Here is a 144179-nt window from a genome sequence, read left to right as displayed (position 1 = left end):
CCAAGCCAATCCATTGCTTGATACATAAAGGTCCATTCCACACAATCAAAGGCCTTCTCTGCATCCAAGGATACAGACAAAGCCGGATCTTTCAAGGCTTTTGTTAGGTTTAACATATGAAAAGCTATCCTGGTGTTATTTGAGGAATGTCTCTGAGCAATGAACCCCGTGTGGTGCATACCAATGATATAAGGGAGAGCCTTAGCCAAGCGAAAAGCCAATATCTTAGCTAAAAGTTTACCATCTACATTGATTAAAGAAATATGTCTGTAATTTGAAACCAACATAGGGTCTTTATTTGGCTTTGGCAAAACTATAGTTAAAGATTCTGCCATAGTACCTGTAATGCAACCATTAGTTAGTTGAACCTGATATAAATTCAATAAATGTGGTAAAAGGGTATTTTGAAATGATTTATAAAACTCTACCGTAAACCTATCACCACCTGGCACGGATCCAACTCTAAGGGACTTCAACGCTGTTTGTAATTCTTATAGCAATATAGGCTCTTCTAAACTTCTTTTTATATGTTCAGGAATTTTTGGTCCCTCAATTAATTTTAAAAATTCTAAACCATCTTTCTCCTCAGAAGAATATAAAGCTTTATAAAAATTAAGGAATTGTTTTATTATAAGTGCAATTTGAGAATGAACATCACCTTTCTCATCTTTAATTCCAATAATTTTTGTCTTTTTATTTCACTTTAAGATGCTGTCGAGGGTTCGGGGTGTTGCCGGGCAGGAGGGCTTCGGCCCCCCTCCTGCCTGATCGTAATAGCCGGGGGATGGCTGATCGCTGCAGGAGAGATGGCTCATCTCTCCAGCCGGCATTGGTGATCGCCTACCCCCCTCCGAACCACGGCACTTCGGGGTGAGGATCGCCGGCAGGGAGATGCCTGCCGCAATGCTCACCCCGAAGTGCCGCAGTTCGGATGGGGGTGGGTGATCACCATCGCGGCAAGAGAGATGAGCCATTTCTCCTGCAGCGAACATTGCAATATGGGGTAGGCAGGTTGCTGGGGCCCCTGAGCTGCAGCGATCAGCTCAGCGGCCCCTTTTCGGCACTTATACCTGTTTTGACTTGGTCTAAGTCAAAACGTATAAGTGCCGACTAGGCAACCTGCCTAAAGTTTTGGTTATACCTGCTGTACGCCTAGGTGTAGGTCGGCCCACCTCCCACCCTCCGCCTGCCCTTTCCCCTCCTCCTAAAATGCCTCTTTTTGCTCTATGCGTTTAGAGGCAGGGGAATGGCCTAAGCTGGTTTTAGATACATCTAAAACCAGCTTTGATTATGGGTACTTGGACGATCAGGCTTTTTGATCGTCCAAGTACCCATTTAGTCCACTTTTTAGACTTTTTTTTATTATGAGCCCCTTAGCTTTTAAAAGTGCCTGTAAAGTAATTTGTTCCCATTTTTCAATCAATTTTGATTCCAAGACCTTAGGGGTCCTTTTACAAAGGCGCGGTAGCAGTTTAATGCATGGAATACCGGGCATTAAACCACCTGCTGCGCTAGTACCTAACGCCTCCATTGACGAGGTGTTAGGATTTTAGGCTGACGCAGGGGTTAGAGTGTGATGAAATGTCCGACGCGCTAACCCCCATAGCACGCCTTGATAAAAGGAGCCCTTAATCTCCTGTTCCAAATTAGAAAATTTTCTTTTCAGCTGTTTCCTAATATATGCTGAATATGAAATAGTTTGTCCTCTCATGGTTGCCTTAAAAGCATCCCATAAGGTGTCCATAGAGACTTCCTCTGAGGTATTAATTTGAAAATAATCATTCATTTTTAACTGAACTACTTCAAGAAAGTAATGTATTATCGAATCTCCATACAGGTCTACTACTATCCTGTTCATCAATTTTTAATTCAATCCACACATCCCGATGATCAGACAAAATGATTGGATCTATGGAGGCTTGTGTAACCTGCTGAACTAATTGATCCGAAACGAAAATATAATATATTCTTGAAAATGATTTGTGAACATGGGAGCAAAAAGAAAATTCCCGCTCATTGAAATGAAGTATCCGCCATATATCTTTCAAATCACAAGACTGTGCGAAATTATCTAATCCTAAATTTTATAATTTTACTAGGTTTTTTATCCATCAATGGATCCATAACAGCATTAAAATCCCCAGCCACTGCTAAATTAGAAGCAGCCATTGGTAGTACCAACTTTTGCAGAGCTTTGAAAATTTCAATTTGATTCGAATTAGGGGCATATACATTAAAAAGTGCCAGCATATTATTTCCCATGCTCATCTCCACATGCAACCATCTGCCTAAGGGATCTGCAGCAATCATTTTAAACATAGCTGTACATTTCTTATTCAATAAAATAGCTACCCCAGCCTTCTTTCCCACAGCAGGGGCAAAAAACAATGCTTCACCCAACCCCCTTCTAATTTCATTGACTCTATGGCTCATAGATGTGTCTCTTGGATATAGCATATATCTACATTCTGTTGTTTCAGATAAGAAAGCGTTTCCTTTCTTCTAATTGGGTGATTAAGGCCATTAACATTTAATGAATATATTTTAACCTCCATTTCCATAGCACATGACCCACAACAACTATCACAAATTAATCTGATTTTTCAAAAAATACTCCTTTTTCCCAATTTTAAAACCTGGAACATAGAATCTAACCCCCCATATCATCCCCTCCCTAAACCCCCCCATACCCCTCCCTCCATCCTCCCCATAAAATTATTGTACTGCTTGAAAGCTCCCATATAGACAACCGTTGACACCCTCACCCAGGTATCTTTATTCCATACATCACATCAAACATACAATTATCATATAATCATCCAAGATAAAAGATTTAAAAAACATAATAAAAATAATCATACCCCATTACCTAACCAGTAATTCCCATTAATAAAATATATCCTTAATAGATAGATAACATGTAATATTTTACCATTTTATATCCTCATTCTATTCAAATACATTAAATTCATATATTACTCCCACCTATCTAACAGAACCTTTATCCTAAATCCCTCCCAAAATTTTACAATAAAATAAATAAAATTCATCATAATAAATTTCATCTAATATAAAATAAGCCTTAGACTCTATCAATATGCTTTCAACAATACTGTTAGAACTAACTTACTTCCATTTTTTTCCTTTAAAACCATACTCATTAATTAATAAATAACATGACTTCATATATAATAATCCTATATCATTTCAACATTAACTCATCACACCCATGTTTTATCAATACTTCATATACTTGAAATCCATTAAATAATATGATACTATAATGCCAGCTTATGTTTAACTAATCACTATCTGTAACCCATCTCAAAAAAAAATTATTTCTATTTACTTAAAATAATCCCTATATCAAATTCCTGTAATAATAAAATGATACACAGACTCAAATCAATATATTCCAATCAATAGTATTCAAAAGCATCTTGAAATAAAAATGTTTTTAACTTGATTTTAAAGTGGAGGAGGGATACTTCTAGCCGAAGATGGTTAGGGTTGAAGTTCCAAAGAGAAGGGGCAGTTACAGCACAATTGTTAGATCTAATAGTATTGATGTGCTTTAGAGAGGGAATTGTTAGGAGACTTTGAGATGTTGAACGAAGGACAGTAAGGTATGATTGTTAATGAATTCAGGTTGGTTGCTTGATGAGTTTTAAAATGTCAACAGAAGGATTTTGTAGTTTATTCTATGTTCAATGGGAAGCAAATGGGCTTTGTGTAGAAGAGGTGAGACATGATCGTATTTTTTGCGTTGAATATGATTTTTACCACAGTGTTCTGTACAATTTGTAGATGCCAGATTTCATTTTACTTGAAAAGGGCATTACAATAATCTATACAGGAGATTACTAGGGAGTGAATTAGGATATTTAAGGATGCAGGTTCTAGGAGTTTAGCTAGTGATCTGATCATTCTTAAGCGATGGAAACAACGTTGAACTACTGTGCTGATGTGAAGGTGATATGTAAATTTGATGTTGAAGGTGACCCCTAACAATTTTAAAGAATTGATAATTTTAATCGGCAGAGAATTGAGTTTCAATGGTGCCTGTATAATTAAAAAATGACAAGCTACAAAAATATGGGGTAAAATTGTTGATATTCAAAAATCACAACCTATTGTTAGTCAATACAAAAGAAGGTGGTAAAACTGAACCTTTCTAACATTGCTCAATGTATATTCTTCAGTTTAACAATGGTGAGACCTCAGAAACTCATGACCCAACTCATTATAGAGCAGCCAAAGCTGGTCCACTTGGTGGGGGTTTTTTTTTTTTAAAATCACTATTCAATCACCACCTCCAACCTGATGTAAACCTTTTATCATGTTAAAACAATAAATACCATAAATATGCTATAAACATTGTAAATGTAAACTTAGCTTCAAATAACAGAAAGACTTCAGCTCAATCACGATCCCAACAGGGCCCGTTTCACCCTTGGCTTCATCAGGAGATCATGAAACAGTTGTATGTAAACATGTTCCAACCACATTTAATATCAGCAGGACGCTCTGTTCCGCCCATATTATTATATTGCTCTACAACATCACACTTAAAACAGAAAACCTATCCATTGCCCTCATAAATGCAAGATCAGTAAACAACCAAGATATCATACTATATGACGTTCTCACAGAAAAAAGCTGGGACATTTTCCTGATCACTGAGACCTGGCTGAAAGATAATGATGGAGTTACACTAGGCATGATATGCCCTCCAGGCTATCAAGTCTTAACATGCTCTTATACAAATAAAAAAGGAAGAGTAGCAGCCATTATAAAATCTAACATCTTGGGAGGGTCACGTGATGTCGAGCTGCTGAGCAGACGTCGGTGGGGTAAGCTCCCGATCCCGTTCCCACCTTCAGCGTGCTTTGGACCCCGGGAGCCGCGATTTTGCCTCTGCGGTTTGGCGCTCGGATTGCTGTTGCCCTCCGCCCGTGCTCTTTAGCGAATTGGGGCTTTATGACCAGCAGATTGCCCCGTCGGGAGAGGGATCGCGGCCGTGCGGGTGACTCCAAGATGGCCGACCGCGAATCCCCCCCGCCGCCCCCAGCGCCGACCGCGTGGGTATCCGAGATCGTAGCAGAGGTGAAGCTTCTCCTAGAGGGCTCTCTAACTTCGAAATTGCAGCCAATTGTGGACAAACTGGACTCGGTGGATACTCGCTTGGAAACACTGCAGGGCGATTTTTCCTCCTACCAACAACGTCTCACTGTCTTGGAGGATCGAGTGCAGCAACGTGAGGGGGACCATCAGCAACTACGGGCTCAGCTTGTCACCATGGAAGTTAAGCTTGAGGACCTTGAGAACAGGTCCCGCCGGGGGAACCTGCGACTGGTTGGCTTGCCTGAATCAGTGAAGGATGGTGAGCTCCATTCCTTTTTAGAATCTTGGCTGCAGCGCACTCTAAACCTAACAACAGCGCATGGTCCCCTGAGAATTGAACGGGCCCATCGTTTGGGCCCGCTGGGTGAGCCTGGCTCGAGAGCTCGCACCGTCATACTTAAGTTGTTGAACTCAGCCCATAAACAGGAGATTTTGCGAGCTATTCGTACTTCGGGCCCCCTGATGTATGACAACTCCAGGGTGCTGTGTTTCCAAGATTATTCTCCAGCTTTGCAAGCCAAAAGGAAGGAATTCACCCCCATCTGTTCCCAGCTGTTTCGGATGAAAGTTCCTTTTGCTCTGCTGTATCCTGCCCGCTTGCGGATCAGACATGCTTGTCAGACCCGATTCTTTACTGTGGCGGCTGAAGCTCTTCGATTCCTACATTCCATGCAGGCACCAGACCCGGCTCCTTGACTGCTCTGGATTTAGTTATTCTGTTTTAGATTGAAGTTGTTTGGAGCACAGAACCTTATGTACTGCCTCAGCTTGATGTCTCCTGGGGGCCTTCGCGCCTGGCGGCCCGCTCACGCGGGGGCCTGATCGTTGCAGTGCTTTCATTTTGCTGGCTTGAGGGCCTTGCTATGAAGCCTGGGGTGATGGATTGCTCTGGACTTATTTGGGACATACTCCTTTCCTTCTTTCCTGGAATGTGTGGATGGCTGGGGGGGAGTGCCTGTTTGTGTTGGGGGGGATGCTATGCTCTTTATTGGAGGGGGGGTACTCCCTTCTTGAAGTTGTTGACCGGTTGAGGGAGTGGTGTGCGTGAGTCGGATAAGGGTGGGAGTGTTTGAATGTTGGGTGGGTGGTTTTGGTGGTACATATGGAGGCTCTTTTGAGCCATTATGTAGTGGTTTCTAGTGCATTACATTGTTATGACTTGTGGTTGTCCATTTTTGCTGCCCAACCTGTTATTGGACATCTTACGTGCTGTTGGACTTGTTTATGTATTGGTTGGGTGGGGTTCAAGGGTGCTTTCATTTTGGTGTGTTTATAGGTGGGATTGATCTGAGTGGCTGGGGGTGGTTTCTTGTCGGTAGAGTTTGCTGGGAGGGGGAGTTGAGAGCTGATCCACAGGACCCTTAGACCACTTGTGGGTCGCATGAGGGATGGGGAAGGGGTGGTGGGGGGGAGGTGTGGGGGGTGGGTGGATATGCTGGGGTTTTCTTTTGTTCTTTCTCTTTCCTCTTCTCTTTCTCTTTCTTCTTCTTTCCTACTTCTCTTTCCGTATTCCTGGTGCCCTGTATTTGGCCTTTTATCCTTTGGTGGATGCTCGGGTCTAGATTGAGGTTTTGGGAGCTGGTCGCTGGCTGGGACGGCCTTGCTCTCGGTTCTCTTTTTGGATTTTTGCTTGATCTTTGTCTATATCCCTTTTCTCATGAAGCCTCTTAGATGTATTTCCTGGAATATAAATGGTGTCACTTCACCTATTAAACGACATAAGATTTTGAGAGCCTTGAACCGTCAGAGAGCTGATTTGGTTTTCTTGCAGGAGACGCATCTGTCAGTGGTGGAGCATGCTAAACTTCAGACCTGGTGGGTTGGCCATCATTTGGGGGCACCTGCGAACAATCGTAAGGCGGGGGTTTTGATTTTGATTCGGAAGGGGTTACCCTTTGTTATTCAACAGCAGTGGACGGATCCTGGAGGTAGGTATATCATCGCCAAGGTGCTATTTAATCGTCAGCCCCTGATTCTTTGTAATGTTTATGCTCCTAACAACTATGACTCTCGATTTTTCTCCTCACTTATTCGCCTTCTTGGTCAACACTCGGATGTGCCTTTGCTTGTGGGGGGGGATTTCAATTGTGTTCATGACCCCTTGTTGGATAAATCAATTCCTGCTCCCCAGGATCGGATGCAACCTACTAAGGGTATTTCTTTACTTTGCTCATCCTTGGACGTTATTGATGTTTGGCGGACGCTTCACCCAGGGGAGTGTGATTATACTCACATATCTAGAGCTCATGCTTCCTTATCCAGGATTGATTATTGGCTGACCTCTAGCACTTTGTTTTCTCAGATTGAATCGGCCACGATTGGTTCCTTTGACGTTTCTGATCATGCCATGCTTTTGTTAGTCTTGCATTTGGATGTCTCTCCACCAGGTTCCTTCCGTTGGCGATTTCCGCTCCGTTTGTATCAGGACCCGAAATTTCAGGAATTCCTGCTTCAAAAATGGTCTGACTATCAACTCCATAATATTGAACATCGGGCTGATTCTACGCTTTTCTGGGAGGCTGCAAAAGCGGTACTCCGTGGTGAGATCATGGCTTATTCCAGTCATCAACGTCATGCTCGGGATAGGGAGCTTTTACAGTTGGAACGTAGGATTGGTAACCTCCGTCGGCTTTATAGTCAGTCTCACGCTTCCTCTTTGCGCTCTCAGCTCTTAGCCTCCCAGTGTAAGCTTCAAGAATTGTTGCACGCTAGAACAGTCAAGTCGCTCGCTTATTATAGATATCAATTTTTTCGCCATGGAAATCAACGTGGGGCGCTTTTGGCAAAGGTGGTCCGTCGATCGGCGGGACGTACTCATATCCTGCAACTTCGATCGGCAGGGGGGGATATGGTCAGGACGGATGCCGAGATTAATGCTGTGTTTTTTGACTATTATAGGAAGCTTTATTCACAACAATCTGATTTAATGGAAGGCACCGCATATTTGGATGGTCTTTCCCTTCCGTGCTTGTCTGATAGGGCGGTGGCTAAACTTAATGCCCCTATAACGGCTGAGGAGGTAGCAGGAGTCATACAGAAGGGGTCCTTGTTAAAGGCCCCCGGACCGGATGGTTTCCGGATGGAATTCTATAAACTTCTACTTCCTACATTAGCTCCAGTCTTAGCTAATACCTTCACAGCAGCCATTCAGCAGGGTGGCCTTCCGGACTCTCTCACTTCTGCTCAAATAGTTGTACTATTGAAGCCCCATAAGGATGCAGCCCTCTCTTCTTCTTACCGCCCCATTTCGCTGCTGAATGTGGAGGCCAAACTGTTCGCCAAGGTTTTGGCTAATCGATTGGCTTGTGTTCTTCCTGATTTGATTGCTTCCCCTCAGGTGGGATTTGTGCAGGGGCGTACTAGTGTGAAAAACATTAGATCCATATTGGCGTCTTTGGAATTCGTGGAGAGAACCCAACTATCTTCTCTATTGGTCAGCTTTGATGCTGAAAAGGCCTTTGATCGGGTCTCTTGGAATTTTTTATTTGAGGTTTTAACTCGGTAGGGTGTAACGGGTTTTTTTCAGGATGCGGTTCGGGTGCTTTATCATTCTCCTACAGCTTTTGTCTGGGCCAATGGACTTTGTTCTCCTTCATTCCCCATATGTCGTGGCACGCGTCAGGGCTGCCCCCTTTCCCCATTGCTCTTTGCTCTGTCGTTGGATCCCTTGATCCGTGATATTCAGCTTAATGGAGCTATTTCGGGTATTCGAATTGGTTCTTCCGAATTTAAAATCTCGGCTTTTGCGGACGATCTCCTGGTCCATATCTCGGACCCGCAGTCTCTCTTTCCAATCTGATGGCCACTTTTCAAGAATATGGAGACTATTCTGGTTTTAAGCTTAACCTTGATAAATCTCTGGCGTTGGCCACATCCTCGGTTTTGCGGGACTCTTGGCCTGGACCCTTTCCTCTTCAATGGGCTTCTTCCTCGTTTCGTTATTTAGGGATTTTGTTGACGCCTCGTACCTCCGCGTTATATCGAGTTAACATTGATTCTTTGTTCTGTTCTTCGGCTGAGTGTTTTGCTCGTTGGTCTCCTCTTCCTCTGTCCTTGTCGGGCAGGATCCATTTGTTTAATATGGTCCTTTTTCCAAAATGGCTTTATACTTTGCAGTTGCTCCCTTTATGGCTCTTGAAACGGGATATTACTAAATTACATTCTATGCTTTCTCGATTTTGTTGGGGGGGACGGCGACCATGGGTGGCGTTGCGTTATCTGTTCGGTGGGTGGGGAGGAGGGGGACTGGGGTTACCACATTTTCGGTTATACAATGCTGCCTGTTTGATGCGTTTTCTGGGGGAGTGGCTTTCGGATCGGCAGGATTTTACTCCAAAATTCTATGAGAAGGAATTTTTTGCACCTTGGCATATTCTGTCCTTGGTGCACACGCCCCGGTCCGCCTTGCCGGCGCCTCTCCGGGGGAGTTTGTTGTTGCACTCGCTACGCGTTATTTGGTCTTATGTGTTGGAATCCTGGAATGGTACTCCCTCGATTACTAGATACTTACCTATTCAGGGGAATCTACAATTCAGCCCCGGCATGGAGACTGCTAGTTTTCGTAAATTGGCATCCCGGGATTTCACGTTGCTTACCCATGTTCTCCAGGCTGATGGCTCTTTACTGTCCTGGGATGCTTTGGTCCGGTCGGGTGTTTTTTCTGTGGGTGACTTTCTTGCATTTCGGCAACTTCATCATTATGTTCGATCCCTCCCCCGAACCGCTTTGGCTTTTCCTATTGAGGACAGATTTGCGGCACTGCTGGATCCCTATTTGGAAGATGGGTTTACAGTTTCTGGTCTTTATAAGGACTTCCATCGATTATTGGGTCCGACTGACCGTGCTGTCCTACACGCCCGTTGGTGTCAGGATCTGGGGATAGCACGGGACGCTTTAGATCTCCCTTCATTAATTGCAAGAATCCCGGGAGTCTCTGTTAATGCAGATCTACGGGAGTGTCAGTTTAGGGTACTTCATCGGGGCTATTTTACGAAAAGTCAGTTATATTATTCGGGTTACACGGATTCTCCTTTATGCCCTAAGTGTCTCCAGCAACCCCATTCGTTTATCCATGCCTTTTGGTCCTGTGTGAAAATCAAACATTTTTGGCGGCAGGTTTTATCTTATGTGGAGCGCGTTTTAGGCAATACATTACCTTTCTCTGCAGCTGTTCTCTTGCTGGATAAGTATGAGGCCTTCCATTTATCTGATTCGGGTCAGCAGCAGTTTATGAGACGGGTGGGTGTCTTGGGGAAGAAGGTAATTCTATCTGTTTGGATTGGAGAAACTTTACCATCCTTTTGGGACTGGAGGAATCGTTTGCATGCTCTGCTGCTGCTGGAGCGTAAAGATGCGTCTTATAGCTTACAACGAAAGCGACTCTTTCTTCGGATCTGGGATTCTTACCTTTTTTCATTATCACTACGGGCTAGAAGTGACATTCTAAATTCCTTGTGATTTTTTCTGAGACCCGAGCTTGTTTTCCATCTTTGAGGGGCGCCAGGTATACTTCTCTTTCTCTTTCTTTCTTTTCCTTCTTTTTTTTTTTTTTCTCTTCCTTCTTTCTTTCCGTGTTGGAGTCAATTATTATCTTTGGCAGTTGGCTATCTGAGTCCAAGCCTACTGCACTACAATTATTCCTGCTTCAGATTAGGGGGTTTGGGGAGGGGGGGGTGGTCTGGGTGGGATTGTTGGATCTACTATTTTGTTTCTGATTGTTTTCTTCTGTTGATGTGGTTTTTGCATATTGGTTTGTCCTTTGTTATTTGATAATAAAAATTGATTCAACATAAAAAATCTAACATCTTCCCCAAACTGATAGACACTGTCACACTAAATGGCATTGGATTCCTCATCTTCTCCACTGGGCATACCAGAAGCCATACATTCTACAGAGCCACAAGCTCCCCCTAGATGCGCTAGATGACCTCACAAAAGTCATCAGCAACCTAGTTATCTCCCACCAACAAATCACCATCCTTGGTGACTTCAACTTCACAAACTACCCCAACATAACTGGGGCACCAGCTAACTTTATAACAACAATATCGGACCCAGGCTTCCACCAGATAATCAGCTCAACAACCCTTACTGCAGGCCATACTTTTGGCCTAGCACCCACTGACCATCACATCCAACACTATGACTCCGAGCCAGTACTCTGGTCCAACCACTACCTTATCAGAGAAGAGCGACAAGAATGATAAAAGGTATGGAAAACCTTTCATACGCAGACAGGCTAGAAAGGAGACTCAGAGGAGACATGATAGAGACTTACAAGATCATGAAGGGCATAGAGAAGGTGGAAAAGGATAGATTCTTCAGCCTATTGGGAACTACAAGAACAAGGGGGCACTCACAGAAATTGAAAGGGGACCAGTTTAGAACCAATGCTAGGAAATTTTTCTTCACTCAGAGGATGGTGGACACCTGGAATGCGCTTCTGGAGGATTTGATAGGACAGAGTACATTAAGGGGATTCAAAGAGGGATTGGACAAATTCCTGAAGGATACGGGGATTGAGGGATATAGATAGAGGTAGAGATAGGATTATGAAAGGGTATACATAGAAGAATAATGGGGATTGAAAGGTTTTAGACAAAGGATCACTTAAAGGTCATGGACCTGATGGGCTGCCACGGGAGCAGACTGCTGGGCGCGATGGACCCCTGGTATGACCCAGCGGAGGCAACTTCTTATGTTCTTATTCCATATCACAAACTCAGCTGCAGAACCCCCAACTAAGATCATCACCCCACTCAAGAAGATACTCAGTCAACCTAGAAAAGCTATCATCTGGCAGCCACGTCAAACTGGCACATACAAATTAAGACCCTGTATGAAGTCCCAGCAAAAACCAAAAAATTAAAACCTAATGTTCACAACTTCTCCTCCCCCTGGTTTACAAACGATCTCAGGAAAAAGAAGAGAGAACCAAAAAAAGCTGAATGAAAGTGGTGCAAATCCAAAGATAAAAAGGACAAAACCCATTGGAAAGAACTACTACAGGAGTACAAACTAGAGAATGACACGGTGACGGTTTACCCGCGGCCACCGCATTTAAGCCGCGGGTCACCGCCGAAAACGGGGAAGAAAACTAGCAGTCGCTGCGGTGACGGGGACAAGGCCATTCACCGACCGCGGAAACGGTGAACAGGTTTGTCCCCGCGGGCCAATGTACCCCCTTCTAGGAACCGCTATTTACCACCCGACGCCCGATTCACCCCCCCAGCAGGACCGCTCGCACCCCCACCCCGAACGACCGCTCGCACGCGCTCCCACCCGCACCCGCGATCGGAGCAAGAGGGAGCCCAAGCCCTCTTGCCCGGCCGACTCCCCGACGTCCGATACATCCCCCCCCCGGCAGGACCACTCGCACCCCCAACCCGAAGGACCGCCGACTTCCCGACAATATCGGGCCAGAAGGGAGCCCAAACCCTCCTGGCCACGGCGATCCCCTAACCCCACCCCGCACTACATTACGGGCAGGAGGGATCCCAGGCCCTCCTGCCCTCGACGCAAACCCCCCTTCCCCCCCCAACGACCGCCCCCCCCAAGAACCTCCGACCGCCCCCCCAGCCGACCCGCGACCACCCTGGCGACCCCCCCACACCCCCCTTCCCCGTACCTTTGGTAGTTGGCCGGACAGACGGGAGCCAAACCCGCCTGTCCGGCAGGCAGCCAACGAAGGAATGAGGCCGGATTGGCCCATCCATCCTAAAGCTCCGCCTACTGGTGGGGCCTAAGGCGCGTGGGCCAATCAGAATAGGCCCTGGAGCCTTAGGTCCCACCTGGGGGCGCGGCCTGAGGCACATGGGCCCAACCCGACCATGTGCCTCAGGCCGCGCCCCCAGGTGGGACCTAAGGCTCCAGGGCCTATTCTGATTGGCCCACGCGCCTTAGGCCCCACCAGTAGGCGGAGCTTTAGGATGGATGGGCCAATCCGGCCTCATTCCTTCGTTGGCTGCCTGCCGGACAGGCGGTTTTGGCTCCCGTCTGTCCGGCCAACTACCAAAGGTACGGGGAAGGGGGGTGGGGGGGGTCGTGGGGGTCGCCAGGGGGGTCGCGGGTCGGCTGGGGGGGGCGGTCGTTGGGGGGGGGGGGGTTTGCGTCGAGGGCAGGAGGGCTGCAGTGCAAACATAAGCCTTTCATTAAGACAATCCTGGTTCGCTTTTCCAAGTTAAAACAATTAGAAAAATATTTCTGGAGTGCTGTAATAAATTAAAATTAATAGTGCTCAGAACCCCCAAGGTAACTTCAGGCATCATTTTGAAGCTGGGGGGGGCGGTCGTTGGGGGGAGGGGGGTTTGCGTCGAGGGCAGGAGGGCCTGGGATCCCTCCTGCCCGTAATGTAGTGCGGGGTGGGGTTAGGGGGTCGCCGTGGCCAGGAGGATTTGGGCTCCCTCCTGACCCGATATTGTTGGGGAGTCGGCGGTCCTTCGGGGGGAGGGATGTATCGGACGTCGGGGGGGGGGCATCAGGCTTTCAGGATGGGGACAGACCTTCAAGGGGGGACAGTGCAGGGAAGTCAGGGAATTTATATTAATTAATTTTTTCTCTGCGTGTTTTGTTTTTGTATAGTTATTAACTAATATTTAACTAAGTTTTAAAGTTTTAAAGAATGTTTCCTTTATACGTAAATAAAGAAAAGTGAATGGGATTGCAGTGGCGGTGACGGGGCGGTGAATGGGGTGGCAGTGGCGGTGACGGGGCGGTGAAGAGGATGGTGAGACGGGGACGGGGCGGTGACGGGGATGGTGAGACGGGGACGGGGCGGTGACGGGGATGGTGAGACGGGGACGGGGCGGTGACGGGGACCAATTTTTTCACCGTGTCATTCTCTAGTACAAACTATCAATTCATGATGCAAAAGAACCCTACTACCCTACAGAATGCTCTAAACAGGTCAAAGAATCTCTTCACACTGAAAAAAACTTGCTCATGGCCTCACAAGGAAATTTTAAAAAAACCCTTCAAACTAACCTGGATAGTAAAATCCTCTCCATCTACTTCCAAGAAAAAATCAATCATACGCACAAATCTTGATTTGATGCCCTATATCCCAGCAAATGCCAAGAATGATACACACCCTCACCACAACCACTATGAAAGAGTATGGAACAGAAATCCTCAATTGTCTTGCACTGGCATCTCATGAAGATCTAACAATAATGATCACTGCCCTATGACCTCTGGTTCTATCCTCGATCCGTGCCCACCGAACCTCCTGATGACATCAAAATATATCTTCATCTAATTAATCTTACCACTAATTAATTCTTCCCTGCAATTGGGAACAGTACCACAAAGCTGGAAATCAGCAATCCTCAGACCAATTTAAAAAAAATCAACACTGGATCCAAACCCAGCAACTACAGACTGGTCTCCCACCTCCCCTTCATCTTCAAGATCCTTGAAAAGACTTTACTATCACAACTCCTAGCCTTTGTTGTCAAGCAAAATGCCCTCTTCCATTACCAATCAGGATTTAGAAAATTCCATAGCACGGAAACAGTCTTAGTGGACATTATTGATGACTGCTGGAACATAGTAGACAGAGGGTGTGATGGGCTACTGATCCTTCTTGACTTCAGTGTTGCCTTTGATACAGTTGACCACCACTGCCTCCTTGCCAGACTCTCAACCATTGAAATAAAGGACCAAGCGCTCTAATGGTCCTCATTGCTCCTGAGCCCTAGGACCCAAAGCATCCTATTAAAATCTACTCTATCACGACCAAACCAATAAAATATGCTTTTCAATCTCTGTATCAGACCAGTGATAGACATTGCGTTAAAATACCAAATAAAGATCCATACTTTCGCTGATGACCTACAACTATACCTACTGCTAGGTTTGAACTGAGATGCTCAAACCTCAAAACTACATGACTGCCTTTCAGAAATAAAAGCTGAATGCCCCATAACAAGCTACAACGAAACACTGTAAAAACAGAACTCCTATGGATAAGAAGAGATGACCCCCAACCTCACATGCCCACTGGTCTCCTGAGAATTCACCACCCTGCAGCCTTGGAGTGATCCTTGACAGTGGCCTTTCGCTCTCTCATCATATATCTCAAGTAGTATCTACCTCATTCTACTACCTTCGGCAGCTATGGAAAATCAGACAATACTTCTCGGAGCCAGACTTTGCTCAACTGCTATCTGCTTTGTTCCTCTCCAGTATTAACTACTACAACATGCACCTAAATGGGCTTACTACAAAAAACACCCATCGACTACAATGAATACAAAATGCCGCCATCCGACTATTGAAGAACCATCACATACGAGACCCGAACTCTCCAAGGCTGCGTGTGACAAACAATGTATATTCAAGGCCTAGTAATGGCCTACAAACTCTTCCATAACATGGTACTGGCCTATATGGGTACCAAACTACTACCCTTCACCCCAAGTCAACCACTTCGCTCGCAAGAAGAAAAATGATTATTCACGCCCTTGGGATGCACCCTCCCCTTGAGACCACACAAAATATATTGTACTTACCTCGCCTCTAGAACAAACTAACTACCCACATAAAATCATTAGAAGAGCTACTGAACTTCAGGAAGGCAATAAAAACCCACCTCTTCACTTGACCCTCTGAGAGTACACCTTCCCAAATCCCAAACCTAACAAAGAAGAGCACCAGCCCTCTGCTGTCACAAATCTGCTGTCTGATATGCTTTGCCCACCGTATCAGGAACTGTTGCACTTTATATTGCCCATCATATAATGCTCTACCCCAGTGTTCTTCAACCACCAGTCCGTGGACTGGTGCCGGTCTGCAGAAATTTGCTGCCGGTCCACATGGCCGGCACGTGCATCTGCTTTCTGTATTTTGCATTGTTCAGGAAGATGCATTTGTTTCTTTTTCTCTGGGGTTGTACTGCAAGCAAAGTCTTGCATCTTAGGGTATATATTACTACTTTTATTTTTTGCTCCGTATTTGCAAAGAGATTATCTGTTTTCTGGTAGGAATGAATGTTGAGAAGCATACAGTGTGATTTGTGTAGTTTATGATCATACAATTTTTTTATTCATGCAAAAAACAAATATAATCACCAATGGCAAATTTAGGAATATAGCTTTGTGTAGTTTAATTTTGTGGTTAACCATTATGTGTTAATAAGATTATATTGTGTGTGTATATATGAAAAATAATGGAAAAAATTGTGTTATAATTAGTATTATTTGGGGGCAGGGTCTGGGGCGGAGATGGGCGGGGTCTGGCCCATGACTTGGCCCGGTGTTATTCTACCGCCGGTCCGCAGACTGGTGCCAGTCCACAAAATAATTATTTTATTTCCACCGGTCCATAGGTGTAAAAAGATTGAAGAACACTGCTCTACTCTACAAAGTCATCATGTCTTTCTCATACAATGCTTTGCCACATTTTGTCATGCTATCAGCTTTTTCTCCCACTCTACTATACATTGTACCTTTCCTACTGTACAGTATATGCTACACCATGTCTACCATGCTACAAATTCACATACTGTATCCACTACACAATATTTGCTATCCCATGTCCATGGTTCTACCATGTTAAGAGCCATACTGTCATGTAATACTAGGTTAGCCACACTTTGTATACTGTTTTGCCACACTATGTATAACACGCTATATTTGTATATATAATACAATGTTTACCATGCTCTCTCTCTCTGTATATACCAGTGGTAGGCAAACTCATTAGTCAAAAGAGCCAAAGATCAGCAGTACAACGATTAAGATTTCTTTTGAGAGCCAAATTTCTTTTCAAGAACCATGTTTTTAGGAGTTAGCTACTAACATTAAATAAAACCAGATATCATAATAATAATAATCTTATTTATTGACAAAAAAATATTTTTCTACCTTTTGTCATTTCTGCTTTAATCATCTTGTCTTCACTTACTTCTTTCTAGCCAGCATTTGTCCTCTCTCTGTCTTCCATGCAGCATCAACCCCTTCCATATTGTCACAACCCTAGCCGGGAAGCTAGGTTGTTTCCTGATAGGGCCCCTCCTAACCCTAGCCTTACCTTGAATAGAGCGAATCAATGTGACAGATTTGACACAAACAGAAAGAAAGGTTCTGAATTCCAATTCAAACCCCATGTTACAGAGCCCTGGGGAGGAGAGAACAGCCTGGAGCAGAGGGAGGTGCCTTGTGCAAAGGAACAGCCTAAGAACCAAATCACAAGCACAGGTAGTTCACAGCTGCTGGGTCTGATTAAAGCTCAGAAGAAAACCCAGCAAAAGCTACAGGCTGCCCTTCCCCCTTACAGAACAGGGCGTGGTTGCCTCAGTGCTTTAGAGGCAGCACTGAGGAGGAACCAGTCAGTTTACCCTGGGTCAGCCCAGGAAGGTGGTGCTCAGGACCAGTCTCCTGAACCTCACAGGAACCAGGACATTGAGATGATAGATGCAGCCCCTGTTCCTGAAGCTTGCCAGCCTGGAGCCCATGGAGTTTTTGGACGCTTCCATGGAACCAGATGCCACAACAATGGATATAAGTTAAGGGCAGTAACTTTATCTTTTTGGCTGTGCTTAGCTGAATGAACTTTGTTACTGGTTTTGTGTTATTTTGAAACCTGTATGCACCTGTTGGAAGCCTGATGAGCAGTGCTAGGCTCAAGGCTATAAAGGTGCCAGAATCTGGTAACATTAAACCCAGGTTCAGTTTGTTTCTAACATTTTTTCCTTTTTTGCGGCTTATTGTGGGACTATGTTATGAACTGTGTGAAGGGATAGTAGTTGGGGAGAATCCACACAAGATCCTTGGGTGGGATTGTGGGGCCATTTGTGGCAAGCTGTTTAAAAGCAGATTTGAAGTGGATTCGGCTACTCCCCTCCCCCACCAACTGCTTATTGAGTTGGCTGGGACAGGCCTGTTGCAAGCCAGGCCTAATTGGACACTTGCATACAACTTGGAAGTATAATAGTCTTATTCCTGCCCTACTTGGGACTGCAGGACTATTGGAACTGGACTATCAGAGACTGTTGCAGTGCTTTTCTGTTGATACCTGCAAGGAAGGTGAGGGCTTTACAGCCCGGATATTTTTGTTTTTCCATGTCTTGTTTTATTCATGAAGTCAATGATTTAAACCCCAGACTTAGGGGACAAGGCACTCAATAAATTGAGACTTATTGCTATAAGAACTTTATTATTCCTGACTTGTTGTTTTCTATTGATTAAAAAACCCAGCAGGACCTCCAGCGTCTTCTGGAGGCACGTGGAGCGCAGGCTATTCTGGGCACTGACCGGGGCCATCGTTTAAGCCGGCACCGGCGGTGCCACAGTATCTGCCCTCTCTCTCTGCCCCTGCCAACCACTGTCCACCCTCTCCCCGTTCCATATGGCATCTTCCTTCTTTATATGCTCCTTCCATAAACTGTCTATCTTGTGCCCCGTCTCTCCTTTGTACATGATTCATTTCAGCTCTACCACCTCTCCATTTTTCTCTATCACCACCCCCTCCCCTATGCTCTGGCATCTCTCTCCTTTCCTTTCATCTCTCCTTCCCCAACCATGCTCTGACATCATCTCCTTCCTTTTTCCTTGGTCTGGAATACCTTCTTCATTCCCTCCATGGTCTGGCATCTCGGTAGCCAGAATGTTCCATTTCAGAGGGGCCCCAACACGGCAGCTGTTCTCACAAGCTGTCAGCGGCTGCCCCAAAGTTTTTCCTCTGCCACAACTTCCCATTTCCGACAGGGCAGATCGGTGCAGAGGGAAAGCTTCAGGTCAGCCACTGGCAGTTTGTGAGAATGGCTGCCATGTTGGGGCCCCTCTGAAAAGGAAATTTTAGGTGTTTAATAAAGAATTTGGATCGGAAGGCTTTCGGGCCCTGGGCACGTGCAGAGCCTCACTCAAGTGGCTAAAGAGCTGCATGCGGCTAGCGAGCCATGGTATACCACTGGTATATACAGTATATTGTAGGACAGGATCCCGCTTAGGCCTAGCTGCCAACGTGAATCCCTGTCCTGGTAAAGGTTGTGGAGCACAGCCCTCAGTGCCTCCCCAACAGCACACTGAGATTTCTTCAGTTTAAACCCAAAACACTTTATTGGTGAACATAATCTATTGGTCAGACTGGCACAAGGTAGCTCAAGCAATAAAGTTACTTGGCACAGAACAGTTACTTCTTATTGCAAGTCTCAAACACTGGGTTCTGAGTGTCAATTCCACCCTCATCTCCAGGTACATGTCCTTAGGGTTCTACATTCTGCTCATAGTTCTTTAGCACAAGAAAAAAAATCCAGAATTCCAATAAAGCTCTTAAACATCTTTGGGCTCCAAACGTTTCTACAGGGTACAAACAGTCTGTCCCAAACAAGTTTCAAAACCAAAAATAAAGCTTTTCTTCTGGCACCGGTCAACTTGCCAAACATGTACAGTCTGTCCATAAGTTTTTAAACCTCACAAAAAAAATACCTTTTTTCCTTTCCTTATCTTAACCTTTGTAGCACAGTCACTGGATTTTGCTGGTACACTGGTCTAAACAGGATTACAGCAGCAGAACAAAAATGCTGTTTCTTTATACACTTCAATTGGTGGCTTGCCACACCCCCACTAAAGCTGCCTATACAAAGTGGTTAAAAAAACTTAAGGCAAAAATAAACTGCACGACTATGTAGCCCTATTTACATATCATGTGCTCCTCAGTAAAGTCAGGCAGTTCAAATTCCTGTACACAGTCCATGGGACAATATTCCCCCAACTCCTCTGCAGCTGGGCTAGCTTCAGAATCAGCTAATTCTTCCATATTCCAATCCAATGGCTCTATAGGGGAACTGCTCCTATCTGCACAATACTGTGCTGGAAGGACAGGCTTCCTTCCCAGCTTCGGTCCTGCTTCCTGTTCCAGCTGTGCCTTAAGAACATAAAAACATAAGAATAGCGTGGAAGGCTCAAGAAAAGGCATATAGCCCCGCCTACTCCTAGCAGGGATAAAGTAATTATATATACTATAGTGACATGGATATACAATATCATGTTCTCCATGCATAATACAATGTCTGCCATATATACATACAGTACTCCCCCGATATTCGCGGGGGTTCTGTAAAACTGCGAATATGGTTTTTCATGAGGGAGCCTGAAGAGGGCAGCAGGAGAGCAGCCAGAGTGTCGCGAGTGCAGGAAATCATTCGTGGTATTCTCCGACCGCCTCTTCCTGCCTAAGTCGGGCCTTATCCAATCAGCAGCTGCGTGTCAAAGTCTTTAAGCCTATTACCTTAACGGGTGCTAGAATAGATGTGTGTGTCTGTCTTTCTTTCTTTCTCTCTCTCTCCTTGGCCGCTTTCTGTCTGTCTGTCTTTCTTTCTTTCTGTCTCTCTCTTTCCTCGGCTGTCCACCACCACCCCTTGCCTGCTCCCTATGTCCAGCAGTAGCCCTTCTCCCTTCCTTTTACCTCCCCCATGTCCAGCAGTAGGCCTACTAGCTTCCTTTTACCTCCCCCCTGTCCAGTAGCACTTCTTCCCTGCTCCCCCTGTCCAGCAGTAGGCCTTCTCCCTTCCTTTTACCTCCCCCCATCCAGCAGCACCCCTTTCCTGATCTCCCTGTCCAGCAGAAGCCCTTCTCCCTTCGTTTTACCTCCCCCCTATCCAGCAGCACCTCTTCCCTGCTCCCCTGTCCAGCAGTAGGCTTTTTCCCTTCATTTTATCTCCCCCCTGTCCAGCAGCACCCCTTCCCTGCTCCCCCTGTCCAGCAGCAACTCTTCTTCCTTCATTTTACCTCTCCCCTGTCCAGCAGCACCTCTTCCCTACTCCCCCTGTCCAGCAGCTGCCCTTCTCCCTTCATTTTACCTCCCCCCTGTCCAGCAGTACCTCTTCCCTGTTCCCCCTGTCCAGCAGTAGGCTTTCTTCCTTCCTTTTACCTACCCCCTGTCCAGAAGCACCCCTTCCCTGCTCCCCCTGTCTAGTAGCAGCCTTTCTTCCTTCGTTGTACTTCTCCCCTATCCAGCCGCAGCTCTTCCCTGCTCCCCCTGTCCAGAATTAGGCCTTCTCCCTTCCTTTTACCCCCTCCCTGTCCAGCAGCACTTCTTACCTGATCCCCCTGTCCAGCAGTAGGCCTTCTCATTTCCCTGCTCCCCCTGTCCAGCATCCACTAGCCCGGGCAGCCTCGGGGCTTTTGCTAGACTGGCCCACCTCACATTATCAAAGTGGGACAGCTTAGCAAATGCCCCATGGCTGCTGCCTTTGCTGGTCGGGGGGGGGGGTGAGAAGAGGAGTCCTTGCAGCGCAGGAGTCAAACCGCTGGTGAAATCGCCGTTGCAAGCTGCCCCACACGTCGTAAATCGAATTCGGCACGGAGGCACACAGCATGGTTACAGGGATCACAAAACCCTAAGTGCACATGCGCGCTTAGGTTTTTATTATAGAGGATTGTGACCAGGTGAAGCACTAGCGGGCGCTTGAACCTAAAACCCCAGTCCAGGTAAATTAACTGAGCATAAGTCTGGATGTTGATGGAGCTTGGAGTAATGACCAGAGATGGCAAAAATAAAGTTCCTTTTGGACTCGCCTCATCCTCCAGAGTCTTCACCAAATGCCTGCTGGTGGTTGCTGCAGCCCTGCGGACGCAGGGTCTTCAAGTCTTTCCATATCTTGATGACTGGCTCATCAAAGCAACGTCTCAACAGGAGGTTATTGTAGCGACCCAATGGACTATAGCATATCTCCAAAGTCTTAGCTTCTTTGAAAATGTACCAGGATTTATTATACCAAAACAAGATTCCAAATTAAACAGTTCTTTTTACAAGGCTTCACTATAAGTGCATTACTGTCAGACACTTTAAACAACTCTCTTCATTTTAGAGTTCAGATTCTGAATTCCCTTCCATTCAGATTAAACAACAAAATAATAGTTCCTTCTCAAAATATGCTCATCATTTTGGCTCCCAGAATTTCTGAGCACACTATTGTCCAAAACTTTCAGGAACTCCCCTTAGGGCTCTGGTAAGGCACAGGCTTTAAACAGTTTTCTTGTCCTTTCCTCCTATTTCTTTATCCCTTTAAGAGGGTTTGTAATGCAGGCAAAAGCCAGGCTGTGGAATGCCTACAGGCCTTGTAAATTCTTTGTCTGTGGTAAGTATCCTTTAAACTTCTACCACACTGTTATCGCCAATAAATGTTAACCTGAGGTGCTTCCTTTTAGTTTTATAAATGTAACCAGAGTTTAAAAGTAGAGAAAAAAATGTATCTCTGAAGCTTTAGAATTCTGGACAGCACAGCTCTCTCTCAGGAAGTCAACAGTGCTGCATAAACTGGTTCTAAAACTGCCAAGGAGAGTAGTTGGGTGGGTATATTGATAGAGACAGGTGTTGTAGTTGCTCTTCTGAAATTTGTCTTTAAAGATACATTTTCACTGTGGAAATTTTGATTTAGCTAAAGATTTCTTAGATTTGAGCTGTGTGTTTAGTATTGGATAATCTCAGATGTTGTGACGGGGGATTTTCCTGTTAGAAAATTTACTTTTCATGCGATAAATTGTACTGGAGGTGTCAGTAAAGGTATGTTTTTAAGGAGCTGTTTTGATGACTAAATTAGAGATAATGTAGTTAAATAATTTACTGAAAGAAAAATCTTTCATGAACAGTAATTTTGATAGGTTGTAGCAGGGATCTCAAAATCCCTCCTTGAGGGCTGCAATCCACTTGGGTTTTCAGGATTTCCCCAATGAATAGGCATTGAAAGCAGTGCATGCACATAGATCTCATGCATATTCATTGGGGAAATCCTGAAAACCCGACTGGAATGCGGCCCTCAAGGAGAGACTTTGAGACCCCTGGGTTGTAGGAACCAGGGTTGTAGGAACCAAGCTTAAAGGTTCCACAATAGGGATAAAGTGAATTTTTAGGTTCATTTCAGGTGTTATTGTAAAAAAAAAAATCAACACAAAAAGCAGTTACTCATGTAGAGTATTTTTGAGAAATTGTTGGCTGGTCTGACTGAGATTTTTACTTATCCCAGGACAAACAGGCAGCATATTCTCAACGTGTGGGTGATGTCATCCACGGAGCTCCGTAGTGGACAGCTTCACAATCAGACTTGCTTGTAGAACTTTCAAAGAGTTTGCGAGTGCCTTCCCACCGAACGTAGGTCGTGCGTCTCCTGTGAGGTACCTCAGTTCTCAGTTTTCCGCGGAGCCAGAAGCATCTGTTTCTCAGCTCTGCTGAATTTTGAGTTGCCTTCTCGCACAGCGGCTTTCTTTTTTTTCTTTCTTGTTTCTAGTCTCTTTAAAAAAAAAACAACTTTTATTTTTTCTTTCGTCGGTTTTCATCCGGTGGGGCATGGGCTCAGGCCCTGCCGCCGGCCCTCGTTTTCGCTGCAGCCATGTTTTAGTCTATGTTCCGGCCTCTTACCGGGTTTAATAAGTGTAGCCAGTGTAATTGGACGATTTCTCTCACCGACCTGCATCGTTGGTGTATCAAGTGCTTGGGGCCTGAATATTGTTCTCAGTCCTGCCTGCGCTGTACTACACTTCAAAAACGAGCTTTCTGGAGGCGTTGTGCCAAGATCCTGGAGCTCTTTGGTCCTATGGAACAGTCTGCTGAAAAGGCCTTGGCCTCGACCTCGACCCCCCATGCAGGCCTCGTCTTCCAAGTCCTCGACCTCGAGCAAGTCGCCCTCATCCTTGAAGGCCTCGTTTGCTGTGTTTCTAAATGTCTCGTCCTCAGGCAAGTATCCTCTTCCCTCCACAGGTACGCTCCCTAAGAAGTCTTCCGCTGAGTCTCAGGCAATCCAGGCAACTAGTGCAGTCATGCCAGCCTCTACGAGACCTCCTTTTAAGTGTGCCTCCAAACATAGGGAATACTTTTCTTCAAGGTGGACCTCTATGGAGCGCACTGCTGCACCTTCCAGACCAGAGCCATTGGTCTCGGTACCTGTCTTCAAGGACATGCTGCAAGCCATACTGACCACGCAGCTTACCACTGTTTGGCCAAGCTTGCTCCTGCCTCGACCCTGCTTTCTGCAAGCCAGCCTGAGCATTCTGTTGAGGCACTTCGATCTAAACTTCTTCAGTCTCGACCCGTGTCCTCCAGTGACTCCTCGCCTCATCCTTCCAGGTCCGGGTCTCCAGCTACTCAACATGTTCGAGTCGTGGTGGACAAGCCTCATTTGAGGCCTCACTCGAAGCACTCCTAGTCCTCAAGGCACCTCGCTTCAAAAAAGACTAAAGAGTCTCCTCTGAAGACTACAGAGTCTCCTATGCCTCGTTCATCGAGGCACATCGAGACCCCTTCCAATCCCAGGCATAGGTCTCGAACTCCGAAGCTTTCAACGCCTCTTACTTCTCCACCTCAAGATCATTTACGAGGGATCCTCCTTCACCTGTCTCTATGAGGCACGAGTCGAGGCTCTCAATTCCTCATACTCCTGGGATTTCTCCATTGAGACTTCTCAAACGTAAGCATTCTCTGACTCCGCCTATATCACACAGCAGAGCTTCTTCTGTGACTCTTACATTAGATACGGACCTTCCTTCTCAATACTCCAGGGAGGCTTCTCCTTCTTATTTAGCGGCACCTCGGTCTCGCTCCACTTCTCCTCCTGAGGAATCTTTGACTTCAAAATCCACATCTTTTTCAAGATTCATTTTTGACATGAATAAGGCTCTTCAGATTGATCTTCAATCTGAGTCTAAGCATACTCCTGAATATTTGGCTGAGATGGAATTGCCACATCCGCCAAAGGACACCATGAGACTTCCCATGAATCCTGTGTTGAAGCAAACTTTTCTCAGGAATCTCAAGACTCCTTATTCCATCCAGGCTATTCCCTCTAAAATGGAATCTCATTACCGCACGGTTCCTTGTAAAGGGTTTGAAAAGCTGCAATTGTCTCACCAATCCTTGGTGTGGAATCATCTCTTAAAAAATCTAATCCCACCAAGGTTTATGCTACAGTCCCTCCTGGCAGAGAGGGCCACACGATGGATACATTTGGACACCGTCTCTATCAAAATTCCATGATGGCAAACAGGATCTTGAATTATAACTTCACGTTCACATCCTACTTGAAGTACTGCATTAAGACCATGCCCTGTTTCTTTCCTGATTTGGCTAAGCACCACTTGCCTTGTTTCAACAACTTCAATAGACCCTCTCACAAATCCGTCTCTTCATGCTTCAAGCCACTTATGATGCGTTTGAAATGTCATCTCACGTCACTGCTTTTGCTGTGGCAATGCGACGTCTGGCCTGGCTATGCATTGTGAACATGGATCCTAATTTGCAAGATCGTCTCACCAATTTACCATGCCAGGGCAATGAGCTCTTTGATAACTCCATTGAGGCTGCCACCAAGCGTCTCTCAGAGCATGAACGGTCGTTTGCCTCTTTGATTCATCCTAAGGCTAAACCTCCAGCTTCCAAGCCTTATCGACCACCTCCACATTGTTATCCGGCTTTCTCCAGGCCTCCGCCTCAGAAACAACCACAACAGCAGCGTCAGCAAAAACCCCAAACTCCTGATGCAGCTAAGCCTGCCCAGTCTTTTTGATAATCTAAGTTTAAGCATAACGTCTACCTGCATCCATTAGACTTCTCTCCTTCCTATAGGAGATCGGTTCCATCACTTTTACCAACAGTGGGAGCAGATTACCTCAGACCTCTGGGTTCTCTCCATCGTCCGGGAGGGTTACTCACTTCAATTTCTTCAAGTTCCATCAGATCTCCTTCCAAGAGAGTTTCCTTCCAGCATGTCGCAACTTCCCTTTCTTCTTCAGGAGGCTAAGAGTCTTCTTCATCTTTGAGCTGTCGAGGAGGTCCCCTTGACCCAACAGGGCACGGGCTTTTATTCCCGTTATTTTCTAGTCCCAAAGAAGACAGGGGATTTGCAACCTATCCTGGACCTCAGAGCCCTCAACAAATTTCTTGTCAAAGAAAAGTTTCTGATGCTCTCTCTTCCTACACTTTACCCCCTGATGGATCAAGGGGATTGGTTATGCTACCTAGATCTCAATGAGGCTTATACTCATATTCCAATTCATCCAGCCTCTTGCAGATTCCTAAAATTTTGGGTAGGGAATCTTCATCTTCAGTACCGAGTCCTTCCTTTTGGACTCGCCTCATCCTCCAGAGTCTTCACCAAATGCCTGCTGGTAGTTGCTGCAGCCCTGCGGACGCAGGGTCTTCAAGTCTTTCCATATCTTGATGACTGGCTCATCAAAGCAACGTCTCAACAGGAGGTTATTGTAGCGACCCAATGGACTATAGCATATCTCCAAAGTCTTGGGTTCAAAATCAATTTTCCAAAGTCCCAGTTGCGTCCCTCCCAAACTCTACAGTTTATTGGAGCCATCCTGGACACTGTTCAACTCAGAGAATTCCTGCCTCAACCACATCAAGATGCTCTCATTCACCTTTGTCAACGAGTGTGTTTCCTCGAGTCACTCTCGGCAAGGCAGATGCTGGTTATTCTCGGACACATGGTCTCTACAGTTCACATGATTCCTTTTGCCAGACTTCACCTCAGAATTCATCAGTGGACCCTGGCATCTCAATGGTGGCAAGCTTGCGACCCACTGACTCAATACATTACAGTGATTCCTTCATTGAGACATTCTCTCCACTGGTGGATGCTCTCTTCCAATCTTTCCAGAGGTTTGTTATTTCACACACACCCTCATCAGAAGGTTCTCACGACAGATTCCTCAACCTACGCTTGGGGGACTCATCTAGATGGTCTCCATACTCGAAGCCATTGGTCCAGCATGGATCATCAGTGTCATATCAATCTGTTGGAACCCAGAGCGATCTTCAATGCTCTCAAAGCTTTTCAGTACCTTCTTCATGACCAGGTAGTCCTCATTCGAACAGACAACCAAGTCACCATGTACTATGTCAACAAACAGGGAGGAACAGGATCTCTCCCTCTTTGTCAGGAAGCTCTAAAGCTTTGGGATTGGGCAATCCTTCACAACACCTTCCTGTGAGCTTTCTACATCCAAGGTCAGCAAAACTGTCTGGCGGACAAATTGAGTCGTCTTCTACAACCTCACGAATGAACACTCAATTCCTCACCTCTACATCCCATTTTTGCTCAATGGTGAACCCCTCAGATAGACCTCTTTGCATCTCCCAACAACAAACTGCCTCACTTCTGCTCCAGGATATACTCTCATTGCCTCGAGGCAGACACTTTCCTTCTGGAATGGACGAATCAGTTTCTCTATGTATTCCCTCCATTCCCTCTGATTCTCAAGACTCTTGTCAAGCTCAAGACGGAGCATGCCACCATGATTCTGATAGCTCCTCGGTGGCCCAGGCAACCATGGTACTCTCTTTTACTTCAACTCAGCACCAGGGAGCCTCTACTTCTACCAGTATTTCCCTCTCTGCTTACACAAAGTCAAGGATCTCTACTTCACCTCAACCTGCAGTCTTTACACCTAACAGCTTGGTACCTCTCAACCTAACTGCCACTCTACAGTTCTCTCAATCTGTATGGGACATTCTAGAAGCTTCCAGGAAGCCGTCCACTAGGCAGTGTTACACCCAAAAATGGACTAGATTTTCTCCTTGGTGTACTACTCATCACAAAGAGCTGCAATCTACCTCCTTGTCTTCAGTTTTGGATTACCTGCTATACTTATCTCATTCTGGCCTCAAATCCACATCTATTAGAGTCTACCTAAGTGCCATTGCTGCTTTCCATCAGCCTATTGAATGGAAACCTCTCTCTACTCATCCTGTGGTTTCCAGATTTATGAAAGGACTTTTCAATGTCAACCCACCTCTCAAGCCGCCTCCAGTGGTTTGGGATCTCAATCTTGTTCTTACTCACTTGATGAAGTCTCCATTCAAACCAATAGATTCGGCTCATCTTAAATATCTCATTTGGAAAGTGGTTTTTCTCATTGCTCTTACTTCTGTTAGACAAGTCAGTGAGCTCCAAGCTCTAGTAGCAGATCCAGCTTTCACAGTATTCCATCATGACAAGGTAGTCCTCCGTACTCATCCAAAATTCTTACCTATAGTGGTTTCAGAATTTCATCTCAATCAATCCATTGTTCTACCATTGTTTTTTCCAAAGCCTCATTCTCATCCTGGAGAAATAGCACTTCAGACTCTGGACTGTAAACGTACTTTAGCTTTCTACTTGCAACTCACTCAACCTCACAGAACTGCTCCTCAACTTTTCATCTCCTTCGATCCAAATAAGTTGGGCATCCTGTTTCCAAGCGAACCATCTCCAACTGGATGGCTGTTTGCATCTCTTTCTGCTATGCTCAGACTGGTCTCCCTCTGCAGAGTCGAGTCACGGGCCATAAAGTTAGAGCTATGGCAGCATCTGTAGCTTTCCTCAGATCAACTTCTATTGAGGAAATCTGCAAGGCTACCACTTGGTCCTCGGTTCATACATTCACCTCTCATTATTGTCTGGATACTTTTTCCATTTTGGCCATTTTGGCCAGTCAGTTTTACAATATTTAGTCTCCTAAATTGCCAACTCTCCCCCCATCCCATTTTGGTTAGCTTGGAGGTCACTCACATGTTGAGAATATGCTGCCTGCTTATTTTGGGATAAAGCACAATTACTTACCGTAACAGTTGTTATCCAGGGACAGCAGGCAGATATTATCACAACCCACCCACCTCCCCTGGTTGGCTTCTTAGCTAGCTATCTGAACTGAGGTACCTCACAGGAGACGCACAACCTACGTTCGGCGGAAAGGCACTCGCGAACTCTTTGAAAGTTCTACAAGCAAGTCTGCTTGCGAGGCTGTCCGCTACAGGGCTCCTTGGATGACGTCACCCACATGTTGAGAGTATCTGCCTGCTGTCCCTGGATAACAACTGTTACGGTAAGTAACTGTGCTTTTTAAAAGAACCTGTTTAAAGCCTTGATGAAGATTCTAAACAGAGCTGTGCACTACTGCTGACAGAGCTATACACTATTGCATTATATACGTAGATACAATAAAAGAAATTGTATTAAATTTTATTTAATCTTTGGTTCATGCTAATCTGATTTAACTTTGTGGCTGATGTAATAATATGGAGGAGCATAATAAAAAAAAAGTCTAAGTCCCCTTTAGGCCTAAGTCCCTAGATGCAGAAAGTAAGCAGCAGGGAAATATTCATTCTCAAAAAAAACATCAAAAATGAGGTTTTTTTTGAGAATGGCCTACCTCCACATTTAGCAATCTAATCACTCAGACTGCTACTACATCTATCCTTACCACACATTCCTGACCAAAAAATCGCCCAAGTCCCAAATGCCCAAACCAAGACCTTTTAGACGAAGGAGGGGCCAGTCCTTTGCCTAAAAGCAGAATTCTGTAACCGGCGTCTGTCATAAACAACCCCGGTTACAGATTCCAGTAACTGTCCCCCTCCCACCACGATCGCAGCAGGAGAAATGCCTAATCCCTCCTGCCGCGACCCCCATCCCAAACCTCCCCGGCAGGAGAGATGCCCAATCCCCCCCGAGCCCCAAACAGCTGACCAGCAGGAGGGATCCCAGGCCCTGCCGGTTAGCTGTTCGGCGTTCGGGGGGTTTCCGGCAGGAGAGCCTGGGATCCCTCCTGCGAGTTCGGTGTTTGGGTATTGGGGGAGTAATTGACTTCTGGCAGGAGGGCCTGGGATCCTTCCTGCCAGTTCGGTGTTTGGGTATTGTGGTGGGGGTAATTGACTTCTGGCAGGAGGGCATGGGATCCCTCCTGCCAGTTCGGTGTTTGGGTATTGGGGGGTAATTGACTTCCGGCACAAGGGCTTTGGATCCCTCCTGCCAGTCAGCTGTTCGGGGTTCAGGGGGTTGTTTCAGCAAGAGAGATTGGGCATCTCTCCTGCTGGGGAGGTTCAGGGACGATCGCAGCAGGAGAGATTAGGCATCTCTCCTGCCGCAATTGTTACCAGTGGGGGATCAGGTTGCCTAGGCTGATCGCGGCAGCTGCGATCAACTCAGCGGGCCCTATTCGGAACTTATACCTGTTTTGACTTGGTCTAAGTCAAAACATATAAGTTCCATCTGGGCAGTCTCGTTAAAATTTTGGTTATACGTGCAGTACGACTAAGGGCTCCTTTTACTAAGCTGCGCTAGCAGTTTTAGCGCGCACTTAGCATGCACTAGACACTAACGCCAGTATTGAGCTGGCATTAGTTCTAGTTGCGTAGCACAGGTTTAGCGCGCGCTAAAATTCTGCGCGTGCTAAAAACACTATCACAGCTTAGTAAAATGAGCCCTAAATCTAGGTCAACCCACCTCCCACCTACCTCCCACCCTTTGTGACAAATCTAGCTCTCTTCCTAGCTTTGACACAGAATTAGGGAAGAAGAGCAGGAAACCCCATTGCAGGAGAGCAGATCAAATTGGCCCTGCTGATGTTATAAGCACTGACTTCACTGGGACTAACCCAGGAGCTAAGAAACTACAGCTCCCAGAAGGCCAGGCTCTACACAGGAAGCTGTCACTGAGACAGACACAGCTGCAGAGAGATTTCTCTCCCTTCCCCCTCTTCAGAGCAGGGAGGGGCGAATTAGAGGGGGTTAAAGCAGAGCAGCTGAGACACAGAGAGGGGGATGAGCCGAGGAGGCTTCAGGGTAGAGGTCTGCACGGGAACGGGGATCGCGGGGATCCCGCGGGTCCCGCGGGGATCCCGCGGGTTCCCCCCCTGGCCCACGGGACTCCCACGGGGACGCCCCCTGGCCCACGGGACTCCCACGGGGATGCCCCCCTGACCCACGGGACTCCCACGGGGACGCCCCCTTGCCCACGGGACTCCCACGGGGATGAAAACAACCTACCTAAATTCTGGCGATGCAAGTCTGGCGTCGCGTCGGGAAATAGCCATGTTGAGCAGTGAGCTCAGCACGTACACAGATGAAAGCCTTGCTTGCTGATTGGTCCGGCGGCCCCGCCCCACCGTGCCGCCGGACCAATCAGCAAGCAAGGCTTTCATCTGTGTACGTGCTGAGCTCACTGCTCAGCATGGCTATTTCCCGACGCGGGCATTAGGCTGTTTTTTGTCATTTCGGGTGGGGGATGGTAGCGGCAGCAGCAGCCTGAAAAAGAAATCATCCTGGCCGGGTTCGGTGTCATGCTCCGGAGCTTCTACAGCCTTCCTATCTCCCTCTCCCTTCTACCTGCGGCTCTCTTCGGCAACTTAGCAGCAACGATCGACACAAGCTTCTGGCGTCGGGGCCTACCCTCTGCGAGTCCCGCTTGTTTCAACTTCCTTTTTCCACAAAGGTGGGACTCGTAGAGGGAAGGCCTCGATGTCGGCAGCTTGTCTTGATCACCGCTGCTGACGAGTTGCTTAAGAGAGCAGGGGGGTGTTGCCAGGTGCAGGTAGAAGGGAGAGGGCCAGATGCAGGACTCGTGGGTGAGGGAGGAGAAGAGAGAGGGGAGAGAAACAAAAGGAAATATTTCATACTGGGCTGGGCCGGAGTGGAGAGAGGGTGGAAAGATTCTGGCTACAGGGTGCATTAACAAAGGAAAAAGGGGGAAAGCTGAAAATGGAGATAGTGACACAAAGAAGAGAAAGGGTAAGCAGGACCTTCTGAATAAGGATAGAGATACAGAGGGGACATGAAGAGGAGGTGAAATAGAGACATAGAAGTAATGCTGAAAAAGTGTGTGTGGGGGGGGGGAGATAAAGACATTGAAAGGGCAAATGGTGAATATGGGGTAAAGACAAGGACAGAGACAAATGAAGATTCTGAAAAAGTGGTGAGATAGGGATATAGGTGAGATGGACACAAAGAAGGGTGATGCTGGAAAATAGGTGGAATGGTAATTCTGACAGACACAGAAGGGAAATGCTGGATCAAGGAGAGATGGGGCTCAGGCTGGATGGAATGAGGAGAAATGCCTTGTTGGCCCGGAACTTCCTCTCCTACGTCAGAATTGACGTCAGGGAGCGGAATGCTGGTCAGCGCGACGCTTCTGCAGGGAAAGCTTGGGACAGCGGTGGCTTGGGGACTATTCCCCGATGGCGGTGGCAGCAAACCGAGTGGCTTGGGGGAGGGCACGGAGAAAGAAAGAAAGGGGGCAGACAGAGAGACAGAAAGAAGGGGGAACAGGGAGACAGAAAGAAAAAGTTGGGGGAGAGAATGAGGTCTGGAGGAGAGGAAACATACAGGAGGCTGAAAGAAAGGAAGAAAGATTGGATGCACAGTCAGAAGAAGAAAGTGCAACCAGAGACTCATGAAATCACCAAACAGCAAAGGTAGGAAAAATGATTTTATTTTCAATTTAGTGATCAAAATGTGTCTGTTTTGAGAATTTATATCTGTTGTCTATATTTTGCACTATGGCTCCCTTTTACTAAACCGCAATATTGTTTTTTAGCGCAGGGAGCCTATGAGCATTGAGAGCAGTGCGAGGCATTCAGCGTAACTCCCTGTGCTAAAACCTACTATTGTGGTTTAGTAAAAAGGGAGGGGGTGTATTTGTCTATTTTTGTATTTTGTTACCGAGGTGACATTGCATAGAGTCATCTGCCTTGGGAAATGTATATGGCAGATATCTTTGTTTTGTGTTCAAAAGAAAAGGAAATGCATTTCTGGTTTTATTTCTACAGTGTTGAAGTACTTGTTGGCCCTTGCTGTGACTGGTGGGGATCCCCAAGCACCGCCAGCAGAGGACCTCCTCTAGAGATGGTCAGAACTCCCCTCCACCAAGCGCAGCAGTCGCTGGCAGCATCCATGAGCCACTGAGGTGCCAGCATCTGTGACTCAGGGACGCTACTGCTGCCTGCCAAGCTTGGCAAAAGGGACCCCAGGCCAACTGCAAAGGAAGTCCTCAGCTGACAGTTTGTGGGTTCTCATCAGCTGAGTATTTATATTTTATATTTACATTAGAGGTTCTGGTAGAAACCCATTTACAAAGTATGTATTCTTCCCAATTAATATTTCCAAATTAATAGTCTCTTTGCTTATTTGTAAATGGGTCTCTACCAGAGCCTTTAATTCAGTAGCATAATTAAATAAAATAACTATTTCTGAAGTTTATAGGGAAGGATGGTGACGGAGGGGATTCCTCGCGGGGACGGGTGGGGACGGAGGGGATTCCTCGCGGGGACGGGTGGGGACGGAGGGATTCCTCACGGGGACGGGTGGGGACGGAGGGATTCCTCACGGGGACGGGTGGGGATGGGTGGGATTTTGGCGGGGACGGGTGGGGACGGGTGGGATTTCTGTCCCCGCGCAACTCTCTACTTCAGGGTGAGCTCGATGGAGAACACTCTCCTCCTCCTCAACTGAATGCTAATGAGCTGAACCAAGACTGGGACATGGTGGAGTCTCAGGAGTGCTTGAGGCTGGAACAGAGAGACAGTTGCCCAGCTGTGAACCAATGGATATTGGTGTGTCTCCTATGCCTAGGGAATGCTTAGAGACAATGGACACAGCCTGAACAAAGGTGGGAAATGAATGACTTCTTGGTTTTTTTTTTCTCACCAGTTTTTTTTTTGTTGTAAGTTCTGCTTAATGGTTTGAATGAAAGTGTTTGTATGCCAAACGCTGGGGGAGATAGCAAAGCTATCTTCAAAAGCACTGATAATTGAACTGTGAAATTCCACTGCAGCACGGAACATTTGTTTGTTCCCTCTCAGCTCAGCTGGGGAGTAATTAAGGGAGATAACGTTTCTCTGAAACGGCCAGCACAGGGGAGCTTCTTTAAGGAGAGTTCCTTTTCTGCAGTCACTCCGTGGCAGGGCTGCAAAGTTAACTGTGTTCTTTTGACCTGTTTGTTTTTTTTTTCTTTCTGCTTTTGTATAAGCTTTATTTGACCTGGAGAAAGAATTGTGGCTAGAGCCATCCTTGTCACATAATTGGCTGGTGAAAAGGACTATGTTACAAAAGATTTAGAGTCCAGCCTGAAAAGTTTATTTTGCATTTCTTATTTTTTTGGGACATTAGAGTCAAACTGGTATGCACAAAGCCAGAGTGGTTAACTTAACCCAAAGTTTATATTTCTTTCAAACCTGTGTGAGAATTGTTGCAGGACGCTAAGAACAATTGTACAGAACAATCCAGAACCAAAGGAATAAACTCAATTTGATTATTCTGCTATCCTGGATTTTGGAGGTGTGTGAATTTCTTTTCCCTTGCCTGTTTTCTTTTGGTAATGTCAAGGAACCTGATATTGTATCTTAGGCAGACACCTAAGAAAGCCTGAAGGGTACCCTGGTTAAAAGGGTACACGTGTGAACAGAGACAATCACCGTGTTCCAGCTCGCTGACACTTTTCCACTCCTCCAAAAGTACCCTATTTGCTCTAGGTGTACAGAAGTAGTTTAAAGGCCTAAGTTGGGTTTAGATACATCTAAAACCAGCTTTGATTATCAGTACTTGGACGATCTGTCTTTTTGATCGTCCAAGTACCAATTTAGGCCACTTTTTTAATGTTTTTTAAAATTATTATTATGAGCCCCATATTGTTTATTAGGGAGCCACATACATTTAGTTAGCAGTAGGTTTCTTTCTTTTAGTTTTTTAAAGATAGGGAATAGGTGAGATCTACAAGCAAGAGTGCGCAGAGAAAGGTACCCGCCACAAGAAAGACAGAACTGAAAACAAGAAACAATATGAAAACATACTTACCTGAATTCAACCAGCAGAGAATCTGTAAGAGAAAAATAAACACGTAGAAGGGCATAATCAAAAAAAAGTCTAAGTCCCCTTTTGGTCTAAGGCCTTAAACGTTGAAAGCAGAAGCAGGGAAAATGTCCATTGTCCAAAAGGAGTTATTTTTATATAATGGCCTGCCTCTACGTTCAGCTGTTTAAACGCCCAGACCACCACTACGTCTACAATTACTACATATAATGAACCCAAAAAAGAGCCTAAGTCCCAAACGCCCAAAACAAGGGCTTTTAGGCGAAGGAGGAGCCAGTCCTTCGCCTAAAAGCTGGATTCTGTAACTGGTGTCTGTCAAAAACAACACCGGTTACAGAATCCCCCACACAACGATCCGGGCAGGAGAGAGCCCAAGCCCTCCTGCCACTCGGCACCCCAAACCCCCGACTAAGATTGGGGCAAGAGGGAGCCCAAGCCCTCTTGCCCCACCGACTCCCCGACTGTCCCCGACAGCATCGGAGCAAGAGGGAGCCCAAGCCCAAGGGCTTGAGTTTGTTTTTGGAATACAAACTGGCTACTATGAACTGATGGTTATCAGAGTAAAAGCCAGTGAAATTATGTATTTTTCACTCCATAAGACACAAATGACCATAAGACGCACCCAAGATTTAGAGGAGGAAAACAAGAAAAAAAACATTCTGAACCAAATTCTCCCTGCCAGGCTCTGCACCCAACCCCACACTCCTTGCCAGGTTCTGTACCCTGTCCCCCTCCCTGCCAGGCTCTGTACCCTGTCCCCCCTCTGGTAGTCTAGTGGTAGGCCAGGACAGGGCAGGACGGGACAGGGGACAGGGCAGGCCGGGACAGGGCAGGGCAGGCAGGCCTAGTAGTAGTCAGGCTTGCCTAGTGTCCTAGTGGCAGTCAGGCAGGCCTAGCGGCCTAGTGACAGGCAGGCAGGCCTAGCAGCCTAGTGACAGGCAGGAAGGCAGGTAGGCCTAGTGACAGACAGGCAAGGCAGGCAGACAGGGCCCCCCACCCAGAGGCAGGCAGGATCCCCCCTTACCTTAACTCCTCCTGCCTTTCTCTCTTACTTTCTCCCCTGAGTGGCACCAGCAGCAGCAGAGCAGCAAGCAGGCAGGTGCGAGTTTTTCATTTCCTGCCTTGTCCCCCGCCGCTCTGTAATGGCTGTCCCAATTCTTGCGAGAACTGGGGCAGCCTTTCACAGAGCAGTGTGGGACAAGGCAGGAAGTGATAAACTCACAGCTGCCTGCTTGCTGCTCTGCCACTGCCACTCGGGGGGGGGGGGGAGAAAGGAGAGAAGGGCAGGAGGTTGAAAGCTCCTGCCCTACAGCGCTGGACCGCCATTCACGGAGCTGCAAGGTGGGAAGCAGAAAACTCACGCCTGCCTTCTTGCCGCTCCGACTCTGTCGCTGCCGCTGGGGAGAAAGCCAGATGGAAGGGCAGGAGGCTGAAAGCTCCTGCCCTACAGCGCTGGACCGCCAGACCGCAGGAGATATTAAGGTGGGGGAGGGGGGTTAGTTAATATTCGCTCCATAAGACGCACCCTTATTTCCACCAACTTATGGGGGGGAAAATGTGCATCTTATAGAGTGAAAAATATGGTGGTTTTGTTTTGTTTTTACTCACTGATAAACTATTAAAACTGAGTAGCAGTCAGTGCAGAAAGCCTGGTGATGTTTGTTTTTGCCTGAACTGTGAATTAAAAGGGAATTGCAATTGTCTGAAGCATTTTGGTGTTTTTTTTCTAAACCAGAGAACTGTATTGATTTGTAGGGTCTCCCTCCTTGGAAGTCATGCTAGGGTCCGTGCTGCCACCTGTCAACAGTCCCCTGCAGTCTTCTTGCGGTCCCTGCAGATGTGACAATATGCTGGGGTATATCTCAGACAACATGTCTATCTGTGTAAAGAGAAACCTGCCCCTTTTAAAACGTTTAGTGCAAGCCTCACCGCAGCACAGAAAAGCCATCCCGAAAACAACTTCTGATGATTTGGTGGCTGCTAAAGCTGAAATTTCTCTCAACACCCTAAAAGGTAACATCCCGCTTTCAAAAAACCAGATAAAGATTTTAAAAGGGAAGCATCACGCTATAAAAAGACTGTGTGAAAAAGGTTAACCCTTAAGAAAAAAAAGAAGCAATTGCTAAAACAATCGGGCAGATTTATAGGGCCCTTGTTAAGTTTTGCTTTACAACTGATGCATCGTGCTGAAAAAATATACCTGGTCCCTAGTCAACAACTCAAGCACTTGAGAAACCCCTACATAGAGCTGTTTGGATCCCAGTTCGGTTACAGAAATTAGATAGTTCCAATTCTAATAAGTGTTGGCACTATCATCTGGGACATTGGATCATTTATTATTTTATTGTCCCTTTATACTTCAATTTTGGAGATCCATTTGGGATCAGATAAACAAAGTAATGGAAAATCCACTGGCACTTACATATGACATGGTGCTATTTGATGAGAGCTAAAAGCTAAATATCATCTCACAATAATAAACTTCTTTTTTTTTTTTTAGTTCAAAATTTTTATTGAAGATTTTGAAATTTTGAAATACAGTGAACAAAATGGAAAAAATACAGGCAAACATGTAACCTTAAGCAAAAACATAGCGAGAAGCTGAATAACAGAGAATCTATAGATCACATAATAAAGGAAGTCTATAAGAGCAAGTAGAGAGAGAGAGAAAAATAAGAGAAGAGGAAAGGGGATAGAGAAACAAAGAGTGGAGATAAGAATAAAAGCATGTAATGGTTATAATTATAAATGGCAAAGTATATCAAACAATCTTGTGAAGGAATTTCCAAGGTGACACCGCAGAAACTGTAGACATTGTAGAAACATGACGTTTTTCAAAAGCATATTGTTCATTTTTAACATACAAACATGAGTTCCACCAAAAAGTATAATCTAGATGGGAGGCCAATTTCCAATTCTTAAGAATGTGCAGGATAGCAATAGCAAACATAGTGTCGAGTAAAATAAGGATGTTGAGAGCGTAGCATGACAATATCGAAGGAAATATCTGAGAGACATGAGGTAAGGGTTCGGATGGTTTTCCAGATGCTGGACCAGAATGAGCGTATAATAGAACAGTGGAACAACATATGGTCCAAAGTGCCATCCGAACCTGAGCAATGCCAACATGTGGGATCAGGACGCAGTTTAGCTTTCCATATAGGATTCCAGACTGCTTGCCACATAACAAAATACAAGGATTGAGATACTCGGGTAGACAGTAATGGACGATTCATTTTCGACCAGTAGGTTCTCCAGTCAATGGTTGAGATAGAGGAAGTCAACATAGATCCCCAGTGTTGCAAGGCGTGTGGCATAAAGACGTACTTATAATCCCGTAAAAGTTTGTAGAATACAGATATGGCTTTTCCTTGAACATTAACTGAGTCACTCCAGTGAGGAAAAGAAGCCATTGTAGGCAAGGAAGTCAAATGAGGAAGCAGAGCAGAAATGGTAGAGGACAGCAGTAGCCATTGAGAGTAAGAGCCCCGCAACTGAGGGTAACGAGTACACAGGGAGGAAAAAGAAACTATGTCATTACCCTCAAGTAACTGTTCCACAAACCATATTCCTGCATTCTGCCATTTTTTCCAACAGAATTGTTTCCCATTGTGTTTCAGTTTATGATTATTCCATATAGACATTTTTGAAATGTTGTAAAATGAGTATTCAGACAAAGCATCCAGATAGAGAATGGCCTGTTGTGTCGCCCCTAAAAGGGTGTAAGGCTTTAATCTCAAGGGAACATTCATGGTGCAGAGAGCATATATGGGACAGGGGTGGCACACATGTGTCTCAAGTTCTAACCAGGGAGGAACCTCTGTGAGAGGCTGAGAATGGACCCAATGAGCTCCATATTCAGCCAGCGAAGCCACATAATAGAGGTGGAAGTCTGGAAAGTTCATGCCTCCATTCTCCTTGGAGGCTCTCAATTTAGCAAGAGAAATACGAGGTTTTTTATTATTCCAAATGAACTGAGACAGAGATTTATCAATCCAATTAAATAAAGAATTTTTGCAAAGGGAAAGTAACATAGAAATAATATACGTAACTCGTGGTGTGAGAGTCATTTTAACCGAAGCAATACGACCCCACCAAGACAAAAATAGCGGAGACCATTTGGTGATGGATTGAGTTATCAGAGATCTGATCCTTGATATATTAATAGCCATGATATGGGAAGCATCCTTGTGTATCAAAATACCTAAATACTTAATAGCCTTGTCAGACCAATGAAATGGAAGATGAGCCAATTCTGCCTGGTTAGCAGAGTTGTTAAGAGGGAAAATTTTGGATTTCTCCCAATTGACCAAGTATCCGGACAGGGAGGAATAATCATTAATGAGTGTTATTAGAGCTGGGAGTGAATGAATAGGATTACGGATAAATAAAAGAATATCATCAGCATAAGCCGCCAATTTGCCTTCGATCACATCAGATTGGCAGATAGCAGATAATAGGGGTTCTAGGGCTAAATTAAATAACAGTGGGGATAATGGGCATCCTTGGCGGGAGCCTCGGTGAAGAGCAATTGGTTTGGAGAGAGTATTGTTGATGAGGATGCGGGAAGATTATACATTATAATTGGATCAAAACATTATATTATATCAATATAATGTTTTGATCCAATCAATAAAGTAATCGCCAAAATTGTACCATTGAAGAACACGCAGTAGAAAAGGCCATTCTACACGATCAAACGCTTTCTCAGCGTCAATGGCCAGTCCTATTGTCGGTTCCAATATCAACTTGGAGTAAGCATTGATATGATGAAACAATCTCAAATTATCACCTATATAACGATTTTTAATAAAACCCACTTGATCTATGTGGATCAATTTGGCGATAATTTTGTTCAGTTGAATGGAAAGAATCTTAGCCAGAATTTTGTAATCTAAATTCAAAAGAGAGATGGGACGATAGTTTTTTACTAACGTAGAATCTCTCTCAGGTTTCGGAAAAACTACAATTGTAGCTTCAGCAAAGTTGCATTGTTTGTCAGGAGAGTGATGTATAAAATTATAGTAAGTGAGTAAATGAGGAGCTAAAATTGTATGAAATTTTTTATAAAATTCGTTCGTAATCCCATCAGGACCTGGTGCTTTATTTTTGGCAGTCGAGGATATAGCCAAAGTTATGTTTGCAATATTTATGGGTGCTTCTAATTCTGATTTAGCGGATTCTGTCAATTGTGGATGATGCATTTTATCTATAAATGTATTAAAATCAGGAGTTTGGGACGAGAAATCAGATTCATATAATTTGGAATAAAAGAGCTCAAATTGAGAAGAGATAGATACATTAAAAGTGGCTATACGCCCTGAGGGAGTGTGGATAGAAGAAATTGTATATCTCTTAGATTTTGATTTGAGATAATTAGTAGTATTTTCTCCCATATAATGTCCTGAAGCCAATATAAAAAGGTCTTGTCTAGCTTTATATGATGTCAAGGAATTGTATTCGTATTTGAGTTTCAATAATTGGGAGTAGATAGATGGATCATGCACGTGAATATCCATATGGCGAGATTCTAATTGCTTAATGGACAATTCCAATTCTTTTTCTTTCTGCAAAGCAAGTTTCTTTTTCCAAGCAGAAATTTTAATAAGTTCACCTCTCAGGGTGGCTTTGTAAGCCTCCCATATAGCAGGGGATATGTCAGGGTCTTTCGTGTTAAGCTCAAAGAACTCGTTTGTGAAAATTTGTATTTTTTCCACAATCTCATCATCAAGCAATAAATGGTTATTTAGTCTCCATGAGGGCTTAGAAGATGATTGAGAAGAGGTGAATATATATAAGGATATGGGTGCATGATCCGCCAGTGTAATTGGGTGAATAATTAAATTTGTTAGAAGCTGGGTAAGATGCGAGGATATAAGAAAATAATCAATTCTTGTGTATGTATTATGTGGTGGGGAAAAATGTGTGTATTCTTTACCTTTGGGGTTAAGTGTTCTCCAGGGGTCAACTAAAGAGTAGTTTGTAATAAGATTATGGAGTTCATGATAAGATTTTGATTGGGATGGCTTGCAAGAAGACGATCTATCTAGGATCAGATCCTGTATCTGATTGAAGTCACCACTAATAATCAGTAGTGCTGAAGAGTGTAACCAGTACTGTGGTCCAACAGGGACTCCACAGCACTTCCAATGGTCACAAGAACAAATAGCAATAGCGTGTGACCCGGCCTGGAGTCACCCTGCAGACCTGGATTGACACCAATTAGAAAAACAAAAAAATCACAATCCTCTCAAAAGGTTATAAATCAGAATGCTTCAGTTTGATTCCTTCCAAACATAAAAATCAGGAAAATCATGAATCCAAACAAACAGGTAAGTAGACCATAAATCTTCAAGCAGTCCAAACTTCCAAAAGAATAAGCAAAATAATCCAAATATAAAGTGCAAACTGCTTTCTTCTTATTTCTTGAGTTTATCACCCCTCTGAGGTTTGGCTCCCCTCAGGGTTTAATGCAGCCTGCTCCCAAGCAGGTTTATTCAGTTCCTCATTAACAATAGGGCTCAAGGCACTGGATACCCTATACTCAGTGCTACTAAAATGAAGCCTCTGGCAGACATTTACTAAACTGCCAGGCAAAGGAGAGTGCCACAGGTTTGCTTTTTATTTTGCTACAATATAGCCTACAAAATGCCCTCCCAGGTAACAGCAAACCTCTCCCAAAAACTGACACTTTCAGCTTCATAAAAAAGACAAAACAGAAAAGAAAAGGAAAAGGAAAAACCCAAAAAGGTTCAGTTCCAGCACACAGTTTCTTTCAATCAAACCAAGCTGAAAAAACACTCACAGTTTCATCAGTTTAGCACTTGCAGCTGGTGGAAAAACCAACTTCCATGGCTTCCTCACCAAGGCTCATTTCCTCTGGCAGGCTGTCCAGTTCCATCGGGAGATCAGGATCTGTCATGGCTCCATCCAGCATATCTCCCGCCTCCTGCACCTCCATAGGTGAGGCTGGTTCGCTCCTGCTTGGCCTGAGGAGACTCTCAGGGAGGAAAGGTCTCAACCTTCTCCCTAGCCTGCCTCCTGCCTGCCTGTTTGTAATCTACTGCTGGCTTTTGTATGTTTGGGACATGCCCTTACCTGGCTGATTCAGCAGTCTTCAAGGTAGCTCTAGAGCTCCTTTTGTGGTGACCTGAATACTGCTGGTCTAGTGGATTCTTGGGGATTTCAGGTTCCCCCTGGTGGTCAGCCTGAGAATCAGCTAAATCCACACTGGGACAGCCTTTACACACTCCCTTCCGGGTTTTACTATGTGTCTTAGCAGGAGCTTTAGCTGGAACCAGGGCAGGCACAATGCCTGTTTGGTTACAAGAGAAATCAAGCAGGAGAGATTGAACATCTCAAAAAAAAATTCAGGGTGATCCAGTACGGGGGCATAAATATTTAGAAAAACATATTCTACGGAGCTGATCACAACATGAGCCAAACACCACCTTCCCTCCAAATCATTTTTGTGTGTTATGACGGTAAGCGGAATAGTATCTTTAAAGAAAATGGAAACTCCATTTTTCTTCTTGGAGATAACAGGGGAAAACAGATGGGCCGAATAGCCTTTAATGGTAAATTTAACTGCAGAGGTAGAGGGAAGGCGTGTTTCTTGAAGAAGAATCACATCTGGATGCTTTGCATGAATGAAGTTAACTATTTTTTTTTCCTTTTAATGGGATGGTTAAGCCCATTAACATTATAAGACAATATATGAAGATCAGCCATAATCAAAAAAGAGTAAGCTATAAAGTACAGATACTGCATCAGATATCATCAAAAACTGCACATAGATGAAATGAGTAGAAGAAATATGGAAGCCATTGTAGCTACATGAAAGAAAATCAGCAAAAGAAAAAAATGGAAGGAAGGAAAGTATAGAAAGGTCAGTATAGCCAACACATAGCATGACTAAATATTGAAGCATGCACATGTGCACAAGATAAAATGCAAATAAGTGGGTGAACCTGATATAACCAGTGAGCAGCACATGGAGCATTGAACCGCTCCACACCAATCTGAAAAAGAAACACAAATTATTCCATAGAAAGGCAGGCATAAATAACAAAAGATGCAGGCTCCAAATAGGAGGTGGTGTGATTATTGTAGGTCACTTTCATTCTGGCCGGATACATGAGGCCATACTTTGCCCCGATATCTTTCAACTGCTGCCGGTGAGAAAGGAATTCCTTGTGTTTAATAGCAGTGGATTTAGGCAAATCAGGAACAATAAAGAACTTCCTTCCTTGATGTAGAAGTTGAGGGCGCGCTTTTGCAGCATTTAAAATCTGCAGTGCATGCTGGAAGCGTAAGATCTTCGCCACAATGGACCTAGGCGCTGCAGATTGTGTGGTAATCCGGGAGGGGACACGATGCGCCCTCTCGATTTCCAGCGGGGTAGAGAATGAGAGACCCAGCGATTTCGGGAGAAATTCAGTTAGAAAGGTAATGATATCTGCCCCTTCCGATGTCTCTGGTAGCCCAATTATGAGGATGTTACTACGCCGCCCACGGTTCGAAAGATCTTCCAGATCACGCTGAAGCGAGGCAATTTGTTTCTCGTGCTTATCCAGCAGGGAGCATTTGGTATGTAGTGCGGTAGTCTGCTCTTCGAGGGCATCTAGGCAATGTCGAGCGTCAACAAATTGATCATTCAGAGCCTCAATTTCTGCACGCACCGATTTGGTGGCATCGACCTGCTCCTGCATGATGTGTTTGAACGATCGGATTTCTTTGATTAGTATCTCAAATTGAGAATCCTCGTGCTTTGTCGCCATTTTGTCTGGCGAGCCCGCTTCAATTTTAGGCCGCTTACCGCTGGGTTGCGTCGGATTAGAGTCCCCCTTCGAGATCTTCGGTGGTGACATGTATGGGGATGAATCTGAGCAGAATCTGGGATTTAGGAGCGATGTAATGAAGGAATAAAACTCAGAAAGACGAAAATTGGTGTCGGTGTGGAGGAGCTACTACTCCATGCGTCTGCTCATCTCAGTCAGCAGGCTCCGCCCCCTAATAAACTTCTTTTTATTATGACAGGGGTTACCATTCAGCTTATTTTAAGGAATTGGAAAAACTGGGAAAGACCGAACTATACCTTTTGGTGGGAGTCTATATGTCATATTTTTAAGATGGAACAAAGTATGGCTATACATCAGGGACATTATAAGAAGTTTCTGAAGATTTGGGAGCAATTGACAAAATTTTGCAAAGAGTGATTAGTGATTATGCCCTTTGGTCATACACGTCAAGGGTGGATGGGTGGGAGGGCGGGTTGGAATGTATTTTTCAATATCTCAATTTGAGTGTATTTTTTGAATATAATTGGGGGAGGGGGTGATATATCTATTTGTCATAAATTATAATTGTAAATGTATTTAAATGCTTTTATAGAGTTATATGATTGTATTATATCCTGCACTTAATCATGGCTTTAAAATGAATTTAAAAAAAAAGAAATAAAAAAGGAAAGGGTTCCCTGATTGGCGCAACTTAAAAAAAAATCAGTATAGCTTGCGGTCTATGTTTCCAGCCAGATTTGCAAGGGCATCAGGCTACCAAGTGGTATAAATTAATATCTGAATATTTGAATAAAAAACCTAAAACCAACCTAAAAGACATTTGGAACATTGAGATAAAGTAGCAGATTTCTGCTACTCAATGGCCACGGATTTGGACTTGGAGGATGAGATGTGCAGCGTCAGCATCTATGAGACAAACCTGGTTCTTTTTGTTACATAGAATTTTTTGGACCCCAGTTCGTTTACAAAAGTTGGACAGTTCAAAGTCTAATAGATGCTGGCATTGTCATGTAGAAGTAGGGACACTGGATCACTTGTTGTTTTATTGTCCCTTGATACTCAATTTTTGAAAATCAATATGGAGACAAATTAATATGATATTGGAAACATTGATTCCATTGTCCTATGATGTGGTCATACATGGGACATTGTTGAAAGTTAAAAATCCATTAGATAGGTATAAAAGCAGACTTCTTATAGTTATGACAGGGGTTGCCATGCAAATGATCACCAGGAATTTGAAAAACTGGGACAGGCTTAATTTTTCCTTTTGATGGGAAACGTTGTGTCAATGTTATAAATATGAAAAAATGAATTTGGAAATATTGGGACATAAAATATTTAAAGCGACATGGGATCCTTTAATGGAATTTGTTAAATCCGATTAGGTATAAGTCTTTAATTTTTATTTGTTTTTCACACATATCCAGGGAGGGGGGAGGGAGGGGGGAATATATATATTATTTATTATTATTTATAGATTTCAATATACTATCAAGCATTAAACTTGTACAGAAATCAAGCCAAGTACAATCTACAGAAAAAAAGAAGATTGTTAAACAAATAAATACTTATTAGAACATAAAAATTATAGTGGCTTAACTTTACTCAAGTCCTCAAATTGGGATCCAAAACTTACACAATTAGCGAGAAAATAGAGGTTAACTTAAACTTAAAGAATCACTGCCTTAAACTGAGAGCAAAATGCATAACTTTCTAATGAGCTTAAGATTTTCCTTTATCCAACCAGGATATGGACAAGAAAGTAGTTAATTGAAAAGGTTCAAAGAAAACATAGTTATTCATTTGGTGATGAACAATACACTTGCAAGGATGTCGCAAGTAAAAAATAGCCCCCAAAGCTAACACTCCTGGCTTAAGTAAAAGGAATTCACACCTACGCTTCTGCGTCTCACGTGATACATCGGGAAACATTTGTATTTTATGTCCAAGAAATTCTTTCTGTTTGTTATTAAAGAATAAACTCAGAATCCATGCTTCATCTGGTTGGAGAGCAACAGAAATTATTAATGTTGCTGGGGTCGCAATTTCTTTATCTGACATCTCAAATAATGCTGAGACGTCCATTGCCTCTTGGGCTCTAAGCTTCTGATATTGACTTTGACCACCAGCGGGCAAATAGTATACTTGAGACAGTGGAGGTAAATGTTTATCTGAAATTCCCAGAATTTCCTGAAAAGTGACTTTAGGAAAGTTAGTCAACTTTAAATTATTACTTTGTGCGGTGTTCTCCAACATTTCAATTTTCCTCCTAAGATTAACATTATCTTTAATTATTGTCTCTTGAATCTGTTTGGAGGAAATTAAATCCTGTTCAACTTTCTGAATGCTGGATTTAGAGTTACTCAATTCCATTTTAACTTTGTATGTTCAATCAGTTTCCCTTCTATATATTTAAAATGGGGGTTAATGGCTTTACCAAAATTAGCCACTAAATCCCAAAGTGCCTCTAGTGCAGGGATCTCAAAGTTCCTCCTTGAGGGCCGCAATCCAGTTAGGTTTTCAGGATTTCCCAAATGAATATGGATTGAAAGCAGTGCATGCACATAGATCTCATACATATTCATTGGGGGAAATCCTGAAAACCCGACCGGATTGTGGCCCTCAAGGAGGGACTTTGAGACCCCTGCTCTAGTGTAACCTCAGAGGGTTTAACGAGAGCCATAGGTTGCTGACAAGTGGAAAAGTTCTCACCAGATGCAGAAGTTTCTTTCCTCTCCTCCGGCTGGTAATTTCCCTCATTCGCAGATGGAATCGCCTCCGGTTCCTTAGCTGGCCTTTCCAAATGGAGTACCCCTTCTTCTGAGCTCTCCAAAGCTGGTAAGCATGCCTCAGGGGACAGAAACTGCCCTATCTCTGGGGTTTCCTCACCCCTTGGAGAACTTGTTATCTATGGCTGCAGGGGGGAGCTCTAACGTCGGGCTAAAGGTTGTATCTGGCACTTGGAAGGCAACAGTGGTCTCGCCCAATCGCGGCACTTCTTGCGGGCTGCTCACCGATGCAACTGAAGCAATCTGCATACACCGTAGGATATCATCGATTGTGCCCATCGGGACACCTCCGGAGTGACGCGAGGCAGCAGCGGCGCTTTGGCCGCGTCGCTTAGGCATATCAGGTAGGTAGGCAGAGCTTCTTCTCTACCGCTAAAATGTTCTTTGAAGTATTTTAGATGACTCCCAAAGCGTGTTGCTCAGCTAAGGCAGGTAACGGCCACTCTGGATCCGGGGAGAATATATTTTATATTATAATTTGATTGGATGTAAGTGCTGTTTCATGTATTACTTGTTTGTAAATTTTTTTTTCTTTAATGCACTATGTATTGGAATAAAAAATCAATAAAGAATTATTAAAAAAAAAAAATTTTGGTTTTCCATTGTCAAACAACTATCTAAGCACATTCCTAGGACAGACATCTCCTTTTTTACTTGTAGTTTTCCCCCCATAACAACCACAATTTCCAACTCAAAATGATCTCTTTGGCTTTTCACCACCATTACCTCCGTTTTGTTAACATTTAATTTCAAATCATGTTCACTCATCCAACTTCCGATCAATTCCATATACTTTTTCATTTCCTCGTCTAACCTATGTATAGTTGAGGTTCTAATATTTTCTTCCCAATCTGTTCTAATATTTTCTTCCCACACTGTACGCAGAGAAAATGTTAATTATCATTTATATTCTGAGGGTTTTCAAAGAGGTCAAGGTCGATGACTTTATGCAATGTCACCTCAGTAACAACTATAATATCAGCCAGTCCAGTCACCATGATAGCGGTTTTTAGCACAGGGAGCTGAATGCCCAGTGCTGTTCTCAATGCTCATAGGCTCCCTGCACTAAAAACTGATATTGAGATTTAGTAAAAAGGGAGCCATAGTGCAAAATATAGACATCAGATATAAATTCTCAAAACAGACACATTTTGATCACTAAATTGAAAATAAAATCATTTTTCCTATCTTTGTTGTCTGGTAATTTCATGAGTCTCTGGTTGCACTTTATTCTTCTGACTGTGAATCCAATATTATAAGAACATAAGAACATAAGCAATGCCTCCGCTGGGTCAGACCCAAGGTCCATCGTGCCCAGCAATCCGTGCATGCGGCGGCCCAACAGGTCCTGGACCTGTGCAGTAATCCTCTATCTATACCCCTCTATTCCCTTTTCCAGCAGGAAGTTGTCCAATCCATTCTTAAATGCCAGTACCGTGCTCTGCCCTATTACGTCCTCTGGAAGCGCATTCCAGGTGTCCACCACACGTTGGGTAAAGAAGAACTTCCTGGCATTTGTTTTGAATCTGTCCCCTTTCAACTTTTCCGAATGCCCTCTTGTTCTTTTATTCTTTGAAAGTTTGAAGAATCGGTCCTTCTCTACTCTCTCTATGCCCTTCATGATCTTGTAAGTTTCTATCATATCCCCTCTAAGTCTCCTCTTCTCCAGGGAAAAGAGACCCAGTTTCTCCAATCTCTCAGCGTATGAAAGGTTTTCCATCCCTTTTATCAGATGCGTCGCTCTCCTCTGAACCCTTTCGAGTAACGCCATATCCTTCTTAAGGTACGGCGACCAATATTGGACGCAGTACTCCAGATGCGGACGCACCATCGCACGATACAACGGCAGGATAACTTCTTTCATTCTGGTTGTAATACCCTTCTTGATTATGCCTAGCATTCTATTTGCCTTCTTAGCCGTCGGCTTCATTGTCATGTCCACCATTACCCCCAAGTCCCTTTGTTGGGTACTCTCATTCAATAACATCCCTCCCATCGTATAGTTGTATCTCGGGTTTCTGCTTCCCACATATAATACTTTACATTTTTCAACGTTGAATTTCATCTGCCATCTCGTCGCCCATTCCCCTAGTTTGTTCAAGTCCCTCTGCAATTCTTTGCAGTCCTCTTTAGTCCGAGCTCCACTAAATAGTTTGGTGTCATCTGCAAATTTTATTATCTCACACTTCATCCCTGATTCTAAATCATTTATGAATATATTGAATAGCAGCGGCCCGAGCACCGAGCCCTGCGGAACACCACTCTTGACCGTCCTCCAGTCCGAGTAGTGGCCCTTCACCCCTACCCTCTGTTTCCTACCCACCAACCAGTTTCTGATCCATCTATGTATGTCTCTGTCCACTCCATGGTTCTTCAGTTTCTGGAGTAGACGTTCATGAGGCACCTTGTCAAAGGCTTTTTGGAAATCCAGGTATATGATGTCTATGGGATCTCCTCTGTCCATCCGTTTGTTAATTCCTTCAAAAAAGTGCAATAAGTTAGTTAGGCACGATCTCCCCTTGCAGAAACCATGTTGGCTGGTTATCAGAAGTTTGTTTCTTTCAAAATGTTCATCGATGCTTTCTTTTATCAGTGCTTCCGCCGTTTTCCCCGGAACCGAGGTCAGACTCACCGGTCTGTAGTTTCCCGGGTCACCTCTTGATCCCTTTTTAAAAATGGGCGTAACGTTGGCTATCTTCCAATCCTCCGGGATCACGCTTGTTTTCAGGGATAGGTTGCAAATTTGCCGCAGTAGTTCCGCTATCTCCTCCTTTAATTCCTTCAGAACCCTTGGATGGATTCCATCCGGACCCCGGGATTTGTCAGTTTTTAGTTTTTCTATCTGCCTGCGTACATCTTCAAGGCTCACTTCCATGGATGTTAATTTTTCTGCTTGATCACCATTGAAGAATTTCTCAGGTTCCAGTATGCTGGTTGTGTCTTCGTTTGTAAATACAGACGAAAAGAACCTGTTTAGTCTTTCCGCAACTTCTTTCTCCTCCTTCGCCACTCCCTTCCTTTCTCCATCGTCCAGCAGCCCTACCTCCTCCCTAGCAGGCTGCTTCCCTTTAACATATCTAAAGAACGGTTTGAAATTTTGAGCTTCCTTTCATACTCTTTTTTGGCTTTTCGAACCACACGGTGACATTCTTTTTAATACTTCCTGTGCTCATTCCAGTTCCCCTCAGTTTTGTCCTTTTTCCATTTTCTGAATGAATTTTTCTTATTGCCTATCGCTTCCTTCACTATTTTAGTTATCCACGCCGGGTCTTTTGTTTGACTCTTTTTGCACCCCTATCTGAATCTGGGGATATACAGATTTTGTGCCTCGCTCACCGTGTCATAGAAACATAGAAACATAGAAATAGATGGCAGATAAGGGCCCACGGCCCATCTAGTCTGCCCACCTTAATGTCCCTCCCCTACCTTTGCCCTGTGAATAGATCCCATGTGCCGATCCCATTTGGCCTTAAAATCAGGCACGCTGCTGGCCTCAATCACCTGTAGTGGAAGACTATTCCAGCAATCAACCACTCTTTCAGTGAAAAAGAATTTCCTGGTGTCACCTCGTAGTTTCCCGCCCCTGATTTTCAACGGATGCCCTCTTGTTGTCGTGGGACCCTTGAAAAAGAAGATATCTTCCTCCGCCTCGATGCGGCCCGTAAGATACTTGAACGTCTCAATCATGTCCCCCCTCTCTCTGCGTTCCTCAAGCGAGTATAGCTGTAATTTGTCAAGCCGTTTTTCGTATGGTAGATCCTTGAGTCCCGAGACCATCCGGGTGGCCATTCTTTGCACCGACTCCAGTCTCAGCACATCCTTGCGATAATGCGGCCTCCAGAATTGCACACAGTATTCCAGGTGGGGCCTCACCATGGATCTATACAATGGCATAATGACTTCCGCCTTACGACTGACGAAACCCCTTCGTATGCAGCCCATGATTTGTCTTGCCTTGGACGAAGCCTGCTCCACTTGATTGGCAGACTTCATGTCCTCACTGACGATTACCCCCAAGTCTCATTCTGCTACCGTTTTTGCTAGGATCTCGCCAATAAGGGTATAAGACTTGCATGGATTCTGGCTGCCCAGGTGCATAACTTTGCATTTTTTGGCATTGAAGTTGAGTTGCCATGTCCTAGACCATCGCTCCAGTAGGAGTAGGTCGTGCATCATGTTGTCGGGCACTGAATCTTCGTCTGTTGTGCATTTGCCCACTACATTACTCAGTTTGGCGTCATCGGCGAATAATGTTATTTTACCTCGAAGCCCTTCTGCCAAGTCTCTTATAAAGATGTTGAATAGGATTGGGCCCAAGACTGAGCCCTGTGGTACTCCACTAATCACCTCCGTCATTTCGGAGGGGGTGCCGTTCACCACCACCCTTTGGAGCCTACCTCCAAGCCAGCTCCCAACCCATTTCGTCAATTTGTTACCTAATCCTATAGAACTCATCTTGCTCAGTAACCTGCGGTGTGGTACGCTATCGAATGCTTTGCTAAAGTCCAGGTACACGATGTCCAGGGACTCCCCTATATCCAGCTTCCCCGTTACCCAGTCAAAGAAGCTGATCAGGTTGGATTGGCAGGATCTCCCCTTAGTAAATCCATGTTGTCGGGGATCCCGTAGATTCTCCTCATCCAGGATCTTATCTAATTGGTGTTTGATTAGAGTTTCCATTAGTTTTCTCACTATCGATGTTAGACTCACTGGTCTGTAGTTTGCTGTCTCCATCTTTGAGCCTTTCTTGTGGAGTGGAATGACGTTAGCCGTCCTCCAGTCCAACGGGACGCTGCCTGTACTAAGGGAGAGGTTGAAGAGCGCGGACAGTGGCTCCGCCAAGACATCACTCAGCTCCCTAAGCACCCTGGGGTGCAGGTTGTCCGGCCCCATTGCTTTGTTAACCTTGAGCTTTGATAGCTCACCGTAGACACTGCTGGGCGTAAACTCAAAGTTACTAAACGGGTCAACTGAGCCAACCCTTGTCTGTAGCTGAGGGCCGAGCCCAGGCGCTTCTCGGGTGAAGACTGAGCAGAAGTATTCATTTAATAGTTGGGCTTTTTCCAAATCCTTTTCCACATAGTCTCCGTCTGGTTTCCTAAGACGTACAATCCCGCCTGAGTTTTTTCTTCTATCACTGATATACCTGAAGAAGGATTTATCTCCCTTCTGGATGTTCTTTACTAGAGACTCCTCCATGAGGAATTTAGCCTCCCTGACTGCTGTTTTGACGGCTTTTGATTTGGCCAGGTAGTCTGCTCTAGAGTCCTGCTTCCCTGATTGTTTGTAAGAGATGTCCTTGAAAAAAGACCAGGCATGTTCTACCATTTGCCATTTTTTTGAAGTTTTCCTAAGTTTCTTCCTTACCATATCCCTCATTGCTTCGTAGTTTCCTTTCCTAAAGTTAAAAGTTGTCGCTATGGTTCTCTTCCCTTTCGGTATTCCTACCTCAACCTTGAACTTGATCATGTTTATGTTTATGTTTATTCAGGTTTTTGATTGAACGCTTTTTCGAGACTGCAAAGTGTTTTACAAAATATAAAAATTAACATTTAAAACAAAAATGTTTGACAAATAGGACATACATTACCATGTTATGATCGCTGTTTCCCAACGGTCCCACTACTTCTACTTCCTTCGTAGGTCCCTATAACCCATTTAGGATTAGATCCAGAGTGGCATTTCCTCTCGTCGGTTCCCTAACAAGCTGCTCCAAGAAGCAATCTTGTGTAACCTCCAGGAATTCTGTCTCCCTAGCACATTTTGATCTTCCAAGACTCCAGTTTATCCAGGGGTAGTTGAAGTCTCCCATAATAACCGTGTTACCGCTTTTGCATTCTCGCTTCATCTCGGCTTCCATTTCTTCATCAATATCTCCGGTTTGCCTGGGTGGATGATAGTATAGGCCCATCTTTATTTCAGGCCCTTTCCTTCCCGGTATTTTAACCCATAGTGATTCCAGCCTGTTTGTCGTCTCTGCTATGTCCATTCTTGTCGATTGTATGCTTTCTTTTATGTATAGGGCTATTCCACCTCCTTTTTGCCCTGACCTATCCTGGCGATAGAGCTTGTACCCCGGCAGTGCTGTATCCCATTTGCTTTCCTCATTCCACTATGTTTCAGAGATTCCAATGATGTTGACATCATTGTTGTCCTCTGCATTGGCCATGGCTTCTAATTCCCCCATTTTATTTCTTAGGCTCCTTGCATTTGTATATATGCAATTTAGATCCTGGTATTTTGTTGTCTTCATTTCCTTTCCCTGTGCTGCGGTCTTTAGTGTCTTCTCTTTTACTACAATCTTTCTAACCTATTCTGGGTTAGTTGACTCCTGTTTCCCCTCAGTATCTTCATGGGATACCTTCTTCCGAATCGTCGACGCTTGGTCGACTGTCGGCTTTCTCCTTCCTCTCAGTTTAAAACCTGTTCTATTCTTCTTTCAGCCTCCTGTATGCTTCCTCTCCTCCAGATCTCATTCCCTCCCCAACTTTTTCTTTCTCTCTCCATACCCCCATTCTGTCTGTCTCCCTATCTTTCTCTCTCCATGCCCCCATTCTTTCTGTCTCCTTGCCCCCCTTTCTTTCTTCCTGCCCTCCCCCAAGTCACCGGCTCCGGGGAACAGGCTGCCACCACCTCTGGGGAACAGGCCGCCACCGCTGCGGCAATCAGGGAACAGGCTGCCACCAAGTTCTGAGCTCTCCCTGCTTCCCTTCCCCTTAAAAAGGACGCTGAAGCACTGGGCTGACCAACCTTCCCCACCCGACATCAATTCTAATGTCGGAAAGGAAGTTTCAGGTCAGCCAGGCAGCGATTGGCTGGCCTGGAACTTCCTCTCCAACGTCAGAATTAACATTGGGTGGGGAAGGTTGGTCGGCCCGGTGCTTCAGCATCCTCTTTACAGGGAAGGGAAGCAGGTTGGGCACCCCTGCTCTAGCTAGCAGAGCCACGAGCTGCACTCAAGTGGCTAAAGAGCCGCATGCGGCTCGTGAGCCGTGGTTTGCCGACCACTGTTCTAGGCAACTTGATACTCAAAATGTGGCTCAGATGTAATGGGGACATGAGATGACTCTCTAATATCAGCCAGTCCGGCAAATTCTCCACGAGTTCATGAAGGATCCAATACATACCCTGACGCAGAATGAAGGCTTGATGATACCTGTCATTGTGTCTTCCAAAGTTCTTTGAATCATAATACCCAAATATTTTATTCCCTTTTCCTTCCAAATGAAAGGGAATTGGTCAAATAAACCTTTTACACAATGCAAGTTTAGTGGAAGAACCTCTGATTTGCTCCAATTTATTTTGTAACCAGAAAATTTGAAAAATCGATCTATCAATTCCAGTAAATGCGGGATGGTAGATTCAGGATTCTTCAAATGAAGCAAAATATCATTTGCATAGGCTGAAACCTTATAATCTCAACTTGCATATGGAATTCCCTGTATCTCCTTTGCCTGCTGAATGGCCAACAAGGGTTCCAAAACAATAAAAGGAGACAAGGGACATCCTTGTCTAACTCCCCTCTTCAGACAAAAACGATCCAAAAATGTATTATTAATATATAATCTGGCAGAAGGGGAACTATACGAGGTTTTAATCATTTGAATATATCCAGATCCTATACCAAACCAATCCATTGCTTGATACTTGAAAGTCCATTCTACAAGTTCAAAGGCCTTCTCTGCATCCAAAGAAACAGAGAAGGCTGGATCCTCCATTGTTTTTGCTAAATTTAAAATATGAAATGCCAATCTGTATTATTTGAAAAATGTCTTTGAGCAACAAACCCATTTGGTGCATACTAATCATATAAGGGAGAGCCTAGGCTAATTGTAAAGCCAATAATTTAGCTATGATTTTCCCATCCACATTAATTAAAGAAATAGGCCTGTAGTTTGAAACCAGCATGGGATCTCTATTTGGCTTTGGCAAAACAATAGTTAATGATTCTGCCATAGTATCTGATATACAACCCTTAGTCAGTTGTAATTTATATAAATTTAAAAGCTGAGGTAATAATAAATTTTTGAAATTGGAAAAACTCCACTGTGAATCCATCACTACTGTGACCAGTCAGGCACCAGGACTGACGGTCCCTGTGAGAATGGGGAGAAAGGGTGGCAAGAGGCCCAAGAAGGGGGTTACCAAGGCCAGGCCCCAACCCCAAGCAGGCCCCCCTGAAGGTAACACTGACCCAAAATGGGGGGGGATGAAGAAGATAGTTACCATCACAACCTTTCATACAGCAGGGCTAGGAACTTGGATTATAAAAGCAAGACCTGAAGATAGGGAGAATGGCTATTATCTAGGTGATCACCGGGAGAGCCAAAGAGAACATCAGCTGAAAGCAGGCTCAGGTAGAACAGGCAGGGCCGGATTTTCCTATAGGCTAACTAGGCTTTAGCCTAGGGCCTCAAGATCCGTGTCACATTTTTTATAAAGGTTAGTACCAATAACAACATGTTTCATTTAACATATTGATATATATCACAGTAATGATGTATTTTATTATCTCTCATGTAATTTACAAACTTAAAAATGGGAGGTGAAAGGGCCTCATAAGTAGAATGAAGGCTTGATGATACCTGTCATTGTGTCTTCCAAAGTTCTTTGAATCATAATACCCAAATATTTTATTCCCTTTTCCTTCCAAACCTAGGGTCTCTTTTCATCTAAATCCGGCCCTGAGAACAGGATGTGGTTTTCCCCTTGAAAAAACAGTAGATCTGAACAAGCTGCTAGGAAGGGTAGGGAGAAGGCTCAGGGCTCTCCCTAAAGATGAACTGCCTGGCTCAAGTTACTAGCAACTGATCAGGAGATGCCTATGGAATTACAAGGTAAACTGACTTCTGAGGATTTGTGCAAAGCTCCAGAGCTGATGAAAGTAGGAGTGGCAACTAACTCTTGCTGTGAGTTGGGTTTTTTTCTCTTTTTTTCCTATTGTTGGCTGGGGTAATTTTTCTGTTACAGCAAAAACAAGTCCTCACTCGTCAAGGATAAATCTTTCAGAACTTCTACTGAAAAGTTTCTTCTTGTTCAAAAATCCAGACAGACAACTTGGGTAATTCTTAATCTGTATCTTTATTTGATGTACCGGTATATTGCTTGCCCCAACATAAAAGCCCGATGGAACCCGTTTCGCCTCAAAAAGGCTTTTTCAAGGGTTCCAAGGGGGGGCACTGTATAATACAAATATGAAAACAACTTTTATTACATTTATATCATGTTTATCCTACAAAACCATATAGTAGTTTCTAATATTGAATCATTAATAAATATTAATTCTTAAACTAAAACATCATTCATTTAAATAAATACTCAATATTTATAAAGAACCATTTTTAACTGTATAAAAATATACAAAAATGTTACAAATTTTATGCATTACAAATTAATCTAATTAATCCTGATAATCACCACATCATCAACTCTATAAAAATATTCAATATCTATTCATTATTCTACTGTTCATCTTATTCATAATACAAAATATTTCAATCCATCTCTTTATATATTTTGAATTAAAAAGGAAAATTAAAGTAAATTGATGGCATAAATTTAGGTACATTCTATAAAACAGTACATACACAATCTATTATATATTAATTATTTATTTATTTATAAAAAGACTCATAATTGATAGTGCATATGACATTTAATCCTAAAATTCACATATAAACCAATATTTGCCATTAAAATCATCATGCTCATACAGAAAAAAATATCATGCTCATACAGAAAAAAATATACCCAGGTGTTCAAATATATAATTAACTCATTTTCAGGTTCAATCCTCAGATAGTCCATAGAAGCCGTCTAATCAAGTAAAAATTAATATTCATGGCAAATCTTAATTATTAGCCTAGTGAAAATCCTGAATGCTGCCAGAGTTTCTCTCTGGTCATTTTGATTTGTGCATTTCAGTGGCATACCTAGCATATGTGATACCAGGGGCCCATCATTTCTTGACCCCCCCCCCCAATCTATATGAAAAATATGATTTTTAGTAACAATCCACATATCGCACAAGATTGTACCTAGGAAAAGGCAGAATCTTAAACACTGCAGTGAGCACTAGAACACCATTGTAAAGTTTAACATTGTAAAGTTAAACAAGCCAGATCCTACACAGTCAATTGATCCTGTACAGTTGATGCTATCAGAAAGCCATGTCCCTTTCATACACACAGACAGATACACCCTCACCCAATATGGAACAATCACAAACTAAAAATAGAAATATGTAGACAAAAGTTAAACTGAACTGCCAAGAAACCAGACTCTGCATATAATGCAACACCACAACACCACAAAAACAGTAATACATGTCCTCTAATACTGTGCAAAATATAAAGACAGTAGATGTAAATTTGAAATAACTGATACATAACAATCGCCACTTTATAAATTAACAAATAAAAATAAAACAAATAATGAGAAATAAGAAAATATCATTTTATTGAACTAATCCATTTTTCAATTAGCTTTCAGAGGCCAAATCTTTTTTCAGAACAGTACAATATACTGATGTTATGCTATCCTGTCCTGAAGAAAAGGGTTTAGTCCAAAAAATTGCCTTATTTCCATTTCCTATTTATAAACTTTTATCAATACAGTTACAATACTACTTGATTCTAAGTAAATCAACAAAAAAATCTTTCTACCTTTTGTCATTTCTGCTTTAATCATCTTCTTTTTGCTCTCTTCTTTCTATACAGCGCTTGTCCTCTCTCCCTTCCATGCAACATCTGCCCTCTCTTTACCCCTTCCACCCAGCTTCTGCCCTCTCTCTCTACCCCTTCTATCTACTGCCCACACTCTCTCTGCCCCTTCCATCTACTGTCCACCCTCTCTCTCTTCCATATGGCATCTTCCCTGTTTCTATGTCCCTTCAATAAACTGTATATCCCGGGGTCCCTTCTCTCCTTTGCATATGATTCATTTCAGCTTCACCACCTCTCCCTTTTTCTGTCTCCACCCCCTCCCCTATGTTTTGGCATCTCTCTCTTTCTCTTTTACTTCCTTCCTTCCCACTCCACACCATGGTGCGGTATCTCTATCTCCTTCCCTCCCTCCCCCCATGCCATGGCATCTCTTCCTCTCCCTCCATGGTCTAGTATCTCCTTTCCTTTTATTCCTTTCCCTCCCTCCCATGGACTTGGCATCTCTGGTTCCTCTCCCTTGTCTTCCTTCTCCCATCTTCCCTCTCTCTCCCCAATTGGGTGCAGCAGCAGCATTTCTCTCACCCCCTTCCCTCTGCAGCAGTAGCATTTCTCCCCCCATCCCTGTGCAGCAGCAGCATTTCTCCCCTTCCCCTGTGCAGCAGCAGCATTTCTCCCCCCTTGCCTGTGCAGCATTTCTTCCCCCCTTCCCTGTGCAGCAGCAACAACTCTTCCATGCCCAGCATGTCTGGCCAGTTTCCCTGCTCAAAGCAGTAGGCGTCTACACCTCACATGATCTGCGGCTACGTTGAAAGCCTTCTCTCTGATGTCATGACGACAGAGGGAATGCTTCAGACGCAGACGCGGATTGCGTAAGGAGCCGATGCCCGCAGCTTTGAGCAGGGGGCCAGCCAGAAGTGAAACAATCGCCGGAGAGAGCACAAGCTGGGACGGACACCACTGTTTACAACAGGGATGCCCACACTTTTTGGGCTTGCAAGCTACTTTTAAAATGACCAAGTCAAAATGATCTACCAACAATAACATTTTTAAAAAACACAAAGCACACTGTACGCAGAGAAAATGTTAATTATCATTTATATTCAGGGGTTTTTCAAAGAAGTCAAGGCAGATGACTCTATGCAATGTCACCTCAGTAACAACTATACAAAAATAGACCAATACCCCCGCTCTTTTTACTAAACCGCGATAGTGGTTTTTAGTGCAGGGAGCTGTGCTGAATTATCTGTGCTGCTCTCGACGCTCATAGGCTCCCTGCACTACAAAACGCTATTGCGTTTAGTAAAAGGGGGCCATAGTGCAAAATATAGACAGCAGATATAAATTCTCAAAACAGACACATTTTGATCATTAAATTGAAAATAAAATCATTTTTCCTACCTTTTTGTCTGGTGATTTCATAAGTCTCTGGTCCTTCTTCTATAAAGCCAATATTTCTTTCTTTCTGCTTTTCTTTATCCTCCTGGCCCACCCCCTCTTTCTTTCTGCCTTTCTTTCTCTCTCTCCCTGGCCCCCTCTTTATTTCTGCATTTCTTTCTCTCTCCCTCGGCCCCCTTTCTTTCTGCCTTTCTTTCTCTTTCGCCCTACCTCCCCTCTTTCTTTCTGCCTTTCTTTCTCTCTCCCCCTGGCCCCCTTCTTTATTTCTGCCTTTCTTTCTCTCTCCCCCTGGCCCCCCTCTTTATTTCTGCCTTTCTTTCTCTCTCCCCCTAGCCCCCACAAAGCCACCGTGCTGATTTCTCCACTTCCCCGATTCTTTCCCTATCCCCACCCCCAAGCCAGCAGCCGATTTCTCCCTGCTCCATACTCGAGCCAGGCCTGGCACGTACAAGCACCGGGCCCACAAGACTTCATCTCCAGCATCAGTTCTAATGGGGAGGAAGTTCCAGGCCAGCCAGACAGTGATTGGCTGGCCCAGAACTTCCTCTCTGATGTTAGAATTGACGCCTGAGGTGAAGTCTTATGGGCCCTGTACTTTTTCCCCGCCTACTAGCCCGCCTCACCTTTTGCCTCCACCTACCACGCAGTTGCCAGCTGGGTTAAGGAGTGACTGTGTGGGGGAGCCAGTGCTGGGATGTGGTGGTTAGACGGAGCAGTGGCAGAATAGGGAGGGTGACTGGCTGTGCATTCCCTTGGGGCTTGCACCCGGGGCGGAGTGCCCCCTCTTGGTACGCCACTGGTGTTTGGTGAGAATGTGGATTGGGATTTTAGTGGGAGTGTATGCATGGGGGGGTGAGAGATGGATCCCAAATGGAATGTCATATGGTTGTGGCTGTTCTTTGTGGACGTCTAGTGGTTGGGATCCTTCCTTCATCCCTCATTCAAGGAAAATAGTCTGTGGGTATTGTATTTGATTGTGGTTGTGGGGTAGAGGGGAAGATGGGGCGTTTCTAGTTTCTTTGGCTTTGGATGTGGCAGGGTGGGGGAGGGGTGGAGGGATCAGGTGTAGGGATGATGTTGTGGGAGGTGGGATTGGGTTGGATGGGGTGGGGTCTTGGGCTTTGGGTGGGATTGGGATAAGGGGTGGGATAGTCCTCTTTCAGTATTTGACCCTGTTGGATTCTACTGCAGTGTCTGGTAGACAGCTATTATGTGGAGAACTTGATACCTATGGCCCTGGGGGAGGCTGGGCTCCCAGGGTTCTCTTCTATGCTCTTATTGTTCTGTACCTTTTTTCTTCCTTTTGTTGTTGAATACTCCCTTTAGGATTATTTCCTGGAATGTAGGAGGCATCACATCGCCGGTTAAGCGCTCGAAAATCTTGACTGCTTTACAATGTTATCACGCCGATATTGCTTGTCTCCAAGAAACTCATCTGACGGACGCTGAACATCTTAAGTTACGTAGATCTTGGGTGGGGGAGGTCTATTTTGCGTCTTCGTCAGGGCATCATGGGGGTGTTGCGGTGTTGGTCCGTAAGTCATCTACGAGTGGCTTTCAGGTCTTGGACAAGTCCTTAGAGGGTTGCTTTCTTCTTCTGCGCTTAACTTTGGGGATAGGAGCTATTTATTGCTTGTAGTTTATGGTCTGAATTCGTCTGAATCTTCATTTTTACAATTGGTTCGTGTATATTCGAGATATTCCGGGGACCCCCTCTTCTCTTGATGGGAGATTTCAACTTGGTTAGTGACCCGGATTATGATAATTCTGGCCTGGTCGCTACTCCTTTGCGGACTAAAGGACATATTCTTGCTGACTTTTGTGATACAGTGTCGGTGGTGGATCCCTGGCGCCTCTTACATCCTGAGGTCCGAGACTTTACTCATCTTTCTCACGCGCATAACACCTGGTCTCGGATTGATTATATCTTTGTGTCTCCCACTTTGTTTCCCTCAGTGGTGACATTGGAGATCAGCCCACTTAGTATTTCTGATCATACCTCGATATGGCTGGACATCCACTTGGATTCCACATACCTTCGTTCTCCCTCTTGGCGCTTCCCATTTTATCTTGAGTGAGATGTAGAATTTCGTCACTTTTTGCAGGCTCAGTGGGAGGATTATGTGGCTAATAAAGAACAACATCAGGAGGATCCAGTTTTGTTTTGGGAGGCAGCCAAATCGGTGATCCATGGTCAGTTGATATCCTTTATTAGTGCCCCCAATAAACGTATTCATTTGGGTATTCTTACTCTAGAATGGGCCTTGCGGACCGCTAAGAAGGCTTTTTCTACCGCTCCTTCAGACATAACTAGAGAGAATTATTTGTCTACCCAGGGGGCTTACTATAATTATCGTTTTCACAGATTTGGCAGCAAGCCTGGATGCTTGTTGGCATGCTTGGTTGAACCAAAATGCAATTACTTGAGGAAGTATGAATCAAATTCTAAAGATACAAAATTACTTCCTATTGAACTTTGTGAAAAGCATAGCCGTGCCTCAGAGACCGAGTCATCCAGCAAAATTTTAATTATTGCCAATCTTCGGTCAGAATCTCATTCATTGGCATCAGGCATATGCTTACTGCACTGTGTATTTTGTTATTATATATTGTATTTTTAAATATTTTAAATATTTTTATATTTTTAAATTTTTTTCTTTTTGTGTTTTCGTTTTTTTAAAACTTAGTAGAAAAATAAATATCCAAACTTTAATAAGATAGTGCATATATTCAAGAGCACTTATCTGAGTCAGTTGTCAGCACTGTTTATATCCCAACGGGGCCACCGTTTCACCCGATGTGGCTTCGTCAGGGGAAATGGTTGACAGTGCCTGAAACACAAAAAGTTACATTAGTCTAACTATGTGGTAACTATAGATAACTTTAATTCAATACAATACCGTATTTTTTATGCAAAATTTAACATAGCAACTTATGGAACAGAAAACGACCTAGTTCCTCTGCATAACTTTCTCTCTGAAATGGCGGTGAACATTGAGAACACCGAGCTTTTAAACTGCCCGCTAAGGGCCTGCCGGTACTTACGTTCAACACGTGACTAACGTGAATGAACTAGCGTCATTAGACGAATAAATGTGACCAATGTTTTTTTCCGGCTCCTTTCACATGTGCTTTAATAATTTCAAAAACCCCTTCTCAAAAGCGGTATTGCTTTTCTGAAGAGACTATGAAATACACCACCCCACACCAGCACCGTACATGACCGGGGCCCTGTGATATTCTGAAAGTCCATAACCGGCTTTTGCTGTGTAATAATTTTTGTATGCTTTCGGGTCTCTGTAATCTTTAGTCACCAACATTTTAAAAAACAACAGTCTTCCTGGGTTGCAGGTGAAGCTTAAGGATCACCTTCCCGCAATGAAATGAGACGTTCTTGTTCTGATCTGTCTTTATTTCAAATGTGATGGTGTCGATATGCTTCTTGTTCACAGGGAGATAGTGAGGTTTATTGTATATGAGGGTGATAAACCTCCCTGTTGACCCTAAAGCTGGAACACAGCGTGACAGTTGTATAAAATGTTCACCTACTAACTGGTGGTCTACAATATCTGTGTACAAGTAGAGGGTATTACAGCCAGCCTCAATATTCGCAGGGAAATGAGAATGCCGTGTATTAACATTAGCCTTTAACACCCCCCCCCCCCCCCCAAATGGTTGCCAAATCACCCTCTACAGAAACAATAGACTTATCTTCTGATTTTACATTAATTCTTTGCATGTTGGGGTCATATATGATTCTCGGTGGTATTGCAGGCTCATAGACACTTCTAATGTCTTGATTCATGCTTTCCAATAACCTCCCCATGGTCGCATAATATCCTTTCTGGAATGTAAGTTGGTGTTATACATTTCCTTCTCCAGAGGTGACAACATACTTTAGGTCTTCTTTAATATTCTCACAAGTATGGGGGTATTGTATTTCCACCAGCCCAACTTCCCACGGCCCCTGTAAGTCCAAAGGCCTAGCTATTTGTATAGTAAAATTAGAGCTGGTATTATGGGGAAACACAGCTGCCGAAGCATTGCTAGGCAGTGTGATATAAAAGCCACTATCATTCAATTTTTTTTCTCTGTGTTGCTTCAAAAGACAAAATCAGATGTCTTGAATCTCCAATGCCTTCACCCAACTGTTAAATTTATCAGGCCACCCCTTCCATTTCACAAAACAAATTTTGTTCTTACCCTCTCCTTTTACCTTTAGAACTTTTTCAATAAGGTATATTTTGTCCTGTAGCGGCATGACTTTTAGTAATTCTTTAGGATAAAAAGAACCATCAATAGCTTTAACATAGTAACATAGTAGATGACGGCAGATAAAGACCCGAATGGTCCATCCAGTCTGCCCAACCTGATTCAATTTAAATTTTTTTATTTTTTTTTCTTCTTAGCTATTTCTGGGCAAGAATCCAAAGCTTTACCCGGTACTGTGCAGGGGTTCCAACTGCCGAAATCTCTGTTAAGACTTACTCCAGCCCATCTACACCCTCCCAGCCATTGAAGCCCTCCCCTGCCCATCCTCCACCAAATGGCCATACACAGACACAGACCGTGCAAGTCTGCCCAGTAACTGGCCTAGTTCAATATTTAATATTATTTTCTGATTCTAAATCTTCTGTGTTCATCCCATGCTTCTTTGAACTCAGTCACAGTTTTACTCTCCACCACCTCTCTCGGGAGCGCATTCCAGGCATCCACTACCCTCTCCGTAAAGTAGAATTTCCTAACATTGCCCCTGAATCTACCACCCCTCAACCTCAAATTATGTCCTCTGGTTTTACCATTTTCCTTTCTCTGGAAAAGATTTTGTTCTACGTTAATACCCTTCAACTATTTGAACGTCTGAATCATATCTCCCCTGTCTCTCCTTTCCTCTAGGGTATACATATTCAGGGCTTCCAGTCTCTCCTCATACGTCTTCTGGCGCAAGCCTCCTATCATTTTTGTTGCCCTCCTCTGGATCGCCTCAAGTCTTCTTACATCCTTCGCCAGATACGGTCTCCAAAATTGAACACAATACTCCAAGTGGGGCCTTACCAATGACCTGTACAGGGGCATCAACACCTTCTTCCTTCTACTGACTACGCCTCTTTTTATACAGCCCAGCATCCTTCTGGCAGCAGCCACTGCCTTGTCACATTGTTTTTTCGCCTTTAGATCTTCGGACACTATAACCCCAAGGTCCCTCTCCCCGTCCGTGCATATCAGCTTCTCTCCTCCCAACATATACGGTTCCTTCCTATTATTAATCCCCAAATGCATTACTCTGCATTTCTTTGCATTGAATTTTAGTTGCCAGGCATTAGACCATTCCTCTAACTTTTGCAGATCCTTTTTCATATTTTCCACTCCCTCTTCGGTGTCTACTCTGATACAAATCTTGGTATCATCTGCAAAAAGGCACACTTTTCCTTCTAACCCTTCAGCAATGTCACTCACAAACATATTGAATAGGATTGGCCCCAGCACCGAACCCTGAAGGACTCCACTAGTCACCTTTCCTTCCTTCGAGCGACTTCCATTAACCACCACCCTCTGGCGTCTGTCCGACAGCCAGTTTCTGACCCAGTTCACCACTTTGGGTCCTAACTTCAGCCCTTCAAGTTTGTTCAACAGCCTCCTATGAGGAACTGTATCAAAGGCTTTGCTGAAATCCAAGTAAATTACATCTAGCATATGTCCTCGATCCAGCTCTCTGGTCACCCAATCAAAAAATTCAATCAGGTTCGTTTGGCACGATTTATCTTTTGTAAAGCCATGTTGCCTCGGATCCTGTAACTCATTAGATTCAAGGAAGTACACTATCCTTTCTTTCAGCAACACTTCCATTATTTTTCCAACAACTGAAGTGAAGCTCACCGGCCTGTAGTTTCCTGCTTCATCCCTGTGACCACTTTTATGAATAGGGACCACATCAGTTCTCCTCCAATCCCCAGGAATCACTCCCGTCTCCAGAGATTTGTTGAACAAGTCTTTAATAGGACTCGCCAGAACCTCTCTGAGCTCCCTTAGTATACTGGGATGGATCCCGTCTGGTCCCATCGCTTTGTCTACCTTCAGTTTTTCAAGTTGCTCATAAACACCCTCCTCCGTGAACGGCGCAGAATCTACTCCATTTTCTCGTGTAACTTTGCCAAACAATCTCGGTCCTTCTCCAGGATTTTCTTCTGTGAACACAGAACAGAAGTATTTGTTTAGCACATTTGCTTTCTCCTCATCACTCTCCACATATTTGTTCCCAGCATCTTTTAACCTAGCAATTCCATTTTTTATCTTCCTCCTTTCACTAATATATCTGAAAAAAAATTTATCTTCCTTTTTTACATTTTTAGCCATTTGTTCTTCCGCCTGTGCCTTCGCCAAACGTATCTCTCTCTTGGCTTCTTTCAGTTTCACCCTGTAGTCTTTTCTGCTCTCCTCTTCTTGGGTTTTTTTATATTTCATGAACACCAACTCTTTCGCTTTTATATTCTCAGCCACTAGGTTGGAGAACCATATCGGCTTCCTTTTTCTCTTGTTTTTATTGATTTTCTTCACATAAAGGTCCGTAGCCATTTTTATTGCTCCTTTCAGCTTAGACCACTGTCTTTCCACTTCTCTTATGTCCTCCCATCCTAACAGCTCTTTCTTCAGGTACTTTCCCATTGCATTAAAGTCCGTACGTTTGAAATCTAGGACTTTAAGTATCGTGCGGCCACTCTCCACTTTAGCCGTTATATCAAACCAAACCGTTTGATGATCGCTACTTCCCAGGTGAGCACCCACTCGAACATTAGAGATACTCTCTCCTTTTGTGAGGACCAGATCCAATATCGCTTTTTCCCTTGTGGGTTCCGTCACCATTTGTCTGAGCAGAGCCTCTTGAAAGGCATCCACAATTTCCCTACTTCTTTCCGATTCCGCAGACGGAACATTCCAGTCCGCATCCGGCAGGTTGAAATCTCCCAACAGCAGAACCTCCTCTTTCCTTCCAAACTTTTGGATATCCACAATCAGATCCTTATCAATTTGCTGTGATTGAGTCGGAGGTCTGTAGACTACACCCACATAGATAGAAGTTCCATCTTCTCTTTTCAGAGCAATCCATGTCACTTCTTCCTCTCCCCAGGTCCCTTGCATTTCGGTCGCTTGGATATTGATCTTTACATAGAGAGCTACTCCTCCACCTTTATGACCATCTATGTCCTTCCTAAAAAGATTATATCTCGGTATGTTTGCATCCCATCCATGTGATTCACTGAACCATGTCTCTGTGATAGCAACAATATCTAGATCTGCCTCTAACATCAGGGCTTGCAAATCATGAACTTTGTTGCTTAGACTGCAAGCATTTGTGGTCATCGCTTTCCAGCTATTTTTCAGCGATAATCTCCTTTTTTGTATGGATTTTTTTTTCATTTCACTTTCTGTTGCAATACTAAGAAATGAGTTGCTGATATTGTTTATGTTGCAGTCTTTACTACTATCACATCTTTTCTTTTGCCGGGGGTGGTCTCTATAATTGTCCTTCGTACATACACCACCCCCACCTTCTTGTTTAAATGCCTAGAAAAATATTGTCTAAATTTCTCTGCAAGGTTTCTTTTTCCTGCTGTAGTAATATGTAACCCATTAGTGCAATATAACTTCTTGTCCTTCCATGTATTTCCCCATCCTCCTATGTACCTGAAGCCTTCTTGATGACACCAGGCTCTGAGCCATCTATTAAAGTCCTCTGTGTTTTTCACTCTTTGCTCTCCCTTTCCATATGCAGGCAGTATTTCAGAAAAAGCTAAAGTCTTTACAAAAGGTTTCACGCCCTCACCAAGCTCCCAAAAAGCTTTCTGTGCTGCAAGTGTGGAGTTGTTGGCCAGGTCATTTGTTCCCAGATGGATAACAACATCAGTGTTAAAATCCTTAGTTTCTTCCTTAATTATAGTCAGTATTTGCCTGGAACTCCTGGTAGCTGAGGATCCTGGAAGACATTTCACTATTTTGGTCTCCTCGCCCTGTGTTCCAAGGTTAATGCCTCTGATGATGGAATCCCCCAACAGTAATAGTTTTCTGTTTTTGGCTTTTTTATTTGTACTTAGGGTGCGCTTGTTCTCTTGAGTTACCTTCATTGGTTTCAGTTCCACTTCCCTTCTGTTTTCTTGAGTATCGCAGTGCACTAGTGGAGCGAAGGAATTCTGTAGAGGTAATATTAGTGAAGGTGAATGTTTCCATGTTACATGTCGCAGTCTTCCTGAGCCTACTGTGATCCATTTATTCCTGGGCTGTTTTATTCTTTGAGGTAGAGGTGGTAAGTTGGTATGATTTTGTGGAGTGATGGAAGCTGCTTTAATTGTATTCAATTTCTGTTTAAGTTTGCAGAGCTCCTCCTTAATACTAGCAAGTTGAAGACAGATGGGGCAAGCCTTAAGCCTCCAAATAATATGTCTTGGAATTAAAGCACCACAGTGATTGCATAGAATAAAGGTCATCTTGATTGGTTGTGAAGTGACTTGATTTGAGTAGTCCTGATTATATGGGTCTCTATATATGAATAGTGGTCCCTGGGGTTGGTGGGACTATAAGTCTTACCCTTATTCCTATGAAGGGAAAGGGAAAGAGGAAATAAGATTTAACAGAGGAAAGAGAAGGGTTTATTTGTTTGTGCTTTTTTTTTTTTTTTTTTTTTTGTAAGAAACAGGGATGAGAAGAGAAATTAAGCAGATATAATGCTGAAAACCAGTGAAAAGAGCAGAATATGAAATTCAGAGCAACTTATCTTATTGAAGTTCCAGGGCAGCCTTGTTTTCAGCAATGTCCCAAAGATAATGCAATTAACCTTAGAAGTAAAACAGAGCCCCTCCCTTCTCCACCTAATCAGCAGAAAACAATGGCTGAATACTAGTAAGACTAGAAATATAGGCTCTATACCACCTAAAACACAGTATTTTAAACAAAAATGCAGGTTCTATCAGTGCTACCCTAAAACACAGGATTTATAACAGGATTTTCCCTACTTTAGTCACCCTGAGCCACAGGCACCAAGATTTAATTAGAGTTAACAAAGTCTTACCCTTTTTTCTATGAAGAGGAAGAGGAAATAAGATTTAACAGAGGAAAGAGAAGGGTTTATTTTTTGTGCTTTTTTATTTTTATTTTTTTTTAGTAAGAAACAGGGATGAGAAGAGAAATTAAGCAGATATAATGCTGAAAACCAGTGAAAAGAGCAGAATATGAAATGCAGAGCAACTTATCTTATTGAAGTTCCAGGGCAGCCTTGTTCACAGCAATGTCCCAAAGCTTTGTTATCATAATCCTGTATCTTGTTTGTTGTTCTCTGACCCCTGTTTAAAACATCTTTTATTATAAATATCTCATCCATCCACATTTGCTCGTAACCTTTCTCAAATTTTCCTTTAGCTTTTGACAGCCTCACATGGTCTCCTTTCTTTAAGAGACCCTTGACGGTGTCCCGTTTGATGTTACTGCCATAAACTGTTTTCCAAATCTGCAGAGTTTGAGGATGTCACATCTACAGGCCTCACCTGTATCATTCTGTGAAAACTATAATTATAGCTGTGCATAATAGCCTGCAGCACGTCTTGATAAGTAAAGGTGTTGTGAGCCGTAAAATAGTGCCACATTTTGGATTTTAAAGTCCTGTAAATCCTTTCTACTACAGCTGCTTTAACAGCGTTATGGGTCACAAAAGGGCAAACACCTTTTTGTTTTAATAAATTCTTCAGAGACTTATTTAAAAATTCTTTACCCTTGTCTGTTTGTAGTTTTTCAGGTGTATGCCCTAAATTAAATATTGTTTCAAAGGCTTTGGTAACTACGTGACCATTTTTTGTTTATAAACTCACAGCACATGCATATTTTGACAGGATATCTATTACCATTAAGATGTATTTGTAACCGTTGTTATAAAGGGCCAAGGCTGACATGTCCACTAAGTCGCTTTGCCACTGGCTGTCAACTTTCTACCACAATTGTTTTATTTCTTTTATAATGGATTCTGTGTAAATTGTACGCATTTTTGACTGGCAAACCAGTCAACCACTTCTTTTCTGCGGATTTTTATACTGTTCTTTTTAGCAGCTTGAAGTAGAGCAGGGGTGTCCAATGTCAGTCCTCGAGGGCCGCAATCCAGTCGGGTTTTCAGGATTTCCCCAATGAATATGCATGAGATCTATTAGCATACAATGAAAGCAGTGCATGCAAATAGACCTCATGTATATTCATTGGGGAAATCCTGAAAATCCGACTGGACTGCGGCCCTTGAGGACCGACATTGGACACCCCTGAAGTAGAGGGTTAATGCCTCCATAGCTGCATGCTGCTTTTGGATCATAATAAATATTCTTCAATAAAGATTCCTTCATCTGTACCCTGTTCCATTCAGCTCTGTTAACCTCGCTCTAAATTTAAAAAAATATGTCTTAAAACCCTGTCTTTTAACATGGATAGTTAGGGACTGTGGGGTTGAGCTTTTTCAGCGTGAGAACTTTTATTTCTGCTTGTTTAAGGCATACGTCACTATGACAACACCAATAGGCAGGAACATGCTCAGACAGATTTAAATATACCTCTCCCCTCCCTCCTTGGCTTTATCAGGGGCTGCAAGAATTTTTATGATTAACCAGCTTATTAGTTGTCACCATGACAATAGGGGTGTTACCCTTCCCACAAACATTAACCAAGGTTTCCTTCTGAAGTGCCTCTTTTAAAAAAAAGAAAAGAAAAAAAGGCATCGGTAACTGATTGACTTTTCTCTTCTGTGTGCTAAAATTAGCAATGCATCCACTGCTCTAACAATTAGATCTTAAAACCTGTCTTTTAACTAAAAGGCTGTTAAAATAAACACACTTTTTTTCTGGCCACATCATTTCCAGGGGTTCGACTAAATCTGTTTCCGCTAACATCATCAGAAAATGCATTTCCATCTCATCAGGAAAGCACATTTCCGGTGCATCATTTACCCTATTTCCATCGATGTCATCAGAATGTGCATTTCCAGTATGTCAGTCATACCCATTTCCGGTGATGTCATCAGAAAGTGCATTTCCGGTGATGTGGGCAGGTGCAGGGCATGGGTGGAGCCACTACCACTCATTTATATGGGAGGTGAGGGTCATGGGTTGGAGTAGGTGTAATGTGGGTGGGGCTTAGGCAAAAGTGGGTGATATGGGTGGGGTTTGGGTAAAAAGTGGGTGGGGGTAGAGAGTGGGGGTGTGGGTAGAGAGTGGGCAGGATTTAGGCAGAGAGTGGGCATGGTGTGGGCAGAGAGTGGGCATGGCTTAACCCAGAAGTGAACACTGATTGGTTGATCCTTATCTTGACAGCTGTCAATCATTTTGACATGAGGTGTACCCATTATACTACTTATGAATGTCTGCCATTCTAAGCTGCCTTCCTATGTTTGTCGTGCAATGCTCATCATGCAGTATCACACTGGGTCATGTTTGTCATGTTATATTTTACCAGGCTTTGTAAGCCATGTTTGTCATATTATATTTTACCAGGTATGTAAGCTTGTGACACATTCTGGGCTCTCCTGGGAGGATGGGATATGCACTAAAGCCAAATAAACAAATAAATAAAAATGTGGTTCCTCTTCACAAAAGTGTTTGCAGAGATGAAGTTGGAAACTATAGGCCGGTAAGCCTCACTTCATTTCTTTTTTTAAATTATTTTTTAAATTCTTTATTGATTTTTCAAACTTCAATACTGCAATATATAAAATGTAACATATAATAATACAATAAAAGCACATTCAGCTTACATGTATTCATAACCAACCATTTTCTCCCACCCACCCACCCACCCAATGATTATTCAATAAAACACAAAAACATAAATTATCGCAAAAACCTTATCCTAATCATTGGATATCCTCCCATTCACCCACCCCAAATGCAAATACCCAAAGAACAAAATTCTGTGGGTTTCTGGGAAATAGATCATACAAGGTATTTAAGAACGACACTTTCTCCTATAGCTGGGACAACTCTTGTGGGGTTCCACAGGGCTCCCCCCTGTCCCCCACCCTGTTCAATATCTACCTTGTCTCTTTGTGAAATCTCTTGCAGAGTTTAAAGCTCAAATTCTTCATCTACTCTGACGACATTACTATAGTCATCCCGCTAACTTGCTTTACTCCAAAGTTTCTAAACTCTCTATCAATTACTCTTAATCAGATAGAACTCTGGATGCTAGCTTTTAGATTAAAGTTAAACTCGGAAAAAATGAAATTCTTCCTGGCAATACCCAACAAAAAAAAATCAAGGACAGCACAATACATGTGAATGGGTCGGACTATTGTCTTGAACAAACCTTAAAAATACTAGGAGTCACCTTAGACAAACATCTTATTCTGGAGAAACAATCTGCTCTAGTATTTAAGTAAAGATCTCAATGCTCTGGAAACTCCGCACCATAAAAAAATACTTCGACGACACCTCTTTTCGTCTGTTAGTACAATCCTCCATTCTTAGCATCCTGGACTACTGTAATATCATATACCTGGGCGCCTTTAAGAAAACCATCAGGAAACTGGTTCAGAATACCGCCATCCGCCTCATCTTTGGCTTGAAGAAATGGGAACACGTCACCCCTTTCTACCATAAACTACACTGGTTACCATTTGAATCCAGAGTCCTGTTCAAGTTCTCATGCATCTGCTACAAAACAGTATTTGGTATGTCACCGAGTAATCTTAACCCACATTTCAATTTAAATTTCAACAATAAGAGCTCCTGCAGAATTCACCTGTTTGCCTTTCCCTCATTACAATTATGTAATTTCAAAAGGTTCCTCGATAAAACCTTCTCCTTTCAGGCGGCTTAACTGAATCCATGGCTTGCCCAAATTGTGCTTAATGCCCCCTCCTATCTTGACTTCAGAAAGCAGCTCAAAACGCAATTATTCCACAGATTGAACTCTTAAGGCTTCTTACTACTACTATCTTTACTACCTCTCCTCTTTACTTCTATCCTTAATGACTGTTATACCCATCCACTTATGGCCTATAACCACTTCCTACTCCTCTTCTTACACTTGTACACTTCAAACCTGTTAACCTCAATGATTTCAGTGTTTGTATTCTTGATTTAACTGCTGTTTTGTATTTACTGCTGTTTTGTATTTTTTTATTAACTGCTGTGAACCGTCTAGAACTCCCTGGGTATGGCGGTATACCAGCAGGAGGGAACTGCCCTGCCCTGCTGACTTGCTAGCCTGCTCTCTCCAGCCCATCCGAGGGCTGTTAAAGGCCAGCGTGTCCCGGCTCCTCTTCAGCCCACTGCGGGCCGCCGAAAGTTTTGTCTCCGCTCCAGCGACTTCAAGGCAGAGGAAGGAGGAAGCTTCCTCCATCTTGTCCCTCCTTCCTCCGCCCGACGCCACTCGTGCAGGAGGGAACTGCCCTGCCCTGCTGACTTGCTAGCTGCTCTCTCCAGCCCATCCGAGGGCTGTTAAAGGCCAGCGTGTCCCGGCTCCTCTTCAGCCCACTGCGGGCCGCCGAAAGTTTTGTCTCCGCTCCAGCGACTTCAAGGCAGAGGAAGGAGGAAGCTTCCTCCATCTTGTCCCTCCTTCCTCCGCCCGACGCCACTCGTGCAGGAGGGAACTGCCCTGCCCTGCTGACTTGCTAGCCTGCTCTCTCCAGCCCATCCGAGGGCTGTTAAAGGCCAGCGTGTCCCGGCTCCTCTTCAGCCCACTGCGGGCCGCCGAAAGTTTTGTCTCCGCTCCAGCGACTTCAAGGCAGAGGAAGGAGGAAGCTTCCTCCATCTTGTCCCTCCTTCCTCCGCCCGACGCCACTCGTGCAGGAGGGAACTGCCCTGCCCTGCTGACTTGCTAGCCTGCTCTCTCCAGCCCATCCGAGGGCTGTTAAAGGCCAGCGTGTCCCAGCTCCTCTTCAGCCCACTGCGGGCCGCCGAAAGTTTTGTCTCCGCTCCAGCGACTTCAAGGCAGAGGAAGGAGGAAGCTTCCTCCATCTTGTCCCTCCTTCCTCCGCCCGACGCCACTCGTGCAGGAGGGTGTGGACCTGCTCTTCACCATAAACTCTGCCCCCACAGCCCACCCAAGAACTGCCAAAGCCCCTGCAACCTGGGCTCCTCTCTGCCTCACCTCACCGCCCTCCCCCCTCCCTGGCCTATCAAGGTCCACTGAGGGCCTCCAGACTCTCAGCTCCCCTTACCCAACCCGGACTCTGCCCATTGTCAAAGTTTACCACTGTTTATACTCCTGTTCCTGCACCACAATTTACTATTGTATTCGCTCATGTTTTGTTGCAGAACTTTTTCTGCTTTTTTTGCTCAGTTCCGCTCCAAACTGTATTCCCTGCCAAAGGTTCTTTACCAGTCTCTCACTTTTTCAGTTGCTCCGGCTCCCCTAGCACATCCTGGACTACACACATACCTTAACCATGCAATCCCCCTGTTACCCATTTACTACCCCAAGCCTCTCCGCTCTAGGCACCTCTTGGAAAGCGCTTAGCCACTAACTCTCCTCTCTGACACAGCCCCCCTTTAGTCCTAAAATAAATTAAAAAAAAAAAAAAAAAAAAGCCTCTCCTCCTTTCTCTCGGCCCCGTACTTAGTCAGCTTAATTTAAGTTCCCCTGCTCCTTCCTCAACCAACTCTATCCCCCTTGCTACAGACTCTCACACACCAACCACCCCGCCATGAATCCATCCTTCTGGATCCTTCTCCTCCTACTCTGCTCACCTCTCTACCCTTCCCTCTGTCTGAAACCTCCCTCCCCTAACCTACTCGACCCCGCCAACACCAATACCATTTGCCCCGGACTCAGAATACCCACACTGATACGCACCAGAAATTCCCCTCCCAAGAAAACCCCCCGAAAAGTCAACCAAGATTCTCTAAAGCCCCTACCCCCTGCAAATCTCCCCAACACTGTCCCGGACTCTCTCACCCCAGTCCCGACACTTTACTGCAATGCCAGATCCGCATGCAATAAGACCCAAATCTTGAAAGACCTTCTAGACGAGCTCGACCCTGGATTCCTGTGCATCACAGAATCTTGGATCGCCAAAGACGACCTATTCACACAAAATGAACTCCTCCCCCATGGCTATCAAGGCCTCTTCTCCCCCAGACCCAACCGAAAAGGAGGTGGTCTGGCACTCCTCTACAAATCTTTCTTCGACGTCCAGCTCCTTGAGACGGGCACCCATGCTTCTCTAGAATACTTGCTTGCCTCAGTCACTGACGAACTCCGCACCCACCCATTGGGCATCCTAATACTATACCGACCACCCACCCCTTGGACCAAATCTTCCAATCTCGTCTATGAGACCATAACAAATGCCTTCCTTAAATTCCAAAGACTCCTGATTGTTGGTGATATCAATCTCCACCTCGACGACACAAATAACAATGACACATCTGAATTCAACAAATTCCTTACCTCTCTAGGTTTTCCCCCACCCACCCCATCCCCAACCCACGAAAAAGGGCATACCCTAGACTTCACCACCTTCATGGATCTTACTGCCTTCAAAACCTCAACCGACGACACTCGCTGGGAACAAGTCCCCTGGTCAGATCACTTCTTAGGGACTACCTGTCTCCCTGTCTTCATGTCACATCTTGACTCCCCACCCCACTCCTCTCATTCCATAACCTTCCGCAAAAAAACCTCAAGCAATCTATTCTGGTCCAAACTCCTCAACAAACTCTCCTCCAACCCTAGACCTACAGATCCCGAATCACATTGGCACAACTGGACCGCCCTCTCCGAGTCCACCTACCACTCCCTTGCCCCATTAACCACCAAAACCATCTCCTACCCCCGAAAGGCCCCCTGGTACCTACCTCTTCACAGAGAGTTGAAACAGAAATGTCGCGCTTTGGAGCGCAAATGGAAAAAATCTAAATCCCCCTCTGATAGACAGACCTGGAGGACCAATATTAAATTTTACAATTCAACATTAAAAAAAGCCAGAAAAAACTTCTTCGGAGACAAGATCTCTAGATCCAACAACCAGATCAGTGCGTTGTTCAACATCTGGCGCTCCCTAACTACAAAAAAAGACCCACCTTCGCTTCCACCATCTCTATCTGCCGATGCCCTTGCAAAGTTCTTTAATGAAAAGGTTACCACTCTAAGATGCTCCTTCCCTCCCACAGTCTCCTACAATTCCCTGACCTCTATTGATCTCAACCCTACCTTACCTGTATCCACCCCTATTCCTGCCGACAGATCCTGGACCACCTTCGAGCTTGTCTCTGAACCGCAAGTCTCCAAACTCTGCCTCAAACTAAAAACTTGCAAGTGCATTTTGGATCCTTTCCCCTCCTATCTATTCGAGAATGTCCCTACACAGGCCATCGCTTCCCTCACCGATCTTATAAACTCTGCCCTAACATCGGGCCTTTTCTCCCCTGACATGGGACACATTTCATTGTCCCCTCTACTGAAAAAGGCCGACCTTGATCCCACCATTCCATCTAACTACCGTCCTATAGCAAATATCCCTCTCCTAACCAAGCTATTAGAATCCATCATATCCACCCAACTCTCATCCTACCTAGAACGTTTCTCTATCCTCCTACCCCACCAATTCGGCTTCAGACCCAACTTCAGCACCGAATCCCTCCTGGCCTCACTAATCTCTAAGGTACAACAACTCCATTCTCACAACAAATTTGCTGTTCTTCTTCAATTCGACCTCTCCGCAGCCTTCGACGTCGTTCACCACGACATCCTAATCTTCCAACTCTCCGAAATAGGCATTAGCTCCACAGTCCTTGATTGGTTCTCGAAATTCCTACGCTTCCGCTCCTACACCGTTAACACAAACGGTTCCTCATCCCCCGCCTGGAAGCCGAAATGTGGAGTCCCGCAAGGCTCACCCCTCTCCCCTATCCTTTTCAACATCTACATGTCCTCTCTGAAACTCCTTCATCTATCCCCCCTAGAAACTCTCTACTCCTATGCGGACGACATCCTCATCCTCCTCGAAACTGACGCGAACCTCTCGAACCTCGCCGAGAACATCTCCACATGTATTACGAACCTCCAATCCTGGGCCCAATCTGTACAAATGAAACTGAATGAGTCCAAAACCAAACTACTCTGGCTCGGCCCAATTTCAGATCATTTACCCACCTCCATCCCTCTACCTTCCGGCCCCACTCTTCAGCTTGAGTTTTCAAGCAAAGTCCTAGGCATCATCTTAGACTCCTCTCTCTCCTTCAACGATCACCTCAACTCCCTGGTAAAAAAATGCTTCTTCAGCCTCCATATGTTGAGGAAAGTAAGATCTTGCTTTCATCATTCTCATTTCGCCATCCTCGTTCAATCCACCATCCTCTCTAGACTAGACTACTGCAACTCCATCTATATAAGCCTAACTAAGAAAAACCTCCTTAGACTTCAGCTAATTCAGAACGCCGCGGCCAAGCTTATTTTCGCTAAAGGCAAGTTCGATCACGTTTCCCCACTCCTCTCCAAGCTCCACTGGCTCCCAGTATACTCCAGAGTCCTCTATAAATGTGCCTGCTTAGCCTTCAAGATTCTACATGGCGTCCTTCCTCCCGTTATCCCACTCTTCTGGAATTCCTCAAACCCGCTCTCTTCTAGACCCTCCCAAAAACTGAAACTATCTTTCCCATCTATAAAAGGTATATCCCGCGCAGGAAAACTCGGAACATCCCTCCCCTTTAGAACTACAGAACTCTGGAACAACCTCTCATCCCCGCTCAGAAATTCTAGCTCCTTCCAATCCTTCCGTAAACGCTTGAAAACTTGGCTCTTCTCAAAAATCTAATCACCTCCCGTTCTCTAGTTCCCTGCCCCTCTCTATCTTCTCAGTCCCTCTCCTATACCCTTTCTTTGTAGTTCCTTTCCTCTCAACCTCTGTAAACCGTGCCGAGCTCTGCGCATGCGGAGATGGTGCGGTATACAAACCTAAGGTTTAGTTTAGTTTAGTTTAGTGGTATACAAAAATAAAATTATTATTATTATTATTATAAAATTAAGACAGAAATAATCCTCCCTTCTCTCCCCCTTTCCTGGATGTGCATGAAAACAAACAAAAACTAACTCCTGATGAAAGACCTACTAAAGTGAAGAAATGTAAGATGTCAATGGACCCCAAACCAATCTAAATGAATTACTTTGCCCCAAACTATCGGCATTCATTCTTTCACATCTATAACTGGAGCACAGATTTGCCCACCAGAAAGGGAAATTTAAACGATCGTAAATCTTCCAATTTCGGGTTATCATCTGGATGACAATCCCGGTCATGATAAGGAAAAGACGACATTTATATTGATCTATATTGCGGCAGGGAGATTGTCCCAACTTGGGTTCTCTGATTAGCGCAGCAGACAACCTGGGCTATGACAAAATACTGGCCTGGCATATCCCCTTTAGCTTGGGGTATCCTTCAGGCCTGGCAATGGCTATGCTGTGGTTAAACCCCAGTATTTTGGGTACATATTTCCCTTTCCAGCATAAGAAGGAAACTTCCACCAAGGTTCTTAGAAAGATTTATTATTCCTTGCCACTGGCCAAACTTTGTGTTTGGGTTCCAAGCACTCTGTTTCCCACAGAACAATTCAACGGTTTCAAAAGTAACAAAAGCAAAGAATTTCAGCAATAAACAAAAATACAGCTTTTCCTCCAGCAACTGGCCAACAGCCACCTCAGCTGTTGTGATTAGGTAAATTTCCATAATCTTAATTTCTTTGCCATCACTATGCCAGGTAAAGACACCAGATACAGGGAGGTACAGTTTAGCAATACTTTAAGGCAGATTCTTAAAGTAGCTAGTAGCAATGTAGCTAGTAGCAATGTTATCATAATCAGGCAGCTTTTGCACAAAGAGTTCTTAACTAACTCTCCCTGGTTATAAGTGAAGCCAAAAGAGTTAAATATAAGTTTTACATCTTTTACAGTCCACAAACTAGCAGTCATGAAAAGGACAGTTCTTACACAGGCTGGCTCAGCATTCAGAACGGCTTCCATGTTGCATTGCACTGCTCCTAATTAGCTGCCTCTGTTCAAACACACCTCAGTGCCAAAGCCTCAGCAAAACAAAAATAGAAAAAACAAACATTTTCTCCGAGCTAGTTTTATCAGGAAAGAAAAAACACTAGCTCAGAAATGTTACAGTTCATAAGCAGGTCTGCTCCTGCCCCTTTCTTCCAGGCAAAAATGCTCAAAACAATAACACAGTTAAAAGTAATGTGAATTCCATACTAGGTTCTGGTACACTCTCTGTTGCTTCAAAATCCATAACTTCCAAATTATTCACCTGTTCCAATCCCTCAGCCTCTCACAGACTGGCTGGAAAAAAGGTCTTTCTCCGCCTCTTTCATTCTCCTGCTCCTTCTGCTTGGCACCTTCCAGTTTCTCCTTCTTTGACTCCCTCACTTCCATTTAAGGAGCTCCAACCACACCCCCTCTGCCTGGCTGAGGGGGAAAGGTGAATCAGTTCTCCAGAGAACTGCTACCTCTGCCAGAGGTCAGATTTCCCTGCTCCTTTCTTAAAGGAACAGCAAGCATTTCAGGTAAAAATCTCCTGCCAGGATTTCAAGGCTCTATACAAGAGTGTAAGCTTTCCTGCAGAACTTTCCGGGTCTCATACTGTCTATTCCAGAGATGATTATCGCCTGCCTGTTCCAGGGCACTGACCTGGTCAGCTCTTGTGCACTGGGGCTGTCTAACCTTTACACATTTCATAGGAACAAAACCACTGCTGGCAGTGGGTTTGTTACAAGATCCCTTGCCGCGTCTACTTACAATGTAGGCCATTTTGCTGGCTGTACGTGTCTCCTGCTGACCTAGGGAAACACGTACGACCGCCTAGGTTCACTTAAGGCTATGCCTACCATAGGTGAGCTTAGGCAGTTTTGCAGGCCTCCCTAGGCTCCCGGAGGCACCTTCAATATAGGCAGCCTGCCTGGGGAGCATTTTTTTTTTTTTTCTTTTCCAAAAACTTTATTCATTTCACAACTCAAATCAAGTACAATCAATATAAATAACATTTTACCTTTCAAATACACCTGACATCTTATAATTTGTTCTTATAAATTAATATAATAAATCTTTTCCTTAATCATTCATAAAGATGAATTAATTTAATTATAATCAAAAAATACCCCCCTCCCCCTTCCCTCCCTTAATATCTTAAACATTTTATTCAGAGAAGAATATTTTTAATCTTTACAATAGTCCATCAATGGCCTCCACACTTTTTGAAATTTGTTATAATACCCTTTGTGGACAGCTAACACCCTTTCCATTTTATATATATGACAAACAGAATTCCACCAAAAGCAATAATTAAGACCCTTCCAATTTTTCCAATATGTGATCTGTTGAATGGCAATCCCAGTTAAAATTAACAATAATTTGTTATTATTAGATGATATTTGTTTCTTTGCTCTCATTTCTATATCAAATAAAACTGTCATATGATAAGGCCACATGATTTTCTAACAAAGAATTAATTTGATTCCAGATTGATTTCCAAAATTCTAATATATACGGACAATAGAATAACAAATGATCTAAAGTCCCTGCTTCAAGATGACAATGCCAGCATCTATCAGATTTAGAGCTATCTAATTTTTTTAACCGAACAGGGGTCCAGAAAGCTCTATGTAGCAAAAAAAAAAAAAAAAACCCACGTTTGTCTCATAGTGTACATCTCATCCTCCAAGACCAAATACATGGCCATTGAGATGCCGTAATTTCATGCTTAATCTCAAAGCTCCAAATATCTCTAAGACCATTTCTTGGGGGGGGGGGGGGGGTTTCAATAATCCAGATATTAATTTGTACCACTGTGCAGCCTGGTGTCCCAGAAATTCTAAACTATATTGATTATTAAGATTTTTCCATTCAGGGAACCCTGCCTGAATGGCCTGCTTCAGTTGCAGCCACCTATAACTTTGTGATTTATTCAAGCCAAATTTTTGTTGCAACTGTGAAAAATCAAGCAGTTTACCATTAGATATTACATCATCAAGAGTATGTATACCTCCTATTATCCATTGCTTCCAGATAGGCTTAATTCCGCCAATTTGAATCTTGGAGTTAAGCCAAATTGTTTGATTTGTTGATTTATGAATTGGATTAGAAGTTAAATTATCTACCAATTTGGAACCATTTTTTTTTTTTTTTTTAAATATGCATCCCGATTGGCTGTTTAGATGCCTAAGCTGCCTACAACAGGACGCAGTTTGCAGAATCCGGGTCTCAATGTAGTTATTGCTGTTTCTTATTTTTCCCCACCAAACAGACATTGGAAAGATTTATATAAAAGAGTTGAGGATGTCTGTTGATCTTTCTGTGTAGGGAAACTATAACTCAACTAGCTTCCCCCTCATATTCTAAAATATCGATAGGGATAAATGTTACATCAGGACATGCTGGGGAGGTGAAGTTCCTAGATAGAATAAATGATTGCTTCATGGAGCAGCTGATTCAGGAATCAACAAGAACAGGAGCAGTTCTTGATCTAGTACATATAATGGAGGCAGTTTATGCAAATAGATCACATGCATATTCATTTGGGAAATCCTGAAAACTCGACCAGATTACAGCCCTTGAGGACCAAGGTTGTCTACAGCTGATAGAGCTGAATTAGAAAAGGTGCAGAAAAGGGCAACCAAAATGATGAACAACTGCCTTATGAGGAAATGCTAAAGAGGCTAGGGCTCTTCACCTTAGAGAAGAGATCTTGTAGAGATCTACAAAATCTTGAATGGAGTGGAGTGGAGTGGATTGGTATTACTCCTTCTAAAAGTACAAGAATGAGGGGGCACACATTGAAGTATGTAAGTAGTACATCAAAAGCAAATTGGAGAAAATCCAATCAAAATTTAGCTACCAGTGTTCAGCCTTTTTATTTTTTTTTTTATGTGCAGACCACCTTGGGCAAAATTAGATCTATATCAATATTAAATTCTGGGTATGACTAGCAAAGAGTGCCACCAGAGCTTATGTGGACCCTAGCAAATATTCAAATGACACCTACATAAGACACTAATGTGGTCCCCAGCTGAATATTAGCATGCTCACTTTGTATCACAAAACTATTTCCAACACATATATTCTGCAATTTCTAAATTAATAGTTATATTTTACTGATCACAATAATTATTTTGGTAACAATTGTGTAAATAGTCTTATTGGTATTTTTATTACTGTTCTTAATTTATTTCAATGTTCTCACTATAATTTGTCAATTGTATTCCTCAGTATGCATGTTTTTTAAGGACATTAACCCCCTCTTTTACAAAGCTGCATTATCATTTTTAGCTCTGGCAGTGGCAGTGACAGCTCAGATGCTCGTAGGAATTCTATGAGTGTAGGAGCTTTTACCATGATGGCCAGTGCTAAAAATGCTAGCGTGGCTTTGTAAAGAAGGGGAAAAATTTTAATTTAAGCTTTATTCCTGTAATATTCAAAGTTTTTTTTATACATATGTGTATCAGCAGAGGTTTTTAGTGTTTTATTAGTTGCTTTTTGTTTTTTATTTAACTTATATCTAATTGATAGTCACACCTGAAACAGCCTATCACAGATGAAACATGTATACAATTAGAACAAAAAGATAAAGGCTGCCCCGCTCCTCTTTCTCCTGGCTATTGAACTGCTGGCAGTCAAGATTAGATCCGATCCTATTATTCTGGAGTGAGGATAAGGTTCTCAGGAGAGCCGCATCAATCTATTCGCTGATGATATTCTCTTATATTTAGAACAAGCCCCTCTGCATCTACCCCGGGCTCTCAATATTGTAATGGCCTTTGGAATAATATCAGGCCAGTGGCATACCTAGCATATGTGACACATGGGGCCCATCATTTTTTGGCACCGCCCCCCCCCCCCATCTGTATGAAAAACATGATTTTTAGTAACAATCCACACGTCACACAAGAGTGTACCTAGGAAAAGGCAGCATCTTACATACTGCAGTAAGCAGTATGTCAATAAACCCATTGTAAAACTAAACAAGTCAGACTAGTACAGATCAGTCCTACATAGTCAATTCTAACAGAAAACCATGTCTTTTCGAACACACAGAACACAGAAAAACACCTTCGCCTAGTATGTAATCACAAACTAACCCCTCCCCCTTTTACAAAACTGTAATGTAGTTTTTAGCCATGGTGGTAACAGAAGCCAACGCTAAAAAATGCTCTATAGTTTTGTAAATGGGGAGATAGAATAAAAATACATAGTGTCACACCCACGCTCTTGAGCTGCGTTGCGAGCCCCCGGGATCATGACAAAGTTCTCTGGCCCGGCATGTCCCTTACCACCAAGGGACCCTTCAGGACTTTGCCTGGCTTCTTATCAGCCTAATAAGGGCATGCAAGGGAAGAGTCCAAGTCAGAATGCATTAAACCTTAGCTTTATTAAGGTTACTAGTTTTACCAAGCAAAAAGATAGGCTTCAGCTCAGCAGTTTCAAAACAAACAATCATTCACTTTTGGCAAACATAAGCTTCCCAATCAGAAGCAAAACCCTAGAATCAAGTGTCCAGGTTTTGTAAGTAAAGCCTTATCATTCAGTCTCCTGCCTCTGAACTTTCTCAGTATTCTGATACACAGTCCTCTTCACCAGAGCAGGTAGTTTAAGAACATCAGTTTAGAACATTTATTAAGCTGCTTATGCTCCAGCAGCTGTGCCAGTTCATGAGCATGTAAAGCCCAGAAAAGAAAAGAAAAACTCCAAACAAAACTGAGCAACAAAACAGGCAAGCATGTCACATGGTTTATCTCCAGCTCAATGTTTCCCCAAACAAGCTGTTATTCTATAAGTTGGCATAACACTCACATGCATAGGTTTTATAAGGAAAACTTAGCACAACCAAGTCTGTGGAAAAGTTTTCTTTTGGATAACCTTGGCTCTGGGAACGTGCAGGGCTCTAAGAATGTTTCCCTGCTGAGACGTTACTGTGATTAATTATGCACAGTTGTCGGGGAGGAACATACCTGGCTCAGCCTAGCAGCTAACAGGAAAATACCTCCAAACCTTTGTTAGGCTCAGAATTAAAGCTCTCAGGCACAAACTTAATGTTCAATATAAAAGGAAAGAAATACAAATCATAAGAACATAAGAACATAAGCAGTGCCTCCGCCGGGTCAGACCATAGGTCCATCCTGCCCGGCAGTCCGCTCCAGCGGCGGCCCAAACAGGTCACGACCTGTCTGAATCACCAGAAGGGGCTCCCTTGCCACCTTGGTTTCTCATTGAAGTCCTATCTTCCCATTGTAGTCCTAACCCTCCGGTCTTGCACATGCACGACCTGTTGGGTTTCTATACTTATTACCTGGTTAGCTTTCTATACCTGTGTTACATCCCAGCACCTCTCTCAGTATCCCACCATCCCTTTATCCCTCAGGAATCCGTCCAATCCCTGTTTGAATCCCTGTACTGTACTCTGCCTGATCACTTCCTCCGGTAGCGCATTCCAAGTGTCCACGACCCTTTGGGTGAAAAAAAACTTCCTTGCATTTGTTTTGAACCTATCTCCCTTCAGTTTCTCCGAATGCCCCCTCGTACTTGTTGTCCCCTTCAGTCTGAAGAATCTATCCCTATCCACCCTCTCTATGCCCCTCATGATCTTGAAGGTCTCTATCATATCTCCCCTGAGCCTCCTTTTTTCCAGAGAGAAGAGCCCCAGCCTATCCAACCTCTCGGTGTATGGGCAGTGTTCCAGCCCTTTTACCAGTTTCGTTGCTCTCCTTTGGACTCTCTCAAGTACCGCCATGTCCTTCTTGAGGTGTGGCGACCAATACTGAGCGCAGTATTCCAGATGTGGACGCACCATCGCTCGATACAATGGCATGATCCCCTTCAAAAGTAAACACTGTCTTCTCTAGAGGCTCAGAGATTGTAGGCAAAGCCACAACACATATCTCTCACTGCATTTCAATATCCATGGGGAAAGCCTCGGGTCCTAACAGAGTTTCCTGCGTGTCCATGGCTTCCCCTGGGTTTTCTTTCCAACTCTTAGAGGCAGGAGCAAGCTCCTCTGCATCCACCATCTGCCAGTCTGTATTATCAGAATCCTCCGGGTGAAGAGAGAGTGGCTGACTCTCCCCAGGTTTCCTCTCTCCCATTTGCCTCCACTCTGCTTGCCCCCTTAGTGTTCTGCACTGCCTCGTTTAAGCTGTCGAGAGACACTCCCCCCTCAGCCTAGGTGGGGGAAGGGCCACACAGGCTTGTTCCATCTGGCTAAGTGCAGGTTCCTTTCTAGCCTTGACTCTTACATGGATAGGCTGCTGGAAAAATAGTAATCTCCTGGCAGGCTTAGGGACAGGTTTAAACTGTGTGCAGCTTTCAAGCTTAACTTTTTCCTGCCCTGCCTCTTCTGACTCCACTTCAATGTCTGAGCAGTAGTCAGCTAGCTCTTGCATAGGGGTATAGTGTGTCCGCTCTCTTGCATAGGGGTATAGTGTATTTCTTCCTTATCCCTGTGGCAAAACCCGGACTGGACTTGGGTTTGTCATAGACAAAACCCGAAATGGACTTGGGTTTGTCACAGTAAACAAAGGTTAAACTGAAGCACCAAGAAGCTGGACTCTGCATACAATGCAACACCAAAGAAACAGCGATGCATCTCCCCTAAAGCAAAAAAATAAATAAATAAATATAATTTTTTTCTACCTTGTCTTCTCTGGTTTCTGCTTTCCTCATCTTCTTGTCATTCTCTTCCTTTAATCCACTGTCTATCCTCTCTCTTCCCCTTCTCTCCTTCTATTCCCCTTCCAGAAACTTTATGCCTCTCCCTTCCATCTCTCCCTTCACCTCCATTGGTCTGGCATCCATCTTCTTCCCTTCCCTCCTCCAATGGTCTGAAATCTCTCTCCTCTCCTCCCCTTCCCTCTCCCACACTCCCATGGTCTGGCATTTCACTCTCTCCTCTCCCTTCCCCCCACTTCCATCAGCATCTACCCCCTTTCTCTCCCAGCAACCCAATTCCATGCAGTATCATTCCCCCTTATATCAGATATGGAATAAAAGTACATAGGTGTTCAATGTTCTACTAGTGATTTTTTTTTTGCAATACTTCTGTGTAGGGATACAAGTTGATCCTTTCATCCTGTTCCTACTGAAGTACCATAAGGCTGCTAGTATAGGTCACAGCAGTAATTTTCTAGAGTCAACTGCTAGGAACAGGAATAAGTGGAGTTTGTTCCCGGCCTGAAGGGGGCCTACCTGAGTGTGTGTGGGGGGGGGGGAGTTGGGAGGATTTATGGATCTGGGTGGGCTGGGAGAAGACTCTTGCCTTGTTGGGGAGTGGGAGAGAGGGAGGAGGATTGGAATGGGGGCTTATGCTTACAGTGAGATAGAATGGAATTCAGAAAGGGAGCTGTATGTTTCTAGGGGATGGGAGGGAGGGGATGAAGAGGGGGGCTGTGTGCATTCAGAGGAAGATGGGAGGGAGAAAGGGAGGGAGGATATATGGAACAGAAGGCATCTGCATCCCTTATCCCTTTGAAGGCCAGCATAATTTCAATTTGCCTCAGATATTCAGTTCCAGTGCATAGACATGGCTGACACTGAATATCCAGGGCTAATTCTGCCGACAATGGTCAGCATTTTTAAAAATGTTGATTAGCATAAGCTTAATATCGACCAGATTATTATTATTGTTATATACTACTCAATCAAGAACTTAGGGCAATTCACAATAAGAGTCATAAAACAAAAAATAAAAGCATAATCAAAATCAAATGCAGTTACACAGATCTCTGCCACATTTAGACATTCACACTTAGGCCACACTTAGGCTGGTGTAATTGCAGACACCTAAAATTAGATATGTTGATGCTGGGACTAAAGAGGAATGCGAAGAATTGCAAAGGGACTTGAACAAATTGGGGGAATGGGCGGCGAGATGGCAGATGAAGTTCAACGTTGAGAAATGTAAAGTATTGCATGTTGGAAACAGAAACCCGAGGTACAACTATACGATGGGAGGGATATTATTGAATGAGAGCAACCAAGAAAGGGACTTGGGGGTAATGGTGGACATGACAATGAAGCCGACGGCACAGTGCGCAACAGCCGCTAAGAAAGCAAATAGAATGCTAGGCATAATCAAGAAGGGTATTACAACAAGGACAAAAGAAGTTATCCTGCCATTGTATCGGGCGATGGTGCGCCCGCATCTGGAATACTGCGTCCAATATTGGTCTCCGTACCTTAGGAAGGATATGGCGTTACTCGAGAGGGTTCAGAGGAGAGCGACACGCTTGATAAAAGGGATGGAAAACCTCTCATACGCTGAGAGATTGGAGAAACTGGGTCTCTTTTCCCTGGAGAAGAGGAGACTTAGAGGGGATATGATAGAGACTTATAAAATCATGAAGGGCATAGAGAGAGTAGAGAAGGACAGATTCTTCAAACTTTCGAAAAATAAAAGAACAAGAGGACACTTGGAAAAGTTGAAAGGGGACAGATTTAAAACGAATGCTAGGAAGTTCTTCTTTACCCAACGAGTGGTGGACACCTGGAATGCGCTTCCAGAGGGAGTAATAGGGCAGAGTACAGTACAGGGGTTTAAGAAAGGATTGGACAATTTCCTGCTGGAAAAGGGGATAGAGGGGTATAAATAGAGGATTACTGCACAGGTCCTGGACCTGTTGGGCCGCCGCGTGAGCGGACTGCTGGGCATGATGGACCTCAGGTCTGACCCAGCAGAGGCATTGCTTATGTTCTTATGTTCTTATGTTACAGTATCTATAACGTAACATGGGCTACTATCATTCTGCCATGGGTTGCCTAAATGGAGGCACCAAGTTTTAGACTTACCCCCTTAGAATCCCACTTTACACAAAACATAAAGATTTGAATTGAGATATCCAGATCAGGACACAGATTATTTTTCTAATATATGTACAGGAATGCATGTGTGTTAGCCAGCATGTGCAGTGGGAGTAGCCATTATATAAAAATACACAATGAAAAAATGAACATAATGGAACCAGCAGCTTCCGCACAGAGGTGTCAACATATGGAAGTGGTGATTTTACAACTTCTGCATGTAAGTGGTACCACTTCCACATGAGGCTGGCCCATGTCTCAATATTTTTGGTAGAAGACTGTCGTGTACCTGTTGACTTTGCCCTTCGGATTTTCTATGAGCTTTTCATGTGCTCTTAGTATTCTTATATAATTTGTATTCTTTGTACTACCAGCACATGAGTGACATTTAGTGGACCAACAGATACATACCCCTGAGGCAGGCCTCCACTTGGGGGCTGAAACATGGACCATGTCGGGTCATTGATTGAATCCTTTCAATATAAGGACATTACATCCATAGGACTTTTTATACGTGTGTTGGGTCATTGATTGAATCCCACCATTACTAAAATAAAGGTACACAAAGTGATGGGGCCAGATGGTGTACTTCCAAGTATGATGAAGGAACTTAGGGAAGTTCTGGTAGCTCCGCTGACTGACCTTTTCAACGAGTCTCTAGAGTCGGGAGTGGTACCGGAGGACTGCGGAAGGGCGGATGTGGTCCCTTTCCACAAGAAAGTAAGGAAGAAGTAGGGAATTACAGGCCAGTAAGTCTGACCTCTGTGGTAAGCAAATGAATGGAAATGCTTTTAAAACAGAGAATGGTCAAGTTTCTGGAATCCTGTGGATTACTAAAGGTAGGTCGTGTCAGACAAAGCTGATCAATTTCTTTGACTGGGTGACCAGAGAACTGGATAGAGGATGTGCGCTAGATGTGATGTATTTAGATTTTAGAAAAGCCTATGTCAGTGTTCCACAAAAACATCTAATAAATAAACTGAGTGCCCTTGGGATGGGTCCCAAATTGACGGGCTGGGTGAGGAACTGGTTGCGTGGAAGGTGACAGAGGGTAGTGATCAATGGAGATTGCTCTGAGGAAAGGGATGTTACCAGTGGTGTGCCTCAAGGTTCTGTTCTTGGGCCTGTTCTTTTTAATATTTTTTATGAATGATATTGTTGAAGGGTTGTCAGGTAAGATTTGCCTCTCTGCGGATGATACCAAAATCTGCAATAGAGTAGACACGTCGGATGGTGTGAATAACATGAAGAAAGACCTGGCGAAGCTTGAAGAATGGTCTGAAATTTGGCAGCTGATATAAAATCTGTAAAATAGAAATTTATTTCTAGATTTTAGTCTGCTCAAGCTACCCAAACATTACCCAAACCATAGGCAGTGGAACGCTATTTTATTTAGAAGACCCAAAAGCTCTGCCCTAGACCCAAGCTCCACTCCAGACCCTGCCTCCATAATAATAGTACTAATAATAATGTCATTCTTCATATACACACAATATAATCTTATTAACAATACATCAAGTTTCAAGTTTATTTAAAATTTCTTATACCGCCCAATCAGCCTTCTAGGCAGTGTACAATATTATAAAAACATGTAATGACTAAGAAAACACATATTTAGAATGACAAAACATCATTAAAAACAATAATTATTGAAAATACTTTACAAAAAACAGACAAACAGAAACAAAAGGGGAAAAAGGGCAAGAACTACAATAATGGTAACCACAGAATTAAACTACCCAGAGCACACCATATACAGAGAAATGTTTGTAGGATTTTGCAGATTTCAATCATATCTCCCCTCAGCCATCTCTTTTCCAAACTGAAGAGCCTTAACCTCTTTAATCATTCCTCATACGAGAAGAGTTCCATTCCAGCATAGCAGTGCTGAAGTTGATCCTGGCAGCGGTAGCAGCAGTGAGTTGCGTGCAGGAGGTAAACAGTAGAGAATGACACTGGGACAAGTTTGTCCCCATCTCCACCCCTGCGAGCTCTGTCCTCATCCTGTTCCTGCGAGCTCTGTCCCTGTCCCATCCCTGCAAAATTTGTCCTCAGCCCCACCCTGTCCCTGCAAACTCAGTCTGATCTCATCTGCACAAGCTTCATGCCTAAGGTGACCATGCGTCTCATTTTGAACGGGACTGTCCCTTTTTCTGATCCCCTCTCCAGTTGTCCCTACACACAGCTTCGGGACGCCTAAATGTCCCATTTTCAGTGACGGCATCCCAAAGCGGTGTGTGGGGACAACAGGACAGATGATCGCAGGAGAATGGTAAGCTCCCTGCTTACTCGCCCGCCGCCGCAACAACAGCTGGAAAGGCAAGTCCAGGCACCGGCCCAAAAGCCTTCTCCCTGATGTCAATTCTGGTGTCGGAGAGGAAGTTCAGGGCCAGCCAATCGCTGTCTGGCTGGCCCGGAACTTTCTCTCCAACGTCAGAATTAATGGCGGGGGGAGACCCCAGAGCGTGACTGTCTAGCGCCATTGTTAGTGCATGTGAGAGGAAGGCTGGGGCAGCGGCAGCTGCTCGCCCAGTCCCTGGAGACGGAGAGTCGGCACTGAATGGAATAAGGTTGGTGGAGGTGCTCGCAGCGGTTGATGCCGGGACTGGCCCGGAGCAGCTATCTAGCGGGGAGCGGGACTGGGCCTACCGCTGCTAGGCCTCGCCCTCGGTGGCGACAGCATTTGTGTGGCAGCCTGGATGCTGAGGAACTATTGCGCAGTTGGAGCCGGGACATGGACTTTGCTTCGCCCCTGGGCCGGAAGAGAAGGAGGGTTCGGGCAGCCATGGAAATGCCGGGTTGCCGTCAGGGACTGTGAGCTTGGCTTGCTTGGACACTCTGCCATGAGTCGCTGCTGCTGCCACTGCCACATCCTGGTTGTTTCGGCTGTGAAGCATGTGTGAGGCCTGGGCCGGCCCCGTTTGTGCGTGTGTGTATGTTGGGCTTTATTTGTTAGATGCTTGTGTACACTATGGGGCTCATAATCGAAAGAGAAAAACGTCCAAAAACTGGCCTAAGTCGGTCCTTGGAAAATCATAAACGAAAGACGTCCAAGTGCCGATAATCAAACCAGGTTTTGGACATATTTCTAAACAACCTAGGCCTTCATAGTGCCACTGAACAACCATAGCTAAATGGGGCATTTCAGGAGGAGTGTCGAGGGTGAGATTTGGGCGAGATGTGAGCAGGCTTAGACTTAGTGGACGTTGTGACTTAGACCATTTAAAACATGGTCTAAGTCACAAAAACCAACCTAAAGTGACCAAATAAGCACTGCAAACACATAATACAGACCCTTACACACTACCCCAGTGATCACCGACACCCCCAACCCCATAAAAATCGTAATCACACTCAACCTCCAGAACATCATCACCTGGCATTCTGGCATAGGAAAGCCTAGTCGTCCTGCACAGAGGCAGCTTAAGTCATCTTGGGGGTGGGTTAGGGACCCATAGAGAGGAGGCCCCATGCCCATAAGCCCCTACAATCGCTGCATTGATACTGAAACATGTGCACTCCCCTAAACACCCCCAAAACCCTTTTGTACTGGCATATAAGTGGCTCCTGCAGCCATAAGGGCTATTGGGGTGCTAGATAAGTGGGTCTAGGGGATTCTGGAGGTGGTTTGGGGGGGGCTCACCGTGACCTATATGGGAGCTGTAGTGAGATGATGACATGGCACCCTTTTTGTGAAGTTTACAGCAGTGCCCTGTAAGGTACCCCACTACTTAGGTGCCATATCTGGGTGTTCAGTCCATCACTCTGCAGACCCCTCCCACGTCCAACAGGACTTGTTCTAGGCGTTTTTGACTTGGACAAAAATCTGGACGAAAATGTGGTATAAACATGGACGATTTAGTGACTTGGATGATCAGATCGGCAGGATGTATACTTAGACGATTTTCAAAATGGAAAAAAATTTGGATGTATTTTTCGAAAATGTGTCCTAAGCTATTTTTTACTTTGGACAACTTTTGACTTGGACGAAAACGGACTTAGACGTTCCTTTCGATTATGTCCCTCCACAAGTTCTCCTCCAAACTGAACTATGACACCGTCACCTTTGACAACGGGCTCCACATCTCGCTCTGTGACCTGAAGAAGCAGATCATGGATCGAGAGAAGCTGAAAGCAGACGACTGCGACCTGCAGATCACCAGCGCCCAGACTAAGGAAGAATACATGGATGATAATGCCCTAATTCCAAAGAACTCATCGGTAATTGTTAGGAGGATTCTTATTGGAGGAGTCAAATCTCCAAGCAAAGCATATGTCATAAGTCGAACTGAGCCAGTGATTGGAACATCAAAAGCAGTATGTAAAAACACAATCTTACACTTTTTCCTACACATTGCTCTTTATTAGTGAAAATTTTATGTAGTAAAGATTCTCCTTATTCGCAGTGGCGTACCTAGCATATGTGACACCCAGAGCCCATCATTTTTTGACACCCCCCATCTATATGAAAAATATGATTTTTAGTAACAATCTACATATCGCACAACAATAGAAAAAGGCAGCATCTTAAACACTGCAGTGAACACTAGAACACCAACACATACATTATAAAACTAAACAAACCAGATCCTGCACAGTCAATTGATCCTGTACAGTCGATGCTATCAGAAAGCCATGTCCCTTTCATACACACAGACAGATACACCCTTGCCCAATATGGAATAATCACAAACTAAAAATAGAAATATGTAGACAAAAGTTAAACTGAACTGCCAAGAAACCAGACTCTGCATACAATGCAACACCACAAAAACAGTAATACATGTTCTCTAATACTGTGCAAAATATAAAGACAGTAGATGTAAATTTGAAAAAACTGATACATAACAATCACCACTTTACAAATTAACAAATAAAAATAAAACAAATAATGAGAAATAAGAAAATACCATTTTATTGGACTAATCCCCGTAAGCTCGGTCCTCATCCCCACAAACCACCTGATTCCATCCACACAAGCCTTGAATTGTTTTATATTGAACTTATTATATTAAAGTATAAAAAGAAACAATATTCTGTACAATTGTCAATTTATAAATCAGCGTCTTTTCCCCACTCTCTGTTCCCCATTTCCCTTCAGCATCCTCAGCCCACTCTCTCTCTCCACTTTCCTTCAGCGCACGCACATAAAAACAAGCAAGTAATTTTATATCATTTTCATTCTATTCATTCATAGAAATTAAAGTCTAAATAATGCTAGTTACATAACAAAACATGATTTTACAAAAATAATTCCCTGCACAGTCAAGCCTGCAAGGATTACTAGATGTCTTTCAGCAGCTCCCCTCCCTCCCCCCCTTACCTTCGTTGCCAAGTCAAAATGATCTACCAACAATAAAATTTTATTTTAATCTTTATTTATTTGATTATTCATTACAATACCTTAGTAACAAACATTCATGAATGATCACAAAAAATGCAAATGTAAATTCCATATAAGGAACAACAAAATATATAAGAAAACTAATCAACCATATCCTAGTCCACATTATTGCTGATCGCCAGTATTTTAAAATAAAACATCAAATCTATCTGTCTACTATCTATGAACAGGCAAATGGCTTTTATATGTATTATACATCATCCTCCAAAATTAAACTGGATATTAGAAATTAAACTTTCAGCAAAGGTTTCTCTTTAATAAAATCTTCCAACTGGACTGGATCAAAAAACACATATTTATCACTTCCATACGAAATCAGGCATTTACATGGAAATTTCAAAAAGAAAGTAGCTCCAACTGCCAAAACCTTAGGCTTTAGCTGAAGGAACTGTTTCCTCTTGAACTGAGTTTGTCTAGAGACATCTGGAAAAATTATCACCCGTTGACCACAAAACATCTCTTGTTTTTTCAGGAAATATAATTTTAAAATATCTTGTTTTTCAAGCTCTGTCTTAAAGGTCACGAGAAGAGTTGCTCATTTATCAATTATGTCTAAAAACACAAAGCACACTGTACGCAGAGAAAATGTTAATTATCATTTATATTCAGCGGGTTTTCAAAGAGGTCAAGGCAGATGACTTTATGCAATGTCACCTCAGTAACAACTATACAAAAATAGACAAATATACTCCCTCCCTTTTTACTAAACCGCGATAGCGTTTTTTAGTGCTGGGAGCTGCGCTGAATGCCCCACGCTGCTCTCGACGCTCATAGGCTCCCTGCGCTAAAAACTGAAATTGCAGTTTAGTAAAAGGGGCCCATAGTGCAAAATATAGACAGCATATATAAATTCTCAAAACGGACACATTTTGATCACTAAATTGAAAATAAAATCATTTTTCCTACCTTTGATTGGTAATTTCATCAGTCTCTGGTTACACTTTATTCTTCTGACTGTGCATCCAATATTTCTTCCTTTGTTCCAGCCTCCTGTATGCTTCCTCTCCTCCAGACCTCATTCCCTCCCCCAACTTTTTATTTGTTTCATCCTGTCCCCTTCTTTCTTTCTCTCTCCATGCCCCCTTTCTTTCTGTATGTCTGTCTTTCTCTCTCTCCGTGCCCCATTTCTTTCTTTCACCCTGCCCCCTTCTTTCTCTCTCCATTTCTCTCTCCATGTGCAAAAATAATTTTTCTCTCTGACTCCCCATGCCCCATTTTTTTCTTTCTTTCACCCTGCCCCCTTTCTTTCTTTCTGGCTCCCTGTCCCCCCCACCACCGCCGGAGAAAGGCTGCCACTGGCCATCGGAAACAGGCCAGCACCGAATTCGCCCTGCTTCGTTTCCCATGGGCCGACCAACTCTGGCTGTCCGACATCAATTCTAATGTCGGAGAGGACATTCCGGGCCAGCCAGGCAGTGATTGGCTGGCCCAGAACATCCTCTCCGACGTCAGAATTGACGTCGGACGGCTATAGTCGGCCCGCTGGAAAAGAAGCAGGGCGAATTCGGAGGGAGGGAGAACTGGCGCTGGCTTCTTTCTGATGACGGCAATGGCAGCCTTTCCCCGGTGGCAGGCCAGCTGTGCACCCCTTTGGGCCCGTGCACCAGGGGCGGACCATCCCCCATGCCCCCCCCTAGGTACGCCACTGCTTATTCGACATATAGATTAAATTCCAGTGGCCCATAGTCTATATTGTAAATGCAATGTATTTGATATAGTATAATAATTTAATGTGAAACATTTGTGCTGATGCACTGTATTTTTATTGAAATTGCTCAAATTCATTGTATGACTTGATGTTGTACAGAAATGTATGATTACAGATCATATAGATTTAAAGAATTGCAGTATTAAACATGTCATGTTCTACATAATAATAATAATAATAACAGCTTATATACCGCAATACCGTGAAGTTCTATGCGGTTTACAAAGATTAAGCAAAGGTACAAATTGATTGACTTTAAGAGGGGAGGAAGAAAGAGGGTTAATAGGACAGGAAATCCATTTTTGAGGAGAGAGTGATCAATAGAACAAGTTAATCGCTATAGAGGGGAGAGAGAAGAGAGGATCAGTTGTCTCGATACTTTAGGAACAGGTGAGTTTTCAGACGTTTCCTAAATTCCTCATAAGTAGTGAGCGAAAGCAATTGTTCTAGGTCTTTACCCCATGATGCTGCTTGGTATGAGAGAAGATGTTCATGGTGTTTTTTCAGTTTACAACCTCTCACTGGGGGGGAAACAAAGTTGGAATGTGAGCTTCTCTTGTGTCTGTTGGCTGAGAAGACGAAAAGGTCAGTTATATATTTAGGGGCAAGTCTGTGTAGTGCTTTGAAGCAGAAGCAGGCAAATTTAAACTTTACGCGCGCCTCCATTGGCAGCCAATGCAGCTGCCGGTAGTAGGGTGTCACGTGGTCAAACTTCTTCAGCCCAAAGATCAGTTTGACTGCTGAATTTTGCATCAATTGTAAATGCTGCATGTTCTTTTGGGAAATTGCTAAATAGGCGATGTTGCAGTAGTCAAGTAGACTCAGTACGAGGGATTGGACTAGGGTTCTGAATGCCGCTGTAAGCTTTAATGGATCTGAGTTTCCAGAGAGTGAAAAATCCCTTTCTGATCAAGGAGTCCACCTGGTCTCTCATGGTTAGGCACTGATCCAAAGTTACACCTAGTATCTTTATGGTAGGTTGGATAGGGTAATTAAGATTATTGATACATAGTGGTGATTTGGTGTCAAGTGGATGTGGCGAAGCAACAAAGAAAGTTGTCTTTTCTGAATTAAGTTTGAGCCTAAAGGTTGTCATCCAGTGCTCCATCACATTTATGGCTTCTGAAGCTTTAGGAATAGTTTCAGAGATAGAATTAACGAATGGGATGATGATCGTAAAATCATCTGCATAACTAAATAGTTTTATCCCTAACTGGGTTAGCTGCGTGCCTAGTGAGGACATGTAGACGTTGAAGAGCAATGGAGATAGCGGAGACCCTTGTGGCACACCAGATGGATTGCTCCAGGTATCTGAAAGTTCATAATTAAAACGTACTTGATAAGTGCGGGACATAAGGAAGCCTGTCTGTCTTCAGTTAGTAATACATGTTTGTATAGGCTGTTTTTGTGAATTTTATTTTTTCAATAAAAGCTTGAAGTGTGAAAAAAAAAGCATTGGCGTTGGGGAGAAGGCTTCTGGGCTGGCGCTTGGACATGCCTTTCCTGCGGTTGCGGCAAGGGCAGGAAGTAGCAGCGGGTGTCTTCGACAGATTGGGTTGGAGAGGAGCAGAAGAATTGGGTAGGCTTCGGAGGGAGACAGAAAGACAGGCAGGAGTCCTACAGTTCAGCTTTCTCATATTCAGTGCGGCAGGGAGGGAAGGAGGCTGGTTGGCCTCGGGGGAGGGAGTGGGACAAAGGCTGGAAGGCAGGGATGGGGAGGTAGGCAGATAGGCTAGCTTTGGCAAGGGAGGGGCACTAAGAACATAGGAAGGAGGCATGGGGGCACTAAGGACATAGGAAGGGGCACTAAGGACATAGGAAGGAGACACTGAGGGCACTAAGGACATAGGAAGGGGCACTAAGGACATAGGAAGGAGACACTGGGGGCACTAAGGACATAGGAAGGGGCACTAAGGACATAGGAAGGAGACACTGGGGGCACTAAGGACATAGGAAGGAGGCACTGAGGACATGGGAAGGAGGCACTGAGGACATAGGAAGGGGCACAAAGGACATTGGAAGGAGGCACTGGGGCACTAAGGACATAGGAAGGAGCACTAAGGACATAGGAAGGAGAACTGAGGGAATAGGAAGGAGGCAGGAAGGGGCACTAAGGACAGAGGAAGGGGCACTTGAGGCACTAAGGACATAGGAAGGAAAGAGGGAGGGAATAGAAAGGGACAATTGTTGGGCCTGAGTGCAGAAAGAAAGAAATTTTTCCTGGTACTTTAGTTAGATTGTGAGCCTTTGGGACAGTAAGGGAATTTCTAAGTACCTATCTTACTTATAATTTTAATGCACCAATATATTCATTGTAACCTGTTCTGGGCTCTTTTGGGAGGACGGGCTAAAAAAATCTAATAAATAAATAAATAAATGAAAGAAAGAATACACAGTCAGAAGGAAATGCAACCAGAGACTTATGAAATCACCAGACAGCAAAGGTAGAAAAATGATTTTATTTTCAATTTAGTGATCAAAATGTGTCAGTTTTGAGAATTTATATCTGCTGTCTATATTGAGAGGACGGGGGATTCAGCAGTGCTGGCTGTGAGTGTAGTGGACGTGGTTTTAGTATAACTATAAAAAATTTTTTAAAAATCAAAAAAACCCTGAGGTGTAATACGGTGAAGGGCTGCTAGTCTGGATTAGTAGTTAAGGTAATGGCTTCAAAAAAGGCTACTTGTAGGAGTAAAAAAAAACAGGTGGTAATGCAGCCTTTCTTAGTACACCATGACAGACAGGAAAGGCTTGGGGGGGGGGAGGAAAGTAGAGGATGAGCAAAAAGGAAAAAGGCAGTGGGGAGGGGACGTGCGGAGCCTGTATTGGATAACAGAAGAGCGGTTCCAGTGGGACGTGCATCCAGGCCATCTGTGCGACAAGTGGTTGCTTTTCACCTTCCAGTGGAGTCTCTGGGGGAACAGTATGCGGATGAGGCAGTGGCCAGCACTTCTCGGGAGTCCGGAAGATATGAATCGTCGGGTTAGTTAATTAATGTAGTGGCTAATGCTTTGGGGTCCATTTTGACGGAAAGGGATAGTGGGAAGCGTAAGGGATCTAGGGGGGGTGAGGTTAGGGGGTGGGTAAGAAGTCTCTGTCATCTAGTTTGCGAAATAATTTTTTTTTTTAAATGTTTACGTCATGTGGTAAAGCATATGCATTCAGAACAACATCAGAGGCAGAGGGCAAGGGGGGAGCCCATGCAGGTTTGGGAATCATCTGATTCATGGGATTCCTCGGATTCATCATCTTCATCCTCTTTGGAGAATGTAGACGTTGGGGGACAGGGGGAGGATGAGGGTAACTCAGTATCTATTTCAGGTGTGACTGGGGCAGTTCCCGCAGTGTCTAGGCAAGGACATAAGTTATGTGATATTGCACCATTTGATTGCATTATTTCACATAAATGGAAACAGAGAATTTTGCATGGCAGGTACATTGATTTATTTGCATTGTTAGCACGTAATGCAGAGAGTGGAGATAAGAAAAAAGAGAGCGGGTCACGTGATGCAGCCTGCCTGAGCGGTCGCACGAACGGAGAGCTCCTGCCTCACACCCGCTAAATCGGCGATAATACCGACCCCTCTGTGTCCCCACTGCAGAAACGAGCAGGCGAGTCAGGAAATAACACCCCGCTCTTCTCTTGACCCTCAGGAGCGACCGCAGCGGCACGGGGTATGCCCGTTAAATCGGCGAAGAGCACCCGGGACAAACCCTCTCTTACCCCCTCCAAGATGGCGGCGGAGCAGGCCACATTCACCATTCCCGCTGGCGACTGGATCACCGACATCACGCGGTCGGTCACGGCGGCGCTGGCAGATAAACTTAACAAAATCCAATCAGCGGTGGACGAAATGCATGAGAAGTTTGACTCCCACAGCCAGCGCCTGACGGAGGTCGAGCAGCGCGTGTCCGACCAGGAGGACACGTGCGTGACGCTGACTGCCCAGGTGGAAGACCTACAACGAACGTCCCGGGAGTTACTGGCGGCCCTGGAAGAGCAGGAGAACAGGAGCCGTCGGAACAACCTGCGGCTGGTCGGGCTCCCGGAGACGGTGAGTGAACAGGATCTCTACACGATTTTCAACACGTGGCTCCCTGAGACCCTAAACCTGTCTGGGGGCGCGGAGGCCTTCGCTTGCGAACGGGCGCACCGCATTGGGAACCGTCCCCCGGAGGGGGGGAGGGCGAGAACTGCCATAGCCCGCTACTCCAACTGGAGGGAAAAGGAACTCATACTTAGGGCTTTCTGGAAGGCGGGAGCCTTGGATTACAAAGGATCCCGAGTGCTTATATTCAATGATTACTCTGTGCGAGTGGCGGCCCAACGCAAGCTTATGGCACCCTCATGCACTGACCTCCACAACAGAGGAGTTAAATTCGCGCTGGTCTACCCGGCGAAGCTTCGAGTCTGGCATGAGGGCAAAACTCTCACCTTTCACAGCGGAGAGGAGGCCAAGGCGTTTCTGGCGACTCTACCCGCCTAATGTTATCCTGAACCGGCGGCCGTTGATTTGAGATTCACCTGCAACTACGGCTCATTCTTTCCCGGAGCTGTGCTGGAGTCCTTTTGAAAATGGCCTTTGTGTGCACCGTGGGACCGTGAGACCAAGCCGCTGATGCGGTGGTGGGGCTCACCCCCCCGGCTTGGATATGACTTCCGCACCCGAGTGGTTGGAGCAGCCTGAATGCCGCACACCAGGCCTTGAGGGGCCGCGGTGCTTATGACTTTCCTGTGGACTTCTGTATCTCCTCCGGCTGCACCACACCCGGAGGGAATCTATCTGACCTGGGTGCGGGCCGCCCTGGCTGGAGGGGATCCCTTTTGGAGCGGCACGCGGCAGCTCTGGAGAACTCCTTTGGACTTGTTGGTATCACCTTTTCACTGTCCACTGTTAATGTTTCACTTTCTGTTCTCTTAATAATTGCAAGGACTATATGCTAGGGGTATTGTTCGGTGGGTGGGGGGGGGGGAGGGCTCCGGGCAGGTTGGGGGACGTATATGGGTATGTATGCTGATGGGATGGGATCAGCATGGGGGGAAAGTGTGGGGGGGGGGGGGCGGGTGGCGGGAGAGTTATGTGGGGGGGTGTGAATGGGAGTGTGTGGTTGAATCCGGGATGAATGGGCAGGGGGGATGGGTGGGGGTCTGGGGGGTGGACACCGAGGGCACAAAATTAACCAGGACAGCGAAGCTTAGCTGGGAGGCTTCGTCTGGGCCTATCTGTTCCTTCTGCATGGGTCGAATGCGTGTCTGGCTGGTGGAGAATGGATGAGCTCACACATCCTGGGAGGGGTGTTTCCTTCCGGATTGCTGTGCTGCATAGAGCTACTCTCTCCCTATCATGGCTGATTTAAGAGTTGTTACCTTTAATGTCGACGGCATCAGGTCCCCGGTAAAGAGAGCCCGTATTCTTACCAGCTTGCGAAATTTGAAAGCGGAAGTGGCGTTCCTGCAAGAAACACACCTCACTCAGATTGAACACTCTAAATTGCGGAGAAACTGGGTCGGGGATGTCTATTCCTCCACATCGGGGGGCAGGAAATGTGGGGTGGCAATACTGTTGCACAAGAGGTTACCCTTTATCTTGCATAAACAATTGACTGATCGGGAGGGGAGATATGTATTTGTGCTGGGGGAACTCTCCAGTAATACCTTCTAATGTGTGTCCTCCTCACTTTCAACAGGCTTTTTCCTTCTTGCAAAGGACCGCCGCCGCAAAGCGGCGGCACCGACGACTCCGCCCACTCTAACCCGCTGGTAACGTCCCCCATAAATTCTCCTGCTTTGCGGCGCACGCCGCAAAGGCGCGCACCTAAGGAGCAGGTCCTGCTCCTTTATGCGCTCCTTCATGCAGCTCCTTCATTTTTTACTAATCTCACGTCCTAACACTCATTCCGTCACTCAATTGTCTACTTTCTTCCGCCAGCTTATATCTGTTTACCTTTTCCTTAATCTATATATCTTTATCTTCTTAACTACCCACAACAAAGAATTTGCTACTAATACTTTCCCTTTTTCTACCTCAGATACCATGTCATCTATCCCAACCATTTGGGGCCGTCGTCACACTGAATCCACAGTTAGCAAAAACCAATTCAAACCTCACCCTAGACAATACATCTCCATCCCTCTGCTCCCCTCTTCTAAAACCCTTTCCAAACACCTCCATACATTTAATTCCGGTTTAATAAACGTTCGCTCTTTAAAAAATAAATATCATTTAATTCACGATACTATCATTCTACACAACCTTCAATTACTCTGTCTTACAGAAATCTGGTTAACCCAGGGAGATGATGCATATATCACTCAGGCTTGCCCACCTAACTACAAAGCATTTTTCCATCCACGTCCAAATAAAAAAGGTGGTGGACTGGCAATTATCCACCACACTTCAATCTCTCTACAGGTAAATACTTCTAATCTTTTTTCTCACATCCCTACTGAATCCCTTCAATTTTCAATTAAACTTTCCACTTCTCTTAACTTTCTTCTTATCTATTTACCCCCGCCAATAACCAAATTATCTCTCTCAACTCTTACCGCCACTCTAACAGAATTCAATATCACCTATCCTGAATCAATAATTCTTGGAGACTTTAATATTCATTTTAATTCACCTACTCACTGCCATACTTCTGAACTTCTGACTTTGATATCTGATTTATCACTATCCCCGCTCATCCACACGCCAACTCATTCTGCAGGAAATACTTTGGACATGATCTTATGCCCAAATACTATGACTTCTTCTTTCCACAATATCGAAACCATTCCAGTACCCTGGTCAGACCACTTTCTAATCATTTGGCAATCAAATTTTCCAACTTATTCACATGCTACTAAACAACTAAATAACTCCTCTTTCACTCGCAATCTAAGTAACATTTCTCTTCCTGCCATTCAATCCTCTTTTGAACTGAATCTTGAAGACTTCTCCTCTCTAACTTTAATAGAACAATCAGTTAACTGGGAAACCGCCACGACCTCTCTCCTAGACTCACTAGCTCCTAATTCTAAAATACAAAATACCTCTACACTTAACCCTTCACCAAAAAAACATCAACCCTGGTTTAATGAAAATCTGATTCTCCTCCGTAGACAGGTTCGTTCGGCTGAAAGTAAATGGCGCAAAACACTCAACAACACTCACCTACTCTTATACAAAGAAAAAGCTTCCCATTACAAAAAGACCATTCAACTGACAAAAAAAGAATATTATTCAAAACTTATCTCAAAAACTAGTAATTCATCTACTCTATTTAACATAGCTCAATCTCTTTCAAAATATTCAAAAAAGAAACTTCCTCCACCAACTGCAACATCCCCATCTGCAGACGAACTCTCCGACTTTTTCCACAAAAAAGTGATCGATATTAGAACCCATCTCGGACTATCTGTTCCCCCTTTTTCTCCGTCTACCAACAATGATTCATCCTTCTTACCTCTCAGTTCTCTCTCTCAATTCAAAGTACCCACGACTTCCCAATTATCCACCATTCTACACTCAATAAATTCTCCAAACAATATAATCGAAACCTTCCCTCCACACTTACTCAAAAAATTTTTCTCTTTTTTTGGACCTTACATAAGGGAAATGATTTCCAAATCTTTTTCTGAATGTCAAGTTCCAACATCGTGGAAAACTGCATTGGTTTTCCCTAAACTCAAACAATATAACTCAGATCCCTCTTTACCTAATAACTACCGCCCAATTGCAAATCTGTCATTAATCTCTAAAGTTACTGAAAAAATCGTTCACACCCAACTATCCGAATATTTTGATCAAACACATGCCCTTCATCCGTATCAGACAGGCTTTCGCTCCTCACATTCCACCGAGCTATCATTACTAGGTCTCATCTCAACTATACATTACTTTCACGACCACTTAAAATCGGTTCTACTAATCTCTCTCGACTTATCTGCGGCATTTGATACCATCGACCATTCTCTATTACTATCTAGACTGTCAGACTGTAACATTACAGGACACGCTCTCAACTGGTTCATATCCTACTTTCATCAGCGAAAATCCAAAGTCTATTCAAAAAACCAAATCTCGTCTTCAGTAATTCAAAATTTCGGAGTCCCTCAGGGCTCCATTTTGTCTCCTCTATTATTCAATATCTTTCTATCCCCTCTTCTTTCTCTCGCACAATCACTAGGTTTCACTATTTTCGCCTACGCTGATGATATACAGTTGCTTTACCCGATTAACACCTCAAACCTTTCAGATATTACTGAGCTAAATGCCAAACTGGTTATCTTAAGCGATTGGCTCCTTTCTAACAAACTCTCACTCAATGTTGACAAATCTTGCGGTCTTCTTCTCCCCATTAAAAAATCTGAAACAATACCTGGTACAATTTACATTAAATCCACACCTTTACGTATGGAAACTAAAATAAAACTATTAGGCGTCTTTCTAGATAGCGAACTAACTTTTCACGATCACATCAGTTCTGTTGTAAAAACTTGTTTCTTCAAACTACGTATTATTCGTTCCCTCAGATCTCTTTTAACTAACGACTCGATTAACATACTAATTCATTCCCTAGTCATCTCACACTTAGACTATAGTAATTCTCTTCTCAATGGACTCCCCCAAAAAGAACTACGACGGCTGCAACTTGTTCAAAATACCGCTATTAAACTCATTTACAATGTCGGCAAGTTCGAACATGTCACTCCTCTTTTCAAAGAGGCTCATTGGCTCCCCATCTCTCATCGGATACGTTATAAAATTATACTACTTACATTCAAAATCAAACATTCACGCCTACCTCTATTTCTCGATAAACTTTTAATCCCCCAAAGTTCTCCTCGTTCCTTAAGATCATCTGATCAAAAACTCCTTTTCATTCCCTCTCTAAAAGAATCCTTTTACACCAGGAATACTAACTTCGCCATAACTGCACCCACATTATGGAACTCTCTCCCCCAATTTCTTCGGGACGAAACTCAATTACCAAAATTTAAGACTATTCTTAAAACTTATCTATTTAAAGATGCCTACGCCAATTCTTAATCTTTTTCTCGTCCATTCATTGATTTCTTTTTCAATCTAATTATCATCCTCAGAGCATATTACTCATACCAGGCACCCCCGCCCCCCATGTTATATCCCTTCCCTCTATCTCATTTCTCCTAAGACTATGTAACTTTTTCCTAACCCTCCCACTTACCCTCACTGTCAGGTCTGTCTATACGTATTATATGTTTCTATTTTTCTCACTACTCTCTCTAAACACAATTAAATATATCTTCCTTTCCTATTTAAATTTTATTGTTAACCAGTCAGATATTTGTTTTTATGATCGGGGTATAAAAAACCAATAAACTTGAAACTTGAAACTTGAAACTTTGGGGTTTAAAACTGTTACTCTGTAATTTGTATGCCCCCAACTCTTACTGTCATAAATTTTTCTCCTCAGTTCTCTCCCTAATATCGGCTTATCCGGATTATCAGGTGGTCCTGGGGGGGGGGACATGAATATCACTGCAGACCCGGGGATGGATTGCAAACCCCCCAGGCGCTGTCTGAAGGATCATGATAACAAGGGGGTGGGCTTCCTGGCGCAGCATCTAGGTCTGGTGGACGTATGGCGGACACTGCACCCATATGATTCGGATTTTACTTTTTACTCTCACGTGCACAAGGTATATGCCCGCCTGAATTATATATTACTAGACCAACGGCTGTTCTCTAGGGCTACCAGATCGGAGATAGTGGACTCCTCGATCTCGGACCATGCTACTGTGGATCTCACCCTGACACTGGCAACTGGCAGTAAGGTCTCCTCTTGGAAAATGGCGTTACACCTGTACCAAGACCGGGAATTCCGGACATTTCTCCGGGCACGATGGGCAGACTATCAGGCTACTAACGATACCCCAGATATTGGACCGATATCTTACTGGTATGCCTCCAAGGCAGTCCTGAGGGGGCACGTGATCGCGTACACTGCGGCTAAACGCAAGGCCCGGGGAGCTGAGCTCCTGTCGCTCACGAGACAACTGCACGGTTTTCGCAGGGCCCATATCTCTTCCCTCTCGGATACAGAGCGACAGGAGTACAAGAAAATACGTGATCGTATCGAGACTTTGCTTCAACACCGAGCGGAGCAGACCCTTGCGTTTCAACGGTATAACTTGCATAGATGGGGGGGAAAGACGGGGAGACTTCTGGCGAACCTAGTGAGACCCTATAAGAAACGTCAAATTATTACGGCAATCCGTGATGCTGGGGGCACTCGGCACGAAGGGGAGAGACGAATTGCGGAACAATTTGTTAAGTATTATGAAACTCTATACGGTAAGAGACCTCTGGATGAGATGGCCCTCCAGACTTTTTTCAGGGGGTTATCGTTACCACGCCTGGAGGAGGATCAAGCTGCATCTTTGAGCCTGCCGATTACCGAGGCTGAACTCCGTGTCACCATACGGTCCCTTAAACTGGCAAAGGCGCCCGGCCCGGATGGGTTTGGGCCCGAATACTACCGCATTCTAGAAGATCTGGTGGCGAAGCCCCTGAGTGCAATGTATAACGAAGTGGCGACATCGAGGGGCTACTTTCCAGATAACATGGCTCACATAGTCCTACTACCTAAACCGGGTAAAGACCCGGACCTGGTGGGGTCGTTCCGCCCGATCTCCCTACTAGATCAGGATATTAAGCTCTTGGCTGCGACTTTGGCGAGACGTTTGAATGGTCTTCTTCCCGATCTTATTCACCCAGATCAGGTTGGGTTTGTGCCGGGTCGATACGCCTCTATGAATTTACTGAGGGTCTTGGGAGCGATCCATGACAGGGTAGGCAGGGGTGGACAGGAGGCGGTGGCGGGACTGGACATGGAGAAAGCATTCGATAGCATCTCTTGGGATTATCTTTTTTGGGTCCTGCGTCGGGGTGGATTTCAGGGTGATTTTTTGGCCTGGGCTTCGGCCCTATATCACAACCCCAGGGCGCGCTTAATGATCAATGGGGGTTTAACGGAAGATTTCGGCTTGCAGAGAGGAACAAGACAGGGATGCCCGCTCTCACCGCTCCTCTTCCTCTTGGCTATCGAACCTCTTGCGGCAAAAATCCGGCAGGATGTGACAATTCAGGGAATAGTGGTGCGGGGACAGGAATGCAAAATCAGCCTGTTTGCAGATGACATCTTACTCTACTTGGACCATGTTTCTCTGCATTTGCCCAGAGCTCTGGAGGTGATTCGAGCCTTTGGAGCACTGTCGGGCTTGCAAGTTAATTGTAGTAAATCGGAACTTCAGCTACTGGCCGGGGGTCGGGCGGAGCCCTGGCATGCGGTGTTGCCCATCGCGCCCACGACTAAACCAATGAGATACCTTGGAATATACCTCAGCACTGATCTACCCACGCTTTACAACGCAAATCTCCGCCGGCCCCTTGAGGCCGTCGCAAAACTGTGCCAAGCTTGGCAGGACCTGCCGCTTGGGTTTCTGGGTCGGGTAGCCTTGGTGAAAATGATTCTGGTACCAAAACTCTTGTACCCCTTACAGGCCATGCCGCTTTGGCTCACCAGGAGGGATGAATTTGTCTTCAAATCTACTATCTCTCGCTTTGTCTGGAGGTCTCGCGCTCCTCGGATAGCGATGTCCAAGCTTATCTTGGATATATCACTGGGGGGACTCAATGTCCCGGATATTCGGCTTTACAATGTTGCCTCTCTCCTCCGTTGGATCCACGAGGGCTACACTGAGTGCTCCCGTTACTCCCCTCGGGGATGGATGGCGAGCTGGAGTGCCCCCTTTCACTTTATGAATCTTATTCATCGACATGATGACCCAGGGAGGCGCTACACTGTTTGTTCTCGTTTTCTGCGCCCGTTCAGGCTGGCATGGCGTTGGTGGAGGCGAAGACAGCAATTGCCTCAGGACATATCCCCTTTTATGCGTCTGGAGGGCAATCCCAGGTTCACACCAGGCAGGGGTAGATCTGTATTTCAGCTTTGGTCGGCCCAAGGTTGTAAGTCGATGGAAAACATTCTTGATTTGTCTCCCCCTGGATTTCCCACCTTTCAGCAGGTTCGGGACGCGTGGGGCCTCCCTTCGAGTTATCTGTTTTCTTATTTTCAGGTTCGTCACTACTGGGAAACGGAGCGTAGAGGAGCGGCGGGGGCTTGGGACAGGGGCCCTCTGGATACCCTGTTCTCGGCCACCCAGCCCGCGCTAAATTCTCTTGCGCACTGGTATCGCGTCCTTAAGTTGTCTCTGACCACGTCGGTACTCACGCCGGTGCGTACTTCCTGGGAGCGAGACTTGGGACAGGATATTTCTGAATCACAGTTCACTGCCTGCTTCACTACACTATATTCCTACACTAAATCTGCCGACTTCCAGGAACTCCAGTATAAGATCCTTCATAGGGCTTACTTCACGGCACAGAGGGGAGCGCAAATGGGACTCTGGGAGAGCGGTTTTTGTATTAAGTGCAAGAGCAGCGCCGGTACATATATACATTCCTTTCTGGAGTGCCCCCGGCTGGATGTATGGGGGGAGGCCCTCCCCTTGTTGGAACGAGCGGTGCAGCGTACTGTGGAATGGGACTATGGGTTCTTGCTCCTGGGTCTGCAGACATCCCTCCAGGACCAGGGATTCACCACGCCCCAATGCAGATTTCTTTATAACGCTATTTTAGTAGTGAAAAAATTAATCTTGACATACTGGATGTCTGAGGAGCCCCCTCCGTTGCCGCACTGGAGGAGTCGGCTTCGAGAGGTGGCTCTGTTTGAAATTCGATCCCATGAGAGAGCACCGAGCGTGCTTAAGCAACACTACGCTGGCTTATGGGTGAGACTACGGGACTTGGTGTCGTCGACCGCACGGGAGGGGGATCAGGGGCCCTCTTAACAGGGAATTGACTTTACATTTTCTTGGCCGGCCCTCGGTGGTTTGCTTCCATTAACTGACTCTTTATAGCCTTCTTTCTCTTTCTCTCTTTTCCTACTTTGGTGCCCTGGGGAGGGGGGGGAGGGGGGGAGGGAGTCACCCGGGATATGAGTGAATGGCTAGTATGGGATGGATGATGATGAGGGTGATTGGTGTTCTGAATGTTGTGTGGCATTTGGGGGTTTTTCTTATGGAAAAAGGTGGGAGATCACTGTTCCGGATGGGCGGCTTACCTTTCTAATTGTACCTCTCAGCTTTTGCCCCCACTGCTCTTTTTGTTTTGTATTGTTCTGTTTTTGTATATTACATGCATATGGGGGTGTACTTGGGGAAGTCTTGCTATTGTTCCTGATTGTTCCTGCTTGTTATGAGTGATGGACTATTCTTTGTCTTTTTGATGGTTCCTGTTACGCCATGATGGGCGGTGTATTTTTCTCGCTGTCAATAAACATACGTTCAAAAAAAAAAAAAGAAAAAAGAGAGTGATTAAGAAGGGGGTAAAAAGAAGGTAAATCGAGTCTCTAAGACAATTTTTAATTGGATACTTGGTTTCAATGTTTTTGCAAGTATTTTGTGTGAGGCAAATCCTTCTTTATATCCAGGGTTATTGAAGTACTCAGATTTAATTTTGCTAGCTTACAAACACATGGGGGATGGTCCTGGCTCAATTATGATGAGCAATTTAGACAAAGTTTGGCAAGAGACAAATCTAATGTTTAGGCTCCGCATCATGGTTGGTCCTTTCGATATGGGGCCTTCTCTGCTGGATTTTCAGCAGCTGGGGGGTAGTCTGCTCTGGGGCAGTCCACAGAAGGATTTCGGCCAGGAATGGAGTCTGGGTCTAGAATGGCAACGGGAGTGGGCAGGGGTCAGTCCTTTGGGAACTTCTGTTTTCAATTTAATGCAGGGAGATGTGCACAGCAGGCATGTCATTTCTAGCATTCCTGCAGTCAGTGTGCCGGTAGTCACCCAGCCTTTCGTTGTCCGGGAATGGGAAGGGGGGATAGGGTTGTCTCCTTCAGGGGTGCAGGTCCACTTGCAGGGGAATGGTTCAGTAAGGCTCCTTCTCCTATTAAGTTGGGCGCTTTGCAAAATTGGTTAGGTCATTATCCAAATCAGGGAGATGCGTATTTGTTATGGGTAGGATTTTCTGAAGGTTTCCCAATCCCTAATGAAAGTCCTCCTTTAATGCACACTGCTCGTAATTCTTTGTCAGTTGTATGTCACGCTGGGGTAGTTAGAGATAAAATAGATAAGGAACTGAGGTTGGGTCATATTGCAGGACCTTTGGAAGATTTTGTGATTTCATCTTTAAGAGTAATTCCAAAAAAGGCTCCTGGGTCATTTTGATTGATTCATAATTTATCTTACCCTGAAGGATATAATGTGAATGATTTTATCGAACGCAACATTTTGTTTGGTACAGTGTGCTTCAATAGATGATGTGGTAGTGCTTCTTCAGCAATTGGGTAGGGGTGCGTTAATGGGGAAGACGGATATTGAAGCGGCATTTAGGTTATTGCCGGTTCACCCTAAGGATTTTCATTTACTCGGATTTCAATTTGAGGGAAAATTTTATTTTGATAGGTGTCTGCCCATGGCTGTGCCATATCTTGTACTTATTTTGAAGCTTTTACAACATTTATTCATTGGGTGGTTCAGAAAGTGAGTGGGGAGGACTATATTGTACATTATTTAGATGATTTTTTATCTGGAGGGGTGGTTAATACGGAACAATGTAAGGCCTTGATGCGAGCATTTGGATATGTGGCTGAGGTATTGGTATTCCGTTGGCTGTGGATAAAACAGAGGGACTTGCTTAATGTTACTGGGTATAGAGCTGGATTCAAGGTTGATGCAGTCTCGTTTGCCTATGGAGAAGGTGCAGGCCCTTCAGAAGTCAATCCGAGTGGCATGTCAAAAAAAGAAACTGTGTTTAAGGGAGATACAGTCTCTGGTTGGACACTAACTTTGCTGCTAGGGTGATATCCATGGGGAGAGCTTTTTCGCGAAGCTTGGCTTTATTATCTGCTGGTTTGGTTCGACCACATTTCAAGGTGCATTTGACCAGGGCAGTAAAGGCTGCTTTGGCGATCTGGGCTTTCTTTTTAGCGTCATTCAATGGGGTCTGTATCTGGCAACAACCAGCAGTGTTGTCAGCAGATTTGAAGCTTTTCACTGATGTATAAGGTGGACATGGTTTTGCCATATATTTTGGGGGGGGCAATGGTGCGCACATGCCTGGCTTGAGTGGTGGCGTACTCGGGGTTGGTGTACTAACATTGCCTTGTTGGAATTATTCCCAGTTTGGGTGGCGTTGTGGATTTGGGGAGGTCGATTACAGAATAGGAGAGTTATTCTGTTTTCGGACAATACTGTGGTGGTATATGCTATTAACCATCAGTCTTCTAGGTGTTGGCATTGTTACGTTTGGTGGTATTGCGTTGTCTGCAACTCAATATTTGTTTGAAGGCACGTCATGTGCTGGGAATTGATAATCAATTAGCTGATGCCCTTTTTCGATTTCAGTGGGCAAGATTCCAAGCGTTGGATCCAGAGGCAGACCGCTTTCCCACAGAGATGCCAGCAACTTTATGGAGCACCTTCCAAGACGCGGTAGATTACTCCTGAAGAAGCATTAGCACCCAGCACTTGGAAGGCATATAATATGGCTATGCTTCCGGTGTTTTTTGGACAACAAGGGTTTGACCTGCTATTTCCCAGTGCAGGAAGATACTATTATTCAATGTTTGCTGTTTGCGGTGGAGCAGGGATGGTCCTTTGGGATGGTGTCCCAGTCATTTAATTCAGTGGGATTCCTAGCTAAGCTATGGGGTTGGAGGGATCCTACAGGGACTTATTTGGTCCAAAAGTTGATGACTGGGTACTTAAGACAAGAGGTTATGAGTTCTACGAATAGAGTATGTTTGCTGCTAGACTATGGGAAATTGTTGGCACTGATGGTTGTATTGCCTGGGATTTGTACCTCTTCTTATGAGATGGTTTTATTTAAGACAGCATTTACAGTGGCATATTTTGCTGCATTTAGGATTGGAAAATTGGTTGCCCCGATGAAATGGGCTAAGGGGACAACTGGTTTATTGCAGTCTGATGTGATATTGGAAGATCGGAGATTATCATTGTGCATTTGACGATCAAAAAACGATCAGACTGGGAAAGGAGTGTGGATTAAATTAAATAGCAAAGAGCAGTTGAATGGTTGCCTGGTAAGATGGGCAGGTATCAGACCATTGGATAGTTTGTTTTGGTTGGTACATGTTAATTGGTCACCCTTGACAAGATTTCAATTTGCAGCAGTCTTTAAAAAAGGGTCGGCAGCGGCAGGATTTAATCCAGTGGACTATGGTACTCATTCATTTTGCATAGGGGCGGCTTGTTATGCGGCCCGGCAAGGGGGTTCAGATGAGTTAATTTGTAAAATAGGGTGATGGAAGTCTAGGAGATTCAGGAGTTATATTCGCTCTTACTGAACATGTTATAATCCTATGCATAATTGTTTTTCTTCTAATTATGTTAGATTTTCTTCCTGATCTAGTGCTTCCTGACATTTGTGTTTGGCTTTGTGGACACTCCTATATTTTCTGGGCACACAAGCATGGATTGGAATCTCGTTGGGGAGCCAACATGGGACTGGTGGAGAAAGGAAACTGCATAAGATGACTTGGAATTCGAGGAATGGGTTTGCGCTCTCTCCTGGCCCGATTGTTGTAGGGGGGGTGGATTCTGTAACCGGTATTGTTTTTGACAGATACCGGTTACAGAATCCAGCTTGGGCCAGGTTGGGTCTATGTGCCTAAGGCCCTGTCGGGAGGGGGGGGGCTTGTGGGTCGGCGGGGGTGTCGATTGGGGGTTCGGGGGGGTGAGCGTGAAAGGGGGTTCGCCTGGGCAGGAGGGGTTGGGCTCCCTCCTGCCCGATCTTGTAGGGGGTGGGGTCACGTGGCCAATCGTGTCGGGGAATGTTGGGCTGTCGCCAGGGCAAGAGGGCTTGGGCTCCCTCATGCCTTGATCGTGTCGGGGAACATCGGGCTGTCGCTGGGGCAAGAGGGCTTGGGCTCCCTCATGCCCTGATCGTGTCGGGGAACGTCGGGCTATCGCCGGGGCAAGAGGGCTTGGGCTCTCTCCTGGCCCAATCGTTGTAGGGGGGTAGATTCTGTAACCGGTATTGTTTTTGACAGACACCGGTTACAGAATCCAGCTTTTATGCGAAGGTCTGGCTCCTCCTTCGCCTAAAAGCCCTTGTTTTGGGCATTTGGGACTTAGGCTTTTTGGGGGTTGATTATATGGTGTAAGTTTAGACATAGTGGTGGTATGGACTTTTAAACAGCTGAACATAGAGGCAGGCCATTATCAAATAAAAACCTCCTTTTGGACATTTTTTTTGATAATGGACATTTTCCCTGCTTCTACTTTCAACGTTTAAGGCCTTAGGCCAAAAGGAGACTTAGACTTTTTTTTTATTATGCCCCTCCACGTGTACATGAAAAATGAATGGAAGAAATTGGGGGCGGTATTGGGGGGGTGGAGCTAGGTGGGATTGGGGCGGTGCTGGGGCGGGACTGACAATTAATAGATGTCCCCTTTTGTTGAAAAAAATTAATGGTCGCGCTATTCATACCCCCCCTCCCTTTTACAAAACCGTAGCGTGGTTTTTAGCCCTGGCCATTGCGGTAACAGCTCCAATACTCATAGGATTTCTGAGCGTCGGTGCCCTTATCACTGTGGGACCTCTGAAGTGATGTAAGAGGGGGATCCGATGCTGGCGTGAGCAGCAGGTTGGAGTTTCTGTCCATACCTCTATGGTATAGTGGGGGGAAGTAAAGGCATGCACGTGGTAGGGGGAGGAATTGGAAGGAGCAGGGAACAGAGAGGAGGAGAGATTTCAGCACCATCACCAAGGCGGCCACAGGGCAGACTGTCTACCGCGACCCCCCTTTACTATGCCACTGCTCTCAAGTCTGGCTTTGCCTTTCTATAACAACTCTTTAGAAAGGGGATCACACTCCCTATACAGAATCAATTATCAAAAATTTAGTGTGAAAACAGTAAAGATATTATAGCAATACCTTTCCTGCCAAAGAAACACCACATAAATTGGAAAATATTACTCAAACCAGCCTCAAAGGCTCAATAAGCATAGAAGACAGCCCTAGCTGTCTAGAGAAACTATGCTATACTGGAGCTCAGAATCATATCATTAGCTGTTATTACTAAGAAAAAGAGCACTTAAAAAACAAGAAAATATCTCAAAGTGCTAAAAAAAAAATATGGTACTATAGAAAATCAGTATAATATTGTAATCACAGCTATAGTCTCTTGTTAATAATATTGCTTTCTTTAATTTATTTTAAATATTATTGTGAAGTGCTCAAACCAAGTAACCCAAAATATAGTGAAGTCACTACAATGAGGTTAACAAGGGGACCATCATCGCCTTCACCTGTCCCCTGCCCTCCCTACGTGACCACGAACTAATACAGATCAACTAGATGTACTTATCTGAATAGGGGGGTAGTTGGTTTCGTTAATTCTCATTGGTGACTGTATACCAATAAAATTCATGTGCTCCGTTAAAATCCTAGAACTGTTCGTTCATTTTTCCAATCCCGTCCCCCCGACTCGAGTTTCACCTCTTCATCAGGGAGGGACACTGCCGAAAAATCAAACCACGATCAAAAATCACAACTCAAACCTTTTAAAACATAGTGTGAAAAAATTAAATTAGATTATACTTATAAGTGCTGAGTATTATCAGGGAAATCCCAGTGTATTAACTTAATCTTGATTTTAAAGCTCTTAAAATTCCTATATTACCTGGTGAAGGCTCACTGAGATCAGGCTCACTCAAAGCAAACGGGCCAACTGAATCTATCTGCTCAGCTTGTGAATTTTATAAGGGGGAGTAACCGGAAGATCCAGCCCAACCAACGACCGGAAATAAACACTGAATTCAATTGAATTCACTAAACGAAAGGTAATACTTTTAAACGGCTAGCCAATCTATGTCTAAATTTAAACCCTTTGGCGCCAGGGTCTGCCAATTATATATGAAGCGTTGCTTTGGATATGTCGCCCTCGGTATTGTGTGTTTGGATCAATACCGTGTACTTCAGATCTTCTAATGAGTGTGACTGCTCCAGCCAATGGGAAACCAGAGGGGCGGAGATTCGATTTGTCCTGATGTTGCTTAAGTGTTCTATGATCCGAGTTTTGATCATTCGGATCGTTTGCCCTATGTATATTTTTCTGCATGGGCACTGTATATAATAAATCACCCCTCTGGATTCGCAATTGGTTCCTGTATTCAAAATGAAATGACGTCCCCCAGTGCACGGTATTTCCACAAAAGTAGCCTCCAATATATAACGGCAGACCCTGCATTTGCCGCAGGGCTTATGGGAAGGCTTAGACACCGATCTTTGGTTATGCAAATTATGTTTTAACTGTTCGCCCAAATTCTTTGCTCTTGAAAAGACAAATTTGGGCAACTTTTGTAATATTGGATAATACTGTAGTATTGCCCAGTGCTTCAAAATAATATGTTTTATGGCGTTACTATGATTGGTGTACGGCAATTTTATTGGTATACAGTCACCAATGAGAATTAACGAAACCAACTACCCCCCTATTCAGATAAGTACATCTAGTTGATCTGTATTAGTTCGTGGTCACGTAGGGAGGGCAGGGGACAGGTGAAGGCGATGATGGTCCCCTTGTTAACCTCATTGTAGTGACTTCACTATATTTTGGGTTACTTGGTCTGAGCACTTCACAATAATATTTAAAATAAATTAAAGAAAGCAATATTATTAACAAGAGACTATAGCTGTGATTACAATATTATACAGTTATTTCTGTCACAGAAGATTAAGATTTATCTCCCTATTAAGTAAGAACTATAAAAAACCAAACATTTCCTATTTATGTGGTGTTTCTGCAGCAAGAAAGGTACTGCCATAATATCTTTACTGTTTTCAAACTAAATTTGTGATAATTGCCTTTCAATGTCCTTGCAGCATCTCCCTTTATTTCCATGTCCCTATTGCCCATTATGTCTCCTTTGTTTCTGTATATCTCACTATGGGCTAGATTCACTAAGCAAACCGATCATGTACCGATCAGTTTGCGAGCCCTTTACGACCAGATTTCCCTCCTGCACTATTCACTAACGCCTGTAGTGATCTGATCCCGATTGTCCCATGCAAATTAGTAAAACCCCATGCAAAATAGCCAAGTGATTGATTCACTAACAATTGCTTGGCTATTTTGAATAGGGTTTTAATATTGGCAAATCCGACTGCTGCAGACCTGTTGGTAACTGAGTTACCGTCAGGTCTGCAGATATTTTGACAGGCCTGCCTGTCTTTTTTATTCATTTTTTTCCATGGCACAGATATTTTGCCAATCAGGGACTTCCCTAGATTCCTCTCTAAGGAAGTCCCTGATTGGCTGAGGTGCCCCAGGCCCCTACAAAGGGAGGAGCCTGAGGCGCCTCAGCCAATCGGGGCCTTAGGCCTCTCCCTGTGCATTTGATGATGCGCTGGGGTGGGGCCTAAGGCCGCTATTGGGCGGTGGCAGCCTAGGGAGCAGGAGCAGAAAGACTTTACTCCTGCTCTCAAAGATCATAGTAGGAGCAGGAGGGTCTGGGCACTCCTCCTGCTCCCGAAGATGGGGGCGATCCTTGACAGAAGGAGCAGGAGGGACCGGGCACCCCTCCTGCTCCCAAAGATGGCCATCATTGTCAGAAGAAGCAGGATGGACCGAACACCCCTCCTGCTCCCAACTATTAAAAAGGTACCGGGGTGGGTGGGCCGGGCCCAACCTCCTGGGCCGACCAGGGGTGGGCCAGAGGGTGGGAGACTGAGAACCCCTCTTGCTCCCAACTTTTTAGTGCCAGGGAGGTCGTCCTGGGAGGGCCGTGCCATGAGGGGGGACGAGGACCGTGCCGTGCCAGTCGTGGGGAGGGAGGGAGGGAGGAAGGGAGAAATCTGAGCAGGGCAGGCAGGAGAGATCGGGGCCTGCTGGGGGTGTAGGGCAGCGCCGGTTTGTCGGGCCAGTGCCCGATCTCTCTTCCCTGCTCTCTGCCACTGTTCCCCGCAGTGCAGGCCCACTTTAAAATCATGGGCTTGCACTGCAGCAGAGAGCAAGAGAGTCTGGGAGCAGGCAAGAGAGATCTGGGCTGGGCTGAGCCCTGACAGCAGTGACAGGAGGCTGCTTCTCTTGTCACTACTGTCAGGGTGTGCGCATGAGCAGGGATCGCTCTGGCCATGAGTAGGGGGGCGTGTTAACGACCATCCCCATTTGCATGCAGGCCTATACTGAATTGGTCAGCCGGCATGCAAACAGAAATGGATCGCACGCGGTTTAGAGGTTTAGTGAATCCTGCCCTATCTTTCCCTCTCCCTCCCTCTGCAGTATGTTCAGTATTTCACACAAGAAAGGCTCAAGGATGGAGGCAGCAAACTACAGACTAGTGAGTCTCACATCAATAGTGAGCAAACTAATGGAAACTCTAATCAAACGCCAATTGGATACGATCCTGAACGAGGAGAATCTACGGGATCCCCGTCAACATGGATTTACTAAGGGGAGATCCTGCCAATCCAACCTGATCAGCTTCTTTGACTGGGTAACGGGGAAGCTGGATGTTGTGGAGTCCCTGGACATCATATACCTGGACTTTAGCAAAGCATTCGATAGCGTTGCAGGTTGCTGAGCAAGATGAGTTCTATAGGATTGGGTGACACATTGACGAAATGGGTTGGGAACTGGCTTGGAGGTAGGCTTCAGAGGGTAGTGGTGAATGGCACCCCCTCCAAAATGACGGAGGTGATCAGTGGAGTGCCGCAGGGCTCGGTCTTGGACCCGATCCTATTCAACATCTTTATAAGAGACTTGGCAGAAGGGCTCCGAGGTAAAATAACATTATTCGCCGATGACGCCAAACTAAGCAATTCAATGCCCAACAACATGATGCATGACCTACTCCTACTGGAGCACTGGTCTAGGACCTGGCAACTGAGCTTCAATGCCAAAAAATGCAAAGTCATGCACCTGGGCAGCCAAAATCCATGCAAGACTTATACCCTTAATGGCGAGATCCTATCAAGAACTGTAGCAGAACGAGACTTAGGGGTGATCGTCAGTGAGGACATGAAGGCTGCCAATCAAGTAGAGCAAGCTTCATCCAAGGCAAGACAAATCATAGGTTGCATACGCAGGGGTTTCGTCAGCCATAAGCCTGAAGTCATTATGCCATTGTATAGATCCATGGTGAAGCCCCACCTGGACTACTGTGTGCAATTCTGAAGGCCGCATTATCGCAAGGATGTGCTGAGATTGAGTCGGTCCAAAGAATGGCCACCCGGATGGTCTCGGGACTCAAGGATCTCCCGTACGAGGAACGGCTAGATAAATTACAGCTATATTCACTCGAGGAACACAGAGAGAGGGGATACATGATCGAGACGTTCAAGTATCTCAAGGCGGAAGAAGATATCTTCTTTTTCAAGGGTCCCACAGCAACAAGAGGGCATCCGTGGAAAATCAGGGGCGGGAAATTGCACAGTGACACCAGGAAATTCTTTTTCACTGAAAGGGTGGTTGATCGCTGGAATAGTCTTCCACTTCAGGTGATTGAGGTCTGTAGCGTGCCTGATTTTAAGGCCAAATGGGATCGACACGTGGGATCTATTCACAGAGTAAAGGTAGGGGAGGGTCATTAGGGTGGGCAGACTAGATGGGCCGTGGCCCTTATCTGCCGTCTATTTCTATGTTTCTATGTTTACTTCCTTTATATCTGTTTAGTACAGCATCTCTCTTTCTCTTCAGCTCCCCTCTCTCACTACACACACCCCCACCCCTAAAACACTTGGGCCTAGATTCACTAAGGGTACGGAACAGAATTTGTTTTGCATTCAGGTTTGCCTGAGAATTCATAATAAACTGGTTCCTAGAGTACAACCAACAATACAAAACCCCAAAGTTTCTCCTACTAGCCTGGTCTGTCAAAAACCCCGAGTGCTCAGTCCATGTCCTAGTTTCAAACAACAAACAAAACATGAATCAAAACATCACTATCATACAGTTCTTTAGCAGGAAAAAAGAAGTTCCAGCTCAGACAGTGAGAACTCTCCCTCCTCTCAAGGCAACAAGGAGAGCGAGGTTGGTGGATCTGCCAATTTGGCACTTTGCCAGAACAAAATGCAACCCTCAAAATCCCTCCACAAAGATGGTGGACAAATCCAGCCCCCAACTTTCAGTGTCTCCTTAGATTCAATAAAGCAAAATAAACTTCCCAGATAAAGATAGTCTTACCCCTGTTTAACTGTAGCAGAGCTCTTGCCTGCAGCGGCAGCCATCTTAAAAGAGAGAGAGAAAAAAAACCTCCAGAAAAAAAAACTCACTGGCAGGTTTCAAGGGATAAACTTTCCCCTTCCAAAAGTCCCCACAAGTTCTTAAACATCCCCAGCAGAACTCACAGTCATACATTTCCTTAGAGACAAGCAGTTACCCCAGCAAACCAACAGCAAAACTCTTGCAAAAAAAAACCAAACCTTGGCAAAAGGCAACAGTCAGTTCAACTCACTTCCATTTCCTCTGAAAGTGGTAACTCATGCAGGGCTCTCATTCCATAGCTTCTGGCACATTATCCTCTAGAAGTTCCTCTCCTGCCTCGGGTACATGCATTTCCATGTTTTCTGGGAACATGCAGAGGCTCCTCCAGCCTAGGAGCTTCTCTGGGCTGCCTCTTTGACTGTGGCTTCTATGCATCTAAATGATGCAGAGCCATGCCCAGCCCTGCGCGGGGGATGGTCACTCCCCAGCTCTGACTGCCTCTTACCCTGTTTTGCTAGCAATTTAAAAATGGATGCCCTTAGAGAGGCATAACCCTGTTTCCCCTGACTGTGCTTTGTGGAATGTAGTGCAGGCAGTAATTGGTGACTTGAGTTAGAAACATAGAAACATAGAAATTGACGGCAGAAAAGGGCCACAGCCCATCGAGTCTGCTCATACCAATGACCTACTCCCTGACTTTTACTGCCCTATAGATCCCACTGAATATCCCATTTTCTCTTAAAATCTGATACGCTGTTGGCCTCAATCACCTGCTGCACAGTTTGGCGGCGTCGGCAAATAGTGATACTTTTCCTCTAAGCCCTTGGGTCAAATCTCCTATGAATAAATTGAATAGAATCGGCCCTAAGACGGAGCCCTGAGGTACTCCACTCGTCACTGCTGATGTTTTGGAGGGGGTACCATTTACCATCACCTTTTGAAGCCTACCATCTAGCCAATCCCTTACCCATGTAGTGAATGTATCCCCTAATCCCATCGATTTTAGTTTGTTCAACAGCCTGCGGTGTGGGACGCTATCAAAAGCTTTGCTGAAGTCCAAATATATCACATCCAGGGACTCCCCGGCATCTAGATGAATGGTCACCCAGTCAAAGAAGTCAATCAGATTAGATTGGCAGGACCTTCCCCTGGTAAATCCGTGTTGGTGTGGATCACGTAAATTTTCCTCGTCTAGAATTTTGTCGAGTTTCTGTTTGATCAGTGTTTCCATGAGTTTGCATACTATGGATGTAAGACTCACCGGTCTGTAATTTTCTGTCTCTGTTCTGCAGCCCTTTTTGTGGAGTGGAATTACGTTAGCTGTTTTCCAGTCTAGGGGTACTTTTCCCGTGTGCAAAGAAAGATTGAAGAGCATGGACAGTGGTTCAGCCAGAACTTCACTCAGCTCCCTGAGTACCCTGGGGTGTAGATTGTCAGGTCCCATGGCTTTGTCTACTTTGAGTCTTGAAAGTTCATGGTAGACGCCACTGGATGTAAACTCGTAATCATGAAACAAGTCATTTTGGCTGTCTCTTATCTGTAGTTGTGGACCAGCTCCCGGTGCTTCACAGGTGAATACTGAGCAGAAGTATTCATTTAGCAGTTCTGCCTTGGTATTATCAGATTCTGCGTAGTTTCCGTCTGATTGCCTAAGGCGTTCTATCCCATCTTTGTTTCTCTTCCTGTCGCTAATGTACCTGAAGAAGGATTTGTCCCCTTTTTTAATATTCCGTGCTAGATCTTCCTCTGTTCGAAGTTTGGCTTCCTTGACTGCCTTTTTGACAGCCTTAGATCTGGCCAGATAGTCTTCTTTTGCCTCCCTTTTCCCAAGATGTTTGTAAGTGATAAATGCTTCTTTTTTCTTTTTAATGAGGTCCGAAATTTCCTAGCTGAACCATTGTGGTTTTTTGTTTCTCTGGCGTTTGCTTACTGTATTTATGTAGCAGCTAGATGCTTCGTTCAGGATGGATTTTAGATTTGACCACATAGTTTCTGGATTGTCAGTTTCTGCATGGTTTTGCAGCTCCTGATGGACAGAGTCTCTCATGTGGTCGAAATCTGCACCCCTAAAGTTGAGGACCCTCGTTGCTGTGTTTGATTTAGAGAAGCCTTTCCTGAGGTTGAGCCATACCATGTTGTGGTCACTGGAGGCCAGCGTGTCTCCCACCGATACTTCCGAGACACTGTCTCCATTTGTGAGTACCAGGTCCAGTATTGCCTTTTCCCTGGTGGGCTCTAATACCATTTGTTTGAGTTGTGCACCCTTAATGGAGGTTAGTATTCTTCTGCTACCACTTGTAGTCGCGGTGAGGGTGTTCCAGTCTGCATCTGGCATGTTGAAGTCCCCTAACAGTACTGTGTCACCACGCAAAGTGATGTTCTCTATGGCTTCAATCAATTCCTTGTCTTTGTCTTCCTGTTGTCTCGGAGGCCTGTATATCACACCGAGGTAAAGGCATTTTTCTTTCCCTCTGGCCAGGTTTACCCAAAGTGATTCCCCTGTGTATCTAACCTCTGTGATCCTGGTAGTTTTGATATTATCCTTAGTGTATAGTGCTACCCCCCCCCCCTCCTAATTTGCCCTCTCTGTCTCGACAAAGTAGATTGTAGCCCGGTATAACCATATCCCATCCATGTGAGTCTGTGAACCAGGTCTTGGATATCGCTACTATGTCAAGGTCAGCATTCCTTATCTCTGTTTCTAGTTCCAGGATCTTGTTGCCCAAGCTGTGTGCATTAACATACATTGCTCTCCAAATTTGTGATGAGATGCCTATCCCTGTTAGTGTGACTCCTGTTTTTTGTGTATACTATGGGCACTTATCTTAGGCTCAGAAGTGTGGGTTTTACTTGTTTCCTCAGGGTGGATCCTTGCTGCTCTGGTATGTATGTGTGAACCCTCCCCCAACTTACCTAGTTTAAAGCCTTCCGAAGTAGGCGTGCTAGTCGATGTCCAAAAACTTTCTTGCCTCTCTTTGTTAAGTGTAGTCCGTCAGGTCCCTGTAGTCCTTGTACGCCTCTCCGTGGTCTAGGAATCCAAAGTTCATCTCTAAACACCATTCGCGAAGCTACTTGTTGGTCCGATGGATACGCTCTTCTCTGTCTCTGCCTTTGTCTCTTACTGGGAGAATGGATGAGAAGACCACCTGTGCCCCTGTCTGTTTCAGCTTTCTTCCCAGGGCCTCGAAGTCTTCAGGGATGCTGTCTGATGTGTTTCTGGCAGTATCGTTGGTACCTACATGAATGAGAAACATAGGGAAATGGTCAGTAGGTTTCAGAAGTTTGTCTATACTGGTGGTGATGTCTCGGATCCTGGCTCCAGGGAGACAGCAGATCTCCCTCGCCTGCAAATCTGGTCTGCAAATTGGTCCTTCGGTGCCTCGTAGCATGGAGTCTCCGATGACCACCACTCTACGCTCCTTCCGAGGGGGGGGGGTCGACCAGCGAGAGCTATAGTCGATGTTCTGTGTTCGGAATCCTCCTGAGCCCCCTCTGTTTCATCCTCGACAGTTCCTTCTTGAAGGACATGAAATCTGTTCTTCAGGGAAAGTTGTGGGGTTGGTGTAGAACTGCCCTGTTTGAGAAAAAGAGAATGTGGGTGGGTTTCTTTGCTTGCCAGTAGAAGAGGTTACCAACTGCCAGGGACCGGCATCTCCAATTATTTCCTGTATTCCGATCGTTGAATTTAGAGCTGTAGGTTTGGGAGTGCCAAGGATGGTCTTGTCGAGGCTTCGTTCTGTGATATGAGACAGTTCCTGGATGGCATCGTCGATGAAGGCCTCATCCTCCCTGATGCTCCTCAGGCGTTTCACCTCCTCCCTGAGGCTCCGCAGTTCCTGCATAATCTCCTCGTCCGCTTCTACCTGTCTCATCTCCTCTGTCTGCGTAGAGACCGAAGCATACTGTGGGAGGGGGGTGGCCTCTGAGACATCTGTTCCCCGCTCAGTGGCACTCTCTGCCTTCTGTGTAGAGTCCTTGGCCATCCCCCGGGTCTCTCCAGATGCTGGAGTGTTGAAATTGATAGTAGTCTTGGTGCTCCTAGTTCTCCCTGCCATTTCAAAAATGAAAAGAAAAAAGAAAAATAAATAAATAAAGGAATGTGAGTCAAGGAAAGAGTGTGTTTGCCTGAGTGCTTGCTTGCGTGTAATAAAGGGGAATATCTGCTTTCGTGTGTGGGAAGAGAGGGGTGTTTCTGGCTCAAAAATGGAAGGGCTCTGTTTAGAGAGGAGTGTGTCTGGATGAATGTGGAAGTTCTGTTGGGGCTCAGCCTGATCTCTAAATTCCTGATTCTGCCCTACAGAGATACATTGATCATCCCTAACTAGTTAAACAGGGTTGTTTCTGTGTTACCTAACTGGAACAAGGCTGGTACGGGAGTCGGGCTTGTGACAATATATATATACACACACATACGTATATACACACATATATGTAAATGTTACACAATATGTAGTTACAAATTGATATATTTCTAAAATGGAGGCATAACCATGGGTGAACTTGGTCCCATCCATTTTTTGCCCAGGCCTACCCAGCACTAGAATTGAGCATACACAAGGATAGCTGCCACAGACAATCAAGCATGGTTGAAAGGAGTTCTGGGGACTTTTGTATCTCTTCAGCTTGGGGATTCCTGATAGCAAAGGTATTTACATTTTAAGCTGAGGTAGGGAGACCAGGGAAGCAGGAAGTGGGGGTAGGCAGGAGGCAGAGGAAAATATATCATGCCCACCCATTTTGCCCATTGGCTCACCCAAAATTTGCAATCTGGTTTCACCACTGCTCTAATCTAAAATAATGGCTGGCCCTAAACCACTTAGCATTGACAATTAGTAAATAAACTGCTTGGAGTTTCCCTTTGTGACTTTCTCTGAGTTGGCATATTGTCATCAGATGCTAAGAGCATAATTTGAAGGAAAACAGGGATCAAGTTCCAATCAGGATGTTTTTTCTTTTTATCTGTATATGGGATAGTCAGAAGAGGAACAAGATTTGTGTGCATAGGAAAGAGAATATAAACTGTACAATTAAAGATATTTATATACACCAAAATACTGATTCCCATTCCTATTTATATGCAGCTCAATATAAACTCCAAAAGTATTTTTTCTTGGATTTTATTTGCAACTTCATTTTGGCAAATAGGTACATCATGAGCTTTAGTTCATTTAACAACTGTGACAAAATTGTTCACAAAGTGCATCTCATTAGGTTAAATAATGGACATTTATGTCCTTTAAAAATCAATACAACTATTATTTGAGGAAGGCAATTTTCTGACCCATTTATCTCTCAGTCTGGATAAAATTGTCCAGCAGGTCCCATAGCACTTGCACTTTTAGTTGGATGAAGGGAAAGAACCAACCAGGGTGTTTGAAGATTACTCCTTAATTACTAAAATATTTAGAGAATCATCATTAAGAAATTACAATTTCATGCAACATATATGCATACATGCATTGACACACATATGCACCAGGTAACCTTTGTAGCCTGCCTGTAAAAAATTGTTTCTCTTGCTGTTTTGGAAAGGAAAACTTAAAATTTGAATATCTAGTTGTCTTCTAAAGTGTTAATCAGTAGGAAACTGTGATCAGTGGAGCTGTTCATTTTTACGTCACTCTGGTACAGGGGGTTAGTGAAGTGATTGTAGTGCCTAGGGACTGAAGGTACCATTCTACTCCAGGCAGGTATTATACCGAAATGTCTACACTACTTCTCTGCAGCATCTTGCAAAGTGAGCAAGAGCGGACAAGCAACAGGGACTGCTACAATGGAAAATCTTTTGGAAGAAGATTCTAGCTATAATGTGTGATCTCAGGTAAAGCAAACTTCTCTGCCATCTGATTAAAGCAATTTTTCAAAGCCAGATCTAATGGCAAACTCTAAGGGGAAGGAAGAGCATTAGCTAAAATGTTGTTTTCTGTCACTTTTTTTTCCAGTAAACAAAATATATACTAAATGTGGCTATTCTTAAAAGAATGAAGAGGTTGACACCTAATTTTAAAGTACCCTCACAACAGGATCTGTAAATGATAAGATTTGAATCTTATATTATAGTGATGAAGTTTTGACTGCACACTAAGGTGTTTTAAAATTCATCCTTGACAAAAGCTTCAAGCTGGTGATGTAATATGATGTTTTAGAGGTCAATATGAATACTGACTGAGAGAAAACACTTTGTTGCTGTTTAGTTCTTATTAGTTATGATCTTTATAAAGAAGCAGCAAAATGAGATACAGAATATGAAGAATATTAATATGAACATCCTTAATTTTTATGTTTTCTGTTAATAAACATGAGAATCTGAGGCCTTTTTAAAAATCCAGTTCTGATTGCCAGAAGGGTTTAGTTCAAAGCTACAACTCTTCAATTATTATAACTGCTTAGATGTCTATACTGTATATATAATGTGAGTAAATTAATATCAAATGCCCTTTCTTAAGATGAATATTTTTGCAGGCTACATTATCATATATTTGTACAGTGATGGCTTTTTGTAAGTGATCTATTTCATATTTCAACAGAGTTCATAGAAGACTAACTAATTGAATGTTTGGATGCCACTCAGTTCACTATCAGGGCCTTAAATGGGTAATATATACAATTTCACAGTGTATGTCAGCTTGTGTCAGGGTCGCTTTTAATTTTAATATGAAAATAATGCAAACTGAATTATTGGAGTCTAGTAAAATCTATGTAGCCCATATAATGACACTAGTAAATACTGTATTTCAGAGAAGCATAATAACACCTTCAAACAAGGCACTAATTAATAAGCAGGTAGCACATCTACACATAGGTCACACACTTCCCTCAATAAATCTATCAAAATATAATGTAAGCAGGATGTCAGATTGTTTGAAAACTAGGCCTGTTTTAATATCATCAGATTTCCTTTTACTTTAGTGTTTCTCAAGATGTCTGATTTTGGTTTGTGTGGAATGATCTAATTTCCTTATTTCATAAATAATGTGACTTAGCTAATAAATTTGAGCTTACACATATTTATAAGTGGATCGGTTTTTAATTGTAGAGAATATGCCTCTATTCTCCACTTAAAGTGTCCTTGTTGGGATCTCAGGAGTTTCACAATGCTTATGGTAAAAAAAAAACAATAACCCTGCTTTAATTACTTAAAGCAGGTATTTTGGGGTGTTTTTTTTTAACTAGGGTAGAACTATAACTGTTGTAGCTGTGACTGAAATAATGTATAGGGTAGAATAAACACTATGTATATTCAACTATTTAAAATAATGACTTGAAGTTATTAAAAGTTTTGAATACATAGGAGGTGCTGAAAAGTTTTCAGCCCAACCAACCAACTTCCTAAATTCTGAGCATTATTTTGCCACTGCAGCTGAAAAGAGTGTTATCTTATTTCATTAAGTACCAATTAGCAGAAACAAAATTCAATGTTTTGACATTGTTCCAGATCATTGATTGAACTATATCCATGTCATTCTCTTCTTGGTTGGACTGAGAACTTTTCAGCACTCCTCATATTTCTTGATCATTCAACTGACAGGGATTCTCATAGTCAGTGCAATTTGTAATATATGTGGGACTGCAAAATATTGAATGGTGAATCTTAGTGAAAATTTTAAAAAGTAAAAGCATGGATATTTGTATTAGACTAAACTATAATGAACAACTCATTTAAATGCCTGCTTTCTTGTATCCTGAATATCACTCTATTGGTTAATTTTCTTTGGCACCGAAATAAATGAATATTTCAAACTTAGGTATGAGTCTTATGCAAGTTCACTAGCTATATCATTTCATCATATATTTACTCAGTCACTCACTTTGACTCGGCATCATTGTGCAATTATTCCACTATATTTATGCACAAAACCTCAGTTTTACCTCAGATTTACCTGAGAAAGGTAAATCTGATAAATCCAGTTGCCTTTTGCCTTTTTTTATTTCTTGCTTCTTTGTATATAAAATAACATAAGTTTATAAAGTAATTTATTTTAAAAGATCATAAAATGGCATTATGTTAAACAGAAAATACAGTCAGAATGAAAGAAAAAACAATGTTATTCCTCTAATAGCAGTCCTGTTTTGTTTATTGACTTCTGAAACTTCTAAAATGCTAAGACTTTATTTTTTGTAGTCTAACTCAATCCAGGGACAAGCATTTTTATCTGTAAATTAAAGCAATTACACTTTGGATATTATATTATGTGTGCGGTGGTCTCCAGATAGTCATCCATCACCCTCAATCGAGCTGTCAGAGTAGGCAGATTTGTTTCTAGGAGGCAGTCTTCCAGCTGGGGACAATAAGAGAACATCATCATTAATTAGAGTGTGACCCTGGGGCTGTGCACGACTGAACCCAGGAAACACTCTAAGCCATGGAACAGCATTTCCACTGTGCCAGACCTGCCTCTCAGGGCATTCATTTGCCCTCTAGAGCCTGCAAAAAGAGCTGGTCACCTTTGTGTGACTCGTTTGCCTATTATCCTATCCTATGATTCGATTTTCAGCAAATTGGCTCTTGAAATATCTGACCAGCTATGGCATCTTCATTTTCATTATTTTCTTCTCTCCAGAAGTATTGGAAAATATTTATATCCAGAATATTTAACTCATTTTATCAAAAGAACTGAATATGCATCATCTTAAAAGTTATAGGCCCAAGATTTCTTGAAAGTTGATCATAATTGAGTGAAAACTGAATGCTAGAATAGGATGGAGATAAACTAAATTGTTTTGTTTTGTTTTTTTGCCTGAAAGTATTATAGAAATGTTTCTCTTTATATCATTATGTCAGAATATGCTAAATGAAACATTCTTTAAATTCTTAGCAATAGAGACAACATACAAGATTTCTGAAACTTCAATATTGGTTAAAAACATGGATAAAAACAATTTTTAAAAAACACTACAGTTCCTTTCTTGTTTATAAGAAAAAGTAAAAAACTTATTTATTTGTACACAAAAAAATCATTCATTGATCAGATAATCTAAAAGTACTTCAAACATAGATAAATACCTCTGTGTTGTTTGTGAACTAAGTTATTATCATACTTAAAATGTATATTGAGTAATTAACTTCAGGCAGAATTTTGTAACTTAGTAAGTTGCCTGTTTCCATAGACCCCATTTTTAGTTAAAAATCATAAAAATTTGTTGTAGGATTTTAGTGATATGTTTACAGAGGTGAATACTAAGATTAATACCTTTATAAAGAAAGAGTGTGATTAATTATGATGACATGGTTCATAATCATTCTGGACTATTCTGTATTAATGCATCTAGTGTGGTTTATAGCAATCTAAAGCTGGTTTTTACTGTTGATTAATTTTCAAATAAAGACTCACTGGTGTGTTTCTTTCATAGATCCAATTTGTAATTGAGACTAATTATTACAGTGGAATGTGAAGAAGCAGCTGCTCATTAATTAGTTTCTAATTAAAACTACTTACCATCGTTCAGTGACCAAGGAGAAAAAAAAATCATTAGTTGGTGCAACTGTACACTTCAGATCCACATTCTTTGCTTTAGATCTATTGACTTCTGAAAGCACTCCAAATTTCAGCAACATACAACAGATGTGTATCTAGAATTCAATATATAGGTTCTAAAATTGAATTAGATTCAGAAAATGAATATTAAATTAACAGACATCATTTAGAGGAGTTATCTGACATCACAATTTGAGCTATTTAAAACAAGGTCTACCACGACGTGTTTTGTTCTACATATTTTGCCCCCCCCCCCTTTTTTTTTTCTTTTTGTTGTTGTTCCGAATATGCATGCCTGACGATGCCGTCATCACCAGTCTCACAGAACCTTACATGAAGCAATCATTTTTGTTTTCCCATTGTAGAAAACAATTACAGTGTGCAATGTGTTATTTTTTCTTTAAGAAAAAAAAAGTTTAAGATCAATGTAAATAAATTAAATATGGTATTCTGCTTCACCCTATAAGGATCTAGGAACCTGTGGTTACCAATCAATTGGTACAATAGAGCAGAGCAAGGCTACAGTAGCGACTAGATCAGAAGCCTCTCCTCTCCTGATACCTGGGAATCTCTGTACCATGTCATACCCTCAGTTTGGATATCCATATGCCTCTGCACCCCAGGTAAGTCTGTACTGACCAGTAGGACTCCTTGATTGAAATTAATCTGTATTGATTGCTTCCTTTCGGTGCTTCAGCTGCAGGGTTCCCTAGAACGTGGGAAAGGGTGGAACTGATTTAAGCTCTCTCGGCGTGTTTTAAGATATTCCTGAATAAATAAGGTTGCAATCGTGTATTTAAATGTAAATGACAGGACTACAAAGTAGTTGGGGAGTGCGTTATGAGAGTGATGAGAAAAATAACATGAGCATTAAAAATTTTTTTTAGCATAATAGCATAGAACAGAAACAAATGTACAAAATATGTGAACATAGGAGCTTGTTAAAAGCAGAAGATGCAATCATCACAAGAGGCTATGGATCAAAAGATACAAGTTTAGAAAGGAGATTCAGAGCTTTTTAATGCAATGACTGAGAATACTGTACATCCATTTAACACTGTGATATAAAGAGGCACTTACTGTCTTTTTATGCTACCAGCCAAAGTATCCCTGGACGCCCCCTCCCATCCCATTTCAGACGCGTAAACTGCCCTGTTTTTCTTGTAGTTAGGACTTTAGTTTTCAAGTCGATGGCATTGAAGTCAATTTAAAAATGCTAGATGCGTTTTGTCTATTGTTATTTTGTTTAGCTTTTTTTTTTCTTGTCCTCAATAGCCCTGTCTTTTCTCTAGTTCCTGATGACCACCAATTCCTTGACTGCTTGTTGTGAGTCGAGTAGCAAGACTCTGGCAGACTCAGGAACAGCAGCCTCTGCACAGACCCCAGTCTATTGTCCTGTATATGAAAGCAGGCTCTTAGCTACAGCTCGGCATGAGCTCAGTTCGGCTGCTGCCTTAGGAGTCTATGGAAATCCCTACAGCAGCTCCCAGGGCTATGGAAACTATGTTACCTATGGTACCGATACTTCTACATTCTATTCTTTGGTAAGCGATCTTTAACATCGACTTTCTATTATATGAAACTAATCACAAATTTGAGATAAACATGAAAGCAAATCCTCAGGCTGCTATCTTGGAAGACTTAAGGACGTCATATTTTATTGCAAGTATTTTGTCTATCAGTAAAATAAAATAAATGTGTGTAACGTCTGAAAAACTTTACTATGAACAAGTACATCATGAACCTGAATGTCAGAAACTTATAAGTTCAGCCATGTCAGTCAACATACTAACCCCTTCTTCTAGGAAACCGCGCTGAATGGCCCCCCGCTGCTCCCGACTCTCATAGAGTTCCTATGAGCGTCGGGAGCAGCGGGGGCCATTCAGCGCGGCTCCCCGCGCTAGAAACTGCTATAGCGCAATTTCCTAGAAGAGGGAGTAAGTGTGAAAGATGACCTTAGCAAAAAAGAAAACTTGTTCAAAACGAGCCGTTTTTATATGATCTTTCTTTCTTAAAGTGCCAACGGAAATATTTTCTCTACTGAAATTCAGGAATTGATACATGAAACTTTTTTACTTTGTTAATTCGATTTATAACTGAGATTGCCTAGAAAAGATAATTTTAAAATTAATTTGTTTAAAGCTACTTTCAGTAGTTCTAAATATCTGAACACATTTAACCTGTTTTTGTGTTCATAACGTTATCTATAAAACAAATTCGCTTTATTTGATATTTATTTATTTTTACGTAGTGCCTACAAGTCACCAAAAAGTAATAAAGATTATTTATTCAGATACCTGCATTTCCACAGTGTTAAATACGTTGCATATTTTAAACTCATCGGACACACTTAGAAAAATGCATTTAGAGGACTTATTGCTTGCAGTAGCTTTTCTGTTTGATGGGTAAATAGCAAGTCTGCAATAAAAATCGTGTTGTTACATTGTCCTTCTTTTGTAAATTTAAATTAAATTAAACAATATCTTGATCTTAATATTACAGAATACATTCGAATCTAAAGATGGCACTGGATCTACACACGCGGGCATCACTCAGGCGGCTACTGCCTATTATCCCTATGATCATACACTAAGCCAATATGAATATGACAGGTATGGGACATATGCAAAATAACCATACATTGAACAATGCTATTCTAAAATAGTTATTTAAACATTCTAAACAGGCTGGACAGATATAGATAAATAAACTAGAGGAAACGTGCTCGGCCTTCCTTCATGGCTTGGTGTTTGACATGTAATTTAACTCTCACTGATTTGGTGCAGAATTGAGTGGAATCTTGAGCAGTATGGAAATTAGTGTGTGTGTGTGTGTGGGGGGGGGTATTGAAAAAATAAGATCTCCTTATTAAAATGCCATCATGGTGATCGGTACCAGCAGCAAGCACCACCCCCGCCACAACAGATCACCTGTAATCTGGAACTAACTCTTCTTGGAACCTTGTTAACAGGCATTAACACAGATAATGTGGCTAATTTATCATTCTGGCATGACATTACTATCGGCACCCTAGCTAAATAATGCTGCACTGCTCAGGAAATTTTAGTGCCAAATGAATTTATCAGTATGTTTAAATTGATGAGGTGAAGTGCATTCAAGCATTGCTTTAAAATGATAGGGTCCAAGGTCAACATTGAATAGTTCTTTTTTTTTACTTCATGAGTCAGATGTACTAAACCTTATTCCAATAGTAACAAAATAGGAACAACCCTTTTTGTACACCAATCCCAAAATGAGGGGGGAGGGGGGAGAGAAAGAGAGATAATTTTAGGAGATAAGGAAGAGGATGTACAGGAAGACAACAGAACTGCCCTAATGTAGAACTTCAGATTACGAAATAGTTTTTAACCCAGAGCTTCATTCACTGAAGCCTTTTCCCCCACCTTAAAGACAGTCTGCTGCTTCGAAACTACCCTAGATTTGTAATGTTAAATAGATGCTTCCTTTCTGCTGATATTTTTTTTAATGTACTGTTTATTTGTTTTTATTTTTATTTTTATTCTGTATCCCTTAATTGCTTGCCTTGCTTTCTTGGTACAGTGAAGACACCGCAAGCATCTGCAAATAGCAACGTCTATTTTCCCTCAAAATCTGCGCACATATCTGCCCTAAATTGAAGAACTCATCAATAGCTATAAAAATAAGTTTTATAACCATGGAATATTATCCCCTGTACTTTTTGTGAATTTATACTTTATTAATATTGCATTTTGGAGAATTTATATTAGTACAAAATAATTAGGAAAAAAATCTTTTCTAAATGACTTTCAATAATATTTTTTGCTCCCACCTGCTAACTTTAAACTTGTGCAAAAGTTTTTTGCCTATGATGCTTTGGTGGAACAGTGTGGATACACCTTTCCGTTTGTCTGATGCTTTTCTTTCACATAAGTAATAAGCTAGCTTTCTTGTCTTGTGTGGTGCTTTTGTTTTGGAGTGATATTTTTGAATCTTTGTTTCAATAATATTCACCATAGTGCAACTAGTTTTTCACACATCTATTGATTGGCCCATATTTCCATTGATTAAATATATCAACTCCTAATTCTTTGACTAGGACTTCTGAATTGTGTCTTGGTATCACATAATTAGATTTTAAACATGCATGAGAAAAAAAAATCCCTATTTAAGAGACTTATTTTTGTTGTTTTTTTTGTTTTTTAACTTTTATTCTATATCCCTTAATTGCTTGCCTTGCTTTCTTGGTACAAAATATCTCCTTGGCACAAAATATCTCCTGCATCTTTATTGACTGTATTCTGAAAACTTGACTAGCTCTGGGGTCACCAGAACAGGTATGGGAAGCTCAGTCAATGGGGTGTAAAAGTTTGCTAAATTGTCAGTTCTGCATTTCTATTTTGAAAAAAATTAGGGGTTTTGTTCATAAATCTGGGTCAGATTATGTACAGGAGCAAAAATAGTGCAAGTCTCTATAAATGTTAAGAAAATTGCCACAATATATTATTAATTCTTGGGATTACATATAATATATGTTTGTTTTTTTACTTATAATTGTTTTCCACCTTCAACCATTTAGAGTCAACATTCTTTGAACTTATGTTTGTGTTGGTCCTTGCTGTGTTTTCAGTTTAGCGCATTTCATAGTAATCGACATACAGGATTTTTTTTTCTCTCTCTCTCTCTCTTCTCTTAAGATATGGAACTATAGATGGAGGAACGCGCAGAAAAAATGCCACTCGTGAAACCACTAGTACTTTGAAAGCTTGGCTACAGGAGCATAGGAAGAATCCCTACCCCACCAAGGGTGAAAAGATAATGCTGGCCATCATTACCAAGATGACCCTGACCCAGGTCTCTACTTGGTTTGCTAATGCAAGAAGGAGGCTCAAGAAAGAGAATAAGATGACGTGGCCTCCAAGAAACAAGTGTTCAGATGAGAAGAAACCTTATGAACAACAAGAGGATGACTCTCAGGAGGACAGTCTAAAAAATGAGAAAAATACTAATGGTTGGATTTATTTATTTATTTGTGTATGGATGCAAAATAATTAAATTTAATAGAACCGATGTCAGTTAACTTCTAAAGTCCAGATTGTAGGCTTTACAACTTCTTGTTATGTATACTCGTATGTCCTCAAATTGTTCTTCATGTCATCATATGAACTTTTGAAAGTTAAACTCCTAAGTTCAAACAATTTTTATTGATGCAAACAGCAACAAATACAACATTAAAACTTGTATAACAATGATGATGCATCAAATCTAATATATGATGAACAATATTACATACAACACATCACTCTAATTCAACCAACCTGAATAAGCAGTAGAATGGGCTGGGCCACCAACGCTATGGTCTTGCCAATTTTTGACCCATATGGCACTGGCAACTAGGAAGTATGGATAAAAAGTAATATTTTTAATGTGCACCCCCTCCCCCCCCCAAAAAAAAAAAAAAACCAAAACACATAGGAGTCAGCTCTTTGGGAGTAGTGGGTTTTGAGTTCACCCATTGTCCAGGAAGGGGTAACCTGTATTATGTTTGCTCCATAATCATTTTGAAAAGTGAGCATTTATTTCCCCAGTCAAAAAAAAATATTCTGCTACTCTTTATCCAAAGGAAAATGACTCTTTTCCTCAAAGTGTACAAGTGCAGAATGCCAGAAAAGCATATCTAACTACTAGAGAATTTGAAAATAAAGACCCTGTAATTCGAGAATGTATTTGTAGCATTGTACACAGTAAACAATCTCAGAGGGGGGTTTTCTTCTTTGAAGATCATATTTTGAGCAGCATTTTAGGTAAAGCATGATTTTGAATCATTTTAACAAAGAAGGTGAATTTAGAGTACTTTCAATTTATATCATTCTGCTTAATTTGCTGTCCATTTTCACTTAGCAGAGGAAAATCCAAGCACAGAAGACAAAGAGTTGGAGCTGAGTGACTTAGATGAGTTTGACACCATTGAGTCGGAAAGCTCAGAGTCTGACCTGAAAGATTCTTTCCACCGCCAGCACTTAGAGGACAGTCAGCTACGGGCAGCAGAGTGTGGTAACAATGCTGTCTTGAAGATGCACATTACAAACACCACAGTGGATCAGGACCCTGACAGAGTTAAAAACTGTCTCAAGAGCGTAGTGGAGGAGTGTGAGCAAGACGTAATCACTGCAAGACAAAGAAGTTGTGTGTCTAAATTCTGCTTTCAGCAGCAAAACCAATTGGTACAGGAAACTAAACCCAGAATCTGGTCTTTGGCTCAAACTGCCACTTCTTTGACACAACCCGAGTATCCATCTTGCATGCTAAAACGCCCGGGGATCTCCTCTTCTTCAACTGTTTCCACTCCGGTTAGTGTCATAGACAGACGCCAAGACTCCCCCGTAACCAGCTTGAGGAACTGGGTGGATGGAGTTTTTCACGACCCTTTATTCAGACACAGTACTTTGAACCAAGCACTGAGCAACACCACAGTTTCTTGGGTAAACACTAAAGGAGCCGTCCTTGAAACAGGATCCTTAGGACGCTCCATTGGAAATAGTAGGAATATGATAAAAGGAAAACTGACAAATTTACCTCATCATAATACTAGTAAAGAAATTTTTGCATTTCCAAAATCGGGGAGCAAAAGTTCTGTTCCTAATAACCCTTTTAATGAACTTTATAAAACAAAATGTATGGGACCCACTGGAATGTACTAAAAGGGTTTCATCGAACTATAAAGACCAATTATTTTAAAAGTGGATTTCAAACTCCATTGAGCTAATTTGCCCCGACTCATTTGAAACTTTCACTGGACTGCAACTAAAGAGATCAGTTTTCTGAGAACTTGTTCAATAAGCACGCTTTACATAGCAAGAGTAATTAAAGTTTACATGCTAAAGTTTATAAATGCAAACTTTCAGTTCAATGTTTTCCTTTTAAAGGCATGTTATGATGACTTTGTTATGATTTAAATATCATTGATTCACAAAGAGCACTTCTAGGATTTTTCACTATTATGCAAATGGAATTTGGACAAAATAATGTCAGTGTACACGCCAATAAATGGTATGTTTCAGAGGTAAAACGACTGTTGTTTGCTTGCACTATAATATCACATAGAACTGTATAAAAACATGAAATTAGCATGTTTGTTTTAAGGGATAAAGGAACACTGAAGGTTGCTGGAATTAAACGTTTGTCAAGGACAGATTTATCCATGCCACACAATACACTTATTAATGAACAGGTATTAATGATTATTGCTAAATTTTGCTATTGTTTACAATCGAATGAAAGGACAATTCCCAATGAAAAGTAAAAAAACAAGTGACAGTTTCAAATCCTGCAAGAAGTCAAACCACCGTCTCATTTTTTCAAAATAAAAAGAGAGAGAATGCTAAAACAATATTTAATTTTTTTAAAAAAGACAATAACATTCTAGATTGCTAAGCAAATAACATATATTCGTCTCAGAAAAGGGAATTCCACTCTACGAGGGGCTGCTGTAAAGTTCTCAGCCCAACCTACAAAGTTGCAGTTTCCATCAAGAGCTACACATACGTGAACTTTTCAGCGGCACCTCCTATATATAATAAAATTGAATTTTTTTCCAAGTGTAGAAAATAATTGATTCACTCCCTAAACTTGCTATTTTGGTAAGGATCTGAGTTTACATCCTTTCTGGTTGTGCATTAATATTTCAACGTCTCAGGATAGTTGCCTTACAGGGTTTGGCATTATAATGGGAGTGCAGTCATGAGTATTTTTGATAAATGTGACTGAAGATGACCAAAGGAGTTCATCAGTTTATCATGATGAACAAGCATTTTGAGCAGTTCCTTCGCTACTATTTTTTTGTAGATTTGTTTATTTTACAGGAGAAATTGGTTTAATAAAAGGATGATCCTTAGGTTCACAGAAGATATCTTGTTTGCATCTGTGAGGTTAAAGTCTTTAGTGCCTCACTCTAAATAGTACCTCAGGCCCCAAATGTATCAAGTTAAATCATTAATTATAACAACTTTAATCATCTGTCTCCCAAAGTATAGCAGAAGACGTAAGTAACTTTTAATGGAAAATAGGAGGTAGCATTCAAAACATAACAAAAAAGGGACCAGCAAACTAGGTAGCTCTTGTTACGAACCATTAAATTATGGGTTTTATATGCCTACCAGTAGATCAAAGCCCTCTCTAAAAGTATGTGTAATTGCAGTCATATTTGCTGTCATTGTATTGACTTTTCACTCTCAGGGATGATGTTATGGTGATCAGTGAAGCTCTCTGCTGATCTGACTGTCAAAAGACTGAGACAGGTGCTCCCAGCCTGGAAAACGTGTATCAGCCAAGATAATTTGAAGTGAAATTTTCATTTTGACAGTAAACCCCTCAATTTCTAAAGGATCTGCACCCTGTGATCTCCGTGGCAGGGAAAGGCTTTACTGAAAGACATGTCTTAGACTGAAAAGGGCAAAAGAACTCGAATTAGTTGTAATGGATAAAAGGGCAAAAAGAAAGAGTCAAGGGTACTTGACAGTAAATAGCGAACTAATTCTCTAGGGAGAATTGTTCCTGTTTGAAGCTGCATAGACTAGCAAGAATGTTAATATTGCTGGGCAATCAGCAGTCACAGTTTTTAAAGGGAGCTTTTACACAATTCCAATCATTTGTAAACAAAATACCATATAAAGGAAACAGAAAGTTTATTAGCAAATCACCATTTGAAGTCAATGAAACAGTAAAATACATAATCATTTAAAGAAACAGCACTGTTCTGTGTCCCTTAATAATCTGTTCATATGCAGTATATATTACAATTTTTGGATTTTGGAGTACGGAATGCTTCCCTAAGTTGGGAAGGGGGCTGGGGGACAAACGCATTATCTCTTGTATGTCTAAATTGAGATTATGGGCTCCTTTTATGAAGTTGCGTTAGCGGTTTAACGTGCGTAATAACGTATGCTAAACTGCCGGCCGCGCTAGATGCTAATGCCAGCATTGAGCTGGCGTTAGTTCTAGCCAAGTAGCGCGAGTTTAGCATGCGCTAAAACCACTAATGCGGCTTCGTAAAAGGAGCCCTATGTTTTTAAGAAATGTCTCATAGTCACAATAAAATCTCAAATTCTAATAAAATCTGTTTTAAATGTATTATAACCTTATCTCAACAAAAAGAATGTTATAAGCGATTTCTCTTGACCCAAACCTAAAGATCAGTTTGTTTTTTTATAAAACAAAGTGGTCTCAAATGTTTTTTAGAGTCTTTATTTTGAGTATATTTATATATTTAAAAAGCCTGTCAGATAAAATTCACTATCAAAATATAACAGAAATGGACACAAATTAAATTGCGCAGGTTTAAAGGAAGCAAAAAAAAAAAAAAGCTTGTACAAAAAGTATAGGGTCCACATATAAAGGAAAATCGGAAAAGGGAGGGGGGGGGACAAGTGGTTTGAAACGAAGAGACTAAATTATTCAACCGTGGCAAATTCAAACTCACAAAGGAGAGGATGCTAAATTAACAGCGCTTTTTACATAGAGCCCAAATAAAATTGTAATCAGCGATGCGTTACTTTTCATTAAGCGAGTTTGACAGGAGCATATTCAGCCTAGACAAGGGAACAGGAATGAAGAAATAAACTGCTCTCATAACCAGAGTCATAAGATAATTCCTTAAGCTCCATTAACAACTCTTAGCCGCAGGAAATGTGCTCCCTGAAAACATCTTCAAATCTAAAAGCTTTATCGACCTCTTGAAATTCTCTGTAGATGATTCTGTGTGTGTGAGGGCTTTTTTTTTTTTTTTTTTTTCCAATTCTGTGGTTGGGAGAGGGGTTGTATTGGACTGGGTTTAATTATAGGGAGATGTTCAGTAGGGTAAAAGACTTTGACACAATGTTTGTATTTCCTGGAATGAGAGACCTTAAATTATGTTTTAAAAGAAATTCAATGCACATTTTAAATGATTGTCTCCTGAGATTAGGCTGTATTTTACAGCACCTACTTCTTTCTTTCCAAAGCACAGATGCAAAAATTGCAATTCCCATTGTATAGGAAGCCTGTGCTTTTAACAAAATATTAGGGGCCCCTGAAAAGTGCTCAGCCCAACTAAGAAGAGAATGATGTGGAGCTATGAATCTTACAAATTATTCCATACTTCTTGATACTTTTCATTTCATTTCATATCATTGAAACAAAAAGTGTCAAAAAAAAGGGTGGAATAACTTGTAAGTCTCAGGCTCCACATTATTCTTTTGGTTGGGATGAGAACTTTTCAGCAGCCCCTCAGACCTGACTTTTGAATCTCTGTCAATTATAAATGAGGGCTATTAGAAAAGTGATTATGGTAGATCTTCAGGAACTTGGAAAATGGCGAAACCTGACCACAACTAAACACGTTGATGCTATATAAATACAGCAAGATGCAATCTAATAGGTATAAAATATTGCAATAAATGTGTATGTTTTAGATTTATGCAAGTATCTTGTCAACCTGCTCACAAAAATATACTATCCTCTGAAAGCTAGACTTAATTTAATTTAGGCATGTGCCCAGATTGACTTCTATCTCAATTTAATGTGTGAAATAATACTTAATACTATACTTATTACTATAAAAAAAATTGCCCATCAATATTAAATATTTGTTAAAGGTTTTGCGTCAGTTTTGCTCTGCTATAACACTGTAACATTGTTTTCTCCTCTTATAAATTGTTGCACTAGAGCAAAACTAATGCAAAACTTTAATAAATGGGGTTCAATTGCTTGATAGGATCTTATGAAGCAAAAGCTTTTAGTAGTAGCCTAGTTCCTGACCCCCCAAGCACACTTCTGCTTTATCACTTTATCACTCCCATTGGAAAAATGTATTTTTTTAAGTTCAGAAATCTTGTATTGACATTATCAGAAGTTCAGCAGTTTATAAACCACATACAAATTTGGTCATTCTGGGGAGTGCATTTGTATCTGTTCTAAATACAGCTGCAGTGTGACTATTGGAGAACTGTGGCTGCAGTTGCTGGACTTGTACTATGAAATTATTAATTTTTGCTGGATTTAGAAATAAAAGAATTATAAAATTATTGCCTAAACCAAAGTGAGTTTCTGAGGAACTCTGACCATCTGCCTTCAGAAGGTGTTAAGTGCCGCTATTCAGTGGAGAATAAAAGGTGTGTAGCCCAGTATCTCCTCAGATCATAATCAACTAAAATTCATTAACCTGACTTCCGGGGCCAATCCGGGGCCGATTCCAGCAGGCCAAACGAATTCCCGAAACAATAATATTGAAATGAGAGCGATCGGAGGAACGCCTCCCTCCGACTGCACAGATTGCTGGTGTGCGATCCCAATGCATGCACAGACCAATCTGTATACCTTATACTCTCGCTCAGCAAATTGTATATCTATAATTTTGCTTCGTAAATGTTTCTGCACAGAGGATTATCTGCACATTGTAACTCGCTGAATGTCCAGCTCTCTTGATTGTAAACCGCCTAGAAGTTGCAAGATTGTGGCGGTATAGAAGAATAAAGTTATTATTATTATTATCTGTAGATGGTCTATGCATGTGTCAAAGACCTGTCTGTGCCACAACTTTTTTTTTTTTTTTTTTACTTTAGCCCAGTGAGCCCATGGTTTTAACCCACTTAAACCCGTGGGATAAAACCACGGGTTCGCTGTGCGGGGAAGGGCAGGAGAGATTTGGGGCGGCAGGCAGGAGATTTTCAGGGGAGAGCAGGGCAGCGATATGGGGAGAGCAGGGTGGCGATTTGGGGTGGCAGGCAGGAGAGATTCTGGGCAGCAGAGAACAGGGCAGAGAGAAGGGCGGCAATGGAGGTGGAGAGTTGGAAAGGATGTTTGTGACTGGTCCCCAAGATTAGTGAATCGGGTCCCTGCATACTTTGCATGCCGTTCCCCTCATTTGCATGCGTGGATCGGAAGCGGATCGCAGGAGAGGTTAATGAATCAGGTTGGAGGGAAATTAGGTCGCAAAGAGGTCGCAAACTGATCAGTACACGATTGGTATGCTTAGTGAATCTAGCCCAGTGTGAACTGCCCTCAGTCTGTAAGGACACTACTTAGGGCTGGATTCACTTAGCTCACTGATCCTATCCGAACCGTGGGCAATCTGTGGCAGGCTGACCGATTCACTACCAGTCCTAATATAAATGAACGCGATCGGAGCACGCCCCACACCGACCACACGGATCGCTGCAGAGCGATCCTGACGTATGTGCAGGTCAAAACAGGGATGGAGAACATGCTTTAACCAGAGCCCCACTGCAGCCAGGAACAGAACACACTTTTAACCCATGGGTGACAGAGAGCAGGGTTTTTGCACAAGGGAGATGTTATTTCAGTCGGAAGAAAAAGCCCGAGAGCTAGTCTCGACGGGCGGCATTAACGCGGGGCTGGGTGGCCCGCCATGTCGCCCGTGGGACTAGCTAGGCAAGAGGAGGGGTCAGGGTAGCGTGCCCGAGGGGGGGCGGTCCGCCGGAAGTAGAAGACGTCGCAGCCGAAGAGGATCGTGGGAGGGAGGGGTTAAAAGGCAAGGCGCTCGGAGGACCCGAACAGTTTTGGTCCTCCGAAGCAGCTTGCCTTCCGGCCGGGTACAGACGCGCGGGAGAGGCCTACCCTGTTGCTCGCCGCGTGTCAGGCCTCCGATCCAGGTCGCTGGACGCGCACGCGCTCGCGGCCAAGGAAATATTTAAAAAAAAAAAAAAAAAATTTTTTTGTTACTCCACGTGGCCGTCGAGCATGGCGCACGCCCAGGCCACCGCCGCGGACCCGGCCGAGATCTCATTCCTGGCGGGTGACTCCCTCGATGAAGACGAGCACCTCTTGGTGAGTCCAGCTACGGGGGGGGGCCGGCAGTTGCCTCCGAGGCGCTCCCGTGCATCGGCATGGGCTGCTATAGCGCTGGAGGTAGTGGGGGTGGCGCCGGTTGCACGTCGCGGTGCGGTGCGGGGTCTACCCGAAGGGGCAGGAGCAGGAACCCTGCTGTGGGAAGGGGGAGGAGCGTCGCGGCTATAGCGGGGGCGCAGAATACGGGTGCCTTGCCGGCCGGGAACGTTACGGTCGTCGGGGACCCGGGGGTGGTGTCCCCGGAGCCTGCCCATCATGAGGAGCCCGCTCCCAGGGGGGGTGGAGGGCCGGGGAGAGAGCCTGCGGCTGTGCCCGAGTTCCCCATGAGATCGGGCTGGGGGGGGAATGCGGCCGAGTATGCCGCTGTTCCTGGTACCCCCTCGACATCAGGAATGGGGGGAGGTGGGCCAACGGGCCCAGCGGGCTGGTGGGCTCCCTGGTCGACAGGTCCCTGGTGCGCGCCCTGGAGTGGAATTCCCTGGGTGTCAGTCCCTCCACCGTTTCCTCCGTATCCTTGGGGCCCGGGTGTGCTTGGGGGGTCTGGGGGTAGCGGGGGACCTCATGTTGGGGCTGGTTCTACGGGGCTAACTTACCCTTCTGCTGTGCCGGTTGCTGGCCCCTGTTCGGATTTCTTCCCACAGGACGTCGCTGCGGGACCCGTCGAGATGGCTGGGACTTCTGATACTGGACAGTCTAGCGGAGGAACGGCTGCAACTCCACAGATCGGTGGCGGAGAGCATGCTCGAGACCAGCAGCGTCCAGCTACGGTGGCTGCTGCGGAAGGCGCCACTTCGGGAGCGGCTGGAGGCGGACACAGACCTGGATACGACCGGATCACGGGTAACATGGCCCTAGGGGCTGGGGTTAGTGTTCGGGGAAAATGGGGGAAGAAAAAGGGTAAGGGTAAAAAGAGACGGGGGGGGCAGAGATTCTTCTTCGTCTTCCTCTTCCTCCTCTTCAACCTCTTCTTCCTCTTCTTCGTCTTCCTCCTCTGGGTCACGTCGGCGGGTAGAGGGAGAGGATCAGGCGCGAGAGGGCACAGATCGGGGCGCCCCTGCGCTCGTAGCGTTGTCAAAACTGTGGGAGAAAGTCCCTCGGTCACTGCGGCGCAAGATTCGGAGACGCGCTTGCGTGGATATTTTTAAGCTACTAGAGGGCAGGGCGCGGGGCCGTAAAAAGAAGAGCAAAAAAGAGGGAGAAAAACCTAAAGTAGGCGCGATTTCACGTAACGTCCTGAACTGGACCCGGGCGTTCTTACGGCTCGCCAGTGTCTGGGGACAGGAGCGCCCACAGGATTACGGTCTGTTTTTGGCGTATGCAGATACCATTCTCGATTCTTGTCAGCGGTTTGGAGGGTGGGCGTGGCTGAATTACGACGAGGCATTCCGAGACAAGATGGAGGAGAATCGGCACATGTCCTGGGGCACACAGGACATTAACCTCTGGCTCACCCATATGGCGAAGCCAGGAGGTTCGAGCACGGGCCCGTTGGGAAAGCCGGTCTCGCAGGCGGCAGGGGGGACGCGTTCCTTTCGTACGCCCGGAGGACCAGGTGCCGGGGGCGGGGCGGGCCTTTGCTGGCAATACAATAAATCAGTCTGCTCCTTCACCGATTGCCGTTTCCGACACGCTTGTTCCCTGTGCGGACAGGGTCACCCAGCTCTCAAGTGCCCCAAGAAGGGAGCCGGGTTACCTCCAGCCCTGGCTAAGTGAGGGAGGGTCCCGCGGGCTGCCCACCCCGGTGGAGATAGGCGCCATGCGCCTGTGGCTCGACCAGTATCGTGATTCACGGGCAGCGGACGTTCTGTGGAAGGGGTTCAGCGAGGGTTTTGTGATACCGTACGTGTTGCCATTAGCTAATGCGCAGACGGCCAACGCGTCCTCCGTTTCGCACCTGCGGGGGGAGGTCCGACGGAAGTTGACGGTGGAACTTGAACGGGGGCGGGTAGCGGGGCCTTTTCATGATCGACCATTTCCGGTGATGGTGGTGTCTCCCCTGGCGATCATACCTAAGAAAGAGCCGGGCAAATATCGATTGATACACAACCTATACAGGCCGGCGGGGCGTTCGGTGAACGAAGGCATACCGCGGGACCTCTGTATGGTGCGATACGCGTCCTTTGACAGCGCACTTTGTCTCATTCATCGAGCGGGGCCAGCGGCTTTAATGGCGAAGGTGGACATCGAATCTGCGTTTCGGTTGTTGCCAATTCACCCGGCCTCGTATCCATTATTGGGTTTCCGGTTTGAGGGTGCCTTCTATTACGACCGATGTTTGCCTATGAGGTGTTCTATCTCCTGCGCCTTCTTTGAATTGTTCAGTTCCTTTTTGCACTGGGTCACGGTGCGGCGCGCTGGGAGGGACTCGGTGGTTCATTATTTGGACGATTTTCTGTTTGTTGGGGGAGAGGACTCGGGCGATTGCGGGCTGTTGAAGACCACGTTTGAGGAACTAGCGGCGGAATTTGGGGTTCCGCTGTCGGCAGAAAAATCTGAGGGGCCTACTACGTGCCTCACATTCCTGGGGATCGAGATAGACACCGTAGCGATGGTGACTCGGCTTCCAGAGGGCAAGGTCCGGCAGTTGTTAGAGTCAATATCACTGGTACGGGGTGCTCGAAAGCCCACCTTGCGGTTAGTTCAGTCTCTATTAGGGTCTCTTAATTTTGCCTGTAGGGTTTTACCTATGGGTCGCCCCTTTTCCCGTCGTCTAGCGGCAGCGACAGCTGGAGTAAGGGACCGCAGACACTTTGTGCGGATGTCGGCGGGGATCCGGGCAGATTTGCGGATGTGGTCAATTTTTCTTGAACGCTTCAACGGGTCTCTCCCAATTCAACAGCCCGAGGTGACTAATTTGGATCTAGAATTGCAGTCCGACGCGGCAGGTGGCATTGGTTTCGGGCTCTACTTCCAGGGCGATTGGTGCGCAGCAGCTTGGCCCAAGGCCTGGCGGCTGGCCGGTCTCACCCGTAATATCACTCTTCTGGAACTTTTCCCTTTGCTGGTGGCTTGTGAGTTGTGGCCCGACAGGTTACGGAATAGGCGAGTCGTGTTTTGGTGTGACAACATGGGGGTGGTGGAGGTGGTCAACCGGCAGGCGGCGAAATGCCTACGGGTGACGGCGTTGATGCGCGAGCTCGTCGTGCGCTGCTTACGTCTCAACCTTTTCATTCGGGCATGTCACGTTCCCGGAGTACAAAACAGACTAGCTGATGCTCTTTCTCGTTTCCACTTTTTGCAGTTTCGGCAGCTGGCGCCGGCAGCGAAGACGGTGGGATCGCAGATGCCGGAGCATTTGTGGAGCCTGGTGGAGAACGGATCTGGGGCTTATTGCAACACTCCGTAGCCCCGGCTACGTGGGCCCGGTACAAACGAGGCTTTACACTGGTGTCCAGATTTATGCAGTCACGGGGATGGACTCCTGGTCCTGTGTCGGAGATCCTGGTAGCAGATTTCCTAGCCTCGTCTCAGCTGCGGGGCTGTTCCCGGAGCGCGGCAGCAGGGCAGCTAGCGGGCTTCGCGTTCTTTTGCAGGGCCCTCGGTTGGACGTGTCCTTCGTCGGGGTTTCTGCTGCGCAGGATGCTGGCAGCCTGGGGGAGGGTAGCCCCGCAGGTGCCCGACTCCCGGCTGCCGATTACGCATGCCTTGCTGGTCGCGCTTGTGAATGCCTTGCCACAGGTGACGAACTCCAGTTACGAGACGTGTTTGTTTCGGGCAGCTTTCTCTTTATCATTTTTTGGAGCGCTGCGAGTGGGCGAGCTGCTCGTCCATCCGTCAGACGTGCGGGGTCTGCGAGGCCTGCTGGGCAGGCAGGTGTGCATAGTCGGGAACACGATGCGAGTTATCATTGCCCGTTCGAAGACGGACCAGCTGGGCAGGGGGCACACGTTAATCTTGAACCGAGTGGAGGGTTGTACGTCTTGCCCCGTCCAATCTCTGGTGGCCTATATGGCGGTCCGTCCTCCTTCCGCTGTAGCGTTGTTGGTGCACGAGAATGGCACCATGCTCACGCGGTACCAATTACTGGCGGTGTTGCGTCTAGCTCTGGGACGGTGCGGTGAGGACCCGGCTCGTTATGGCACTCATTCCTTCCGTATTGGGGCGGCCACAAGTGCCTTTGCGGTGGGGGTTCCCGAGGCGGTCATTCGGCGATTGGGTAGGTGGTCGTCAGATGCATATCGCGGGTACATTCGACCGCCGCGTCCCGCTAGTGGGGATTCTCAGTTGGGAGGGAGGATCTAGTGGGGTCATTAAGGGATGGGGTGATAGACGGGATGGGGGTGTTTCTTGGAGGGGGAGTGTTGGCGGAGGGGGGACACTGCTTAGCTCCCTTCTTTCTAACTCCCTGGTTACGGTGATCTAACTGCGGGGTTTGCCTTGCAGGTGCGGTGCAGCGGGTCCTGTCGGTTTGGATTATCGGGCACTCCTACATCCATTGGGCAGGGGAGCGTGCCATAGTCCGACCCGGAGGTCAACACTTGGGCCTCGGGCATCGCGGAGTGTTCGTATCCTGGTGGGGACAGAGGGGCATGCGCTGGCATCAGCTGCTACATCTACTGAACGACATGCGTCGGCGCTCTCGGCGTCCGGACCTACTGATCCTACATCTGGGGGGCAACGATGTCAACGCCCTTAGTGGAAAGCACCTGATTGACACAGTCATTGGGGAGTTGGGGGTGGCTCAGGGTTGGTTCCCGGAGGCGCGGCTGGTGTGGTCGGATATCATTCCGCGGCCGAGTCGGTTGGCGTCTCGGCGGTGGACTAGAGGACTAGCTAAAGTTAATCGACAAGTGGGTCGATGGGTCGAGGCGCGGGGGGGTATTCAGATAAGACACGATTGGGTGGATGTGTCTTGCTCGGGGCTGTTCTACAGGGATCGGGTGCACTTATCGGAGATAGGCAGTGATTTGCTATTAGACGACTTCGCCTCCTGTTGTGAGCGAGTGTTGGGCTCCTAGCCGCAGCTCTGTTCCTGTTAAATTTTGTTTTGGGGGGGGGGGCCTGTAACTCGTTACAGGCCTGTGGGGGTATCCCGAGCTACTGGCTAATGGGCTCATCAAGGGATGAGCGGTGGACCGGCTGGGAGCTGTGCCTGGTGGGTCGGATGACCCTGGATAATGGTGCATGTGTGGGACATGCCACCCCTCGGACCCTTGCTTAGATGGCGGGGTCGGGGGCCAATTGCATCCAATGGTAGCTCGGGATCAAGGTCACAATGGTGATACCATTGTTATGGGTTGTTGTTAATGTGTTATTTATGGCTGTTATTTATATATGCTCATTTATGTTAAAAGGTTATATGAATATGTTTAATATTCAATAAACAGGGCTGCGGCCAGGTTGTACCAA

The 144179-nt window shown here is 44.1% G+C and overlaps 1 protein-coding gene across 3 annotated transcripts; it reads left to right on the top strand.

Moving 5' to 3' along the window:
- Positions 1–33295: 33295 nt before the first annotated feature.
- IRX4 (iroquois homeobox 4) lies at positions 33296–133023 on the top strand. 3 transcript variants are annotated; one of them, XM_033934260.1, is made up of 6 exons: positions 33296–33487; positions 126476–126631; positions 127301–127552; positions 128511–128620; positions 130685–130998; positions 131892–133023. In XM_033934260.1, exons 2-6 carry the CDS (start codon positions 126587–126589, stop codon positions 132686–132688), a joined length of 1518 nt encoding a protein of 505 aa, XP_033790151.1. In that variant the 5' UTR covers positions 33296–33487; positions 126476–126586; the 3' UTR covers positions 132689–133023. The 3 variants fall into 3 exon arrangements, with proteins under 3 accessions (XP_033790151.1, XP_033790149.1, XP_033790150.1); XM_033934258.1 differs by having other exon boundaries at positions 131889–133023; XM_033934259.1 differs by lacking the exon at positions 33296–33487 and having other exon boundaries at positions 126304–126631; positions 131889–133023.
- Positions 133024–144179: the final 11156 nt, after the last annotated feature.

This window comes from Geotrypetes seraphini, chromosome 2 (assembly GCF_902459505.1).
Source record: "Geotrypetes seraphini chromosome 2, aGeoSer1.1, whole genome shotgun sequence".
Classification (NCBI taxonomy): Eukaryota; Metazoa; Chordata; class Amphibia; order Gymnophiona; family Dermophiidae; genus Geotrypetes; species Geotrypetes seraphini.
The sequence above is the reverse complement of the archived record's forward strand: the minus strand, read 5'-3'. Positions and strand labels throughout refer to the sequence as shown.

What these genes read in the sequence shown, in the direction of transcription:
- IRX4 (XM_033934258.1), top strand. Translation starts at nt 126,587, where the DNA reads ATGTCATACCCTCAGTTTGGATATCCATATGCCTCTGCACCCCAG. An exon ending in CTTCTACATTCTATTCTTTG is followed by an intron (nt 127,553 to 128,510) that starts GTAAGCGATCTT and finishes TTAATATTACAG; the next exon opens with AATACATTCGAATCTAAAGA. An exon ending in AAATGAGAAAAATACTAATG is followed by an intron (nt 130,999 to 131,888) that starts GTTGGATTTATT and finishes ATTTTCACTTAG; the next exon opens with CAGAGGAAAATCCAAGCACA.